This window comes from Tripterygium wilfordii, chromosome 21 (genome assembly GCF_013401445.1).
Source record: "Tripterygium wilfordii isolate XIE 37 chromosome 21, ASM1340144v1, whole genome shotgun sequence".
Lineage (NCBI taxonomy): Eukaryota > Viridiplantae > Streptophyta > Magnoliopsida > Celastrales > Celastraceae > Tripterygium > Tripterygium wilfordii.
This window is the reverse complement of record NC_052252.1, coordinates 11,797,305-11,941,483: the sequence shown is the minus strand read 5'-3', so window position 1 is coordinate 11,941,483 and position 144,179 is coordinate 11,797,305. Positions and strand designations below refer to the sequence as shown.

At 38.8% G+C, this 144,179-nt stretch overlaps 8 protein-coding genes and 3 pseudogenes across 13 annotated transcripts; 7 read left to right on the top strand and 4 right to left on the bottom strand.

Annotated features, from left to right (window-relative positions):
- Window positions 1-5,480: 5,480 nt before the first annotated feature.
- LOC119988983 (U-box domain-containing protein 4-like) lies at window positions 5,481-7,578 on the top strand. 2 transcript variants are annotated; one of them, XM_038834259.1, is made up of 3 exons: window positions 5,481-5,630; window positions 5,703-7,006; window positions 7,150-7,578. In XM_038834259.1, exons 2-3 carry the CDS (start codon window positions 5,810-5,812, stop codon window positions 7,210-7,212), a joined length of 1,260 nt encoding a protein of 419 aa, XP_038690187.1. In that variant the 5' UTR covers window positions 5,481-5,630; window positions 5,703-5,809; the 3' UTR covers window positions 7,213-7,578. The 2 variants fall into 2 exon arrangements, with proteins under 2 accessions (XP_038690187.1, XP_038690186.1); XM_038834258.1 differs by having other exon boundaries at window positions 5,491-7,006.
- A 791-nt stretch (window positions 7,579-8,369) lies between these two features.
- LOC119988982 (inositol transporter 4-like) lies at window positions 8,370-11,841 on the bottom strand. 3 transcript variants are annotated; one of them, XM_038834254.1, is made up of 8 exons: window positions 11,599-11,841; window positions 11,365-11,484; window positions 10,681-10,860; window positions 10,488-10,558; window positions 10,007-10,342; window positions 9,808-9,915; window positions 9,122-9,727; window positions 8,370-9,026 (listed from the first exon to the last, which is right to left on the bottom strand). In XM_038834254.1, the coding sequence occupies exons 3-8, from the start codon at window positions 10,814-10,816 to the stop codon at window positions 8,550-8,552; spliced, it is 1,734 nt and encodes a 577-aa protein (XP_038690182.1). In that variant the 5' UTR covers window positions 10,817-10,860; window positions 11,365-11,484; window positions 11,599-11,841; the 3' UTR covers window positions 8,370-8,549. The 3 variants fall into 3 exon arrangements, with proteins under 3 accessions (XP_038690182.1, XP_038690185.1, XP_038690183.1); XM_038834257.1 differs by lacking the exon at window positions 11,365-11,484; XM_038834255.1 differs by lacking the exon at window positions 11,365-11,484 and having other exon boundaries at window positions 11,673-11,841.
- Window positions 11,842-12,828: 987 nt separating this feature from the next.
- LOC119987901 lies at window positions 12,829-30,276 on the bottom strand (annotated as a pseudogene).
- Window positions 30,277-42,186: 11,910 nt separating this feature from the next.
- Window positions 42,187-44,209, top strand: LOC119987899 (annotated as a pseudogene).
- Window positions 44,210-72,477: 28,268 nt separating this feature from the next.
- LOC119988352 (thymidine kinase a-like) lies at window positions 72,478-77,473 on the top strand. 2 transcript variants are annotated; one of them, XM_038833354.1, is made up of 4 exons: window positions 72,480-72,981; window positions 76,431-76,575; window positions 76,785-76,906; window positions 76,979-77,473. In XM_038833354.1, the coding sequence occupies exons 1-4, from the start codon at window positions 72,650-72,652 to the stop codon at window positions 77,232-77,234; spliced, it is 855 nt and encodes a 284-aa protein (XP_038689282.1). In that variant the 5' UTR covers window positions 72,480-72,649; the 3' UTR covers window positions 77,235-77,473. The 2 variants fall into 2 exon arrangements, 1 of the variants encoding a protein (XP_038689282.1); XR_005465587.1 differs by lacking the exons at window positions 76,785-76,906; window positions 76,979-77,473 and adding an exon at window positions 73,357-75,610 and having other exon boundaries at window positions 72,478-72,981; window positions 76,431-76,568.
- Window positions 77,474-89,152: 11,679 nt separating this feature from the next.
- On the top strand, window positions 89,153-89,578 carry LOC119987898. Its single transcript, XM_038832805.1, has one exon. The coding sequence runs from the start codon at window positions 89,153-89,155 to the stop codon at window positions 89,576-89,578; it is 426 nt and encodes a 141-aa protein (XP_038688733.1).
- Window positions 89,579-91,361: 1,783 nt separating this feature from the next.
- LOC119987897 lies at window positions 91,362-93,533 on the top strand. The gene is made up of 3 exons (XM_038832804.1): window positions 91,362-91,553; window positions 91,686-92,414; window positions 92,472-93,533. The coding sequence occupies exons 1-3, from the start codon at window positions 91,362-91,364 to the stop codon at window positions 93,531-93,533; spliced, it is 1,983 nt and encodes a 660-aa protein (XP_038688732.1).
- A 192-nt stretch (window positions 93,534-93,725) lies between these two features.
- On the top strand, window positions 93,726-96,838 carry LOC119987896 (annotated as a pseudogene).
- A 7,036-nt stretch (window positions 96,839-103,874) lies between these two features.
- Window positions 103,875-120,823, bottom strand: LOC119987895 (pumilio homolog 18-like). Its single transcript, XM_038832803.1, has 6 exons — window positions 120,424-120,823; window positions 120,046-120,322; window positions 104,950-105,112; window positions 104,709-104,872; window positions 104,324-104,579; window positions 103,875-104,199 (listed from the first exon to the last, which is right to left on the bottom strand). The coding sequence occupies exons 1-6, from the start codon at window positions 120,716-120,718 to the stop codon at window positions 104,071-104,073; spliced, it is 1,284 nt and encodes a 427-aa protein (XP_038688731.1). The 5' UTR covers window positions 120,719-120,823; the 3' UTR covers window positions 103,875-104,070.
- Window positions 120,824-134,334: 13,511 nt separating this feature from the next.
- On the top strand, window positions 134,335-136,325 carry LOC119989430. Of its 2 annotated transcripts, none has more exons than XM_038834938.1 (5): window positions 134,335-134,470; window positions 134,854-135,346; window positions 135,768-135,869; window positions 135,952-136,059; window positions 136,169-136,325. In XM_038834938.1, the coding sequence occupies exons 2-4, from the start codon at window positions 134,884-134,886 to the stop codon at window positions 136,053-136,055; spliced, it is 669 nt and encodes a 222-aa protein (XP_038690866.1). In that variant the 5' UTR covers window positions 134,335-134,470; window positions 134,854-134,883; the 3' UTR covers window positions 136,056-136,059; window positions 136,169-136,325. The 2 variants fall into 2 exon arrangements, with proteins under 2 accessions (XP_038690866.1, XP_038690867.1); XM_038834939.1 differs by having other exon boundaries at window positions 134,360-134,470; window positions 134,841-135,346.
- A 1,070-nt stretch (window positions 136,326-137,395) lies between these two features.
- LOC119989429 (scarecrow-like protein 13) lies at window positions 137,396-140,165 on the bottom strand. Its single transcript, XM_038834936.1, has 2 exons — window positions 140,012-140,165; window positions 137,396-139,328 (listed from the first exon to the last, which is right to left on the bottom strand). The coding sequence occupies exon 2, from the start codon at window positions 139,242-139,244 to the stop codon at window positions 137,619-137,621; it is 1,626 nt and encodes a 541-aa protein (XP_038690864.1). The 5' UTR covers window positions 139,245-139,328; window positions 140,012-140,165; the 3' UTR covers window positions 137,396-137,618.
- Window positions 140,166-144,179: the final 4,014 nt, after the last annotated feature.

Sequence of the window (144,179 nt, the reverse complement as noted above, 5' to 3'; positions counted from 1 at the left end):
GTTGGAATCTAAAATGGGACGTTCATTGTCCATTACTTCCTTATCTTATTCATGCATAATCAATGCACCTTCAAACACCTTCATATTTGTTGGCCCAGACAAAATAATACCATTGCAAGTGCTCTAATTGAGTAACGTAATTGGAATAATATATAATGTAATAACATATTATTAATCAACTATTATATATTTACGTAATATGATTTGAGAAATATATAATGTAATTGCATAAGAGCATAGTGTAAAAAAGTTATCACAACAGAACATAATAATATAATTAGCATGCATTATAGATTAAGAATTCAAATACCTCATTGCTCTTAAGTTTCTTGATGTACCGAATGTTGAAATCCTTTGGCCATCCTTTAAGATCCCACTTTAGCAGCCTTGGGAATATGGTAGAGTGAATAGGGTCCACAACTCTAGTATGTTCACATAACTAGTACTGGGAAATGATATATTTTTGTGGTCAGATATTGATAAAATAAAAACATGGGAATAACAACTAAAGCATTATATTGTTTCTTACAGACAATAATGTGACACAACGGGTGACCTTTGCAGGTGTTTTGTAGTACTTCTTTATCGAGCCCATGAGATTATCAGATATTGCCTTGCCCCAGTTGTGTTTCTTAACATTCTCCAAGTCTCAACAATCTTGATAGAAGCCCAGGGAATGTGGTCTGCTCTAGTTGAGAAAAAATTGTCAAGCACGTGTAGTATAATATCAACAATCGTGCAACATCATCAGAATCTTCATCTGACTCACCCTCTAATACCAGATCAATGGTCCAACTCCATTTTTACATTTCCAATTGTACCATTTTTTCTACTATTAATTGGTCAAAACTTACAAGAGAGTCTTTCTTGGCCACATTTGTAATACCATATGATGTTTGAGAAGAGTCGCCATCCTTGTCCATATTATGGAAACTATATTCATGCATCAAATTCTCACAAGTTCCCTTAATCCTTCTAATTTGATCATCTGCCTCATCACCATAAATCATAGGAAAGTAGAATTCCAACAACATCATCTTATATCTAGGATCTAAGACAGTTGCAACCTATGATCCCACTAATGACATTCCAATAACTATTAAAATTTTCAAACATGTGATATGCGATTTCCTTAATCACAACATTAGAACTCAAACACCACTCCATCAATGTTGTAGTAGGATATGTGGTATTTGAGAATAATTCAGTTACATTGAAGAACAACTCCAGCTTCTTACAAATATCTCCTACAATATCCCATTCTTCCTTGCTTGGCATGCAATCATAGGGTTTAGACCTTAGGGCCTTTAGGGTTTAGAGATTATTTATATTTGATTAAAACTAAGCATTAAATTTAAAATCTATATCTTAACAATATTAATATACTAGAATGTGTTCAAGTCAATTTAACTTAGGGCCCGTTTGGTTCAATGCATTGTGATAGTAATTGTAATCTATTTACAAGTAATCCAATTGTGGTATTGTCATTACAATGTAATCCTATTAAGGTGTTTGGTTTATAAAATGGAAATATATTTTATTTTTTAGTGTTTTCCAAAATTACCCTCCTACACATTTACATATATTAAAAACATTATTGAAAAAATCAAAAGCTAGTCCTGAAGCCTATCCCGGGCACGATCCCAGACCCCAGTATGACCCAAAGCCAGACTTGATCTCGTCTGACCCGGGCCCAATCCCGAATCTCAGGCCTAACCATGGCTCGATTCATGACCTCGGCAGGAACTGGGCCCTATCCCAGACCCCAGCATGACCCGAACCCAATCCCAGACCTTGAATTGACCCGAACCAAAATCCGATCCTGAATCTCCGACCTGACCATGGCCCGATCCAGGATCTCAATTGAAACTGGGCCCGATCCCTGCTCATGCCTAACTCGGGCCTGATCCCTGAACCATGCCTGACCTGGGCCCAATCTCGGATCCTAGGCTCGACCCCGAATCCCTGGCATGATCCAACATCCCGAGCGCAATCCCTAATGCCATCCTCAATCCTGAATCCTGACCCAGATCTCGGATCCCGACCGAGCCCAATTATGGATCTCGACCTTAATCCTAGATCCCTGATTGGCTCTCAGGGCTGGTCTCAAATCCCGACCTCAATCTTGGATCTTGGCTTCAATCTCGGATCTCGACCTCGATCCCGAATCTCGATTAAAATCCTGGACACGATGAGACTGGTCCCGAAGCCTGACCTAGGCCTGATCTCGGGTTGACCTGGACTCGATCAAGGCCTGACCTAGGGCCAAGCTGGACTCGGCCCTGAGGCCCGACCTGGACTTTAATATGTAAGGATACAACTGTAAATAATTTATAATCATTAGGGATATTTTTGCTCAATGAATAAATATTTGATTTTGTAATCACAATACCAAATTTTAGATGGTATTTGGATTACTTGTTTTTGTAAGGAACTTCATTACCAAGTAATTGGATTACACTACATTTTTAAATTAATGGATACCAAATATTGTAATGTAATGTGAATACAATTACCATTACATTACATGGGTAACCAAATGAGCTCTTAGTGTTTAGGGCTTTTAAGCTTTTATCAACATAAATTTAATTGAATTAGGAGTAGATGAACATATTTAACTTAGGGTTTAGGGGTCTTAAGTTTTTTATCAATATCAATTCAATTGAATTAGGAGTATAGGGTCATATTTAATGCAAGGTTTAAGGTCTTATGTTTTTATCAGCATCAATTCAATTGACTTAGGAGTACAGATTAGAGAGTCATATAATCATATTTTACTTAGGATTTAGGGTTTTAAGTTTTTATCAATATTTATTCAATCTAATTAAGAGTATAATAATATTATGTTTAGGGTTTTAAGGTTTAGGGACTTACAGTTTAAACTCACCAAACAAGTTTAGGGGTTACTTTGATTTTAATAATAATATCAAATTAATATATGTTTAAAGAAATAAATATTTATCTATATTAATTCTAAAAGAAATCTTATATGTAGGGTTTATATAAGGATATATATGTACAACGGGGCGGGAAGCAGGTCAGGGCACGGGGTGGATGTGTGGGGCGGGTTGGGAGGCATACTTGTCTCCGCCTTGCCCCACTCGCGGGTTGAGATTCTTTGCCTCGTCCTCACCCCGCACAAGCCTTGGATCGGAGAAAATAGACGCGAGATGGGTTGGGAGGCATACCCGTCCCCGCTCACTAGTTGAGATTATTTGTCCCGTCCCCGCCCTGCACAAGCTTTGGATAGGAGAATCTGAAAATCTATGTGGGGCGAGGCGGGTCGGTTGAAAATTGACATCCCTACATATAAGCCATAAGAAGAGTAAGTATTATTTTTTTCCCCTTTAGAGAAGCATTAATCGCTTTAAATCATGATTCATTGCACTTACTTTTTTTTTTTTTTGAATGGAGATTCATTATATTTACTTAAAAGGTAATAATGAAATACTAGCATTCACTTGGAGTTGGAGGCAGCTGCCAGCTATACATTAACCTCATGAAAGCACCCCACTACGACTCTTGGTCGTCCAAGACATCATTTATAAAAGATAACTCCCATGAAATCTCAAAGTTAACCCCCACATGTGAAAAGTTAAATTAATTATGATCTTAAAAAAAGCATTAGCTCATTAGTTCCCACGTTTAACAACACCAACAAAAAAAAGTGTCATAAACCTAACTTTATAAACCCACTTCGAGAGTTATCTTTGAACTAAAAACATTTGATTTTCAACTACGCGTAATCATGGATTACACACTAGCTAAATTAATCATCAAACTTAATTAAGATAATTTTGTAATCTTCAGAAAATAAAAAATGTTATTGATTATGCAAACATATAAGTTTAATTAAACTAACATACATATAATAAGACGAGACCGTTCACCAACCCCAATGTGCACTTTTGAGAGAGAGAGAGAAGAAAGAGAACTGCATATATTAGTGTCACTTTATTGAATCAAACCCTAATTAATATACTACGTACTACTATATTTAGACACATAATCCTCTAATGTGGCAAGTCAAGATGTTGTTGTTGCATGCTCTACTCCAAAATAGTGCTACATAGGGACAATCGCCATCTTTATACAATATTTTAGGACCTAAACAACTCATGAGCATGCATGTTACATAATCAAAAGACATTAACATTAATAATCAAAGACAGCATTGCTATTGCTTAACTTTCCTAATTGGTTAATTATGCGTAATGTATTGATACTTGTCCATATTGGTTGTATGTGCAGTGAAAATTATTATTATATATAGCGTAGGAAGAAAGGAAGATTAATCTATTCCCATAATGAATTATTTAAGTTGGCCCGGCTGCCGAACTCTTACCAAAAAATATAGACACTATTAACTTATTAATGCCTTGAGCTAGCTCATTTTTCATTTACCAACTCGAGCTGACTTTATTATAATAATTCTTTTCAGTAAAGCAAGTGTATTTCTGAAAGAAAGTGTATTTGGTGATTTCTTATTCTAGAAGGGATTTAAAGGTAAATCTAACCCCATTAATCTTTGTCGGGGATGGATTCAATTCCAATGGCAACTTGGCAAGCCCTGAAGTGCACTTGTAATGGTGTAAGGGTTAATGTCCCCACTTGTAATGGTGTAAGGGTTAATGTCCCCAATAAAATTAATTTTGGATCTCACCTCTGTTACACAAAAAGTCAAGTCAAACACGTATTCTAATATAATCACATCAACAAAACATAAATTTCTATACACTCTCTCTTCCCATCCAACATGGAGGCCAAAAACATTTCATTTCTCCATATTATCCATAACAAAATTACATCAAAACACCAAATACCAATACATCCACATAAACAAAACACTTCTCCCAATACAAATACATAAACAAAATACACGGGCACATCAATAAAAGACAATATCTTGTTGATCCAATAACACTTTACCATTACAAATGTCTTATAATAGATTTGGTACTGGTCTAGGTCTCCTCTGTTTTGGAAGGACACGTGTGGGTTGACATGTTTGCATGGGCACATGAGTCTGACGTGGCTTTATTGGTGGAAGGCTAATTGGGGCTCAACAATCAAAAGCTGTCCTGAGCGTCCGATAATGATCACAAAGTTGATTACAGAACCCAGAGCTTGCCACACGTGTCAGCATGTCAGAATCATTGCTATACAAAATTAAAATGTATCCTGTCGTCTGCCAAGAGTTCAACAGGTCTGCCAAGAGTTCAACAGTTTTGCTTTAGTGTGTGTATTTAGTAGTTTCACCCTTTTACTGGTGTAAATACTAGTTTTACACTTTTTACCGGTGTAAAAGAGAAAACGTGACCTGTCATATCATGCCATGTAAAGCTTTCTAGTACCACCGTTGATCTTGAAGAACTAAAACGTGCGTCTCCACATGGACCTACAAGACAGTCGGTGACAAGAACAAGACTGACCATGTTGCTCATGCCTGTCTGTCACAACCTTTTTTCAGCCCTCCGGTGACACTATCTTCACACGGATACCAAAGCCACCAGACAAGGCAAAGCAAGGCCAGCCTTAAAATTCTATCTGCTCTCATCTTCTGTTTCTCCTTCTTCCACTCTGTTTCTCTATACAATGGCACTCTCTTAAAATTCTCGGAAAACAAACGGGTAAATACTTTCTTTACTGGTAAAAATTCCTTCCTTTGTTTCTGTCATTCTGATAGATGGTTTCTCTTGAAGATTCGCTTTCACATTCACATCCTGGTTCGAATCGCTTCCCTTTGACCCGAAACTATTATGGACCTTCGAGTTCCACTACCAAAATTCACCGGAATATCGGCCGGTCTATGCGTACGATTCGCTCTTGTCTATACCAGGACGACCACAGCTGCTCCTTCATAAGCTCTGTCCCCGATAAATCGGCATGTGTGTCGGAGAACCTGACCGACTCGGTTATCGACATGAGGCTTGGGGAGCTTGCCACTCGGAACAACAAGCCAGTGAAGTCGGAGGAGGAAGAGGAGTTTTTGGATATTTCACTAGTATTCAGCGATTTCTCGGCTTGTAGCAGTGATATTTCGGGCGAGTTGTGGCGACTCGCGACCTTGCCGTCGCCGGAAAACGTCTCAAGCGGGGTTAGTAATGACGTTGAACCGGTCTTGGAGCCCTGCATGGGGTTTCTACAGAGGGAGAATTTCTCGACCGAAATAATTGAGAGCATTTCGCCGGAAGATCTCCAACCGACGGTGAAGATCTGCGTTGACGGACTAAAGTCACCGTCTGTGGCCGTGAAGCGATCTGCTGCGGCTAAGCTGCGACTTTTAGCAAAGAACCGGTCAGATAATCGAGCTTTAATAGGAGAATCCGGTGCGGTTCCTGCTTTGATTCCGCTCCTCAGGTGCAGCGATCCGTGGACGCAAGAGCACGCAGTCACAGCTCTTTTGAACCTCTCGCTCCTCGAAGAGAACAAGAAATTAATCACCGACGCCGGAGCTGTAAAATCTTTAGTTTATGTACTCAAAACTGGAACGGAAACCTCAAAACAGAATGCAGCTTGTGCCCTGCTTAGTCTTGCTCTGGTCGAAGAGAACAAGAGCTCAATCGGTGTCTGCGGAGCAATACCTCCGTTGGTTTCGCTACTACTGAACGGATCAAGCAGAGGGAAGAAGGATGCCCTGACTACACTGTACAAATTGTGCTCGATCAAGCCCAATAAGGAGAGAGCAGTGACTGCAGGGGCCGTGAAGCCTCTGGTTGGTCTTGCTGCAGAGCAGGGGACGGGAATGTCGGAGAAGGCCATGGTGGTGCTGAGCAGCCTGGCAGCGATCGAGGAGGGTAGGGAGGCGATTGTGGAGGAAGGAGGGATTCCGGTTTTTGTTGAGGCCATTGAAGACGGGTCTGTGAAGGGGAAAGAGTTTGCTGTGTTGACTCTGTTGCAATTGTGTGCTGATAGTGTTAGAAATCGAGGGTTGCTGGTGAGGGAAGGTGGGATTCCTCCTCTTGTTGCTCTGTCACAGAATGGAAGCGTTAAAGCCAAGCATAAGGTCAGTGGTTAATTAGTGTTCAATTGTGCTTAATTATACTTCAAAATGCAGTCTTTTTGCCTCAATATTGTTGAATTTGTTATCATGTAGTTTGTTTTTGGCTCAAGATTGATTTTTTTTTATTTTTTATGGCTGTTTTACAGGCTGAAACACTTCTTGGGTATCTGAGAGAGCCAAGACAAGAGAGATGCTCATCCAGCCTTTAGAGATTTATTTAGTAAATGGTAACTATACATTGTAAGTGGTTTTGGTGTTGATGTGTAAGGGTGCCTTGTTGATTTTGTACAGTGTGGTGTTTAGTAATTTGGGAAGAAATTTATTGTAGTGTTTGAATAGATTAGGAGAGGTTAGGGAGCTGAAGACTGACTAAGTGACTAGGTCGATGTATGATTTTGGGGTTCTTTCTGTGATGGAATTGGAAGTTGTTTGGCTTGTGGGATTCTTGGTTGATGGAATTTGGGCCATATTCCTTATGTTTTGTTTGGGTGACCCAAATTATGTCCAAAAATATTGACTTGATTGTCTGTTTGAAGTTAATGAAGATGGATATTGATGCCTACTACTCAAAAGCATGTTCGTTGTAACTTTGAAGAGCATTTTGAAGCTTGATTGCATGTGATGGTGGTAGTTAAGTTTGCCAGATCCTTCTGTTCGGGCTTTATTGTTCCCTGTTCATGGTACATCAGATTTTATATTCCTTAGGTGATTTGATTACTTGTTTGGTTTCGCAGCAAAATGTGATTTTTCATGCATAGCAAAAGTTAGGAAAGATGAGAAGGCTGAGAATTTGAAAACTGAAACAGGCACTTCATCACTCAGACTTTGGTCTTTTTGAGTTGATTGTTTCAGTTTTCAACTTCCAATTCTCTATGTGAACAAAGTTAATAGTTTAAGGTTATAGTTTCTTTCTTGTCCTATCACAACCCATATTTTCTCGGCTTCCAAACAGCGAGCACTGGAAAAAGTGGGTTGCTTTTAAGAGGGATGAATAGAGGGGGCTGAACTGCTAAAGTCTTATAATTAAAGCCATGGTATGGTAGGTAGGCCCATTGCTTTGGTTGTCGGTGGTGTAAATTGTGGCTCATTTGCTGTTGTGTTTTGCCTGCCATAACCCTCTGTCTGTCCTCTTGTGTGGATAATTATATGATACACAAACCGTTGTAAGGTGTCACCAATCGGTTCCACCACTGATTTGGGTTTTAATTTTTTTGTACTGCAATGAAGATCTTCCCTTCTCTATTATCCAAACAAAGAAACAATTGAACAAAAGGATCTTTCCTTTTTTTATTTTCTTGTCCCTTTTTAGTCATATATTAGCTGGCATGGCAGGTGTTTGTTTAACCAATTCTAATGACAATTCAGATTTCAGGGGAGGGTGTTCTGACACAACTTTGTTTCATCACAAGGCAATATGACTCCGAAAATGACAGAAACTATGAAATCACAGCTCAACAATGTTTCCAGTCTTAAACAAAAACTACTTATTGCAAGAACAAATAACCAAGCTTTTGCATTTCATTCAAACAGAAAATGCTTTCTGGGTTTAGACAGAAAAACCACCGGCATTCTTTGCTTTGCTCTTCAGTGTAACCGGTCTGTAACCTTTCTCGAGCACCTTCTCGATCTCTTCGAAACGCAATCCCTTGGTTTCAGGTACTAACAAGAAGATGGCTACAAGTCCAACACAAGAAAACCCAGCAAACAACATGAAAGCACCAAAAGAACCAAGTGATTCTTGGATGGTCAAAAATGTCTGACTCACTATCAGATTGGAAACCCAGTTAGCCACAGCTGCTATGCCTCCACCAAGTCCTCTGTATCTCAATGGGTATATCTCTGAGTTGACAATCCATGGTACAGTTCCCATTCCCGGAGAGTATGAGATTATATACAAACCTAAGAAGATCACTGCCAGGAATCCGATTTCGCTCGGACAACCCTTTTCAAACCATGTCCGATCCTCTCCCCGACAATCTCGGCCTAACTGTTTGGTGTTAGCCAAGCACGCTCCTGGTTGATACTAATGATAATACAAGATAAAACAATTCGAGTAAATTAAATGGTGTTTGATACTTTGAACATGCATACAGAATCAATCAGTAACATAAAACTTACTTTGTTCACTGCATTACTGCAGAATCCGCATTTTGCTTCAACACATGACATGCAATCCCATTTATATGAATCTCCAGCTGCCATGAAATCTGAACAAGTAGCATTTGCTCCGAAGTGTCTGTTCTCCATTGGACTAATCCCAGGAGCATGATGTGAAGCCTCTAAGAACGTAACAGCTGTGGCGATTAGGCAAGTGATGATTCCAACTAGTGAAATCATCATTAACCTTCTCCTCCCATATCTATCAACAAAAGCCATACTGATAAGGGAGCCCAACGCGTTTATTCCAGACGTGATGAGCGAAAGTGCTAAAGCCGTCTTCTTTGAGGCAAATCCTGCGAACTGAACAATGGTGGGAGCATAATACATGACAGTGTTAATTCCCACAAACTGTTGAGTCACTTGACAGGCAATTCCAGCATAGAGTCCCCTTCGGACGACAACGTTGCTCAAAGCACCCTTCAGTTTAGCCCCTAATGTATCTCCTATGGATGCTTCCAAGGCCTTTTCATTTGCAATAGATATCTCTAGTGCATTGATTTCATCCTCAACTTCATCAGCAGAGTATATTCTCTCCAAGATTGCCCTGGCCTCATCTACCTTGTTCTGAATTACACAGCTGGTGATTAAATAAACATGTAGATGGTATAAGCTAACAATAAGCTATAAACTTATATGCCAAGCACCTTTCTATAGAGCCATCTAGGAGACTCTGGAAGCATTAACATGAGCACAATTTGAAGTCCTGCTGGAACTGCTGCTAACCCGAGCATCCATCGCCATTGCGACTTCACCTGAATTAAGATATCAAAGACGAATCAGTAACAGGTTTGTTCCAGGAATTCGGTAAGTATGTTTTCAAACTAGTGATGATTGATTACAAACCGAGCTCAAGGCGTAATTAACGACATAAGCCAGGAACTGTCCACTAGTGATGAGCAGACCGTTTGTGCTAACAAGAGCACCTCTGATTCTAGCAGGAGAAGCTTCTGAGATATAAAGAGGTGCAGTCATGGAAGCCATTCCAACTCCCAAACCAACCATAATTCTTCCAATAATGATAACCCAAGGAGCAGGAGCAACAGCCATGACTATTGCACCTTTCAAAAACACTACATCAGCAAGTAGAATCGATTTTTTCCTTCCGAAACTGTCATTGAGCCATCCACCAAATCCTGCCCCAATAATAGCTCCTGCCACAGTCATACTGACTATAGTTTCCTGCATATATATCATTAAGTCTTGTTTTGAGTCTCACAGGTTCAAACTACAGAAACAATCGTTTCGCAATATAATGCAAGGATAAGACTAAACATCTGATCCTTCCAAGACATATAACTAGTGGGTTATAGAGTGCAAGTTCTACCTGTAACCATGTTTTCTTGTCAACTTCTTCAAAGTCATCTCTTATGTAAAGAAGGGCGCCAGAAATATTCCCTACATCACAATAAGATGAGTTTTTCATCCAACTCTTCAAGCCCTATCTTAATTAATAGACAAAAACAGTCATAAAAGATGAACATTGAAAGAAATAATATATGAATTGTGTCTTGTAATACCTGTATCATATCCGAACAAAAGTCCTCCAATACCAGCAGTGAGAGCAAGCTGCATGATATAAGGAGTCCTCCAAACTGTTCTCCAACATTCTGTGAATTCTGTTTTGTCTGCTTTCACAGCGCCTCCTTCCACCATTTTTTTTTTTAAAAAATAAATTCAAATACACCTCCGGAGATTCTCTACGTAAAGCAAATTCAAACAGTTATGAGAAATAGTACTATACATAGAGCAAATCAGCAAAAGCATTTCCAGAGAATGCCAAACCTAACAACAACTGAAATAGTACTCTCTTTGTTCTTAATACTATCTGCTGTACAGAAGGAAATCCTTTATTTAGCCTAAAATAAATGTAGTTGCCACTTACCTAAACTGTGAATAGAAATTCCTAATTACACATCAGCTTATTCATAGCCTACAATTAGCAAACGAGAATATATGACATGAATTTGGGGTAAATCTTGTATCTGACATTCAAAAGTATGATAAAGCCAAATTAACAGTTCACATAGATATTCTTTTGAGACAAGATCTAGAATAAATTTTCAAAATTTGGATTAACTTTGGGAGAGGTAGACTAGAGAATAAGGAAGCAAAACAACTGGAAAATTCTGTCAACGACAACACAAATTAAGAATTAAGAATACAGATAAAGTCCCAAGTTCTTTCAATTATGAATGACTTACTCTTCAGTGTCCTTCTTGTTTCAAAAACCAGTGATCGCTTCAAATTTTGGGCAGTAAAGAAGAACAAAAACAATTCTTGTACCAACAGGACTGTGTTTTAGGATCAATGGAGGAGGAAAGCTGTGATGGGTTGACAGCCAAGCATAGAGTTTCACCAAAACTTGTTGACCCAAATCCTAAAAGAAACTTTGGTATAGGAAGTATTCAACTACAGAATAGTATCTAAGTACATACCACTAAAGAGACTTTGATGATGATGGCCATGATCATGATGTAAAAAAGTGATTAAGATCTAGCACTATAGTCACCTCTGTAATTAGCCTCTCCTGTAACTTTCTTCTCTATCTCTTCGGACAACCAAGCAAAATTTATCAGTCGGATAAGCTTTCACTTTAACTTTCTCAGATTCTCTTGTTCATAGTCATAGTGGATGACAATCATTTCTTCAGTTCTTATTTTATCTCTCTTTTGGCTAGATTTGGAAGGTTAGAGGAATCTATCTATCTATACAATAAATAAACTGAAAACTGAAAACTTAAAGAAATATTAGAGCATTTTCATGGGTCCACATCATTATCTTCAAACTATTATAAATTGACATGTAACATTTTTCATTTTTTTTAAAAATAAAATTTTAATAAAGTTAATTCATTTTAATATAAAAATTCAATAGATGCTACACAATCTAATTTAATTTCTATGCATGTAATAATATGGATGGTCATATGAGTTTAATCACTTATATCCATTTCCCTTTAAATAGATGGATATTTATTGGGGTTAATATAACTTGTAGTCATTGAAAGTTGACCATTTTCCAAATTACTCATTGAATGTTCAAACTTTTAAATCGGTAACCTAAAGTGTAAATTTGTTTCATTTGATAATTCGAACAAATTTTATCAAATGGAACAAATTTTCTCAGTTGGGCAATAAATTTTACAACTCTACCATTGAACCACATGTTCATATGTATTTACATCTACGTATATATGTATCTATAATTTTTCTCAGGTGTGAACGCTATAACTTATGATTCTATAAAAAAAAAATGAACAGCAACATGGCCACTACTACTAACAAAAAAGTGGTGTCCATAACTTATGTTCGAGCAAAGCTATCTCTATTTATATACCTTATACAGCCTTAATTATTATAGTATTTTACTAAATTCATTATAGCCAAACAAACACAGGAAAAATTACCAAACAACTTGTTTCCTAGCAATGCCCATTAGCATCATACCATGTATATATAGATTTTTATTCACACAAAAAGGCATGTATATATACATAACATCATCTTTTGAGGTTCACAAACCTACAACGAGGCATAATAAAAAGTGCATGAAGTCTAAAGGCAAATAAAGAAGTTGGGTGGTCGTAGAATAAATCTGAAAAATGATATTTCAATAAAAAAAAGAAGATTTCTTGAAAGAGTAGCCATCATCCTAACCTTAAATGATTAGCTCAGATTCTAGAAAACAAAGTAAAATTAGATCAAAACCAGCTAGACTCCTTCATATGTATCTTCAAATCACAATTAGAGCTAGTAATTAAAGACTAAAAAACTAAATGAGACTTGTCTATGAATTTACAGTTGCTCTCAAACCAACAAATCCTTCCAATTTTAAACCTCAGAAACATCCTTATTTGATTTTCCTTTGAGTAACTTCGGTCTGTAGCCGTCTGAAGGACCTTCTCAATTTCCTCGAATCGCATTCCCTTTGTTTCAAGCACGAAGAAGAAAATAAATACGAGGCCAACAAAAGAAATGCCAGCAAAGAGAAGGAAAGCTCCAAAGAAACCAAAAGCTTCCCTGATGCTCAAAAATGACATGGAGACAATGAAATGGGAAGTCCAGTTTGACATGGCAGCAATTCCTCTGTATCTCAAAGGGTATATTTCTGAGTTCACAATCCATGACACCGTCCCCATTCCGGGTGCATAGCAGATGATATACAATGCCATTAGAACCACTGGAAGAAATCCAATCTTGCTTGGGCACCCTTCTTCGAACCGTTGTCGTTTGCTTTCTGTGTGGCAGGAATTCTCAAATTCCTTGTTGAGACCAAGCATGCTCCAGGATGGTGCTACACCACACAGATTAATTGAAGTTGGTGAATTGAAATTCAATAAAACAGCAAAAAGAAGGCAAAAAAAACACCGTACTTGACTGGCTGAATTACTGCAGAATCCGCATTTTGCTTTCACGCAAGGCATACAGTCCCAAGAAGGTGCATTCGTAGAAGTAACGAAAGCTGGACAAGTACCGCTAGCACCAAAGTGGGTGCTCTCTACTATGGTAAGAGCAGGAGCTTGACTAGCAGCTTGTAAGAACACAATGGCTAACACAATAAGCAACGAAAGCCCAAGGCAGAGTTGGTTTGAACAGTTTCTGTCGAAGACCTGTGTCTTCGACCGTCGAAGACTTTGAACTTAACGCCGAAGCCGATGATGATATCTCCTTCCCCTTATCCCGAGATTATCAATGTTTCGTCTTTTGATTACGTTTTTCTTGTAAATCAGCTAGGACATTTGGCAGGAAGCTATCAGACCGAACCACCTATGACATAGGAAGATATTCTCAACTTCTCCACTGACACAACTGAGGTAGTCCCTGACACCTGAAGCCATCTCACGTCCCATCATAGGATGGCGTCAGAAGGGTCAGAGCAGCTTTGAAAGAGAAGGTAGTCAGTCTCTAACGGTAACCTGGATAAAGATCGAACGACTCTTATTTGGACACGAGTCCCTCATACTGCAACGTAAATAGCAAAATCTCACCAAGGGTAGGGGATCTTTTTGTTCTCTGACCATCTCTGGAAAATCCTCTTCGAAAATCTCTCTTCGACACAGTCCTCATTCTGATCATTCAATTACATTCTGGATCTATTTCCATTTGTTACTTTGACATTTGATTATTTGCTAGAAAAAACCTGGGATTACTATTCTAACTTAAGCATCGAAGTGTCTTTGGCAGGTACACACTGGGGCATCTCTCTCACCTCGATTCTTCTGTCTAAGTCATAGGTTACTGGTGGCTCAATGATAAAAATATTTGATTGTAGATTCTACCCTCTACAATTTGGCGCCCACCGTGGGACCCTAGCAATCACAGTTCCAACATGACGGAAGAATGCAGTGATCTGATGACCAACATGATGACCAAAATGGCAAGCCTAACATACAAAATGTGAGACTCTGCTCAACGCTTTAGTGCGATCGCTGCGGACTACGCCACGATTCGCGAAGAAAATGAAGCCATATTGGCCGAAAATACGACGCTCAACAGCAAGTTCGCGTTTCTCACAAACGTAATCGCCACCTCCGGCGCACTCCTTAGCCCAAAACACGGCTTCCATCAACCCCATGACTTCCCTAGAACAAACCACCCTCGGGGGGCCAGCAAACTGGAGAAAGAGCTGGTGCGTAGGCCTGTAGGAAACCGCCACTTTGCCACAGTCACCCAGTTTTCGATAGCAGGAAACCGATAACCTTCCTGTCCTCCCAGACCGAGGATTACCCATGTACCAAGCAATGAATGACTCTGGTGCGCTCCCGGCTACTGGACTCACCTATGACAGGGAGCTGGTGCGTAGGATAGACGTCCAAGAAGCCCAACAACAGATAGATGATTGGATGTAGAGAATCCCGGGTATGCCAACCCCACAGAGGAAGACGCTGCACTACTGATACGCCGATTCACCCTTCGTAGATGCCATCGCTCTCATGGAAATGCCACACAAGTTCAACTTTCCAAACATGAAGTTGTACGATGGTAGCACCGACCCCGAAGACCACGTCATCCACTATCGACAAAAGATGTTGGCCACCACTATCCCAAACCATCTACGAGAACTTGGAATGTGCAAGGGCTTCGAATTGAGCTTGATATGGCCGATCGTCACCTGGTTCATAAACCAATCATTGCCTCATTCGCTGCAATAGTAGATACCTTCAGCCAATAGTTTGCCAACAACAGAAGGGTCAAGAAGTGTTCTAAAGATCCATACAAGATTCGACAGCAGCCTGGGAAGCCCACGCATGATATGCTAGGACGCTTTAACAAAAAAATGATTTCAATCCCTTATTGCAACATTGAGATAGATATTATGGCCTTCCGGAGGGCATGTCTGCTGAAGGGAGAGCTATATAAGGAGCTAATCAAATACCCCTGCAAGACCATGAAAGATGTAATGGCCCAAACCTAGTCTCAAATCAAATGGGAAGAAGACGAGCACAGGGCTCGCGACACAATAGATGATCGCCCCAAAGCCTCGTCGAACGACTATGACGATAAAAAGGATGACAGATAGTCCCAGTGCAAGGATCGTCAGAACCATTATCCTACCACTAACCTCTACCAACGAGACAGGGAGACAACCCTTGATATTCGTCTGTGACGAGCACCACCCTACATGCTCCGCATTGAACAGGAGGAATGCGTCGCCGTGTTAAAGGACTTGGGGAGCACGTGAGATGGCCTGATAGACCGCAAGGCTCGTGGAGAGACACCACAAAGTACAGTGATTTCCATCACAACCGTGGTCATGCGACTCCCGAATGCATCGCTCTCAGATACGAGGTCGTTGAACTCCTAAAAGTTAGGCATCTCAGAAACCAACTGACAGAAAAGGGTCTAGAGACCTACGACAAGAAGAATGATACTTCCGCCAAACACGACAACCGTGAAATCTCGCTACCGGTCCAATCTCACATAAAAACGAACATGGGAATGATCATTGGTGGGTCGGAGATCAATGGAATATCCCACACGGTAGCAAAAAAACATGCGCACCAGACAGTAAACCCAGGAATAAGGGAGGGCAGCAACCCCGCAACAGCAATAGGTCAGGTCCTCAGTTTCATCGACGATGAAGCAGCAGAGCTGATGAGCCCCTACCACGATGCCCTAGTCATCTCCCTGTCGATTATCAACTATCAAGTAGCAAGGATTCTTGTCGACAACGGAAGTTCGACAAATGTTCTATTCCTCCACGCTCTCAAGAAAATGGGCATCAACGAAGCCAACATCTTCAGGAGACCCGTACCCTTCTTTGGTTTCAGCGGGGAACAAAAGTTCACTATGGAAGAGATAACTTTGCCACTCTACGTAGAAGGAATCAACCTCCAAACAAAGTTATACGTGATCGGTGGACCTTCTACGTACAAGGTCATCATTGGTCGCTCTTCGATCCATGAACTCAAAATCATCCCCTCGACATACCACCAGGTGATCAGGTTCCCCTTCAAATGAGGGGGAGTAAGGGAGATCAAAGGAGCCTAACACGTATCACAAAACTACTATAGCAGCGCGTTGAAAGGAATGACTGCCGTGAAAGGGACAATGCCCATTACCAGCTTATAGCAATTATAGTAGTCGATACCAGATGTCAGAATCAACGAACCAAAAATAATGGAAACCGATGAGGTACAGATCCACCTGAACATCCTAGAGCACAAAGTTCAAATAGGGGTATAAGTGCCCTCAAACTTGAAAAGGAGATTGATCAAGTTCCTCACCAACCGACACTATAGCATCGCCTAGTCCCACGAGGTAAAGCAGAAGAAGAGAAAGTTTACCCCAAAAGCAATAAGATCATCAACAAAGAAGTACAAAAGCTTCTCAACTACGGGCTTGTACGAGAGGTAAAATACCCAGACTAGCTTGCCAATGTCGTCGTCATATAAAAGAAAAACGAAAAGTGAAAGGTTTGCATAAACTTCACCAACCTAAACAAAGCTTGTCCGAAGGATTCATTTCCTTTACCGCACATCGATATGTTGGTCGATACCATAACCGGGCACGAATTACTCAGCTTCATGGATGCCTTCTCCGGATACAATCAAATCCTAATGCATCCTGACGACTAGGAAAAGACAACGCTTATCATAGAGAGAGGAATATTCTACTACAAAGTAATGCCTTTTAGGTTGAAGAATGTCGAAGCCACCTATCAAAGGTTGGTCAACAAGATGTTCTTCGAACAACTGGGAAAACAATGGAAGTCTACATCGACGACATGCTCGTCAAATCCCTTATCACCGAACAACACCTGGAATAGTTGAAACAAGCCTTTGACCTCCTTAACAAATACCACATGAAGCTCGATTTGATGAAATGCTCGTTCGGCATAGCATCAGGAAAGTTCTTGGGATTCATGGTGATCCGATAAGGGACAGAAGCAAACCCCGATCAAATCTGCTCTTTCCTCAACATCCCCTCCCAAGAGCGTTAAAGACATTCAATGACTGACAGGCAGGGTAGCTGCCCTTAATCGCTTCATCTCAAGATCGTCATAAAAGTGTCATCACTTCTTCGACATTCTACACAACTGAAGCGGTACTTAATAACCCCTCCCCTCTTATCCAGACCAAAAGACGGAAAACCGCTCTTCATCTACCTCATTGTTTAAGAAATCACTATCAACGTTGTCCTCATTAGGGAAGAAGAGAGAAAATAATTCCCAGTTTACTACATCAGTAAAAGCATGCTCGAAGCAGAAACCAGATATAGCCAACTAGAGAAACTGGCCCTTACACTCGTCACCGTAGGAAGAAAGTTGCAAACCTATTTTCAAAGCCATTCAATAACAATCGTGACAACCTTCCCTCTCTGAAACATCCTGCGCAAGCCAGACCTGTTGGGAAGGATGACCAAATGGGTAGTTGAACTCAACGAATACGATGTCAACTACCAACCGCGGACAACAATCAAGTAGTAAACCCTGACCGATTTCATCGCTGCCTTCACCCTTGAAGCATTGCCACAGGTAGAAGGAGAATTGCTCCTCATAGAAAGAAGCGTACTCAGAACTTAGGAACTCACAGTAGATGGATCGAGTAACATAAAGGGATACAGCCTTGGTGTGGTTCTGAAGTCACTAGATGGAAGCATGGTCCAACGGTCGATCAGGTGCGACTTTCGTACAATGAACAATGAAGCATTGATAGTTGGCATGAACTTGACGATTAACTTGGGAGTTTAGCGCATAAGAGTTGTGTCTGATTCACAGCTTGTCGTGAACCAATTGTTAGGATCTTACCAAGCAAGAGATTCGAACATGACTTCCTACCTCAACAAGGCTAAAGAGCTCTGAGACTCCTTCAAAGAGTTCACCATATCACAGGTACCACGGGCCGAGAATGGCTGCATCAACGTATTGGCAAACCTCATCTCCTCCATTCAAACCGAAGCACCGCTAGATATACCAGTCGAAATCCTTAATTCCCGTAATTTAGAAAGATGGAGAAGAATATGTGACCAACACCAAATAGTGTGTGTGTGTGTACTTAACCCAAGTGTAGGGTATCGACAAGTAATAAACCGATGAGTCTGGTATCGATCCACAAGGAAGCAATGCAAATTTGATGGTGAATGATATGCAAATAACTAACTACTGCTTATAAACGCAATGAATATCAAAATTAAGACAAGTATTAAATATGACCGAATGACTCGGTAGCATAAGCAATTCTTGTAACCAAAGCAATTGAGAATCTGATTTGAAGCAGTTAATTAAAAACATATAGTCTCTAATCCTTCCCGGTGGCTACTCGGTTCTTATACTCAAGGTATCATTGCAAACAAACACAACCATACACAATGCATTGTGTGATACTATCAATCATGCATATGCAAAGAGAATTGGGATATAAGACTTCAATTCATACATGTAGGCCATCGGGCTTCTTGGTCTACGATGAATGCAAAGGGATAAGCACCTAATCTTATGGATTAATGTTCCCACTTGGGGCTTGGCTTGGCTAACACCCTAGTTTCACACTCAAAGACCAATTAACCATAACTTTCCCATGAACATTCCTAAATTAACCCAAAACCCCATCATCAATACACATAATTAATAGCTATGCAATGGAAAACTCGATTAATTAAGGAAATCATGCAATGGGTTTAACAATTTTCAATCGAACACATTAGATGCAATCCCTAGACTAGACAATCCAAGAATACAATCACATATGTCATTCTCATACATCCAATCACACAACTATCACAAAATTAAACGAGAGAAATCGAAGCTATGATTCTTTGAGCATACCTTGATAATCGAAACCTTGCACCCACCATTTTCGACTAGAAACTAGAAAGAGAACTTAGCCACTCATTATAATGAGAATAAACATCAATTTTATAGATGAAAACCAATGTTTACATTCAAGATCACAAGAACTAAGCAAAACCCTAGAGAGAGAAAGAGAGAAACTACAATGGACGCTTGGTGTTCAAGAGTGAATGAATGAGGTAGAAAACCAAATCTTAGGGTTTTCTACTCTTTTTATAATGGAAAATACCTAATTACCCTTACAATATCAATCCCCACTGGTTACAATTAAGAAATACCCCCAAAACCCTTCAGAAGGTGTCCGGACACCTGGGCTTCATCAAGTCTTCGTCATAGGCTCTGTTTCATCAAGTCTTCGCTGAACTTCACGAAGGTAAATACGGAAACCACTTTGGAGGCCAAAGTTTGACTCACCGAGCCCTCACTGCTGGCTATTATTGGCCTACAGTACAAGCTGATGCAAAGGACTAAGTTCGACGTTGCGACAAATGCCAAAGGTTCGCAAAGGTTGTCCATCTTCCCCCATAAAAACTCAATCCTATCTCGTCTCCATGGTTGTTCATGAAATGGGGGATGGACATAGTAGGGCCACTACCAACAACAACCAGACAATGCAAGTACGCAACTGCTTCTTATTAATGACCAACTACTTCACGAAATAGATCGAAGCCAAAGCCTTCTACAATAGCACAGACACCGACATCGAGAAGTTTGTTTGGAAAAATGGCATATGCATATTTAGTCTTCTTAAAGAAATCATCATCAACAACGGGCCTCAGTTCGTCAGCCACAAGCTTCAAAGGTTTTGTAATAACTGGAAAATCATATTAGACTTCGCTACGCCTCAACACCCTTAATCGAATGGACAAGCAGAAGCCTCCAACAAAACCATCATCGATACGCTGAAGAAACGACTTGAATAATCAAAAGGAGCATGGGTAGACGAACTCTATGGAGTACTTTGGTCTTATCAAGCGAAACCCCTTTCGTCTTAGCCTACGATTCTGAGACTGTCATCACAATTGAAGCTAGCCTACCTTCGACAAGGTACTAGTGGGCAACTAAAGACTGCAATGGTCAAGAGATGAACGACCAACTAGATACGATCGATGAACACAGGGAAAATGCCCTGACCCAAAACATGGCCTACCAACTCCAAGAAGCGAAACATTTCAACAAGCACATCTGCATAAGAAATTTCAAAGTGGGAGACCGAGTCCTCACAAGAGTTTTCCAAAACACCCAGGAAGTTGGAGTGGGAAAAATCAGCCCGATGATAAGTCAAATAATATAAGATATACTTGTGTTTTCATATGGACTTTTGCATGATTATTGGGATCTCTCTTTATGATTTTGGTCTATTTTGTGCTTGTGCAGGTGTGAGAGCAATTATTTTCAATATGGGCTCAAAATTGGACAATTGATAGGCTAATGTTTGGCTGCCCAGAATTTCCCCGACAGAGCCCCGAATCCAGAATTTTTAGTGGAGTTGAAGAAAAGGCTTCTCAAGCTTCGCATTGATACCAAGTTTGTTGAATTCGGGTCACAATTCACAAAGTTATGGAATTACAAATTTGGTACATCAAGCTGAAATTGTGCAGGTTATTTAGGCCCAAATCCTTGTTTCTCTCTTAAATCTCACTTAAAGCTAATAAGCTCAGACCATTAGAAGGGCAGTACTATCAATTCCTCAAAAAAATTTATTGACCTAAAAGAAGTTAAAGAAGAGGACGAAGCAAAAGAAGAGAGAATTATCTCTTGGCAAGGAAGTCAATCGACAGCAAGGAGGAGGGGATTTTTTATCAATTTTCTATAATTGTGTTGGTTTTTCTTAACTCTTATGGAATCAATTTCTTTACTTTGTTTGTTTGAATCTAGCATGAGGAACTAATTCTCCTGCTAGGGGAATGATGTAGCAACTCTATTATGCTCAAGGATTTCGGTTTGATTGTCAATTCATTCATGCTTTGTTGAGTGTTAATTGTTATACTTGAACGATATTTGAATCTTGATGATTGATCACCATTAGGATTTGATTATTTTGATGCAAATTGTAGTAGATGCTATGCTCAATTTGAGGTTAGCTTGTTGCAATTTAACACCATAACTGCCTAGACATAGACACCATATGCTAGGATTTATGTGATCGTGCTAAAGGTTACCATTGATTCAAATGCATCCTTGTTTGTTAAACTAATCTAGACGTCATAGGTAGTTGCAAATTAATGATAGACGTAGTAAGTTAGACGCCATGATTACTACATGAATTAGGGGACCTGATCTTTAACAAGCATGACTGACTGAATTGGTAGTTAAGAACCAAGGGAATTGAGTATAATGGAGATGGTGAAATCGAACCCTTAGTACTTTTACCACGTTGATTTTTCATTCAACTTTTGATTTGTTGCTTGCGACATAATTGGAATTAAATTTCAACATTACTCTTAATTTTTGAAACTTCGTGTTCACAATATTTTTGATATCGTTAGTCGGTAATTCTTTTTAGTGAACGTTGGAACTAAGTTAAACTAATACTCAGTCCTTGTGGATACGACACTCGTTTTGTCAATCTATGCTGCTATTGATTTGTGCGCCTGTGATTATTATTTGAGTTTGGGATAGCTATAATTTTAGTGGTTCAAAATCTCACATTACCCAACATGGGAAGGGCTTTACATGGTCACGAAGGTTGTAGGACAAGTAGCTTATTGACTGCAAGGAGGTGAAGGCCACTAGATACCCCGTAGCTGGAACACCACACACCTCAAATCATATCATTCTTAGAAACTCTCGCTATTGGTTCACTTCATTTTTTATTTTTCATTTGATCCGACACTGACTTAAGCATCGTATGGTCTTCGGCTAATGCCGTCGACCCTCACTCTCTTTTATTTACTTTTAGTCTCAAAAATAGTACAAGTTTGGTTGATCGATGAGTCGAAGGGCCACTACCAAAAATCCATAAATAAGCTCGAGCTCAAAGGGGGGAAAGTAACCAAACAAGACATGCATAAACCAAAGAAAGATGCTTCAAAAAGAAAACGACTAAAGACAAAATTTGCTATCATTAATGAAAAAGATAGATATTACAAAGACGAAAAAAGAGGGGGAAAGGCTGGAAATAATGCACAACGAAAATAAACATCTAACTGTCCCTCTGAGGACCCCCCATCAATGCCTCAGCAACAACAGTCACACCAATAATCTCCAATTGTTCCGTTAGCTCTAACTTCTCCTCGTCAAAAGCATCTTTAATCTCTTTAAGCTTAGAGACATGCTCGACTTCAGCTTCTTTGGCCCTAGCCACCGTCCCTTTCAGCATCTTATTCGTGGCATCAGTGGCCTTCTCGACTTCCTACAACCGGACTAGAGTCGAATCTTGGGCATCCTCTCTTCAAATTAAATCTCAAGCTAGCAACCTCCGTCTGAAGCCCCCCAAGAGTGTTTTCCTCCTCGTTGGCCCACCTCGGCTGGACATCACATGCGGCCTTCACCTTCGCCTCCTCCAGGGACGTTAAAAGATGATCATTTTGGGCTCGCAAGGCATAGATCTGTTGATTGAGAGCCTACTCACAGGAACCCTTCAACTCCAATTCAGTCCAGAGAAATCAGTTCAGAGGAAGGTCATGTAGTCCGCAGCCAAGAAAGAAAAGGCATGAAAGTTAAAGACTGCGATCGAAGGTGAATTACAAACTCAACAAACAAATAAATGATCCTAAGTACTATTTCACCTCCAAAGATCGAGCATATGCCAGCTCATGTACTCCCTCGCCCCCAACAAAGCTAGACATTCGCCGTCCTAGGAAGGCAAACATCTTTTGAAGCCGACCACAAAGGGCACTCGCATCTGGGGCCAAAGCCTGCCCCACGACATTGGAGTCTCCCTCATCTGTCGGGGTTTTCTTCCTTGGTTTTGCCAAAAGAATGTCCTCTTCGACCTCATCATTGTCGATGAGGATGGTACTAAAGGTCGATGCATATATCCTGAGCCCTTCTCCATGACCACCGCCTTCCTACGATCGACGGCCGCGACACCCTCTCAACTTGTTTACTCTTCAAGACAATTTGCCCAGATAGGCGTCCATCGACATCGGACATAACTTTTGATGGCGCCCCACTGGTGACAGTCGAAGTCCCAATTCCCTTCGACCTCAACTCTTTATCCTTCGCCCGTTTGGCCGTTGCAGCTTTCTTCATCGCCAATTCCTTGGGGCCAGCAATATTGATTTTCGACGCCATCCCAGTTTCTGCACAAGAGAAGCATATCAGTACAGAAAATCCCTGCGATACTAAAAACCAAGTCGAGTGCATCTCATAGATCACCTTTCGACACACCTTTGACAAATCTTCAAAGTTCTGTTCGCGACAACCACTCTTTCGAAAGCATAGCCAATCAACTCCTTTTATCCTCTAGAATCTCCAACAACTCCCAAACTCACATCTTGATTGCGTCGTTAGACTTGAAAGGCACGGTATTAACTGTAAGAAACAAAATATAAGACTCAATTGACAAATATGAATGAAAACAAAATGTCATAATACTCACTCGTCGACTTTCAGAACGATAAAACTCTTGTTTCCTCCTCAAAAACTAGATCTCCCTTCATAAAGAAGTATCGATCGTTTCGGTCACGGTCATTCGAAGTCAAATCACTCACCAAATGGTCCCAATGAGCCCTTAGGGAAAGGGCATACCACCCCTTCTCCGACCTATGCTTTGCAAAGGAACAGACCGTTGGCAACTCTTCCAGCCCAAACTTCAGTTTATAGTGACACCTAAGGTTTTGCACACCTGGAATAATCCTGTATGAATTTGGCATTAACTGACTCGGTGCGATCTCAAACCATCTACACACCTCAGCCAACAGAGAAGTGTCGCAACCGGGGTCACGACACGGACCGATGATAGGCTCATTTAAAAAAGGAGATGGATAGAAAAAGGATGAAAAACGTTTAGAGTCGCCACCAATTTATTTAAGTGTAATTGGACACTAAAAATGTGATCTACGAACCAGAAAATGGGTAAGGGGGTCTATTGAGTGTGGGGAAGCTGTTAGGCACCCCACAACTCCCGAAAAGATTACCTAGATTGATCTATGTACTTTTCCTGAAAATTTGTTTGTCCCAATTTGTTTTAATGAATTTTTCAGACGCTCAAAAAATCATGTATTATCAAATGGGGTGGAATGTTTTTCATTAATGTTAGACCAAAGTTCTATTTTGAAAATCTCATTTTGATGGGTTTTATTGGAAATTGATGAAAAATCCCACTTTGAGTGGGATTTGAAATTTTTAGAAATGATACACGGGATCACTATGGCCATTCCCGGCTTGGATAAAAATGTTGTTTTGATTTGAAAAAATATTTGTTGGAATTTGCAAAAGGGCATTGGGTTTTATACCAAGGGAACTTTCACAATCACAAAATAAAAATGGTCTAACTTTATTTGACGAATACAAATGATATTTTAATTTGAAATGATAACATAATTAAAGCTTAAGCAGGAGCTGAATGTCATCAAATCCCCCTAATGAACTTTAATTTAGGTATCTAATAATTAATCTACCATTGTTTTTACGGGTACAAATGATTCTTTAATTCGAAGAGATAACATAATTAAAGCCTAGACAGGAGCCGAATATCATCAAGTCCTCCTAATTAACTTTAATTTAGGTATCTAATAAATTAAATTACCATTATTTTATGAATACAAGTGATACTTTATTTCAAAGAGATAACATAATTAAAGCCTAAGCAGGAGCTGAATGTCATAAGTCCTCCTCCTAGTGAACTTTAATTTAGGTATCTAGTAAATTAATTTATCATTTGCTTTTCGTTTAAATGAATATATCATAATTAAAGTCTAGACAGGAGTTGAATGTCATCAAGTCCTCCTCCTAATTGAGTTTAATTTAGGTATGTATATTTTTCCCGTTATTTTGTTTAAATGAAAATTTAGTTAAGATGTGGTTGTTGAATTGACAATTTACAAAACTAAGCATACAACCTAACATATAATTATGCGTTCTAAATGATTTATCAACTACTCCTACTCATGCATCTTTGATATTCTAAATTTACCAATCCCTAAACATGCATACTAATCACATTAAACATGCATAAAACTAAACTACACTACTTTTTCATTTTTTTCACTACCCTATTACATATTTATATTTATAAGGATATACATGCCAAATAAAAACAAGATAAAAATATATACAAATAACAAAAAATAAAAATAAGAATACAAATATGGCCCATGGACCCGTATATTACTCAAACTCTGATTCCACTCCAAATGAACTCTCCGGCCCCAAACAAAGTCAAGTTCGGCCCAAGTAGAGTGAAGCCCGGTTCATGCCCAACATCAACAAGAGAATGGGCTCAAAATTGTGCTCAAATATAATTAAAATTCAGATTAATTCAAACCAAATTATGAGAATCATGCATGTATCCACAAATTTTATATCATACACATATAAACCTATCTCCAAATTACATCTGAACCACAATCTGGAAGTTGGCCATGAGCAAAGACCAAAGACAAATACCAGCTCATATCAATATCAAAACCAAAGCCAAATATCATCTCATACTGAATACCAAAAACACCAAATATCAACTCGTAATCAAATACCAAAACACCAAAACCAAAGATCAAAGATCAAATGTCAGAACACCAAAACCAGATTTCATTATGAGCAAAAAATATACTCACAGGCCAGGTTCAATATGAACAAGCAGATGTTTGCACAAACCAGGTTTTATTCAAATCAGATATGTGCCCACAATCCATATACAAGTAGCAACAGCTTCATATACGGACAAACTAAGCCATGTATTCAAACGAATATCACCATTGAGGACAACGGGTTTAAACCGGATATCAACAGCATAGAACAAGCAAGTATGTTTCCTTCAAATCCAATACATATTATAGATCATACACATCGGAATAGAACCAGGAGAAATACATCCGAAAGCTTTGCAAAATCAAAATCATGAAATAGAACCAGGGGCATGGAAACAGGGTCCGGTATGACACAATTAACACTGGTATGGGTCAAAGAAATGAATCCAGCTTAAGCACGAAGGCAGGAAGCAACACATGGGTATAGCAAATAGATGTCCAAAAAAAATTACAGAGATTGAAGCATACACAAAACAGAAATCAAAACGAAAGATGAAAGTGTCTGTGAAACGTCACTTTTTCGACCCTAAGCTAGAAGAGACCGAATCCTTTCCTTCTCCTTGTTGTCTCTCTCCGCTTCTAGCTGCAGATCCTCTTCTGCTCTTTTCTGCTACCGTTTACTACTATACCCTTCTTGCTCTCACGATTTTAACCTCTCAAAATCTTTTCCTTGACTCTTCTACCCGGCGCAATCTCTTCTCCCTTGGTTTTTTCTTCTCTCTCTGGTTTCTCCCCTTTCTCTCAGCTCTCTTTTTCTCTTACCCTCTTTCTTTCAATTGTGCCGCCCCCTTCTTCAATTGTGCCCCCATGAACATGGTGTGGTTGTATTATTTATGTATTTTTCCATTTTTTCATTTTGTCATTTTTACCCCTTAAACTCTAGTTTTTTCTCTCTTTAAAAATCTTAGGAAACTAACGCTTTTGCATTTTCCATTCTTTTTGTAAAACCCTAAAAGGTGCCACCTTTTCCCTCTTAAGATTTTATTTTCAACATTTTTTAATTCTCTTAAAATTTTAGATATTTTCTAGGGTTTTTTATTTATAGGTACTTATAGGCTCATGGGTCAAGGTAATGACTTTTTATAGGCTTATGGGTCTAAAAAATGGCTTTTGAATTTTTGTGGGCTTGTGGGCTGAAGAATAGGTTTTTGCATTTTTTTGTGTTATTCTATTTTTTCTATTTTTTGACCTGACAGAAACCGGTTACTACAAGAAGGAACTGACAAACGGAGACCTAACTCAAAAGCGTAATAGTAGAAGCTCGTGTATCCGTAGACTTCCCAATCGATCCTTTCATTTGATTTTGGCAGGCGAATGTCTATGCCGTGTGGAATTTTATACACCTTGCAAATCTCTGCCAAATCTACCTTGGTCCTATTGTTAAGCAAGCCCGATCCAATGCTCTGACAAAACCTATTTCCTTCATCGATTTCCCCTTGGTCCTCGAGGGAACTTCTGGAGCAGTTGGTCTCCGACCAGAAACAGAGGCCACTCGAGGCCTACTTAAACTAACCTCTTCCGCCACCTCATGATCCAAAACTGTAGCCCCTGAATCATCCCCAGAGATCCCTCCCACTAACTTGTCAACAGAACCCTTGGTCTTACTTTCAAACTGAACACTCCAATGTTCACCATCACTGTCGACCTTCCCCGAAGAAGAATCTGCCTCAGAGCTCAACATCCTTAACTCAAGGCGATGCTCCAGAAACGAGGTTGTGACAAAAATTATAGAAGAAAAACGAAGAAAGAAGCAAGTTAGAAGACAATGAGAAGATACCTGTAGGAGAAATCAAAGATTTACGCGAAGTGAAACCTCAAACTAGTCTCTCCCGCGACCTTTTATACCCCCCAATACGGCACAATGATGGCCATTAAATGCCTCGAGCCACCCAAAATACGCTTGAACGAATACCAAGATGACTTAAACCAACAGACCACACCCCTTCAAGTCCATTGGACCAAGTGGCGCAATCCCAACCCCACGTTCTTGCAAGCATTCATGTACAACAAATCCATCATCACTAATTGGTGTTCTCTTCGAGATAAGCCAACACAGATAGAAGGACCCAGCCCAAGACTTCAATCCCAGAAATGAAAGAGAGCTTCACTTCAACTTCGACGATTAGCATTCAACCCAGTACGTTTTGCATTGCCAGGATCAAAATTGGAACGTGCCCCCAAACAAAATTATTTTGCATTTCCAGGATCAAAACTGGATCAAACGTGCCCATAACAAAGTTATTTTGCACTACTAGGATCAAAACCGGATCACACGTGCCCCAGGCCAAACTGTTTCATATTACCATCATCGAAACTTTGGATCCTATCAAAACTCGAGCAGATATTCGATTTGATATCTACTCTCAGAGCCAACTAGTTGTTGCCTCAGAAAGTGGGGGATAAATTGTACTGATAAAAAATAGCACAGGCCCAACAACAACTAAAGCCCAAGTCAGAGTCGGTTTGAATAGCTTCTGTCGAAGACCCGTGTCTTCAACCGTTGAAAACTTTGAACTCAACATCAAAGCCGATGACGATATCGCCTTCCCCTTATCCCGAGATTATCAATGTTTCATCTTTTGATTCTATTTTTCATGTAAATCATCTCATCTAGGACATTTGGCAGAAAGCAATCAGACCGATCCACCTCTAACATAGGAAGATATTCTCAACTTCTCCACTGACACAACTGAGGTAGTCCCTGACACCTTAAGCCGTCTCACGTCCAATTATAGGATGGAGTCAGAAAAGTTAGAGCAGGTTTCAAAGAGAAGGTAGTCAGTCTCTAATGGTAATCTGGATAAGGATCGGAAGGCTCTTATTTGGACACGTGTCCCTTATACTACAGCATAAATAGCAAAATCTCACCAAGGGTATGGGATCTTTTTGCTCTCTGACCATCTCTAGAAAATCCTCTTCGACAATCTCTCTTTGACAGAGTCCTCATTCTGATCATTCAATTACATCCTTGATCTATTTCCGTTTGCTACTTTGACATTCGATTATTTGCTAGAAAAGACTTGGGATTACTATTCTAACTAGTGCATCGAAGTGTCTTTGGCAGGTACCACATTGGTGCATCACTCTCACCCTTGATTCTTCTGTCCAAGTTATAGGTTGCTGGTGGCTCAACGATATAAATCTTTGATTATAGATTCTACCCTCTACAATCCCAGCCATGGAGACTATCATTGGCCTTCTCCTTCCATATCTATTTACAAATTCCATGCTAATAGTGGTACCAAGTGCATTGAGGCCAAACGTGACAACTGACAAGAGAAAGGGCCAAGGCCCTCTTCGACAAACTGAATAATTATTGGTGCATGATATATGAAAGTGTTGATCCCCACAAATTGCTGAGCTACTTGAACTGTGATCGCTGCGTAGAGCCCTCTTCATAAAACTTTGTTCTTGAAGGCACTTGCCAGTTTAGCGCTGGCATTCTACCTAATTGAATATTCCAATTCTCTTTCCTCTTCAATGGAGGATTTCAGTGCATTCATCTCAGCCTCCACTTTATTAGCAAGATATATTTTCTCAAAGCGATAGCCCTTGCCTCATCTACCTTGGAGATTAAACAAGGTAGATGAGGCAAGGGCTATCTTTGAGAACAAAAGCCAAGTGAGGACTAGCAAAATATTGAAAGCAATTGCATAATCTAGGTCAACATTGTGTTTAAACAAGGTACATGAGGCAAGGGCTATCTTGGAGAACAAAAGCCAAGTGAGGACTAGCAAAATATTAAAAACAATTGCATAATCTAGGTCAACATTGTGTTTTTGATAATTGTGTATGATAGTTTGCAAAATGTGTGTGAGTATGCTTGACTTGAACATATTAGATGAAAAAATAATGTATTCAGGTTGTGGATATAGTCGGTCGTCGACGTGGATTCCGTCATTCGAAGAGTGTAGAGTCTCCACTTTAAGAAGATTTTGTTATGAAGTGACTTGGCCTCATACAGAGTTTCCCATATCTCCTTTATTGTCTTTTCTCTGCCACACTGGATTTCACTTCATCATTTAGTGTTAGATGCAGATTGGCAATAGCATTACCATCAATCTCGTTCCACTTGCCATCATATGTTATTTTCGTAGGCCTTTCTCCACAATAAGTAATTACTCCCATTGAAACTCTCAACATCGAGCTTTAATGCCATAATACTGATGACGATATGCTTCTCAATTGAACCAGCTTATTTCATGATGAATAGTACCATACATGTGAATAGTACCCTATGAACACTTTTGCTCCGATAGCACTGTTAGGAGATTATGGATTGTAGCAGGCTTGTAACTAAAGTGAAATTAAGAAAGATAAAATGAACAAAAGATATTTTACGTGGTTCACCCAATATAGGCTACGTCCATTGGCAAGTGTAGGAGGATTTTACTAAGAGAAAATATGGGAATTACAATTTCTCTCTAAAACGAAGGAGAGAACAATGACAACTCATGGGTGGCTTGGGAATTGGTTCAATCTTAGAAAAGAATAATGTTTTGTTGTTCAAATGACTTTGGAGGTTTGGATCAGAGATAGAAGCATATTGGCGTCAATTAATTTGTGACAAGTATGACATGAATATAGATATCAGGTTTCCAAATGCTAGAGGCCGGCATGTATCAACTGTTTGGAAAGCTATCCAAGACTCAGGCAACATCAATTCCACCATTGGGCAATTAGCAAATGAAAATCTATCCTTTTCTATGGGAGATGGCCACCTAATTAGCTTTTGGGAGGATAAATGGGCTGGGGATCAATCTCTAAAGGAGAAATTCTCTAGGCTCTATCACATCTCAAATGGGAAGAGTCCTAAAATCAGTGCAATAAAGTTGTGGGATGGTTGGTTTTTGCATTGGGACCTTCATTGGAGGCTTGATCTTTTTATTTGGGAAAAGAATTTGGAATTTGAATTGCTGAATATGATAAATAAGATTACTTTGGTCCTAAACAAACCAGATAAAATGATTTGGAAGCTGACTATAAGTGGAGATTTTACTGTGAAATCGTTGTGCCAGAAGATTGACTCAAGTATTGGGCTTAATATTCCAGCAGAGATAACAAAAGGTGTGGAAACGAGTGGCTCCACCAAAGATAGAAATTTTCACTTGGATGGCTTTGATGGAAAAAGTGAATACTCAGTAGTCTCTGTCTAGCAAAGGCATCATCCCCCAGAGTCTTAATGTATGTGTGTTCTACAACACTGATTTTGAATCTAGCAACCACCTATTTTTGACATGTAGAAGAACCTGGCTGCTCTGGAGTAGAATTTTGGAATGGTGGGGATTTGTCCCATGCCTTCTAGGAAAATTATTGGAGCTTTTTACAATTCGGAGTGACATGGTGGTTGGTACTACACAAAAACAAATATGGGCCATAATTTTCTATGGTGTTAGATGGTGTGTTTAGGAAGAAACAAACAATAGAATTTTCAACCAAAAAGAAGTAGATTTTGAAAATCTATATTTTCTTGTGTTCCTCAGGCTAGGATTCTGGATCAAAGCCATCCGAGAAGATTTCCCATATGCGGGACCAGAACTGACATCGTCCTTATGATTGAAAAATTGGAGTAATAGAAAGAAAGTTCGTTTGCCTTGTGATTGGAAAGCTCTAGAGTATGGGTGGCTCAAGTGGAACACCGATGGTTCTTCACTTGGTAACCTAGGAATTGTAGGTGGGGGAGGGATTCTAAGGGACAACTATGGTACTTTCAAATGTCTTTTCTAATGTTCCTTTGGGTTTCTTGATTCGAATTGTACATAATTGAAGGCTATCCAAAAAGCCATGGAGATTAGTTTGCTTTTACCTGAGAAGGAAAATGTGACTCTCGTTGTAGAGTCGGATTCGACAAACATTATCAGTTGGTTAAATAATAATTCAAATGTCCCTTGGAAACTCCATCAAGATCGAAATGCTATTGAGGTATTGAAAAACCATTTCAACATTTGTTTCTTTATCCATTCCTGGAGGGTATCAAATATGGTTGTGGATGAGCTAGCTAAATTGGGGGTTAATCTAGTTTCAGAGTTCATTGCTTGGTTTTGAGATTGGCTCTTTCTCTCTTCGGTCTTTGCTTCCTCTTTGGAATTTATCTTCTGGTGTTTGGTTCCATTTGTTTCTGCTTATTTTGTTGTTGGTTTGTTTCTTGTTTTTTTTCTTTCCCTCTCCTTGAAGGTCCTTCTGTCTATTTCCTCGATATTCCTCCGTCATAAGTGAGGGTATTAATAAAATCTTGCGATACCGTCCTCTTTATATAAAAAAACAATGACAACTCTCTCTCGCATTTTAGGAGAACACACACCGAAGAAACCTCACTTTTATTCTCTTAAGTGTTTCTCACTCCGGTTGTGGATATTGAATCGCTAAAGCTAAGTCTCCATTTATAGGCATTTCATGGTCATATGCAACTTGTCAACTTGTGCTCCTCATTTATTTCAACCACACTTCCGTATCCAATTTGATTTGCAAAGCCATGGAAAAACACATGCATGAATCCCAAATTAATTGTCATAGCCACCAAATAGACTTTGTCATGCATATCCACCATAAGCCACCATATTGGACTTTGTATTTCTTTATCAATAGCCACCAATGAAGGAACTGATATTGTAACATTAATAACAAATAATGCTGACTTTAATAGTTGTCGAAAATATCGACTTTTATAGTTGCCGACATATGATTTACAACTCACATTCTCCCATTTAAACTCACATGTTTAATGTCCTCCATATCTCGCCAATTCCATACTACTTACATTAATAGGCTTTGTTATGACATCTACTAGGTTCTCTTTGGTTTGTATTTTCAACATATCTATACTTCCATCTTCCACCACTTCTCGAACAAAATGATATTGAACCCTTATGTGTTTGTACTCGAATGAAAGGCTGGATTCCTTGCGATGTTCAAGGTGCTCTGATTGAAAACAATATTATCATAACCTTTTTATGGTATCGGAGCTGCCAAAAAACTCTACCAAGTTATCAACTGGTTTAGCCATGACAACATTGTCTTCTACTTCTAGATCCTTAACCACCACTATTTCCCTTCCTTTATCTACCTCCACTATAGGCGTACATGCTATGTCCTCCTTTCCTGTCAAATTTATGCCTACTAATTTCATTTCCTTGAGACTCTAGTTACCATCCATTTTAAAAGGATATAATTTGTTGGGTCATGTTGATGGCGCACGACCATGTCCTCCAAAGTCAAATGCCTATGCAACTACAGACAGTGTTGAAATTCTCTACCAAACATGGCAAAGTCAAGACCACTTTATTCTCCATGCCATTATTGCATTAATGAAAGTTGTTGTCCTTCCCTTGGTTGGTGAAGTTTGTACCATTGTTGATGCCTGGACTAGAGTGCATATTTTATTTACAAATAGCTCTTGGTCCAAGATTCTCTAGCTTAAATATTAGCCGCCATATTGTGAAAAGGGTGCCACAACCATGTCTGAATATCTACAAAATATCAAATCTCTAGCGGATGAACTGACACGTATCGATCATCCAATTCCCTCAAATGATCTTACTTTATACATACTAGATGGCTTGGGAAAAGATTATATTGGCATGGTTGGTTCAATAAGAACCCGTAAAAGGCCCTTCACTTTTGAAGAACATAAAGATATCTTGGTAGCTCAAGAAGATTTACTCACCAGACTGCACACAACACCTGATTTGTCTCTTACAAAGTTAACTTTCATCAATGTCAATCCAATTCAAATAATCAAATCACTCATGGCAAAGGTAGTTCACATTCTTGGAATGCTTCTAGAGCCCATAAGTCATGGGATCGTGGCTCTCAATCTCATTATCAAAGAAATCATGGCAGAGATAGAGGTCGAGGGCCTCCTAAAATTATCTATCAATTATGTGAAAACCCAGCCATAGTGCAAACACCTGTTGAAACTTGAAAAATCTTAGCAAACAACACTCTAATTACACACATGCACAACCAACTATGCTTATAGTCCTTCCCGTGATACTGCTCCAATTCCTCAGCCCTGGCTTCTCGACTCAAGTGCAAGCCATCATATGACATATGATCTCAATAAAATGCACAAACTTCCTTTTGGTCCTTCAACTGTTCATAGCACCTCCCCTCTTCACATCTTATATAGTGATGTTTGGGGCCTTGCTCCTACTCCTTCACTTGATGGTTTTCGTTATTACGTAATTTTTGTTGATCACTATACTCGCTACACTTGATTGTTCCCATTACACGACAAATTCGATGTCTTTCATATCTTTCTGCAATTCAAGAAGTTAGTGGAAAAACAATTCCAAACCTTCATACTTTCTATACTGACAATGGCGGGAGTTTCAAATGCTTAAATCATATCTCAATAATGAAGGGATTTGATAGTTTCAATCACCTCCCGATACTCCTCAACATGTTGAACAACATTCTCCTTCCAATGAACCTGTGAGATTCACGATACCACTCAACCATTATCATAGTCTGTTCCTCATATTTTCACTCATTCGCATACGATGACTACTAGCTCCATGAACAACATATACAAACCCAAGCAGCTTTATATATCTACCATTCATCCCATACCACCCTCACCTATCCACTTTGGAAAAAATAGCAATGACTCAAGAATATGATGCCTTTTCTCATCATCAAACTTGGGTTTTAGTTCCTGAAGTTCCTGGTTGTCATCCCATTAGATCCAAATGGATCTTCCGTTTTAAATACAAAACAAATGGCATTATGAATCGCTTCAAAAGTCACATAGTTGCCAAAAGTTATATTCAGAGACCATGCCTTGATTTCACTAACAAGTTTAGTCCAGTTATTCGGCCTGCTACAATATGTGTTATCCTAACTCTTGCAATTCCTCTTGTCTAGAAATTGCAGCAGCTTGACATTAATAATGTGTTGCTTAATGGCAAGTTACAAGAAACAGTATACATGAAATAACTAAAGGGTTTTGAAGATCCTAACTACCTTTGTAAATTGCAGAAGTCGCTCTACAGTCTCAAGCAAGCCCCTAGGGCTTGGTACAATGCCTTAAGCACTAGCCTACTTAAACTGGGTTTTATAAACTCTCTAGCTGACCTTTCTCTCTTCATTCTCCGAGAGGGCACTCATCTCATGTATATCTTAGTATATTTTGATGACTTAATTCTCACAAGCTCCAATTCTGATCTAATTTAAAGGATTATAAAATCTTTGGCCAATCAATTCTCTCTAAAAGATTTAGGAGACTTATCGTATTTTCTTGGTGTTGAGGTATTTCCCACTACAGTTGGCTTATTTCTCTCTCAACAACAATACATACTAGATTTGCTCAAAAGATCTAACATGGCTGGTGCCAAGTCTGTTAGCACTCCACTGCCTTCACATTTTCAATTCTCCTCATTGATGGATAACCACTCTCTGATCTTTTGTCATATCAAGAACTAATTGGAAGTATGCGGTATCTTAGCCTTACTCGGCCTGATATGAGCTTTTCTCTGAACCGTGTTGCTCAGTTTATGAGCTATCCCACTAAAGCTCACTGGTCGGTATTAAAATGACTTCGGTGATACCTCGAAGGCACGTTTGATTACGACATCCATATCTCCAAATCTTCAAGCCTTGACCTTCAAACATACTCAAATGTGGATTAGGTTGGTCACCTCGTCAATCGTTCTTCCACTTCTGCTTACATTCTCTTTCTTGGTTCCACTCCCATCTCTTGGAAGTCTCAAAAATAGAGAGTCGTTGCTAGGTCTTCCACAGAAGTAGAGTACCGCTCTCTTGCATCCACTACCTCTAAAGTAGTTTTAGTTCAGCATTTACTTCATAGTCTCTGTAATACTCGGATTTTTTCTGGGTCATTTTGTTATTATTTCTTATTTCATTTAAACATTTTATTTTTAAATATATATTATGAAAATCCCAATTTAGAGCTTAATTGAATTTTTGCTCAAAGTCTGTTTAACTTTACACCAAGCCAAATTTGTATCCCAATATCCAATTAGTTCCAAGCCCATAAATTACAAGCTCCATTCTCAAACTTATCCCAACCCAATAAGTAAAGCCCACAAGCCCAAGCCACAAAACCCATAAACCCATGACCCAAGCTCCACAAACCAAATGAACCCTAAAAATTCTCAATACAAAAAGTGAGGGAGGCTAGAGACAGATGAGGGGATTACAAAAAAGGTAGGGCGGCTGCTTTAGGGAGAGGGAAAGAACACAAAATAAATAGAGAGAGGTGGCACAAAAGGAGAGAACCAGCTTAGAGAGAGATGGGGTGTGGCGTGAAACAAGAAAAGGCGGAGTAAAAGGGGAGGTTTTTGGGTGGAAGATACAAAAAAAGAAATAGAGAGAGGCGATAAAGTAGGAGATTTGAGAGAGGGAATGGCAGCAAATAGGAAGTGAAAAAGAAAAACACACAAAAGAGATAAGAGAAGAGAAGTTTGCGGCAACAAGGAAGAAAAGGGGGGGAGAGGGCAGCTACATGACAAAAAGAGAGAAAAACGTGAGTGGAAAAAGAGAGGGAAGTCGGCCGCAAGAAAGAAAGGGGAAAGTGCGGAAAACAAAAGAGAGGGAGAGTTGAGAATACAGGAGAGAAAAGGAGAGAGTAGAGAGGGTTTTGGTGGTGAACAAAAGAAACAAAAAAGGGGGAAACTAATTAGAGACAAAAAGGGGAGATTTCATCTCCTCTTTCCATTGTTACTGGCTTAACTAATCCTTCCTCTCTTTTCTTGGTGCTCTCTAGAAGAAAATAAGGGGCGCTTCCTCCTTCGTGAGATTCTGTCTCCGCATAGGAGGACCCTATCCGCCTTACTGTCAAACGGTGGTTAGATGGGTCCAACCCTTTGAGATTTTCTCCATTCAAATGGGGATGGCTACTTTAGTACCCTAGTACACTACTTCGGCTGGACTGATAGAGATAATTCTTGAATTATCTCATAATCACATTCCTGAATTATCTCATAATCACATTCTCATTTAATTTTCCTAATTCGTTACATGTTTTTATCCATACTTGTAGCCTTGTAATCATCTCCTAATATGTAGCACCGTAACGTAACAAACACCCTAATTCAAGGATCTCCAATGTAATATATAGCATACTTATACAATGAATCAAAGTAAGAAAGTTTTATCTTCTTCAACACTTGTTTGTATGGACAATTTTCTTTCGGAGGCTCCTTATTTCATTTCTATACTTATGGTTCATTCTTTTTGGATTCAAATCTTTGTCTGGCATTTTCTCTTCTCTCTTCCTGTTGGACATTCGGTGTCCTTCGGAGTTCTTGGTGCAAAAACATTTGCTCTGGGTGCAAAAAAAATAGTCTGTCAAAATATAGTTCTACGTGTATGTCACGTCACGATTTTAGAAGGAAAAACAGCCGAGGGATATAGGCTGGATTTGGTTTAAATATGATACTGTTTGGACCTGAAAATCCATGATAAACCAAATGTGCTTTGTGAATGCTAAGTTCTCATTGGGCCGGTTGCTTTTGAGTCCATTTCATTTAGAAAGTTGGATCCAATATGGGCTTAGATCTTGGTCTTTTGTGGGTTAAGACTATTTTGGATCCAATTTTTCACTATGAGCCGGCTTTGTTTTGGATTTGTTCCTTATGAGACCAACAATCTTTTTTTGAGTTTTCTTTCTTTTTCTATGAACCAATTAAATATGTATTTTTTTATTGCCTTAAATTCGGAATAGTTGCCACTCGAACAAAAATGGTTTTTATCACCCACTTGAGAAAATCGACTGTAATCCAAATGGTTATTATCAAATTCGAAAGTGGGACATCAAATTTTTTTTTCCAAACAATACCTTTTCAAAAAAGTTTTGTCAACTCTTTCTTCGTGGTATTCTGTATCCGCACAAGAGGAGTTCTCTATAAAAATAATAATAAATTTTCAAAGCTACCTTTGATTGAATTTTTGTAAACTTCTTTCTCGTAGTATTTTGTATTCGTATGGGAGAAGTTTTCAGAAATCAATTTTTAAGAAAATAAAAATACATTAGTCCTTGTGCAAGTGTTGGTAACCGCGTGAATAGGTGTTGTGGGGTGCTAATACCTTCACGACGCTCAATCGACCCCTGAACTCAATTTTCTAATCGTAGATCAATATTTTAAAAGGTTGCCAATTACACCTCCAAATCAATTGGTGACGACTTCATTGTTTATTGTAAATCCATCCGCGTCGTCATTTCGGTTGCAACAATCTCCGTTGTCCTCTATTACACAAGCGTACAATTTATTGTGATAACCAAGGCGCTACTGCACTCAATATCAATCCTGTTTATCATTCACCTATGAAACATACACTTGTTGACTTGCACTTTGTTTTTCTCTCTCGTCAACAATGGGATTCTTCTCGTCCAAAAGATTTTTACTCACGATCAACTTGTTGACCTGCTCACGAAATCTCTACTTCGTCGTAACTAGTTTATATATTGTAATATATATCTCCAGTTTATTCAATGAAGACAATATTATCGCAACCTTTTAGGATAGGGTTGGGGTTTTCTCTTTCTGATACAAATCCAATGTGCTACATCTTATCTGACTATTTATACTTGGCTTTTTTTGTCATTAGTTTTTTGCTCACTGATTTTAGAAAGGAAGCGGTTAAATATAAAGTTATTTTTGTTAAACACAACGCTATGTGTTAAATACATCACAACATCAATTTAAAATGGATGTGTTTTTATAAATACACTACCCCAATTTTATTATTATACCCTTAATGTACTTTGATTAAACCACATCTACACATACACCGCCAATAATGCGTGGCGTGTTTTTATGAATGCACTATCCATAAACAGTAATTCTTGTTACAAGCATGATTATTTTTGACATGATCTGTAGAAAACCTTGAAGTGAAGTCCCAAACAAAACCATTATCTGAAGATAACGGATTTGAATTACGTCATGTTGAATGAGCTACAGGCTCGCCAAAATGGAACAAGAAGAAGTTGGTGTCACCCAAGAGTATCAGCATGCAAGTAGGGACTAGGATATTGGAAGGGCATCATTCCACAAGTTGTAGCAATAGGTCAGGAAACGAAATTTTGATGATGGTATCCCATTGTTGAAGGAGCTTGAAACATAGGGAAATGTAGATTTTGGCTATGCGTAGAAGTAAACACCCTTGATGCTGGGAGGCCATATCAACATTAAACACTCCGTTATGAGAACTCTGTGTGGGGGATTTTTCTGGGTCTGGGAACCCATCCAACCCACATCCAGGTATTGTGTGTTCTGGGCTAGGCAAGGTAGCGACTCTGGTCCATGCCTCTATGACCCATCAACTCCCTACGGATTTATTTCAAGATAATTTAATATTCTCGTCTCCCTCACTCACTGCTAGAACCCATGACTCCTTAGAGTTGGGAGAGTGAGTACCCAACTTACCATCACTCTCCCATGGTAAGTTGGGTACTCACTCTCCCAACTCTAAGAAGTCATGGGTTCTACTAGTCTAGATGGTAAATTAGGTACTCACTCTCCCAACTCTAAGGAGTCATGGGTTCTACTAGTCTAGATGATAAATTAGGTACTCACTCTCCCAACTCTAAGGAGTCAATGAGTCATGGGTTATAGCAGTAGCAGTGAAGGAGGCGAAGATATTAAATTATCCTAAAATAAGTTTTCATCAGAGAATTTTTGACTATATATTATTTTCAGTAACATCTAGTGAAAGCCTGTGAAATAGCAAGAATCCTTGGTTTCCAAACTATGTCCATTCTGAAAGCCCACGTCTCTTCCAAATCTGCAGGTACTTGGTTCCTTCATTTTATAGGCCCTGAAACCATCCTCAATTGAATTACCAGTAACATTGCTAGTGAACATGTGATCCAATGACTTAGTGAGATTGCTATTGCGTTCTTCAAACTAAAATTGAATTACCAGTAACATTGCTAGTGAACATGTGATCCAATGACTTAGTGAGATTGCTATTGCGTTCTTCAAACTAAAAATAATGTATTTTTATCATTTTGTAAAAGGGTAAAAGGGCATTATTGTTTAAAAGTCATAAAAAAAATTACGATGTTGTATTTAATAGCGTATTTAACCGCCCCTTTTAGAAAACTATAATTTGAGACTAATCCAATTTTTTCACACAAAATGTTTATTAATTAATTAAAGAAGCAGTAATTTTGGAATTTGTTTTTGCTAATTAGGATTCGAAGGAATGGTGGACTCTTCTTGGTAACAAACTAAAAAGAGTGAAGAATAAAAACTAAAACTACAAAGGCAGTTGAATCGGATTACACCTAAGGGTGGCAAAAAAAAAAAAACAGTTTTAGGTCGAACAACAACACGTGTTTACGAAATATATACTTGTCCGAACCTTAACCCGGAAATATTGAATTTCAGACGTACTTAATTGACCAAACTCAAATTGATTTAAATTCGGACAATAACATAATCCGAGTTAAGTTTTGAACAAATAAATCGGATAATATTTATGTGTTTGGACCCAGACTCCGTTTTAAATCAGACAAAAATTTGTGTTTAGATCCGGATTTCAGACATATAACGCATGTTTAAACTTGGTTTAATTCGAGTCGCACAAATTCACCAGAACGGACATAGTTCTTAATCACCCTCCACTAAACTCAAAATTAAACATGGTAATCTCATTCTTAAGCATTTATGATCCTTTTGAAATCCAAAACCAAACAGATTAAAGAGCTTACCCACATAAGATAAACTTAACTAGAAGATTAATGTAATAGATCATAGATGTCTCTATCTTCTCTTGTGCCAAACATAACCCTATTCCAATAGTCTGTCTGAAATCAATTGTTGTTGTAACCCAATGGCTCTACGGCCTCCACGCCCCCATTTAAAGCATTTCCAGCAACTCCCCCACTTATGTTTTCACAATTACAAAGTCAAATATACTATATTAACTAATAATTTTTAGTACCTAATTGAACATTTGGGATTAAATTTTCATTGATTTACCAACAAGGTGGTTTAATTAACAATCGACTGGGTTAGACAGATGTATGCCTAACATTCGATTGGAATGCGAAACATATTTTTTAATGGTATTTTAAAAAAAAAATCTATGAATTCAGGGCTTGCCACTTGTCAGATAGTTTGGGCCTGAACTATAACTTGAAACATGTGGGCTCAGCCCATTTACTGCAGGCTTCAACGACTAAATCAAGTGTGAATTATGTGCTCTTTCCATCTCTCCAGCTTCTTCCCTCTCCTTGAATCGCAAACGCTTGACCCTTGGATTCCCACAGACATATAAAATTATACGGAGAGAGAGGGAGATGGGTAGTGTTCAACAAAGTTGCATCGATTTTTCCTTTCATGCAGAGGCATTGTGAAAGCAACTTCATTTGTGGATATGAGATCCATTTTTTCTTCAACGGTTTCATTTTCTCTCTTATTCGATCGCAAATCAGAGACGCAAAGGGAGGCTTTAGGCAATACCCGGTACGTCTAACAATATAATCGTATCTGTTTTCACCTTTGATTTATCTGGGTTTTGTGCCTCTTTTTTTTCTCTCTTTTTTAAGGTTGTGATGATCTCTAAATATTTCTTTGTACGCGTTACTTAAGTTTGCTTGAAAGAATTAAGATTCTTCACTTAAAAGCGTAGTGGAATTTTATTTGTGGGGTCTCTGTTTTAGTGTATAGGCATTGCTGTAATATCTCTTATTTCAGTATTATCTATTGCTTTGAACATGAATTGATACCCAAATTTACAGTTTTGATGTTTAATGCTTTCAATAACTGCCTCGTAGCCTCGGAGATAGTCCTCAGTAGTTTCATTGTATGCTCCGATGATGATGTTACTAGCCAAATTAATATGCTCATTTTTTAATGGTGTTCAGAGCTTAAACAGTTAGATCTTTGAAGATTATAGAGTTAATTTTTTGTATGTGCCACTTGTATTTCCAAATTGAACTCAATATTTAGAACATTTTGATACCAATTTTTCTGTGTTACCCATTTGCAAGTTTGCTTTTTAGTAACCCCGACTCAATGGGAGGAATTATGATGCAACATACCAAGGTTTTTTTTTCTCCCTGCAATGGGAGAGAAGGTTTTGGCTTATGAGTTTGTAGGAAGCTTAGCTATATGTGTCGATGTGGCATCAAACAATCTATTTGATGTAGATTAATTTATACCCCACTTTTACACGCTTCTTTTTCAAGTTGTCATCCCACATTATCATGAACTACCATTATATATTTTATGTTCGTTATTTATGACCCTGTAGATTATGCAGAAAGATTTTGTGTACTCTTCAAGATGAGATTTTCAGATTCTGATGCTTTCTTGACAGGTCAGGAACCTTGAACCTGTGGCATTTGGAGGCCTTCATTGGAATCTTGCAGTGAAAAGCATCGGAAATAATTACATTAGTGGCAGAAAGCATATGGTGGATTACAACTTACGATTGTCTTAACCACCCAATTAAAGCGTCAGAAGCTTGGTATTTTCTCAGATTTGGGTATACAGCAATTGCTTTTTGTGGCATTTCTCCTCTGTATACTTTCCCTGCATTGCAAGTTACTTTTTATTGCCTTTCATCTCATATATTCTAATTGTATTTCCTCATTTGGGTAGGTGAAGTTTGGCCTTTCTTGGTTTGCATATAAGTCCCTAGAAAGTCCAGCAGGCTTGTCATTGTTATTATGGTTCTATAGGTTGTCAATTCTTTCGAGGGCGAAGATTGCCTTCTATTCTGAGGATGAAAAAACTGAGGATTACCTATTCAAGATTGTTTTGATTGGGGACTCAGCTGTCGGGAAATCGAATTTGCTTGCGAGGTTTGCAAGAAATGAATTCTATCCCAACTCCAAGTCCACTATTGGGGTAGAGTTCCAAACCCAAAAAATAGATATCAATGGAAAAGAAGTTAAAGCTCAAATCTGGGATACAGCCGGTCAGGAGCGGTTTAGGGCTGTCACATCTGCATATTACAGAGGTGCAGTTGGAGCTCCTCTGGTATATGACATCACTAGACGACAGACATTTGACAGTATTGGCAGATGGCTTAATGAACTTCACAGTAAGTTTTATGACAGCAAACTGGGTGTTTAGTTCTGTTTTGATTGCTTTTTTTCTTATGAGAAAACATGTTTGCCTGACATGGTGTTTCAAATGGAATATGGTACTTGCTATAAATTGAGGCATCACTAGGAACTCAGCAGTCCTTCAGATAATACATTAGAATCTGACATCCTTAAGTCAACAACATAAGGCTCTAATTCTTCCTGCTGTAGTGCCCTATATACCGATTACTGACAGCTCACATAACAACCTAAAACTCTGATATACAAGCCATGTTAGTATTAATACTACAATTTGCATCGCATTTGCAGTGGATCAAGTTTTGTATTATACCCAATTGGATCTGCACCGGTGGTTCCTTCATTCTACTCTTTTTTGATAATATACTGATTGATTGTTTCTGTCTGGCTCAATGGCTTTAACAACACCTTGCATCCACCTTCTTAACCATGATGAACAAAAGTTAATTAGTGAAAGTTTGCGCTCTGACAGCTCACTCCGACATGAATGTTGTAACAATACTGGTTGGCAACAAGTCTGATCTCAAGGATGCGAGGAAGGCAAGGACTTGGCAGGCAAGGACTTGGCAGGCAAGGACTTGGCGGAGGCACTGGGTTTATTTTTCATGGAAACTTCAGCTCTGGATTCCTCAAATGTGACTGCGGCCTTTCAGAAGGTTGTTAAAGAAATATACAATATATTAAGTCGGAAAGTAATGATATCTCAAGAACTCAAGAAGCAGGATGCTCCATTGATGGGGAGTGGAAAGACAGTAGTTTTACAGGAAGACGGAACCCAAGAAGTAGATACTGAGCCTAAAAAAGCTGGGTGTTGTTCATCTTGAAGCATGATTTTACCTTTTAGAAGTTCTGACACCTTTTTTCTTCTCCAAAGTGTTAAATTTATTTATTTTGTTGAAATGTTTGTTTAGAACATTTTTTTTCCTTGTAAGGCAGATAATGGCTGAGGAAGAGAAATTGAGGGAGTAGCTTATGTAAATGACCTTTTCAGGGTATAAAAGAATTACCATACAATGTCCAAGGTTCTTTTTTTTTTTTTTTGCTTGAAATTAGTTTCATCTTTGCAAATTAGAATTATGTGTAATTGTGCTGCATTCTCTTGCATCCTTTGTTGTAAGAGTCCTTTTTGAAAACCAAGTTAAAAATATTCTCCATTGACTACCATTCACGTCTTGCCGGGCCTTCAAAATGGTTATACTATGCGACTTAGGTTTCACCCCTAATGAGAAATGGCCCTAAAACTCCGATACCAACAACTTTTTAGAGCAAGAACAAGATAATAGAAACAAGAGCAGTAGAGCACAAGAAGAAGATAACAAGAACACAACAATACAAGAATATAAGAGAAAGTGGAACAAAGGTGGACATAGAAAAATTGCAAACCAAATAGTTACTTATATGGAAATGTTTAAGCTTCCACGATTTCTCCACTCTCATCAATTACGTTCATCTCAATCTTTTACTTGTATTTTTGTTTCTTCCAATATACGTGGGCAGGCATTGGATTTTCAAATGGAGATGGATCGGGTGCAATTTGATTCCAATTGGTTTGGGAATGGCGTGTTGATGCTTTAGAGATGATTTGAAAATTTGAATACATAATGGTATTGTGGACCCCATACATATGATATGTGTGTCTGACTGTGATTAAACAAATTGCTAATGCACATGCATGGATGGAAGTAAAATATCGTTAGGGTTGGCCAATGATTGGGAATGTGATTTAGAGGATGAGGATGGATCTCGATCTGCTGATTAACTGTTCCCATGTTAGTTCTTCAAGGGGTTTAGTGTATATAGGTCACTGAAAGATATCTCCGTTTGTAATTAAGTTATCCAAGGAAAAAAATTTCAAATTGAGTCACTCAAAGTTTTAATTTTAAACAATTAAGTCATGGGGGTGTAATTCCGATCAATTGGTTGCCGAAATTTGTTGAGGTGTCAGTTTATTCATATGTGGACCAAAATTAAAATAAATTTGCAACAGTAGAATATTGAAATAAAAATAAAAATGCCACATGGAATATTAACATAAATTAAAATGAAATTAATTTTAAAAAAGAAAACGAAATTAAAAGAAAAAAAATGAAGAGTACAGATGTGTGCTTTCATCCTAAATCGAAAACCAGAATTGAAAGGGAAAAAAAATCAATAGTGCAGATCTTGAGATGAGAAAGACGAAGAGATTGGCTATGGCTATGGTCGACTTAACCACTCCCATCACCGTCAACATAGTGATGTACAAAAACAGGAAAGTGGCCATGAATTCTGCAATCCCAGACCGATAAAACGACTAATGACCACAAGGTCAGTTCGAGTACTTGCCCTCCATTGCTCAAATCAGAGTCTCCTATTCTTTCACCGTCCGATCTTAGATCAAATGAAGGAGATCCACAGAGAGAGAGAGGAGGCGATGGAAGAATTGTCGGTTGAGTTCGATTTTGGTGTTTGACGTAAGAGAGAATGGGTGGGGGTGGGTATGTCTGATTCTTGATTTTTTTATTTTTTCAAATTAAGTTGTCATTATCCACGTAATCAAAAATTCCATGTCATTTGGGTCCACGTAGGCAGTAATTGGACATGTCAACAATTTCCGACAACGAATTGATTGAAATTGGACCATCATGACCTAATTGCTTAAAATAAAAACATTGAGTGACCCAATTTGAAATTTTTTTTCTTTAGATGACCTAATTACAAACTGTGATATCTTTCAATGACCTATTTAAATTAAACCCGTTCTTCAAGTGATTATTTAAAATGGGAATTGTATATGTTTTTGTTTTAATAAGCATTGCCATTGAATTAGTGGTATTATCGATCCTGGCACCTAATAACAAAACTGAACAAAATGAGCTGGTTTATGCATGCTTGTTCCATGTGAGAAACTTAATGTGATCTATGTTTTTGTTTCTGTACAGTATTTATCTGCTAAGTTTCCTTATGGTGCACAGTTTGTTGGAGTTTCACTAAATTTTTCAGGGTTAAAATCTCTCTGGGGCCTACTGAAGAGAGAGACCTTCTAAGCGGATGGATTAATTGCATACTATGAATGACATTTATTGTAGCTCTTGCCAGCAGATCCTGGTCGGGTTGGCGATATGTGAGTCCGAGATTACTTTACTGCATTGTATTTTGCATGAGTTGGTGTTCCTATGCATTGATGAATTGGATATTGCTATATGCAGATAAATTACCTCATTTAATTGATAAAATGTGGCTAAAACTAGGGCTGTTATTGGTACGGTTACCGTTACCAAACACTGAATACCGTTACCATACCGATCCTTTCGGTAACTAAAAAATTGCTACCATTACCGTTACCAGAAGTGTCGGTATACCGATAGTCGGTAACGGTAAGACGGTAATTGGTAAATTTACCAATGAATAAAACTTGTTTTAGAGAAAATGTGCCAATTCTAAAAACAATAAAACCTGTTTACCCATTCTATCAAATCCACATCCACATTACATATAATCCACATTCCACATTACATATAATCCACATTCCACTTTCAGATAAATATAAGTAAAACATCACAATAAGTAAAATGTTATAATGGATCTCAAAGTCTACATAATGCAAAAGAAACTCAACAAAAGAAAGTAATCAGCAGTGCAGCACCATAAGTCCAAAACCACCACCAAATCCTGGCCTGAAAATCTTCCAATGAAGATTCTTCTTCTTTTGGCTGCTTAAAGAGAAACAAAGAAGGCTTGTGCAGGGTCCACAACTCACTGTAGCCACAATTGATAAGTCATAAGTTGTTGCAAGGGACACTTACCTGCATATAATATTAGTGTATTAAATTAGATGTTAAATTAAATCTATAAGCTATCATGGTTGTAGAAAATGTTTAGTTTGCAATGGCCAGTGATCATTAGCTGTAAATTTCTTCCCACTAAGTTAAAGCAGTTCAATCAGCATAATAACATTAACCTAGATCCAGTGATCATTATTCATTACTCATTAGCCGTGAATTGAACTCAAAGAGGCATGCACTCACATATTGGCATATTGCTATCATAGGCCCAGTATGTGAATAAAAAGCAAATAAAAAGAGTTATAAATAGGAAAAAAAGGAGTTCAAAAGCAAAGTCTACACAATGCATATAAAGTTATAAACAGTTCAAAATAGGCACTTACAGAACTTGTGGATTTGGTGGACGTGAAGCCGAAATAGGTAGTTCGGAAAGTAGAGCTTGTGCATTCATACCTATGCAAACAAGTGAACAATGCAAATAAATATTAACAATTCACATAACTATTACAAATTAACAATTCAACTAAAATAAAAGTGCAAAAGTTGCTTACTTTTTTCAAATTCTTCAAGTTCCTTGTACAAAGAAATTTCCTCATCCGTTGGCTCTTTATAGAAATTAAATTCATTCGCTCTAAGCCAATCACTAGTACACACCAATGCCTCTACCATCTTTAGGGTCAATGAAGCTCTAAAAGGATCCACAATCCTTCTACCCAAGCTAAAAGCATTTTCACTAGCCACGGTCGAACTTGGGATTGAGAATATATCCTTGACAACCTTTGAAAGAATAGGATACCATGATTGATTCAACTTCCACCAAGTCAAAAGATCAAAAGAGTCACCATCAAGCTTTTCACAAGGATCTGAAATGTATTTATCCACTTCATTTGCAATCTCTGCAACTTCCATTTGCTCTCTTTTTCTTTTTAGTTTCATCTCAACAGGAGAAAGCTCACTTGATTGGGAACCTGAATTTGTATTGACTCGAGTGGTGGTGCCCGTAGTGGTGGAAGATTGATCTTGACCACTAGCCCCTTTGTATACATCATATAATTGTAGCAAGCACTTTTTGATGTCATCAACACTCTTTTTTATTGTAGCAACATCCTTCCCCATGTCTTCAAAGGAAATTTGTATTAATTCAAGCTTATATCTAGGATTTAGAACATGGGCTACATATATCATCTTGTTAACACTCTCAAAATTTCCCCAATACTTATTCAATTTTAGCTTCATTGACATCCCCACACTTTGCAACACCGGATCACTATCATCATCAATTTTCATATCAATATCAATCAACAAGTCCGACACTATCACAAAGATTAAGTGAGAAGTGCAAGACTTAGTTGCACTAAGTGACAATGTAGCATCATAAAACTTCTTCAAAAAATGAACAAAGGCCTTTGCCTTCTCCCAATCCTCCTCACATGGTGGCCCTACCCTCTTCAATCCATCCTTATCTTTCTCATTGAAATAACTCAAGAAAGGAGCATTTTCTTCCACCATTCTAGCAAACACCTTTTTGTACTTCAAGGCACTTTCAAGCATTTTATAGGTTGCATTCCACCTAGTAGGGACATCCATGGGTATATTTGACATTTGGTCCATTTTGAACATTATGACATATTCCCTAAACTTGTCTAACCTTGCCGAGGATGAATGAATGTACTTTACACAATTCCTTATGCCTTCAATTGAGCTATAAAGCTCCTTCAAGCCATCATTAACAATCAAATTAAGGATGTGACAAGCACACCTCATATGCAAGTACTCGCCTTTGAACAAAAGAGTGTTCATCTCACCAAGTCTTTTTTTCATATACTCAATAGCCCCATCATTAGCGGAAGCATTATCAACCGTAATACTAAAGACTTTTTCAATCCCCCAACTTCTCAAACACCCCTCCAAACACCTCCCTATGTCATCACCCTTATGACTAGTGATCTTTATAAAATTGATTATTCTCTTTTGTAAATTCCAATCACTATCCATAAAATGGGCGGTGACAACCATGTAATTTATGTTTTGGATGGACGTCCAAGTGTCGGTTGTGATACTCACTCTTCGTTCCCTTATTATACTCATTATTTTACCCTTCTCAAAATTGTATTGATCCCACACTAGCAAGGGAACTTTTTGCCTATATGGTATCTTAAACCTAGGGCACAACTCACTCAATAATTCTTGAAACCCCACTCCATCAACAATCCTAAAAGGCATTTCATCACGGATGATAAATCTAACCAACTTCTCCTCACATTTCTTTTGGTTAAATACATGTGGGACTAGTGCACCCCCCAGACTTTCTTGTGAAATAGTGCTTTGGCCTTTCTCAACAACTAAATTCCTTCCATAAGCTGGACATTTCTTACATTGCCTTGATAAGTGATTGGCAAGCCCTGTTGTCCCATACTTCTTACTGTCGGCTTTTATCTCCTTTTTGCAAGTCTTACAAACCCCCACCTGGTATTCTGTCCCCTCTGAATCTGTTCTTATAGCCTTAGTGGCATATTCCCACACCCATGAAGGCTTCTTACCTTTATGAGGAGGTGCAATAGATTGGGCTTCTGTTTGTGTTGTAGGTTGGGATATAGGTTGCTCAACAACGTCAGCTTGAGAGATATTCATGTTGTTTGAGTGACTGGATTCCATCCTATGAAATCTACAATTATTCAAGATTCCAAATATACAAAAAAACAGACTGCAATAACAATGAAATAAAGCCTATAGTGTACAATTGTTCACAAGTGTAAACTGTAATATACAAATGAATCAAATGCAAAATTCTATCCCAAAAATAATAATAGTTAATTAGTCTACAAAATAAATCAATAATACAAGCTCCTCCAAACTGTTAGATTCAAGCATATCCATTAATCCATATGTTATTTAACGCCAACAAGTATGCTCAGGGTATAAGGTAGAACAAGAAATTGATTGACCATGTCTGCTATATATACAAATGCAAGTTCACAACGAAACAATGTAAGTAAGTTGATTGACCATGTCTACTGTATCCTTTTATAAAAATCTCCCTACTTTACTATTGAAGGCAAGTTCAGAAATCATAACTCAAAAGCCTATGTTCTTCCCAAAACCCTAAATCAAAAATTAAGTAGAGATAAATTGACTTACCAGTTACCGATTTGGAGGTAGTGAGGCACGACGAGATGAGAGATCAGAGAGAAAGACTAGGCAGAGATGATAGACTTGTGTCGTGGAGGCAGGAGCTAGGTAGAAATCGTGAGCGTCCAGTCTGAGAAGTTGTAGGCGTGAAGCACCGAGCGAGGCAGAGATGAGAGTCGGAGAGACCAGATCTAGCCAAAGGTAAGGTGCAGTGCAGAGATGAGAGGTAGAGGTCACGTTCCTGGTCGAAAGTCGAACCTCGGAAGTCAGAAAGGTAAGGTGAACGACGAGAGGCAGAGGACAGAGGTCGGAGCCTCGTAGGTATTTAGGTTGGGTAAGACTGGTAAGTGGTAAACTGGTAATATGAAGAATAAGTTAATAAGAATAAGATTAAGTTATAATTAAGTTATAACCCTAAAACTAATTAATCAATGGCTTAGATTATAAGAGATGAATAATCTAATGGTCAGAATTAAATAAAACTAATAATATTAATATATATGTCGGTAATCGGGAAATTTACCGATTTTGAACTTTGTTTACCGTTACCGTTACCAATTGTAGCGGTAAATTTACCATACCGAAGTATTGGTAACGGTATACCAGTTTTCTTCGATTTTCGGTAACCAATATGTCGGTAACGGTCTACTAATGGATAATTTCTCATACCAGTAACAGCCCTAGCTAAAACTCCATTGAATTTCTATTTTTCGTACGTGTTTAACAATTGAATTACCTGTGCTAATTTGAAGAATGGATAGAAGTGAAAAGGTGGCCCAACAAACATTTGAGGTATTGTCCCAAATTATAAAAGGGCCCTCAAGTGGGTGAGGTTGGTTTTCAACGTATAAACCACATCACTTGGTTTGAACCAAGTAATGTGGGACATTTTGTCTAACACTCCCCCACACTTGTAGGCTCGGTTAGGGATGGCAAAAAAACGATCCGAGCACTATCCGCAGAGTACCTAATCCGTTTAATATCCAAAAACCTATCCTACAGGTTTTGGAAATGGTTTTGGCTTTGATTTTCAAACCCTTCATGGTTTAGGGTCGGGTTTGGTTTTTACTGTCGGGTTTAGGGTACCCGAACCGTTTAATAAAAAAATTAATTATAATAATAATATTATAAGTCATCTATAAAGGTATACTACTAGGATACAAAATTATAACATGATAAAGCATATATATTTATAGAATCATACTAATAAAACTATAAATTACACCAACTTGAATTATAAAACTATAATTAATATAAATCATACTCAATATTAATATAATCATCAAAGAGAAAAATAAAAATATTATAAGTTACATGGTAAACGGATACTTGATGATAAACAGTTACAGAACGGTTATGGGTTTGGATATTTAAAGGGATTTTTAAATGGTTTTGGAACAATTTTGGTATAGATTATCTTAAATGGAAACAGTTTTGGTATTTCCTAATTGGAAGGGTATCCGACCCGTTGCCATCCCTAGGCTCGATTATGCGAGACCAACAAGTGGACTATACGGGTTAGGGTCCATGTAGTACCCCTCACCTTGTGGGTGGTCCATATCTAAAAGGACCATAGGTGACCCAAACGCCATCAGATGGAGGTCCTGATGATCGAGCACATGCTCCGATACCATGTGATAATTTGAAGAATGGGTAGAAGAGAAAAGTCGGCCCAACAAACACTTGAGATAACTGATGCAAAGTGCTTCCTTGATTGAAGCCACTAAAAAGGGCACAGTTAGAAGTCTGATGATTTGATGCCTTCTAAGTGTGGTTGATTGAATGATTATTTCAACATGGCATGTTGAAGTATGGAGAGTGCATCGAGTGTTGCCAGAAAAGAAAAGACTGAATATCCCGTGTTAGCTAATTTGTGAGTATCGTTTTCAATAATGATTGAAGTAATTGACTTGAGAGAGTTCAGTTTATAGCCTACATCAGTGCACCTCAGATTGTATGAATTTTGCTTTACCCTAACTTCTTTTCTGTATGCCATTGTGGATACGAGAAAGCTTATGACGAAAGCCAAAAGTATAAAGAATGCTGCTACATCCTCGAAAAAGAACGGATGTTGACGGGGGGCTGGTGATGCTTTGGATATGTAATACATTGAAGAAGCGTAGGACATTGTTAACCATTTTAGCACAAGCATGTATTTGGAGTACATAACATGTAAACTGATAAACCTATTGTTATGAAATATAAGAAGAGGGGTAATTGGAGAGAGATCTTTCATATTTTTCGAGTTCCACCCGACAAAATGGGGTCAAAAAGCCCAAATAAAATATTTTAATTTACATAAGCATTCCATCATAATTAAAAAGGGGGAAAACATGATTGATTGTTAGTGGAACACTTGTAATGTCCGTATTGGTGTAAGTAATTTCAAGTCCTTTCTTTAGTTGAGGGGTCTTGGAGAGAGAGTGAGTTTTTGGGAAGTTAGTCATGTTTGGATGCCCTATGCTCCTCGAAAGCTAGGGCTTGCAATCTGTTCTTCATTTGTCTTTATAATTCTCCAATTTTCAATTATCAATATAAGTTCTAGTGTCGATGTATACTTATCACAAACCTACAAAGTGGGTCATTCTTGTCAACGACAAGATCATATTCCAGTTGAACACCTTTATCACTTTGATGTCTTCAATTCAATAATTAACCTTTAGTTAATGACAAAAAATTAAAGTCGGAGATGCGTGAAAGGCTTAACGGTTTGCTTGTCTTCCCACTTCAATACTACACCTTTGGCAATTGGCATGACATGCACTGCACATGCATGACGTCTTATATTTAGGCTTTCATGACCTTATCACTTTGTTGATTAGATTTAATTAAAAATACATTACTCTCTTGACAAACATTAACTAAAACAATAATGGGTTGGTTGTAGAATTATGTATTTGATGTTGTATAAGTACTTAATACAAATCATGGAGGAGTTTGATTGAGGAAGATTTTAGCAATCGAACACATATGGTTGGTTCTATCATTTTTAGTAACCCCGGAATAATAATAACTCAAGCCATAATTATTATCAAATTATTATAGGGGATTTGTACAAAACAACAAAATGTGATAGTTGTGTTCCAATAAGGGAAAAGTAAAAAAAAAAAATTAGAAATAAGGATAAAAGTTACAAACGTACTTAAATGCCCTGGTCTTATCAAAGATAGGGTGGGCATGGGTCGGGTCGGTTGGTTATTGGCCTAACCCGACCAACTGACTATTTACTAAATCTAAAATCATTATCGGCCCAACCTTTAGGGTCGGGTAATAGTTGGCTTTGTTAGTTGCTCAATGGGTCAGTTGTTGGTAACAATCGACCTCCACAAAGAAAGAAAAAAAAAATTGACAAATCCAAGAAACCTAGCTATCCTCCTCAACATTAAACAATGGCATCCCAAAATCCAAAATAATAATCAATAACCAATAATTTTTTTTGGATAAATCAGATATTTATTAAATAGAACTTAAAAGAAGCAGGTACGTGAAGAAAACTAAATCCGCATCAACCCAAACAGAAAACAAGACACACCCAGTTTGACAAACAAAAAGTTTCTAACAACCAAACAGCAGCTAGACCCCTCCTTACCAAACCAACAACTTACCCACAACACTGCCCAACAATGAACAAACCCAATCTACTAAGCTACAAAGGACAACAGCAACAAAAGCCAGAATCAACCAATAAATTAAATAAAAAATCAATTGATACATGGGTTTTAGGGCGTTGTTGGTGAAGAGACGGTGAGAGGTCAAAAGACAAATTAGACCTAACCCCACCACCTTCTTTCTCTAAAACATTGAACCAATCCAAACATCATCTCTTTTGCGGCAGAACTGGAGGATGCCGAATGTGGTGGAGCTTGTCTCGTGAAATATGAAGAAGGGGATCTAACACAATGCCTAATTTCTCCTATCTTGCCATGGTTTGCGATTTGCCCTATCTAAATTGCTCTTTGGCTTCTTGATGCACAATCATCACCGACCATCGATGATCATTTGAGTCTCAAAAAAAATATGATAAAATCGCAAACCACCAATTGAAATAGTTCTATCTGGCCCCGGCCAACGTCGGAGACCAACAACACCACAAATCAACTTACCGAATGAAGACGAATCACTTCTTTTTTTGTATTTTCTATTTCTTTTGGTTCTGGTTATGATGGATAGATCTATTGATATTTTATCTGTTTATATGTTGTTTGTTTTTCATCTACTGATATTATATATGTTTAAAAGCAATTCTTGTGTTTCAATGTTCATTATGGTGACATTACCAAATGAAATTCTCGTGTTTAAGTCTTCAAACAAATATAATAAAACAGATATAATATGTAATAACTCAACCAAAAGAATAAAAGAGAGAAACTTCAAAAATTTATGGAATTGTCCAGACACTTTCAATAGGTGTCCGGACACCTAGAGTAGATATGCAATCTGTCTCATTTTCTTCACAAAGTGTCCGGACACTCTTTGAGCCGTCCGGACACTCAACGATAAATTTCGTTTTAAAACACTTTGAGACAGTTATGGGTTTATTATTTTCACTGGTTTGACAGAGACATAGCCGAGAGAGAGAGAACCAGAGAGACAAGAAGGATTTTGGTGTGAATCAAGGAGAAAGGAGCTTGAATTGAAGCTTTTGGACTTTCTAAAGCTTGGATTGCAAGATCTTCACAAGATTGAGGTAAGATTTCCATGCATTTTGAAACTAGAGTTATGGGTTTGGGTGGATTTCATGAAATTAGAGGTGTTGGGGATAAAAGTTTGTTGATTAACCAAAGTTTATGCATATTGTTGTAAGATTTGAGCTTGGATTGAAGTGTGGAGATTGGAGGAGAGGTGGTTGAGCTAGGGTTTGAGGATTTGGGCAAGGTGAGTAATTTACCTTGAAATTATGAGATAAATGCAAGTAATTGGTTTGGAAAATAACAATTTTGGGATGGAAATTGAATTGTAAATGTGTGTATGGTTTAGGTTGATTGAGCTTAGAGGAGTTGTGGTGTTTGGCCTAAACGAGGTAGAGATTTTCTTAACCCTGAATCTCAAAACACTATTGACTACCCGAATTGTGTTCAATTCATTCGTTTTTGCCTCTTTGTTCAAGGGGAAACAAACCTTGGATTGTGTGCTATTGTGAACTCAATTTATTAAATGGTATGTTTGATGTTGTATGCATTACCCTTGGACACTCGATCATCTATCGAGTAGTCGATGCTCTTGATCATATGTTTTAATAAATTTGTGCGCAATAAATTTAGTTGCATAACATTCATGTGTGATATTGCATTTGTTGCATCGTAAAAGTGGTGGATTGGATTTTGGTACGTACGTCAACGTGTACTAGTGGTTCCGGTTATTTGGCTCTAGTGACACGGTTGATGGTACTTGTATGAACATGCACTAGTGGTTTTGGTTAATAGGCTCTAGTGGCATGGTATGGAATATTTGTGAGAGCATGTGCTAGTGGTTCCGGTTAATTGGCTCTAGCGACAAGGCTCGGTTAGATGTGCAGATAGCATTTGTTTGACGACATGGCATATTGTTGCATTGCGTTATTTCTTTATAATATTCCGGCCTTATTGCTTGTTTTAGACTCCTATTCGATATCCCTACTGGGCCTTCTTCTCACTATTTTATTTTCCCCCCTCCTCAGGTGATATAGGTACTAGCGCTAGTGCTCCGACTACGGATCAGCAGGGAGGCGCGTGATGTGGATGGCTTGGACTAGTGTTGGTGTGATGGTTTGTTTTTTAAATTATTTTTGTGTAGTGTTTATGTTTTGGTGTTCGACTAGTCTTTGGCTTAGTTGTGTACTATGATACATACGGGTACGTATTATTATGAATGAATGATAATTTGGCATGGTTTGGCTGGAGGCCTTAGTATATATACGTGTGTCAGTTTGACGATGGATATGGCCTGAGGCCCTGGATGATTAGTTTGGTGGTATGAGAATTGGTTTATTTTAATTGCTATATTTTATGCAGGGGGCATTATCCGATATACGGGGAGGTGCTGCCGGATTTTTGTTTAAAATTGTGTTGGTATAATGGTGAGTTAATAGTGTTTGAGTCTCTGTTTTAGGTGGAGGTACGTGGGTACACACACGTGTTGCCAATAAGTCACGTTCCTGGGACAGGGCGTGACATAATAAGATAGATATAATAATAAAATAAATATCATATTAGTAAGTCGAAACAGATAACATATAAGCATATCCACGAGTAGAGTGTACTATCATCGATCCAGCCACCAGGGCGTGACAAATTGGTATCGAAGCCTAGGTTGGCTCTATGTAGGACCTAAGGGCTAGGTCCAGGGTGGTTATTTGTGTGAGTATTGGTGTGTTTTGATGTGTGAAGGTTGTGTATGGTACGTCCAGGCCACGTCACGACCTCCGCTGATCCGGTATGTATTCTAATCCCGTAAATCCTCTTATGTTATGATGATATTGAACGTTGGCTATTTATGTTGTGGTTGTAGATGGACACGCGTAGGAGTATTCGTTCCCTCGAGTCCCTAGATCAGGGGCGTGGATGAGGGCATGGACGAGGGGGTGTTAGGACCCGTGGGGGTAGACAAGGTAGAGGTCGAGGTCGAGAAGCTCGACGGGGACGCGGTGAACAAAATATACCCGCTCCTACAATAGTTCTTGTATTACCTACGTGGGGTAGGGTGCAACAAAGGGGACGGCGCACTGCCTTGAGGAATTATGAGGAGGCAGAGAATCCTGCAGTGAATGTGGCAGGTGGAGAGGGAGTGGTTCCTGAGGCTACACCTACTCAGGCGTAAGCTGTATCAACTACTCAGATGGCTTCGATGTTTGAGACTCAAGTGCACGTAATGAAAGAGATGTCGGAGATGATGAAAAATGTTACTCAGATAATTCAGGCACGTACTGGACTGGATACTCATGGTGTAGTGGAGGGTCAGACCTTCGGGGGAGGCTGATAGAATTCAACGACAATTGGGCGAGGTGGATCGACTACGCAAGTTGGAACCTCCTAAATTTCATGGTGACACAGATGTTGCAAAAGCTTATACCTGGATCCAAGGGATAACTAGACGATTAGATAACTTAGGCATTCCGGATGAGAGGCGGGGAATGGTAGCCTCGTATTTCCTGAAATACAAGGCTTATGATTGGTGGTATGCTCTAGGGCAGAGGAAGGAACAACTTACTTGGGCATCATTTGAGAGATTATTTCTGTAGCATTTTGTGCCAAACTCTTATCTCACGGAGAAGGCGAAGGAGTTCTTGACTTTGGTACAGAAACCGGATGTGTTAGTGGCAGACTACAGTTACAAGTTTGAGGAGTTATATGAATTTGGGAAGATGTATGCCCCGGATGAGGAGAGCAAGGCGGAGAGATTCAGGCAAGGTCTGATGCCGAATGTAGGTGCACCGCTGGCTAGTATGAAGATTGTTACCTATGATGATATGAGAGAGGAGGCTTTGAAGCAGGAGCAGATTAATAAAGATTCAAGGAAATATTGGGATGCTTTTGGCGGTGGATCCTTACGTGCTGGTACTGGAGGGGCTTTTAGAGGACAGAAGCAGGGGTGGTCTAGTCAGAAGAGGCAGAGGACAGACAGTCAGACTTCACAGAACCGGTCAGGACAGAACAGTGGAGGGCAGAGGTCCCAGGGAGGTAGAGGATCACAGCAGGGACCGAGGGTTTGTTTTCAATGTGGATAGACGGGTCATGTTAGGCACCAGTGCACTACTTCTGGACCTGAATGTTTTGAGTGTGGCAAGATAGGCCATATGCAGGCAGATTGTCCTCAGAGAGGGAGAGACACACAGCATCGACAGCTTCAACACCTACTACCCCTAGTGCACTGTCAGTTTCCTCAGGTGCCTCTGCTGGAAGAGGACGATCACAGACCAGGACACAACAGCAGCAGTCACAGATTCAGCCTGTATTGACTCAGGGAAGAGTATTTGCCTTAGGGCACCAGACAGAATCTGAGCATCCGAACTTCGTTGGAGGTACTTTTCTTGTTTCAAATTGTTTAGTGAGAGATTGTTTGATTCTGGTGCGACTACATCTTTCATTACTTCATCCTTGGCAAAGTCAATAGAATTAGAAGTGTCCCCAATAAGACGAATGTTTGTGGTGACTTCCCCATTTGGGTACACTACTTCACTTGAGGGGATGGTGGAAGGAGCTGTGTGTAGATTTGGTGAAATAGAATTGACGGCGGATTTATATGTCCTCGATTTTAAAGACTTCGATGTAATTCTGGTGTAGACTGGTTGACAAAACATAGAGCTATTATTGGTTTTTGGATGCGTAAAATTACTTTAAATGTATCGGGAGGTGGGGTGATTAAATTACAGGGGTCTAAGGGAGTGCCATGCTCGCATTTCCTGGAAAATCATGCATATGCTGATTGTCTTGTAGCAAGCTTGATCACTTCAGCACCGGGTGGCGATGTAGCCAAGTCGATATTGGTGGTTAAGGAATATATGGATGTATTTCAGGAGGACTTGTCAGGGATACCACCAAGGAGAGAGATAAAATTTACTATTGAGTTGGTTTCGGACACCAAACCAATTTCTATTGCTCCTTACCGAATGGCATCGGCGGAGTTGAGAGAATTAGGAACTCAGTTGAAGGATTTAGAGTCAAAGGGGTTTATTCGACCGGGCGTCTCTCCTTGGGGTGCTCCGGTGTTATTTGTGAAGAAGAAAGATGGCACTTTGAGGATGTGTATTGATTATCGACAACTCAATCGGGTGACTGTGAAGAATAAGTACCCATTGTCGAGAATCAATGATTTGTTTGATCAATTGCGGGGTGCGAGACACTTCTCTAAGATTGACTTGAGATCCGGTTACCATCAGTTGAGGATTAGGGAGTCAGATGTGCAGAAGACGACTTTCCAAACACGGTATGGGCATTATGAGTTCCTTGTTATGCCTTTTGGACTCACTAATGCACCAGCTGTGTTTATGGATTTAATGCAGCGGGTACTCCGACCATTTTTAGATCTTTTTGTGGTGGTATTCATTAATGATATATTGGTGTATTCACCCACAGTCCAGGAGCATGAGTTGCATTTACGGGCAGTGTTGCAAACGTTACGAGAGCATGAGTTGTATGCGAAACTGAGCAAGTGTGAATTTTGGGCGACGGAGGTGAAGTTCCTTGGTCATGTTATCACACAAGAGGGTATTGCGGTGGATATGTCCAAAGTGGAGTCAGTGTTGAAGAGGGAAAGATCGAAAAATATTATCGAGATTCGAAGTTTTCTTGGCTTGGTAGGATATTACCGACGGTTCATTTGTGACTTTTCGCTTATTGCTGCACCAATGACACAGCTTACACGGAAAGAAACACCATTTGTATGGTCCGAGGAGTGCGAGAAGGCCTTTGAAGAGTTGAAGCTGAGACTGACATCTTCACCAGTATTAGTTGTTCCGGAGAGGAATATGGGACACCAAATCTACTGTGATGCTTCTAAAGTAGGTTTGGGATGTGTTTTAATGCAACGAGAGAGGGTAGTCGAGTATGGTTCACGGTTGTTGAAGCAGCATGAACGGAATTATCCGGTTCATGACTTGGAGTTGGAAGCGGTGGTGTTTGCACTTAAGCAGTGGAGATATTAGTTGTATGGAGAGAGGTTTGAGGTGTTCTCTGATCACAAGAGCCTCAAATATCTCCTCACACAAAAGGAGTTGAATCAAAGACAGTGAAGGTAGATGGAATATCTAGAGGATTATGATTTTTCATTGAATTATCACCTGGGGAAGGCGAACGTGGTGGCCGATGCTTTGAGTAGAAAGAATACTATTGCGGAAATTTCTATGCGAGGGTGGGAGTTTGGAGAGTTGATAAATTCGTTTGGATTGGGATTGCAAGATCCAAAGGGGAGGTTGTATTTGGGATGTGTTTCTGTTCGTCCGGTATTGATTCAAAAGGTGTTAGATGCATAAATTGGGGATGTAACATTTGATGTGATTGAGGAGGAGTCCAGATGGATTAGAGGCGGAGATGGTGGTGTGAGATTTGAGGGTAGATTGGTAGTGCCAAACAATGAAGAGTTACGTGAAGAAATTTTGCGGGAGGCACACCATTCCCGATTTGCCATGCATCGGGGAGGTAATAAGATGTATCAAGATTTGAAGCGTCAATTTTGGTGGCGTGGAATGAAAGTGGATGTTGGTAGATATGTTGCTAGGTGCCTCACATGTTAACAGGTGAAGGCAGAACACCAAAGGCCGACAGGGTTGCTACAACCGCTTCCGGTTGCCCATTGGAATGGGAGAATATCACAATAGATTTTGTGATAGCACTACCATTGACACCGAAGAGAAAGGACACCATTTGGGTGGTTGTGGATCGATTCACGAAGTCGGCGCATTTTATTCCAATTAACAAGACCGACTCACTTGAATTATTGAGTAGATTGTATGTGTGGGAAATTGTGAGGTTGCATGGAGTTCCGTTGAGCATTGTGTCGGATAGAGATCCACGATTCACGGGACGTTTTTGGGAGAGTTTGCAAGAAGCGTTGGGTACCAAGTTAACTGTGTCTACTTCGTTTCATCCCGAGACTGATGGACAAAGTAAGAGAACGATCCAAACACTGGAAGATATGTTGCGGGCATGTGCTATGGATTTTTGTAAGAGTTGGGAGGATTATTTACATTTGGCCGAGTTTGTTTACAACAACTCGTACCAAAGTAGTATCAGAATGGCGCCTTTTGAGGCTTTGTATGGAAGGCCGTGTTGATCACCCTTGTGTTGGGCAGAAGTTGGAGAGAAAGTGTTGTCCGGGCCTGAATTTGTGAAGGACGCCAAACTCAAGGTAGAGGAGATTAAGAAGAGGTTGCTTACGGCCCAAAGCCGACAAAAATCCTATGCGGATAGAAGAAGGAGACCATTGGAGTTCTTAGTGGGTGACAAAGTGTTTGTGAAAGTGAGCCCTAGGAGTGGGGTACAACGTTTTAGCAAGCAAGGTAAATTGGCACCAAGATATGTTGGCCCATTTGAAATTCTAGAGAGAGTTGGGGAGGTGGCATATCGTTTGGCTTTGCCACCAAAATTGTCAAATGTGCATAATGTGTTTCATGTTTCAACACTTCGTAAGTATGAACCGGACCCTTCACATGTGTTGGACTGGGAGACATTGACGGTGGAGGATGACGGAACCTATTTTGTGCAACCAGTGAGAATTCTGGATAGGCAAGATAAGGTTACAAGGCCAAGCACAATACCATTTGTGAAAGTGTTATGGATGCATCATGGAACCGAGGAAGCAACTTGGGAATTAGAATCCGAAATGAAGAAAAAGTATCCACATTTATTTGACTTTTCAGGTACGTTTTAAATTTCGAGGACGAAATTTATTTAAGGGGAGAAGAATGTAATAACTCAACCAAAAGAATAAAAGAGAGAAACTTCAAAAATTTGTGGAAGTGTCCGGACACTTTCAATAGGTGTCCGGACACCTAGAGCAGATATGCAATCTGTCTCATTTTCTTCATAAAGTGTCCAGACACTCTTTGAGCCGTCTGGACACTCGATGATAAATTCATTTTAAAACACACTAAGACAGTTCTGGGTTTATTATTTTCACTGGTTTGACAGAGAGATAGCCGAGAGAGAGAGAGAGAACCAGAGAGAGAAGAAGGATTTTGATGTGAATCAAGGAGAAATGAGCTTGAATTGAAGCTTTTGGACTTTCTAAAGCTTGGATTGCAAGATCTTCACAAGATTGAGGTAAGATTTCCATGGGTTTTGAAACTAGGGTTATGGGTTTGGGTGGATTTCGTGAAATTAGAGGTTTTGGGGATAAAAGTTTGTTGATTAACCAAAGTTTATGCATATTGTTGTTAGATTTGAGCTTGGATTGAAGTGTGGAGATTGGAGGAGAGGTGGTTGAGCTAGGGTTTGAGGATTTGGGCAAGGTGAGTAATTTACCTTGAAATTATGAGATAAATGCAAGTAATTGGTTTGGAAAATAACAATTTTGGGATGGAGATTGAATTGTAAATGTGTGTATGGTTTAGGTTGATTGAACTTAGAGGAGTTGTGGTGTTTGGCCTAAACGAGGTAGGGATTTTCTTAACCTCAATCTCAAAACACTATTGACTACCCGAATTGTGTTCAATTCATTCATTTTCGCCTCTTTGTTCAAGGGGAAACAAACCTTGGATTGTGTGCTATTGTGAACTCAATTTATTATATGGTATGTTTGATGTTGTATGCATTACCCTTGGACACTCGATCATCTATCGAGTAGTCGATGCTCTTGATCATATGTTTTAATAAATTTGTGCGTAATAAATTTAGTTGCATAACATTCATGTGTGATATTGCATTTGTTGCATGGTAAAAGCGGTGGATTGGATTTTGGTACGTACGTCAACGTGTACTAGTGGTTCCGGTTATTTGGCTCTAGTGACACGGTTGATGGTACTTGTATGAACATGCACTAGTGGTTCCAATTAATTGGCTCAAGTGGCATGGAATGAAATATTTGTGAGAGCATGTGCTAGTGGTTCCGGTTAATTGGCTCTAGCGACATGGCTCGGTTAGATGTGTGGATTGCATTTGTTTGACGATATGACATATTGTTGCATTGCGTTATTTCTTTATAATATTCCGGCCTTATTCCTTGTTTTAGACTCCTATTCGATATCCCTACTGGGCCTTCTACTCACAGTTTTATTTTTCCCCCTCCTTAGGTGATATAGCTACCAGCGCTAGTGCTCCGACTACGGATCAGCAGGGAGGCACGTGATGTGGATGGCCTGGACTAGTGTTAGTGTGATGGTTTGTTTTTTTTATTATTTTTGTGTAGTGTTTATGTTTTGGTGTTCGACTAGTCTTTGGCTTAGTTGTGTACTGTGATACGTACGGGTACATATTGTTATGAATGAACGATAATTTGGGATGGTTTGGCCGGAGGCCTTAGTATATATATGTGTGTCAGTTTGATAATGGATATGGCCTGAGGCCCTGGATGATTAGTTTGATGGTTTAAGAATTGGTTGATTTTAATTGCTATATTTTATGCAGGAGGCATTCTCCGATATACAGGGAGGTGCTGTCGAATTTTTGTTTAAAATTGTGTTGGTATAATGGTGAGTTAATAGTATTTGAGTCTCTGTTTTAGGTGGGGGCACGTGGGTACACACACGTGTTGCCAATAAGTCACGTTCCTGGGATGGGGTGTGACATAATAAGACAGATATAATAAAACAAATATCATATTAGTAAGTCGAAACAGATAACATATAAGCATATCCACGAGCAGAGTGTACTATCATCGATCCGACCACTGAGGACGTCGCTACCGCAAGCAGTCACCAAGGGAGTGTTCCCTATACTTATGTGCAATCATCCCCACCCATTGGATGGTCGAAACAGCTACCTGATGAGGAAGATCCGATTTGGGTATCAAATGGGAAAAATGAGGGTATTTATGTCAATAAAATAAATATTTATATCTTTTTGTCTTTTATGGAATATTGTTGTAATCTTTTTGAATTTTATGGAAGAAAACTTATTTGAGTGTCATTATTGGAGTAAAATTTTTAATTAAGGGACTTATCTCTAATTTTTCTAATTTTTAATTAGGTTTCTTCCCTTTTCATTTTTTTTTTCTTTTGGGATAATTTTACTAAACAACTTGATAGCCCAACATTTTAAAATTGCATGTCGGCTTATCAACTAATAAGTGCCTCTAAATCTAATTGTTGTTCAAAAGATGGTGTTGCACACTTTGAAGACTTCACATTTCTTTTGCATAAATCAAAATTTTATTAATTAAAGGTTGAATGTTCATTATCAATCAACTTAGTTTGATCCATTATTGGTCAATGCCTAGTATGGATGGGTAACCATTTGGCCCGCGGGCCAAAGCCCCGCCCAGCTCGAAATTATATCAGGCTTGGGTAGCTCGGCCCGATGCCTCGACGGGATTGGGCTCCATTTCTGAGGCCGAGCCCGACCAATAGCACCATACATTATTTATATATATAATATATATATTATATATATATAGACATTGCAGTTGATATATAAATATATAATACATATATAAATGTTAAATAGTCAAAGTCGGACCGGGCCCGACCGAAAGGCCCAAAGCCCGAGGCCCGAGCCGAGCTTTAGGAGCCCCGGTCTGGCCTGAGCCTTAGTTTGAAGGTCAGGCCCGGCCTGGCCCGGCCCGATGTCGGCCTCTATGGATGAATAAAAAATGTCATACCTAGTCATCATGACAGCTCGCACATAGAGGGAAGACCTCTCGTGGATAAGCTTTGTATAATCAACCCATGATGGAATCAGGAGTCAATCCATAGATTGAGTTGGTCCATCTTCATATCACAATGGCCCTAACTACAGGATCAACCACAACAACCTCAACGCTAGGATCAAAATGAGATCTTAACAAACTCAACAACTGAGATAAGATAATCTAGCAAACGTCTCACAATGCCTATAAAAGGAACTATCGACCTGAGTCGAGATACACACTCTAAATTGCGATATTTGATACTTTGATTCATTCTTGAGAAAGACACTGACTTGAACGTTGGAGTGTCCTCGGGTAACGAATGGTTGCTCTCCCTTTTCTTTTGTAGGTCAGAGATTCGACATCTATACCATAACTTGCACCCCAACTACTGACAGCGTGGGAAGTGCAACAAATCGTATCGACATTTGGCGCCATCTGTGGGAAGCGAGTACTTCCTGGTGAAACCTCTGAGTTGCATCATGAAAGAAACATCAGAGTGAGAACCAAGGTTGGAAGAAATATCCCCTCCCGAAGCTAGGAGAGGTAGGAAATCTAGTTGGAGAAAGATGAAAACATGATTTTTTTTTAGAGGAAGAAATCGAGGAAGCAGTGTGCCGTGAGAAAGAAGAGCTCCAACAAGGGCAAGATGAGCTTAGGAAAATGATGGAGAAGCTTCACTCTATCAAATGACGGGGCAAGTGCCTTGCAAGCATCAGTTAACCGACATACCTAGGCAAGGGTAGGAGCGTGGAGAATGAAGGCCCAAAACGGCCCCATGACCATAAGAGTCGGAGCATGAAGAGATCCCATAGAAAGAGGAGTCTCACCCCGAGGAGAAGAACATGGTTGGTGCGACGTCACTCTACGTCCCTAAGCCTAGAGAGATCAAAAGACGATAAAACTTGAAAGTGATGTCGGTGCACGTCTTGGAGTTTATAGTGGTCACGGAACCCAAGGGAATCTAGTGAGACGAGGTGGGGGCAAGGGCATTCCCTTGTTGCAAGGAGAATGCAACGCCGCTTCACCTCCATGAGTCTAGAAATACCATGAGACAACATGTCTTGGATGCGACACTAGTCCACGTCTTGAAGTTTTGAAAGGTTGTGGAATGCAAGGAAAACTTGTGAGACAAGGTAGAATGCTTAGAAGAAAGTAGAGCAAACCTTGATGAGAATGATCGTGACTCCCTTTGTTAGGTCCATCAGGCACGAGGTTCCTCCAACCAAGTTTACTCCCCCAACATTCAAAGTCTATAATGGGAATATAGACCCAATGGTTCATATTGATACTTATACCCACAAGATGATGTTGTGGGCAGATTATGATGCATTGATATGCAAGATGTTCCCATCCAGCTTGGGAAGGACAACTATGAAATGGCTCCATCAGGTCCCTCAAAACTCAATATCATCTTGGATGGAGTTGGCACGATTTTCGTGTCAAAGTTCATAGCCAATACTAAAGAAGGGGTCACTATTGATATGTTGTTCTCCACTCGACAAAGAAGATGTGAGTTCCTACGAAACTTTGTTTCTCATTTTTTGAATGTTTATACAAATTTAAAGGAATGCGAGAATAAAACAAAAGTTGTGACTTTTGTCTCATGCTCTCAAAAGATAGTAAGCTGAGGGAAAGATTAACCATCGAGTCACCAAGGAGGATGAATGAACTCCAGGAAAAGATCAAGAAGTATATGAAGCTAGAAGAGGATAACAAAATAACTTATGAGTCTAGCGGTAATAAATAGTCACCTATGGGATTGAAGTCCATTCATAAAGCCATATAAATGAACTTCAATGAACCAATCACCAAGATTTTTCAATAAATCAAGGATGAACACTACTTTAGGTGGCCAACCTCACATAGATTTTCAAATGAGGCATCATTTCTAGAGGAGATCCAATCTCGCATAGATTGGCTAAGGTGGCATCAATCCAAACCAAGGTCTGACCTCACATAGATTTACCAATAAAGCATCATTACAAGACGAGGTCCAACCTCACATAAATTTTCCAAAGAGGCATCACCCTAAGCCAAGTGATAACCTTGCATAGCTTGCCAGAACGGCAACATTCCAAATCAAGGTCCAACCTCGCATAGATTTACCAAATAGACATCATTATAACTCGCCAAAGAAGCATTATTCCAAGTCGAGATCCAGTCTCGCATAAACTTGCCTAAAAAGCATCATTTTAAGTTGAGGTCCAACCTTGGATGAATTTGACAAAGAGATATCATCCAAGCCAAAAACTTACCTTACCTTGCATGATCTCGCACTGAAGAGGCATCACTAAAGTCGAGGACTTACATCGCATGATCTCGCACCAAAACCGAGGACCTACCTCTGTCGATCTCTTCCTCTAGATCTTTATTCTTGAATCAAATATATGTGTTTAGAAAGAGAAAATCAAAAATTGAATATGTTAATATTATATATGTGTTTGGATATACTGATATTATATCTGTTTCATTGAATTTTTTGTGTTCCAACCTTTATTGTGACAACATGATCAAATAAAATTCTCGTGTTTTAGTCAAACAGATATAATAAAATAGATATGATAGAATATATACAATAAAATACATACAGTAAAACATATATGATAAAACATATATAATAAAATATCAGTAGGTCGAAATAGATGACATGTCAGCAGATCCCATAGACATAGTGGACGGTATCCGGCCACCGACCCATCAAAGAGAACGCTAGAGGACAATGACAGACCCCCAGCCATCATTTGCCACCATCAGCTGCTGGTTCTACCAGAATCCAACATTAAAGTCTCGGCCAACCGTGAATAAAATAGCCCGATCTGACCACCGGAGACAACGCCACCACAAGCAACCACCACGGGAGTGTTCGCCAAACTTAGATGCATCATCCCTATCCATTGGCTAGTCAGAATAGCCATCGAAGGATGAAGATTCAATTTGGATATCAAATAGAGAAGATAAGGGTATTTTTGTCTGTAAAATAAATGTTTATATTTTTTGTCCTCTATGAAATATTGTTTTAATCTTTATGGAACAAAACTTATTTGAGTTCTTTTATTGAAACAAAATTTTAAATGAGAGACTTATCTCTAATTACCTAAAAAAATAATGATTATTAATATATTTCTTTAGAATTTTTTTTGACAATAAACATGATATCAAAATGTGGTTGGCAAGCTTGACATGACGTGGTCCGTTTGATAAAAAATTTAAAACAAGATCTCCACTTGTGTGGTCAGCAAGGTGATGGCAGACCATGCCGAAGAAAGCGTGGTCTGTTAAAAAACGAATAAATAAAAAGAGAGAGAATAGAAGAGAAGTGTAATAAATCTGGACCCCCTTGGGCCTCCCCCTAAAAGGCCTATTAAGGGGAGAGAGAGCTTGCTTCTATATACAGGCACTTTGCCTGGTTTTTAACCGATGTGGGACATAAGTCCTAACACTCCCCCGCACTCGTGGACTGGGTATCAAAGTCCAAGGCCCAACGAGTGGACTTCTTATCGGGGACGAGCGCACACCTGCTCCGATACCATGTAATAAATCTGGGCCCCCTTGGGCCTCCCCCTAAAAGGCCTATCAAGGGGAGAGAGAGCTTGCTTCTATATACAGGCACTTTGTCTGGTTTTTAACCGATGTGGGACATAAGTCCTAACACTCCCCCGCACTCGTGGACTGGGTATCAAAGCCCAAGGCCCAACGAGTGGACTTCTTATCGGGGACGAGCGCACACCTGCTCCGATACCATGTAATAAATCTGGGCCCCCTTGGGCCTCCCCCTAAAAGGCCTATCAAGGGGAGAGAGAGCTTGCTTCTATATACAGGCACTTTGCCTGGTTTTTAACCGATGTGGGACATAAGTCCTAACAAGAAGAGAGAAGTTTTGTGGTAGATCTTAGAAGAAAAAAAGAAGTTAATGAAAAATGATGAAGTCAAGTTATTCAATTCAAGACAAGGTACAAGCAAGTCTAAGTTTTTAGCTCACATTTTTTTAAGAAAGCAAAAAATTGAGTAAATGTTGGAGGTAATTGTGGATGAATAAAAAATGTCATGCCTAGTCAATATGATAGTTGACATATAGATGGACGACCTATTGTCGAGAAGCTTCATATGGTCAACCCAAGGAGGAATCAGGAGTCAATCCAGAGTTTGAGCTTAATCATCCTCATATCACAACGACTCTAACTATATGATCAACCTAAACAACCACAACAACCTCAATGCCAGGATCAAATCGAGATCCTAACAAACTCAACAACCAAAATAAGATAATCCCAACAAATATCTCACAATGCCTATTAAAGGAACTATCGACATTAGGTGAGATATACACTCTGAATTGTGACATTTGATCATTTGATTATTTTTGAGAAAGACACTGACTTGAGCGTCGGAATATCTCTGAGCCGTGAAGGGCCACTCCCTTTGCTTTTTTGTAGGTCAGACATTCGCCATCTACATCACAACTTGAACCCCAACTGCTGATGTGTGGGTCATGCAGACAATCGCATCGAGACTTAGATAAAAGGCCTGTTGAAATTTATAAATACATGTGATCATGATTCATCATATGGAAGGTAATTGTTGTGTTAATTTGTCTCATGGATTCCTATCATCTTAATATTAAAAGCTTATTTGAGGAATAATTAAGGTAAATATGTGGGAAAGAAATATTAAAGGTAGACTTGTATAAGGGCAACTCCAACAAGAGATAAAAATGAGTGTGCATAATTGTACTGTGCATATCCATCTGCATATTTTGATTGTAGCCCAATCCAACAATGGGTATGCATAATGGGTTTCCATTTTATTTATCCATATATATATATATATTCTATTTTTGTGTCATTAATTATTTTGAATATTTTTTCATTACAATAATTTGATCATTTCGTCAAATGTGGCCTAAAATCTGATTAAAAGTAACCTAACACGTGGCCTAATATCAAATGTGTCTAGTACGTGGCTAACATCTGATGAAAATAAATTTGTTCAAATGTGATAAGGCCACGTGTCTCAACAGATTTTATGATGGCCTTATCTTCTTCTTTCAATGGGAAACCGAGCTATAGAATTCCTCCTTCTAGACTAAGCGCGAAAAGGAGCAGCCCTGTTAACGAGTCAAGCGGTGCAAGTTCCAATGATCCCTGCGCTACGCAGCCAACCAAAGGAAAGCGGTGAAGGAAATCGACGGTTGAACAACGATTTTCTCCCTCTAGCGGAAATTTGCAACCCCCTTCTCTATCCTCTCCATAGTCATAAATTTGGGAACTAAAACTGAGGTCGCAAATTTCCGACCTCAGTTGCATACTACATCAAAACCTCTGAAATGGGCATGCATATCAACGATTATGGATATGTATATCCATTAATACAATTTTTGCATATCGAAAGATAGTCAGTATTTTAATTTGTACACTGTTGTTTAAAATGTTTTAATTTGGTCACCCAATGATAAAATTGTTTCAACTTGGTCTCTTGGGCAAATTTTCTCACTTTGGGACAGTCAAACTGCACATGTGGCATGTTGACTGTCCAAATATTGATTGCCACATGTGCAGTTTGACTACCCAAAAGTGAGAAAATCTGCCAAAGAAACAATTTTATCATTAGGTGACCAAATTGAAATATTTTAAATAATGGTGTGAAAATTAAAACACTAACTATCTTTCAATGTGCAAAAGTTGTATTAACCCCATTTGAGACCTCTGTTGCAGATGCCCTAAAGTAAAATAGAAAAAAAAAAGTGAATAAAATTTTGTTGCTTTCAATTTAAAATAAATAAATAAAATAAATGGGAAGACTTGATTCTTGAAGTGTTTAATGTGAACAAGTATTTACTTAGAGTGATGCTATTTAAACCCCATTTTTACTATTTACACCCCATTGATTAGACAGTTCTTGGGATTGGAGTGGGCTGTCTCATCTCATATCATATCTATCTGTGTGTATAACAATGTAGAAAGAAAATAACGACTTTATCATGCTTTTGAGACCCTCCACTTTTACTTTTTACACCCCCTATTGAAAAGACACAATGAGGGATATTTTTTATTTTTTTATTCTTTGTTAATCATGGATCCCACATGCTTTAGTCAACTTTTTGTTCATTTATTTTAAAATCGTGGGACCCACCAACTTTACATTTAAATGAAATATTTATATGAAATAAATTAAATTCTTAATAAACTACAAAACATACCATTAATTTATTATCACTAATAACTAGTTATTACCACTAATAAGTGGTTAATAACTAGTTATTAGATGTATAACAAGTTATTACCACTAATACCTAGTTATCATCACTAATAACTAATTATTACCACTAATAACTAGTATTAGTTATTGCAAATAAAACTAGGTATTACCACTTACTAGTTATTACCACTAATAAGTAGTAATTAACACTAATAACTAGTAATCACCACTAATACCTAGTTATTACCAGTAATACCTAGTTATCATCACTAATAACTAGTTAATACTACTAATAACTAGCATTAATTATTACAACTAAAGCTAGTTATTACCACTTATTAGTTATTACCACTAATTACTAGTTATCACTAATAACTAGTTATTAGATGTATAGCCAGTTATTACCACTAATAACTAGTTATACATCTAATAACATGTTATTAGCGGTAATAACATGTTATTAGCGGTAATAACATGTTATTAGCGATAATAACTACTAATTAGTGATAATAACTAGTAAGTGACAATACCTAGTGTTAGTGTTAATAAGTAATATTAGTTATTAGTGGTAATAACGAGTTCGTTCAGCAGGAAGATTTGTGTTATTCTCAAGAACCAGGTAGATACAGTTGTTCATCTATTTACAACACTCTACCAATTCCTACGCAAAGGATTTCAAGATCGAGGTCAACTGCCTATGAGCATGTATATCTTAGTCAGTTCCCACCTATATTGCAACCTTACATTATGTTCGTAAAAGATGTAAGAGCTGATGAAAATTGTGGCTTCTGGGCTATTGCTGGATTACTTGGTTTTGGAGAGGATGTATGGGTAAACGACCGACAAAACTTGATTGACGAGTTAAGAACATTTTGGACAGAGTATGTTGAACTATTTGGTGGTTATGATCGGACATGTTCCATTTACAACTCACTAAACTTTTGGGAATCAGATAGACCAGGATCACTTCAGAACTGGATGACTATCTTCAGAACTGGATGACAATGTCAGACATAGGTCACTTGATTGCTTCATGGTACAATGTCATATTACATCTTCTTAGTTCTGAACAGTGCTTGACATTTTTGCCACTACGATCAATGCCTCCATCGTCGCATGAACACGTTATTATCACTATCGGGTTCGTTAATAATAATCACTTTATCCAAGTTGCCTTGACAAACGATTATCCGATACCTCCCATTATGGTTCAATGGTTTAGATAGTAACACCGTTTTGCTATTACTACTAATTACTTGTTATTACTACTAATAACCAGTTATTAGATGTATAACTAGTTATTACGACTCTATTCTAATGTGATAATAACAGCATGTTATTGTCACATTAGAATAAAAATTCCAAAAATAAGAGAATTTTTTTTATTAATTTCTCAATATTAGATATTATTCAATGACACTAAATCACACATATATCAATCTTTTGATTATTATAATTAACCAAAAATTAATCCTTTCTTAATTATTATACAGGTTTTAGTAATAAATTTATTACCTAAAAATGGGAAAGTAAATTCGAAATTACTTTTATTACTCCTTTTTTGGATTGAAAGTTGTGTGATAGCTGGATTTTAAAAAAAAAAGTTATGATCCACGTGACCACCAGAAACCTCTTCAGATGTCAGAAATGGCCACAAGCACGAGCCTACTACATGTTGGGGAAAGAGTTGCATGCATTTAACGCAAAAAGGGAGTGTAACAGCAAATAAGAAAGGACAGACATGAATTGACATGACATGAGGGTGTAAGAAGTAATATGAGACTTTTAATTGCATTAACAATTCCAACATCATTTCTGATAGAAAAGAAAAGAAGAATTGTTAACTAGTACTAGATGGGGGTGTAAAAAATAATATGGGGTTTAAATAACAATGTGGATTTACTTATTGAGTAGCCCTTATGATTAATTATATGATGATCTCTGTTTTTCACAGGGGAAAACAAAAATCCCTAAACCCTTCTCTTCTCTCCAACTCCATCTCTATTTTTCCCTAAACCCTTCAACCCTAAATTTGACGGACTTCCCATGTTTCTCTCTTCCACGAGCAAAACCCCTTAAAGCCTATCCTTCTCTTCATCTCTCTCTCTTAATGTTGACTATTTCAAGAATGAAGTCTCTTATGTCAGCCTCACCCTTTTCTCTTCACCTCTCAAAGGCCACACCTTTTGGTGTCTTCTCTCTGGCATCCAAATCCTCCTCTAATTTGATTCCGACCATTCTTCAGAGCTCCATATCTCTCCACACAAAACCCAGAATGATTTTACCCAAGTTCCCAATTTTTTCAATCCACAACCGGAGGCTGCAATCGGAATCCTCTGGCTCGTCGTCCGACGGGGAGATTCATGTGATTGTGGGCCCTATGTTCGCTGGCAAAACTACCACGCTTCTCCGCCGCATTCAGTGTGAGAGCGAAAATGGCAGGTTCGTTGGGCTTTGTTTTGCGTTAATTTTATGTTGTACGATTTCGGTTTGGCTCAAAGTTTGCCCTTTAATGTTTGAATATAGGCTACTTTTATGTTCATGTAGCTTTTATCGAGTCTGGAGAACTCAGTTTCTTATAATTTTCATGGAGAGTTAGTTTTGCCTCTGCTTATTTTTGTTTGTTTGTAATTAGTATCTTCGAATGTTTGTTTTTGTTTTTTGTATCTGTTTCTGTGGGCTTCATTCTCTTGTCCGCCTTGAAGAAATGTTTCTTTTGCATTCACATTTTTTTTTTTCATGAAGAGTGTGCTGAAGATGAAATTTAAATTTTATGCTACTGGTTGAATGCAATTGTCACTGGCAAGGTGTTATCAGCTTTCAGGTTAAGCGACGTAAGAAGTGGTTTCACTTGGACGAAACATTAAGAGAACTTTGTGTTTCGGGGAGATTGAGCCAAGCTGTCGGGCTGTTATGGGGTACGGGGCTGGGGGTGGACTCAGGAACCTATGCTCTTCTATTGCAGGAGTGCATATACAGGAAAGAATATAAAAAAGGGAGGAGAATCCACGCACAAATGGTAGTTGTTAGGTTTATTCCCAACGAATATCTAAAAACTAAACTGTTGATATTGTATGCAAAATTAGGGGATCTTGAAACTGCTAAGATTTTGTTCCATATATTGTCAGTGAAAAGCTTAATTTCTTGGAATGCAATGATTGCTGGATATATACAGAAGGGACTTGACGGAATGGGACTGCATGTGTATTACAAGATGAGAGAGAATGGTATGAAGCCAGACCAGTATACCTTTGCATCAGTTTTTAGAGCCTGTGCGACTCTTGCGACACTGGAGCATGGGAAGCGAGTCCATGGTGTCATGATAAAGAGCCATATTGAGGAAAATGTTGTAGTCAATAGCGCCCTCATAGACATGTACTTCAAATGCTGCAGTATTTCTGATGGGCATTTGGTGTTTGATAAATCATTGAGTAGGAATGTGATTACTTGGACGGCTTTGATATCTGGTTATGGACAGCATGGAAGAGTTATGGAGGTTCTGGAATCATTTTCCAGGATGAAAAATGAAGGTTTGAGGCCAAATGATGTTACTTTCCTTGCAGTTCTTTGTGCTTGTAGCCATGGAGGTTTGGTTGATGAAGGTTGGGACTATTTCTTGTCAATGACAAGAGACTATGGGATCCGACCTAGGGGGCAGCATTATGCAGCAATGGTTGATCTTTTAGGACGTGCTGGGAGATTGCAAGAGGCTTATGATTTTATTTTGAAATCTCCTTGTATGGATCACTCAGGTATATGGGGTGCTTTGCTTGGGGCTTGTAGAATTCATGGAGACATAGATATGATAAAGCTTGCAGCAAAGAAATTCTTTGAACTTGAACCAGAAAATTCTGGAAAGTATGTGGTCTTATCTAATGCTTATGCCACCCATGGATTTTGGAACAATGTAGCTGAAGTTAGGTTGATGATGAGGAATACAGGGTTACAGAAGGAGCCTGGCTATAGCAGGATTTGGGTTCAAAACAATGTCCACTACTTTTTAAAGGGTGATGAATCTCATCACCAATCTGTGGAAATATATGAACTGATTAATGAAATGTCCTGTGTTTTAAATGATGTGGGCTGTGTTTCTGATATAAACTGCAAATAACTCATGTTGAAGAAAAAAGTTGGTATTTGTGTCTATTTGGCACTGGTGTATCTTCTTGAAAGAAGGTCTGCTTGAAGGTTACAAGATGATGCTTATTGCAGACGTAGTACTTTGAGGAGATATATTGACTTACGAAAACCTATCGATGGGAAAGGGGCGTGATATCTGAGACACATACAGTGCCCCAAACATTACTCTTTTTGAACCATAGTTAAGCTATGGTGTGGGGCAAAGATACGGCAGAGATTTATTGGCCTCTATGTTACCACTGCTTGAACAATTGAAGAAAAACATCATAGTTTAAGATACTGTTGATTTAGTTAAAAAGTACTAGTCAGGCTTCTGACTCAGTTTTGCCTAATATGCTGCCAGTCAATTTGAAAATATGCTGCCAGTCAATTTGAAGCTGAGGAGTCTTTTCGAGGAACTAAGTATCGGTGGGATGAAAGAGGCTATTTGGTACTTACAAACTCTATCATTTTCCTATAATCTATTATGTATTTACCAATTTCCAAGAGCTGTTCCCGGCTGGATTCCTGTCATGCCATGACAAACTTTGTAAGAAGTATTTGGCAAAGAAACAGTTTACCGCTCTCTGGTTAGCTTTGTGGGTTCCCGGCCTTATTCTTGATTTCTCTTCATTAGTCACTTCTGTTGACGGCTTCATTGATTCTCCAGATGCCACCGCCATGTAATTTTAGTATGCTTTTCCATATCCTTACCGTTCAGGATTACATTACTCAGAGAATGCTTATCGATCAGGGAATATGTTGAAATTTGAAAAGCATTACTCACGAAGCAAAGGGGATGCAACAAGCTGACACTGTGATTTGATGTTTAAAGACAATTTTCATTTGTTATGGCATTCGGAACTTTGCAAAAGGACCTTCTGTCTGTTTCCATTGAAGGGGCAGCAATTATTGCTGCTTGTTCAATTCAACTGCATGACTTATTTTTATGGTAATGGTCTGTTATATGAAATTGGTTTTCACCAATTGCTTACATTTGTTAATTCATTTCATGTTGTGGTTTATTAGAATGGCTGGCACATAGTGAAAACATAATTTATATTTGAATTTCTATATTTTTTTTGCTTCTTGTTCTGAACTTGTGATGGTTCGCCTTTTTCTTATGCTGTCATTGGGATGTAACATGGGCAGTCTATTACATTATGTGTGTTATAACTTATAACTCATATGTTTAAGGGAAAATTTGTAATTTAAATAACTAGCCTGTGTAGTTGCAGTTAATAGTTGTAACGTTCTGCACCACAGATTTAGCTTGATGATACTTTTGTTCTGTCTCTGTTCCAGCCGTGTACTCCATATCTTATCCTTTTCAATAACCCTTCAAGTTAAATGTTATCATCTCTCCAATGTTTTTACTAATTTCCATCTGTGAATTTCTTCTTTCTTTGGAATTGTTTACTTTTGTCAGGGATGGCTTTCAGAACTTGCCGAAGGATTTTAGTTTAGTTATTTAAGTTTTAACCTAGGATACTAAATCGATACATCTAATTTTGTTGTTCTTCTTCTTCTTTTGGCACCCTAGGTATTCCATTTGATCGTGGAATTCTATTTTCTAACAACTGCAATGAGATTAATATCAATTCACACATATTATATAGTTTGTCAAACTTGAGTAACAGTATTTTGCAGTAGGTGGATTGAGATGTTCTAGTCTACTAATTTGAGCTTGTTTATCATTGTGAACTTGAATAACTTTGAAAAATAATTAAAGGCTTTCTTGTAATTCACCATTTCTATGGTTTGTTATGCAGAAGTGTTGCGGTAATAAAGTCAAATAAGGATACAAGATATAGATTGGATTCTATAGTCACACATGATGGAATGAAGTTGCCTTGTTCGGCGTTGGCAAATTTGTCGTCATTCAGGCAAAAATTCGGTCCTGATGCTTATGATAAGGTATCTTAATACAGAAATGTAGTATTGCATATCTTGAACGATGGTACTGTAGATTTATATTGTAAGTTTGATCTGTTGGGGTATATAACTGTATAAGCAGTAATTGCCCTATACTTTACATGCTGAAAGAATGGCTGAAATTTTCAGTCTTGACTACTCAACTTCTTTTATGTTCGGTTGGTTTACTTATGACCATTATGTTTTGACAGCTTGATGTGATTGGCATTGATGAAGCTCAATTTTTTGATGATCTTTATGATTTCTGCCGTGAAGCTGCTGATCATGATGGCAAAATTATAATAGTTGCTGGCCTGGATGGTGATTATTTGAGGTAAAATAGAGATTTAGCTCCATTTGCAAGTGTTTCTGTATTTCATGTTTCATGGTGACTATTGGTTGGCAGGAAAAGCTTTGGTTCTGTTCTTCACATAATTCCACTCGCCAATTCTGTGACCAAGTTAAATGCTCGATGTGAGATATGTGGCAAACGTGCCTTTTTTACCTTGCGGAAGACAGAGGAGATTCAGACTGAATTGATTGGAGGGGCTGATGTCTACATGCCTGTGTGTCGACAGCACTATGTTGGCGGACAAGTAGCTTTAGACGCTGCAAGAATATTGAGTGAAACTCAGAAGGTTGAGTGCGGTGCTTACGCATGACCCTTTATTGTTCTGTTCAACCTTTTTTGGCCAGTAGCTGTGTCTTTGGCCCTCAGAAGAAATGTGTATTAGGTAGGTTTTCAGGATGGACTTGCAATGTTATTGCTCAAAACATATCAGTGACTTAGTTTTTATAATGGTGAAAGTAGTGAATGTAGGCAATTCGATTTCACCGGTGTGACTTGTGATTATTATTTAAACGAAGTTTCCTTCCATTAAATTTTTTGGATTTGTGCTTATCATTGACTACCTTATAATATGGTTGATATGATGGTTTTGATAGCCATATCCGTATGAGATGGTAACATAAAGAAAACTATAAAATGAACTTATACAATTGAAATAAAGAACAAAGAATCACATAAAAATCAAGGTTTCTAATCCAAGTATAAAGCCCTTGAAACAACGACAACCTATCGGGAACGGTATTCGCACCTTTGAAATTTGTATGTTCACTCCTCTTTTTTTTTGGAAAATGTGCCAATACCAGACTCCAACAATTTACCTCCTCTTTATATGTGCCAAACATATAAATGTACACCCTCCAGTCCATCGCCTCCTCCACTATACCCATCTCCACTCAACCGAAAAAAAGCATGGTACTCCACTCAATCGAAAGGAAGCATGCACTCATCTCACCAATAGCACCACATAGGTTGAACCAAAAAAACTCCCAAAAAACGATCATTTTGGAGTTTCAATAATAGAAACCCATAAACATGAATCCCCAACATAAATTACAATAAAAAGTTGATTATCAAACCAAGAAATTGATCCCGAAGTCACGAATCACCTTTTGGTTCAATCACGAAGTCATAAATCTCTCTCGGGTCTTCGGGTCCTACACATTGGAAGTCGTGCTTTCCTTGACATGAGTGAAGAGTACTTAGTCGTCAGAAGGGTTGTCTTGGCCGTCGAAATTTCTGGTGAGATTGGCTGAGGGAGGAGGTGATGGACTTCGATCGATTAGGAATGTGGATTTGAGGCTTAACGCATAAGCGTGATTTTAGGTCGATTTGGGAAGGGAAGCTCCAATTGGTGGGTGTTAATGAACCAAGAGGATTTAGGCTATTTAGCGGGTGGCGCATGTTTCAAAAATGACTGTTTTGACACATAATTCATAATTGAAGGAGAGCAGTACACACTAATTTCGGTGGTGTCAATACCGTACCCTCTAAAAATCACTTAAGGCTTGCTTAGATTGATATTTAAGAGGGTCAAGCAAGGAGGATTAAGGAGGGATGAGTAACTCTATCTTCTTTGGATTATAGAATAGAGAGTTAAGTGGGGTGAAGGAGGGAGGAAATTCCCCCACACTTAAAACTCCAACTCTATATTTTGTAACCCCTAATTTGGGGGGTTTGCAAGGTTAGAGACAAGTTTGTTTATTATTTTCAAAATCATTTATTAAAGTTTTACACTCATTTCGATTTTAATAAGGATATTTTTGTAACTCACATTTCTTAACTCTCCTTAACTCTACTTTCTATCCAAGTCAAGGTAGTCCCCTTCCCATAAGTCCCCTCATTTAACTCTCTCTCCATTAACTATACTCTAATATTTATTTTTCAATCCAAGCAAAGCCTTATGGACTTTGTATCATCACCAAGTCCATCAAAGAAGATCTGATGGACTATATATGTATCATCATCAAGCCCATCAGAGAGGGATCTTCAAGCAACTCAGCAGTCAGCAGCAGTAGCTCTCCCTGGTTGCTTCACAATACGCTTCTCAATAACTCCCTAACCTCACCATCCCTCACCTTCTTCGATGCCTTAGGCTTCACCCAACAAGTCACCTTCTTGTATGTCTTCACAATAGAATCACACTCCATTGTCACCATCTCAAGCAAATTCATCCCAAAAGCATACATATCCACAACCTCATTATAGTTTTCCACAAACAGCTCTGGTGCCATGAACTATGGAGTCCCAACCACCGAATGCGCCTAGACGTCTTCCATGCAAAGAATCCGCAAGCCCCAAGTCTCCTATCTTGATTTGCCTTGGATTCCCATTAGTAAAGACATTACATACTAGGATTAAGGTCTCTGTGAACAATGTAGGGCACATTCTCGATACGAATTTCTTGACCATGTCTTTGTTGTCAATGAAGTTCCCAAAGGGGACTTGATTCCACACCACCTCTTTGCCTTCAACTTTCATAAAATGCTAGATAAACCTTCTTTGTTGATCATGTACCAAGTAAATAACTGTATCTTGCATACCTCCCTGCCGAAACCATATACATTGATTTGCTAATCAAACTTGAAACACAACTTCCTGAAACTTAAGAAACAAATTAATCTATCTGGACTAAGAACCTTCAAATAAAGACTGAAGCAGAATAGATGAACAAGAAAAGAATTTCTCTAGGAGAATGAAGATTAAAAAAAACCATGATTAAGGTCTATAGCAAAAGAAGTTGAAGAGAAAAGCTAAGATGGATGGAGCCAGAAAGACGAAGAGTGATTGATTAGGATGAGGAAAATCGGATAACTAGTAGGCAGTTGTATATATGTAACAGTAGGATTAGTATATACAAACTTGCTTAGCGAGCACGATTAGGTCTCCTAGAACCTTTAGTAAATCAAGTTTATTGCTTTTCATTCCCTTCCTCTGTATTTAAAACAATGGAAAAGAATTAAAGTATTTTTTCAAAAATCAAAAATTTTTATTACCTCTCAAGCCAGTTTATTGCTTTTCATGTAACTCAAGAGAATGGACTCTTGTAGTGTAACGCCCCGATCTGGAATGCGTTACTTTTGGTACCATCTAAATCAAACCATAATAAATTCAATCATCACATCACCGCAAATTTAGACAGCACCTCCCCATAATACGGAGGATGCCAATCTGGAGTAAACACGCAGCAAAATCACTAATATAATCACAACCTAGGCAGGGCCTCCGGCCATCTAACAATTCATATCACAGTTTAATTCTCAATTCTAAGCAGAGTCTCAGGCCACCTAACAAATCATACAATCAATCATATTCTCACATCTAAGCAGGGCCTCAGGCCACCTAACAGTCACACATAATATCTCCACACAGCAACATATATAATCAGCATCCAACGCAAATAGCAATCCAGCAAACAAATAAATCGTCAAGACACAAAGTCCACAAACCCGGTTCGAGAGTCCCGATCACACGGAGTACCCTCCCTACCATCCATCCCCCATTCAAGAATAGGGATATTACACAACGTCTCAACTAAGAAATATAGATACGACCAAAATAGTAATAACATAAATCAAGTTTAGAACTATCTAGTCCTATCACTCTCCAGGGGTCCATCCATGTCACGCTCCTTCCTCCTGATCCACGACCCTGGTACCGGAACTAGACTCACCTGCGAGGAGGGAATAGGAGAAAGAAAAGGGTGAGCGAAAGACCTAGTAGGGAATAATAAAGAGTAAGTGAATAACATAAGGCTGAAATATTAAAGAAAGGTACAGATGCAACAATATGATAGCTAACATCAAGTACACCAAACACAAGTATATAATCACACCATATGAGATCCTAACTTGGCCCACCGGCATCCCTACACATATCGGGACCTTGAACAGCCCAACGACATCATCGCATGGTGTTTCGAGCACATATGGAATCCTGATCCGGCCCACCGGCATTCCCGTAGTCATGGGAACCCTGAACAGCCCAACGGTATTCCACATTTCACATCAATCACAACTAGGAGATATACGGGTCCATACCTAACATCTTCCATGCAATTACAATGCATGTCCAACATGGTTATGCAATAGGGTATACATACAACCTAAATATATATATATATATACTACTACATGATGCATGTTCAAGAGTAAATCATGCTAATGGAAGATTGAACAAGTAGGGTATGCAATATAATTCAAATCATACAATAAGGATATCACAAAATGGGGTTGTTCTCCCTTAGGTGTAATTAAGGCGAGAACCAATTTTAATGAACATTGGGAAAGAGAAACATTCGTAATAGAATAACATATTCAAGAGAATAACAAAGGTGGAATTTCCCTACCTCGCACTCCAAAAATTAGCTATGTAAATCAATACTCAACCTTGACTTTTCCCGGCCTCAACCAACCTATTATTCGGTAAACCCATCCTCCAATCAATGTACAAACAACTTCAATTTCACATATCTAACACAAATTAATCCAATAAGTCAAGAACTCATTACCTTCTCTTACCCAAAACTTTCCAAGCTCTTGAACTTCTCCTACTCAAGCTTGTTACTCCAATCAACAATAGAATCTAGCAATACAACCATAAACAAGTCTAAATCAACCTATTAAATCACTAATTTCATCTAATTTAAATATTTTCCCCCAAATTTACAAAACCCATAAAACCCTAGAATCCCAAATCACCCCATCTCTAAATACTAGCTTTTAGGTTTAAGAAACTTACCAAGGTTGTAGAAACAAGTAGAAGGAAGGGATTCAAGCTTCCTTTATGCCTCAAATGATGTAGGAACTCATGGGTTGAGGTTTGGGTTCAAACCTTGAAAGATTAGAACAAAGAGAGGAATTTAAGAATATGTAAGCTAGAGAGAAAAGTCATGAATCCAACTTGAAACAACTTGAAAGAGGACAATCTTACCTTGATTGATGATCTTAGGTTGATGGGAGGAAGGAAATTTGAAAGAAAATGGGGTTTAGGGCTTGTTTAGATTGGGTATTTTGAAAGAAATCTCGAAATGGGTGTTTTAAAACAATTCTCGGGGTGCAGATTTAGGGAGGTGTCCGGACACCTATGCCTAAAAATCACTCTGTTTCAGTTTCTTCTATAACTGTTCGGACGGCTTTTAAAAACTGTCCGGGCTGTTACCTCTGTAGTCAAAAAGATACATGAAAGTAACAAAGCATAATGAAATATATACAACTTGTAATTTGTGGATTATTTTTCGTAAATTACAGTAGAAGCCAAGGGTTACACCATGCTTAAACTTCCATATACAAAAACATCTTCGTGCTTCTGAAGTATCATAACCTCAGAAGAAAAAGTTTATAGTATCAAATCCACATGTCCACTTCCCCTCCCCCATATTGCAAATTACAAAGACAAAAAGAAAACAAGTAAAAGTTTCTACCATTAGTTTATTCAAGCATTTATTTACTAATCACAAATATGACAAAAATTTGTGATATTTGAGGTGGAGAGAAAACCTTTAAAATATGACACAAATATTTGAGGTTGCAGAAGGAGCGATCTCAGCCGTTGATGTAGACAACCCATATAGGGATTGTAATCTTCCTCCTCCTTGCATCGATCCTTTTCCTTAATGAAGAATTCTGATTCTAATCAACTATACCATTATTATTCAACATCTCTACTACCACAATATATACTAGAATATATGCTACTGTTGAAATTGTCTGTCAAATGGAGCCTTAATTTTCTAGCTATTCCATTATTCTTAGTTACAATAGTGAAAAATGAAAGATTATTTAGCCTCATAGGTCTATGAGTATTGATTGCTACCAAGCATCCATGCTTAATATTACGTGATAGTAATCACTTTGTAAGTGTATTCAAGTAGCTAATCACTAATCACAAATATGACACAAATTTGTGATATTTGAGGTTGGGATAAAGTCTTCAAAATGTGACAAAAATATGAATTGGGAGAAAACCTATAAAATAATTGAGGCTGAGCTCGACTTGATGTACGATATACTCTACAAAAACTATAATGAGTTATAAATGGTTGGATAGCTACCTCTTTTGATCAGTCTATCCTCCATTGTTTTTGTATTTATAGCTCTTCTGTTAATTGACAAGCATTCGTACTCATTGATTGATATACATATTACACACTCCTTTGTTATTAGGATAATGACCATGGAAATATGTGAAATACTTTTTGATTGGGAAAGCATAACAACTCACTTGTGGATTTTGCTTAAAGTTTGCATCAGTCATCTCCAATATCATCTATGATGGTTTTATTTGATTCTTGCATATTCGTCAACAGTTATAATAGCAAGTGCTTTGCATTATCTCTAATGATCAAGCAAGTCCAAATTAGGATATGTTGGGATTTTGGACGCCATTTCTGCTATTGCATCTTGGTGGCACTCACACTATTAATGCTTACTCATTGGAAGATAATGCGTTCTAACTGAGGAATGCGTTCAGGCCTTTACTTCAGTCATTACTAGCAGTCTACATCTCCCTCCAATCTTGGATGAACATGAGACTTAATTTCCTAGCTTTTCCACTATTCATGGTTGTAGTAGTGAAAAATGGAGAGATGATTTAGACTCACAAGTTCATGAGTATTGATTGCTCTCAAGCATCCATGTTAACATATTATGTGATGGTAATTAGTTTGTCAGTGAATTCAAACGGTTATTTACTAATCACAAATATGACACAAATTTGTGATATTTGAGTTTGGGAGAAAGCCTTTAAAATATGACACAAATATTAGTTGAAGAAATACCTTTAAAATAATTGAGGTCGAACTCGTATTAATGTATAATATACTCTGCAAAAGTTATAGTGAGTTATAAATGGCTAGACAAGTTCCTTTATTTGATCAATATATCATCCATTATTTTTGCATTTATAACTTTTATGTTAATTAACAAATATTCTTATTTTTTGATTAACATGAATATTACATACTTAAGAGCAATTCCAATGGTGCTTGACTTTTTTGTACTTCATTTTACCTTGGTATTTGTGCATTACCAAATTCTCAAGATGCCGCCCTACAATGGTACAAAATTACAAACACTTCAAAGACATCTACCATTTACCATTTCCATCTCTTTTCTATTTTATTCTCTCTCTCAAGTATGCTTGCAACATGTTAAGCAAAGTGTGATTGTGTGGGTCAAAATTTTCCTCTCAAATGGCTCTTGATATATCAAGTGTCCATTAAATTTAAACCTAATATCAAGAGTTAATTTTCATCCATTATGGGAATCAAGCACATGAAACAAGTGTTTCAAATACTTAATAAACCTAATTTCAAGTGTCCATTGGAGATGTTCTAACTAGTTGGGACAATGACTTTGGAAATATATGAGATACTTGTTTGATTGAGTAAGCACAAAAACTCACTTGGTGGATTTTGCTTAAAGTCCCACCAATCATCTCCAATCTATGAAGCACCGGTGTGGCAATTTTTGTCATGTGCCCGCACCGGGTGCATTTCTAGTGCAGTTGAGAACGAGTCACATTTTTTATATTTATTTTTTAAAACTCTAACATGGCTCGCGGTACAACTCTCTTTGATGACATTGTGATACATTAGTAATCATTATTCATTTGGTGAGTGGTATTGTGATAGACTAGTAGTGGTCCACTAACAATAACACATTGCCATGTGAAAACAAAAATAGGTTTTAAAAATACATCGTCTGCCACTATTGGTAACATAAATTCCAACTTTCAACACAAATTCTAACTTTGTTTAGTAGTCCTAAGGTTTCATTACAATTTACAACTAAAACCAAGCAACACAAACTAAATTGCCTCCATAATATTATCAAATTATATATATCTTTTTTATGTACATATGTATATTAAATATTATATTAGCCATATCCTTGTCGCACTCGTACCCTAACTTTAGGAGAAAATGACAAATCCCCATATCTCCGTAACCATATCCTTACACCCGTATTAGTGCTTCATAGTCTCCAATATAAGATTTGATGGTTTCTTTGATTCTTGCCTACTTATCAGCAAATACAATTGCAATTGCATCAATTGGCATAATATATGACGATCAATCTAGTTCAAAATATGATATGTTGAGATTTTGGACGCCCTTTTTGCTATTGTACCTTGGTGGCACTCACACTATTATTGCCTACTTATTGTATTGATGGTTCATCCAATCCTTCCTCAATCTCAAAATAACTGTCATAGATTGGTAACCCTGCCTCTCACCTCTTTTGATCAAGATTCCTGACGTGAACCCTTCCCCTTACACTCTCGATGCCAAAAGGATTGTCGGAGTCATCATCAGACTTAACCATATCGCCTCATGTAGATTCGATTGCGGATTTTGGTGGAGATGCAGCAGCAGCCTCAAGATGTTGCATAAAAAATTCCATCAATCTTGTAAATCGAACTTTCAATCTTCATTCCAACTGCTCGAACCGTTGATCCAGACTCGCATCCTCCCTTGTATACACCTCCTCTAAAGTCACATGCTTTTTGACAACTTTTCTCTTTGACTGCATGACCAGAAATGTGCTTCGCTATAATACCAACTAATGCAAAACATGGTGAAACAGAGTAACTTCGATAACAATGACAACTTTTACTTGTTCAATTTATTAAAAATTGAACAAAATAAGATTAGAGAAAACTCTATGATTTTTACCATAATTCACCGAAAGCTCCCTCTTTAGTAAGAGTTTACAACCATAAATAGTATAACCAAAACGAAACCCTCATTAAATAATAGAAAACTCTAATTAAATACAAAAAATAAACAAAATTCCAAATAAATCACAAGCCTTCCTCGAGGAATCGTGTGGCCTTCCTCGAGGAAGGGCAATTTGCCTTCAACGTTTAATCTTCCTCCAGCGCCCGCTCTAGGTAATCATCCGAATGGCTGATGGAAAATGCAATTCATGAAGGAGTTTGTGTTCTATGAAAGAGGGTTTTGACGAAACTCATTTTTCCAGTTGATCTCTAGTTAGGAACATGATTGCTATCATATTTGTAACCAAAAACATCTTGGGAAGGGACTCCTAGGTAGAATTAATCTCTAAGATTTTCTTCTACTATAAATACTAGTAGTTTATTAGTGTTTTTTGTAGAGAGAAATAAAGGGATGTGTGTGGTGAGCATTGAGAGAGAATAAGGGGTTTTATTCTTGGGTTTTGCCTAGATTTCTTAGTGAGAGATTAAAGATGTAGAGTGTTAGAGATATAAGTTGGTTTGAGGCTTATGATAATCTCTTGGGCTGTTTGGTATTTTTGGGTTTCTTGGGTAGAGAGGTCACTAAGAATATGGTAAATTTTTTCCTATAGTGACATTTCTCTTGGTTATCTTTTGACAACACCCGTGATTTTTTTCTCCGGTTTTGGAGTTTTCCATATAAATTGTTTGTGCTGTGATTGTGTTGCAATTCTCAATTTCAATTTCATATTTTGTTCTTGATATTGTCGAAGGAGGATCTTGGGGTAAATTTCTCAACACTTAGACCAAGATTCCTGACATGACCCCTTCCCTTGGCGCCGTTGACGCCAAAAGGATTGTCGGAGTCATCATTAAATTCAATCTTATCTGTCTCCTGCAGAGTCAATGGTAGATTCTAGTGCATTGAGCGAACAACTCCATCTGTCTCGTAAATCGACCTTCCAATCTTCGCTCCAATTGCTCAAACCATTGATCCAGACTTGCATCCTCCCTTGTATACACCTCCTCCAAAGTCGTGTGCGTTCCGACAATTTTTCATTTTCTTTTTGGCGCCACGACTAGGAACGTGCTTCGCTTTGATACCAACTAACGCAGAGCATGGTGGAACAAAGCGAATTTGATAACAAGGGCAGCTTTTACTTGTTCAATTTACCAAAAACTGAATGAAATAGACTCTCTCTAGTGAGAGTTTACAACCTTAAATAGTATAATCAAAAGGAAATCCTAATTGAATAATAGAAAACTCTAATTAAATAAAAATAAATAAACAAAATTCCAAAAAAATCATTGGCCTTCCTCGAGGAAGGACAATCTGCCTTCAATGTCCAATCTTCCTCAAAAGCCTGCTCTAGGAAGAGCACTTTGGTCACGCTGCATCAATTTGTATGTTAATCGATTCCATCTGTTCGATGTCATTTCATTGAAACCAACACTTACCCTTATTAGGGTTGGCAATTGGCCGAGTTTCCCGATAACCTGGTCAATCTGCCTTGCTAGAGGATCTCAGGGCAAGATTAATGGGTCTTAGGGGGTTATTGCAAGGTTGGCGTAGGGATGGATTTTGGTTGCCCAGTCCCATATTGTCTGGGCCTCCCTTATTAAAATATTAATTATTAATATATATTTTGTATATTTTGGGTATTCTACATAGAATAGTATAAGTCCATAGGGATTTTGTTTCTCTCATTATCCATGTAAAAAAGGTTGGAACTCTTTAGAGGCATCCTTCCATGTGGACGAACAAAGATGTTTTTACTTGGAACTACAAATGCTACTAGTACTAGGCTACATGCAATGACGGAATCAGGAATTGATGTTGGGGTGGACTACTATATTTCGACTTGCTCAGTAAAATTTAGCAGGGAGTTCGGGGGCAGCTCCCCCAAATTTTTTTTAAGACTATTTTACAACAATGCAACTTATTGAAATGATATTATTAATAAACATTTATCTTAATGTTTGTTCTCATAAATAACCCAAAAGTTAACATAAATACGTATTAAAATTGATGAACATTAGTCAAAGACCATGTGAGATGAAATAATATATAAATGTATAGTTAGAACACGTAAATATTGTTACGTATTGTTTTTTAAATATACAAACATATATATACACTTACTAAAAAAACACAAAATGATATATACACATAAAAATATATTTTAACATAAAAAATCTATACAAACATATGTAGTAATATATATATATTATGGAGTAGTATATATTTGTGTAGTGTGTATATATATAGTAATAATTTTCGGAAGGTAATTGCTAAATGCACATGAGTTTTACTAAGTACACACAACCATGTATTTTTGTGTATGATGTGAATTGACAATTGAGTTTACGCATGTGTATGTATGCCTTTTCAATCTCCCACTCTGATGACAGTTTGACTTTCAATCTCAGCATATATGAGGTCATGTGATTAGACCTTGAGTCAGTATACCCGATAATCAAGAATAACTACATCTAAATAGAATATATGTTTTTTATAGTATAGTCTAATAATACGAAATTCTTTTAATTTTCATCTAACAATTTAGAAACATCAATCACATTCCCACAAAAAAATATATTGTTTTTTTTTACACATTCCCACAAACAAATTCCCAAAATTAAAAAAAATTATATAAAAAAAACAACAATTTATATTGTCTCCCTCTCATTTTGTATACAGACACATTCCCACAAACCTTGCCTTCTCTCCAAAAACCCACAAATACTATACTGATCTTCCACAAACATTCACATCCTCTCTGTCTCTCTTTATTCCGTATGCAAGATTGATTCCTTTTTTAAAATCTAATTATGGGTTATATGGGTTTTGTGTGTTTTGATTGAAGTTTTTGTGGCATATAAATCTAGGTAAACGAGTTGTATATTTCTCTACGCTATGGGTCCGTTTGGTAGAGCGGAAAGATTGATTTTTAATGCTAGCGGAAAAGCTGAGCTTAAAACTGTGAAATATGCTGTGAGGTGTTTGGTGAAGTAAAAGCTGACACTAGCAGAAAAACTGTTGAAATAAAGTATTATAATATTAGATTTTTTATTTTTATATTAAAAGTTTATATTAAATTTAATCTAATAAATATAATTCTTATTTAAATTAATTTTAAGCATATTTTTTTATTAAATATAAAAGCTGTGCCGTTTGGCAAAGCGTTAGACGCCAACATCCAGCTTAACGGAAACGCTATGTCCGACGCCCTGTCATATATATATATATATATATATATATATATATATATATATATTTTTTTTTTTAAAAAGACAAAAGTTGCAAAATACACATACATATGCTATAGTGGGGGCATGTGATGTAATTAGTGTGCGGGGGTCACATCTGCTATGGTTTATTTAAATTGTGGGATTACTAGTCCGTAAATACCTGATGAAAATTGCGACTTTCGGGCGATAGCTGCTTGCCTTGGTTTTGGCGAACATGCATGGGATACTGTCCATCGTGACTTGATAGGTGAGTTGAGCGTATTCTGGCATGAATATGTTGCAATGTTTGGTAGTGAAGAGCATGCATTGAGTGTTCACAACTCACTAAACTTCTTTGAATTAGATAGAGCAGCACCAGTTCAACATTGGATGATAATGCCAAACATGGGTCTCTTGATTGCTTCGAGGGACAATATCATACTACACGTTCTTAGTTCTGCACAGAACTTCACATATTTACCACTGCGATCAACTCCTCCACCGCAGTATCAGCATGTTGCTATTGCTATCGAACACGTTAATAATAATCACTACGTCCAGGTTTCCTTAGCTGGGGGTTACCCGATGCCTACCATTATGCCTCAGTGGAATTACTTCAGGTATGAGTGCGCAGCTGCATGGGCTTTACCATATATGGAACAACTTGATGTATACATACAGCATACTCGTTCTAGGTTTCCTCCTGAAACTATTGTGGTAGAAGATTAGTAATGTAACAAATGCTATTATACTTAAATAGAGTATTTGTTAATAGACTCTGATGTGAGTGCTTTAATACATGAAAAATAAAGATTTTTTTAGCGTCAAAAAATGGCTTAAATTAGTGTACCAAAATAAATATAAACACGTAATAATATTTGATTGATCGAAAAAAATATAAACACCTAATAAAACCAGTGAACCGGCAGCCTCTACGTTTTTTTCTGAATTAAAGTATTATAATATTAAATTTCATAATTTTTATATTAAATTTTGTTATTAAATTTTATCTAATAAATATAATTTTTATTATTATTAAAATTTAGTTTAAACATAATTATTTTTATTAATAAAACTAATAAAATAATTATTTTATTAAATATTAAGTATAATGATTTTATAATACTTTTTCTTAATCTTACATTTAATTTTTAATAAAATAATTATTTTATCCATGTCTCGTGTGTACAAGTAAAACACATTTAACAAGGAAAGTGTCAAATCACCTTTATCATGATAGGATGGATAGAGAGATATAATGAAAGCGTCAAATCAACACATTTAACAAGGTGTGTGTATAAGTAAAAACAATGTGCATTTAGAACTACCTTTTTCAAAAAGTTAGGGGGCTACAGGCTACAGCCTAGTGCAGCCCCCTGGTACCGCCCCTTGCAGTCTTGCTACAGGAGAAATATTACGAAAACAAAATTGAACCAAGAGAACAACTCAATGGCTTTAGAGGAGACAAAGAATAAGTATAATGTGTAGGTGCCAAAAATGGTATGGCCCCACCTGGTCACATAACGACAAGACGAGCTGGATTGTCTAGGTCCACAGGTTAACTATCACAGTTAGGCCCAAACCTAAAAGCTTATCTTTGGGTCCATATACAATCTTTACATCATTGCTAAGTAATATAAACAGTATTCTGACACCAAAACTGTCATATTCTCTGACACTTATCTACAGGATCTTTATAGCTTTATAGACTGGTCACTTTATTATGATCCTTCCTTAGCATAATGGAACTAGGTGGCAAGACATCCGCAGGTGTTGGCGACCCGGTACAGTCGCCAGAACATAGTAATGGCGACGCCACATATGAGCGCCATTACCCGGACTACCTCACTCATAAAGCAGTTCTTATCAGTCTAATCTACAGCCGATATTTGTAGGTGGGACTGGCTCACATCCTTAGGTATGACTTTCTTTCATATACGTATCTATTCATTAAATACCGCCTACAATTCTTCCATACTTTCATCGACACCTGTCTTGATCATGACACATTGTTACTTTATCGCTTACCCTGACACAACCGGGATAGTAGACTTTTTATACACCTCTTTCATACAAGTTGGTCCAATGGTATAACTGGAATGTACACACAATTCCCGAGGTCGATTCTTGTTCTCTATAAATACCCCCCTCTTTTCATATGCGGGGGATCGAGCATTTTTCTAAACAAACGAGACACTACAAAAAACACTTCCTACCAACTCGACAATACCTCCATTCAGACAAAACACTTAAATATAGCCGGTCTTCTATCTCCGACAGGTACTAACTTAATCGTCGGAGCCTCCATGACCGGCACCCCCCAAGCCGGTTAAGGAGCTTTCACGGTTTGCCTTGTTGTGAAACTTGCAGGATCCAAAGCTGTAAACGGACCCCACAGGAAGAAAAGTTGACCTTTCAACGATTATAGAAATCTGCTCCTACAATTTGGCGCGCCAGATAGGGGGGTTTTTGCAAGTATTTGGCCGAAAAGATTTCACGACAACTTCTCATTATGGCTGATACCAGTGAGGTCACTAACAACCAGCTGTTGGAACTCATGCAAGCCATGAGAGAAGACATGTCAAAGAACAAACAGCAAACGGATGCGCGGTTAGAATCAATGTCAGTCGATAACGCAGCACTCCGCGAAGAGGTTTCGCAGCTGAGAAGCCAAAGCACTTCCCAAGGCCATGATCCTACTTCAGTCTGAATTCCACCTTTTCCTCGCCTCGAACAAACACCACCTCCTAGAGACCCTTTGCCTTATCCTTTGAGTGCCCAGTTTGTTCCCGGGAGTACCCCCGGGTGATATGATACTTCTACTTCACGGGGTAAGGGTCCTGCGACAGAAGAAATTCAGCAAAATGTTAACAGGGATGCCCTTGTAGATTTGACCGGTTCTCCAAGAAGTAGGCTCCCACAGCCACCATGTTTTCCTGCTGCACCTTTCGCGGGACCCACTATCGCTTCAGTCGCCCAAGCGACGATGGCCAAGCAGATCATCGAACTGCGGGGAGATATAGATAAATTGACTAAAGCACCTCCTGCTTTGGCCAAAATTAATGCCAATTGCTATACAGGGTCACCATTTGTGGACAATATATACCAAATGGATCTGCCTCACAAGTTCAGCGTCCCAAGCATGAAGTTATATAATGGGACTGATGACCCCGAGGATCACGTGGCTCACTACAAATTAAAGATGGGTGCTATCGCCATACCGTACGGCATGCATGAGACGTGCATGTGCAAAGGTTTCGGGTCGACTCTTACCGGTCCGGCTCTGCGTTGGTACATTAATTTACCCAACGGTAGTATTGCTTCTTTCGAGAAGCTAATCGAGGCGTTCATGGTGCAATTCTCGAGTAGTCGGAAGATTCATAAGTGCTCTGATGATTTATACCGACTGCCCCAACGAGTGGGAGAATCCCTTCGTGACTTCCTGTCAAGATTCAATACAGAGAAAGTATCCATACCCCATTGTGACCCAGGAACAACTATTCAAGCGCTCCGGAGTTGTTTACTCCCAGATGGGGAGTTTTATGAAGAGCTCACTAAATGTGATGTTAGGAGCTACGAAGAAGCTCTAATGAAAGCTACCGTATTTGTCCGGTGAGAGGAGGATGCGAGGAGAAAGCCAGTTAATCCTCCTAAGGAAGAGAAACGAGAGGACAAACGTCCTAGGAAGGATCAATCCACCTTTGGCGAGCCTAGCAGTAACTGGCGCTCCCGCAAGTCTGGAGCTTCAGATTATGCAAAGAACTGTCCAGAGTACCCTCTTAAGATACACCAAGTCGAGGCTGTACAAGTCTTGAAGAAGATGGGCAGCGAGGTGAAGTGGCCGCCTAAGAAAGAGACTGAAGGATGGAAAGACCCCAAGAAGTGGTGTGACTTTCATCAGGACATTGGCCACACTACTCCTGATTGCAGATGCCTTAGATACGAAGTGGATTACCTGTTGAAAAGAGGTCACCTCAGAGAGTTGCTCTCTGAGGGCGGTAGAGCAATCTGGGAAAAGAGGAAAGTCGATGACCCAAAAGCATTGCCACCGCCGCCACCAGTTACTCAAACTTACTGTGTGATTTCTGGGGGATCAGAGATCAGTGGATTGTCCCACACTTCTGCCAAGAAGCACGAGAAGGAAGCAGCAAACCCCGCTGCTAGAATGGCACGATCCCTTGGAACTTTCACTAACCAGGTGATGGTCTTCACGGACGATGAAGCTACCCAACTGTTACATCCGCACCATGATGCTTTGGTGCTCACGCTTCAGGTTGCAAACATTAACCTGAAGCGAATTTTAATTGACAATGGGAGTTCCGCCAACGTGTTGTTCTTGGCTGCCTACAAAGGAATGGGTCTAGATGAGACCTTGATATTACGGAAGTCAACGGCTCTTATCGGGTTCAATGGTGAGGTGAGCCACTCGATGGGAGAAGTTGTGTTACCCATCTATGCTCCAGGGTTGAACAAACAGACTCGGTTTTCCATCGTAGATTCACCTTCTGCTTATAATGCTATTTTAGGACGACCTTGGTTGCATTCGATACGGGCCGTACCTTCCACGTATCATCAAATCCTGCGTTATCCCACCAATAATGGCGTTAAGGAGATCTTGGGAGATCAACACTCTTCTAGGAGTTGTTATAAAACTACCATGAGGAGCAAGGGAGAATCTTCATAGCAGTTACAGAACCAGGCACCCGGTCTGGAGCCAGATGAGCCAGGAATGGAGAAGCTTGATGAAGTGCAGATCCATCCTGACTTTCCAGATCATAAAGCCCTGATTGGAGCGCAGCTGCCTGTTCATCTGCGACAGAGACTGATCCAGTTCTTGTCACAGCATCATAATTGTTTTGCTTGGAGCTATGCAGACATGACTGGGATAGACCCTGATGTCGTGATGCATCAGCTCTAAGTTAATCCTGAGTATCCTCCTGTCAAGCAGAAGCGGAGGAAGTTTGCTCCTGAACGGAATTTAGTGATTAATGAAGAAGTTCAGAAGCTGCTGAATAATGGGTCTGTAGTAGAGGGACAGTACCCTGATTGGTTAGCTAACGTTGTGGTTGTAAAGAAAAAGAATGGCAAGTGGAGAGTCTGTATTGATTTTACGGATTTGAATAAAGCTTGCCCGAAAAATCCCTTTCCGCTGCCGCACATAGATATGATGGTCGATGCAACGGTTGGCCACGAATTGTTGAGCTTTATGGATGCTTTTTCGGGGTACAATCAGATTTTAATGCATCCGGAAGATCAGGAGAAAACAGCTTTCATAACCGAGAGAGGAATTTATTGCTATAAGGTGATGCCCTTCGGGTTGAAGAATGCCGGAGCCACATACCAGCGATTGGCGAATAATATGTTCTCAAAGTATTTAGGGGACACCATGGAAGTGTATATTGACGATATGCTGGTAAAATCCTTAGTTGCCGATCACCATCTTGAGCACCTTCAGCAGGCTTTTGATTTGCTGATTAAGTATAAAATGAAGTTGAATCCTGCCAAATGTTCCTTTGGAGTGGCATCTGGGAAGTTTCTTGGGTATATGGTCACGAAGCGAGGAATTGAGGCTAATCCCGATCAGATTCGATCCATACTTAACATTCCCTCTCCAACTTGTGTCAAGGATATTCAGAGGCTCAACGGAAGAGTGGCGGCCCTTAGTCGTTTATCTCCAGATCATTCGACAAGTGCTGTCATTTTTTCTCTACCTTAAGGAAGTCTGTTAGCTACAAGTGGACACCTGAGTGTGAAGATGCTTTAAACCAGTTGAAAGCCTACCTTACCTCCCCTCCACTATTGTCCAAGCCCAGTACTGGGGAGCAGCTGTACATGTATTTGGCTGTCTCTGGGGTAGCAGTAAGCGCGGTTTTGATCAGAGAAGAAGATAAGAATCAGTTGCCAGTATACTATGTGAGTAAGAGTTTACTGGATGCGGAAACCAGGTATAGTTTACTGGAGAAGTTAGCTTTAGCTTTGGTGGTTGCAGCCAGAAAACTGAGGTCGTACTTTCAATGCCATTCGGTTGCTGTGGTGACAAATCTCCCGTTGAGGAGTATACTCCATAGACCCGAGTTGTCGGAAAGGATAATCAAGTGGGCGGTGGAGCTTAGTGAATACGATATTACGTATCAACCTAGAATCGCAATCAAGTCGCAAGTCCTGGCTGATTTCGTTGCTGACTTTGCTCCATCAATACAGCTAGAAGCAGATAAAGAGTTGCTTCGCATGGTAGATCAAGCCCCAAAGGTATGGACCTTATATGTTGATGGGTCTAGTAACGTCAGAGGCAGTGGTTTGGGAATTGTGCTGATCTCTCCAGAAGGGAGTGTAATTCAACGGGCAATCCGATGCGGTTTCCATGCAACCAATAATGAAGCGGAGTATGAAGCTTTGATTATTGGTCTAATGCTGGCCAAAGAACTGGGAGTCACAAGTTTGAAGGTTTACTCGGATTCGCAGTTGATAGTAAACCAGTTTGTCGGTTCTTATCAGGCCAAGGATCCGAAGATGACTTGTTATCTGGAGCTAGTGAAGGAACTGCAACTGGCGTTCGTGGAGTTTTCCATAACTCAGATTCCACGAGCAGAGAATTCATATGCGGATGCACTGGCCCATCTCGGGTCGTCAATCCAATCTAACCAGGAGCAGACAATTCCTTTGGTACACCTGAAGTGGCCATCAATTAGCAATCAGAAAGAAGTAGATAAGCAAAATGACTGTGAGGTTCTTCCTGTTAGTTCAGACCAGACATGGATGACACCGTTTGTTCAATACTTGGTTGATGGTGTTCTGCCAGCAGAAAAGAATGAGTCCAGACTTTTGGTCGCCAAAGTTGCTCGGTATACAGTACATGATGGGCAGCTATATAGAAGATCTTATTCAGGTCCTTTGTTGCGATGTGTAAATTCAGAACAAGCCCAGTATGTCATGGCAGAATTGCATGAAGGAGAGTGTGGTAATCATTCTGGAGGAAGGAGTTTAACTCATCGTGCACTAACCACTGGGTATTATTGGCCGACAATGAGATCAGACGCAATTGGCTATGTAAGGAGGTGCGATAAATGCTAGAGATTTGCTCAGATTCCACACATGCCACCAGAAAAACTTACTCCTATCGTGGCACCTTGGCCCTTCATGAAATGGGGAATGGATATAGTTGGTCCCTTGCCCAAGGCATCCGGTCAACGACAATACTTTCTGGCCATGACTGATTATTTCACCAAATGGATTGAAGCTGAGTCCTACTCACTGATCAAGGACCTGGATGTAAAGAAGTTCGTCTGGAAGAACATTATATGTAGGTTTGGAGTACCTAAAGAGATCGTGACAGATAACGGCCCACAGTTTGCAAGTCATAAGTTTCAGGAGTTCTGTGCGAATTGGGGAATCAAAGTAGATTTTGCGACGCCAAGACATCCCCAATGTAATGGCCAAGCTGAAGCTTCCAATAAAACCTTGATCAAAACCCTGGAGAAGCGTCTGGAGAAAGCTAAAGGTGCTTGGGCTGATGAATTACCTCGAGTGTTGTGGTCTTACAGGACAACTTCACGAACGCCTACGGGGGAAACTCCTTTCTCTCTTGCATTTGGGTCTGAGGCCGTCATACTAGTTGAAGCTGGACTCCCATCTGCTAGGTTTCAGTGGACAAATGAACAAAGGAATTGGCAGGAGTTGAATGATCAGCTGGATACTATTGATGAACTCAGAGATCAGGCGCTCACACGAACAGCTGCATACCATGATAAAGTTTCAAAGTACTTCAACAAAAATGTTCGAACTCGAGCATTTCAAGAGGGAGATTATGTGCTTAGGAGAGTCTTTGAAAATACCAGAGAGTCGAACGCTGGGAAGCTGGGTCCGAACTGGGAAGGCCCATATTTGATCGACAGGGTACTAGGAAACGACGCCTATAGGCTACGCAGGGAGAATGGAGAAGCAATCTTGCACCCCTGGAATGTTGTTCATCTAAAGTTGTACCATTTCTAAACACACATGATTTTCTGTCTTTATATTGCTATAGTTGTAGTCTTAATATTTCCTTTAGAATCTTTACATATTTAAAACTTTTGTAGTTCATTGTGCGTGTATTATGTGAACTAATTTAAGCTTCGGAGTGTCGATGGGAGTCCCATCGACTACCTTTGATTCTTCATTTGAGCGCAGGGATTGTAGAGTGCGGAGAAACTAAATACTGTCGACTGTTCAGACGCCAAAACATGGAGACGCCATCGAAATAAGCTAAGTTCTTTATGTTTTATTAGTTTTCCTTAATCTTTGACTTCAATCCCTGCAGGTTACTATATTTGCGAAATATTTGAGGCATTAGAGAAAGAAATATTGATTTTATTTTTTTTTAAAAAAAAAAGGGACAACATACATATAAAACATATGGTCTTTACGACCAAATGTTTAAACTTTCGTTCATTTTATTTCTCGCTTCCTTAATCAAAACAGAAAGATTAAGGAGCGAGTCTTGGAGCTTGGCTATGTTATGCTCCATGGCTTGCGATTCCGCAAGCTCTTCCAGTTGGAGCATGGCACAGCCAACGGTTTGCAGAGCTTTGGTAAGCTCTGTGATCTGCTCTTCCTGGTCCTCCATGTCTTTTTCCATCTCTTTCTTGTCCTTCTCCATCTCTTTCATCGCCTCCTTCAAGTCGACGATGTACTATGCAGGGTTCCGATAATCAGGGGGGAGGAAAGAACTCACGTCCCTATTGTCGTCAGAATTAGATGGAGAGTTTACAGAGCTCTGCGAAGCAGCCATTTTTTTTTTTTTGTAAAGACTAGGTGTAGTTATCTGGTCTGTAGGATAATTCCATTGCCAAAAGAGAATTAGCCTTTATGTAATTGTAAACCTTACCTTTTCATCTTCTCGAGAACACCCAAAATTAATTCTGCAATTAATTCTTTGTGGTAATCAAAGAGTCAAGATAAACTTCGCAACCGAAAAAATCTACACGAACATTTAAGATAGACAAAGAAGTCTAAACGTATTTAAAATTCTAAAATCTCTAAATTCAGTTAATCTTGAAAAACTATAAGAGGTTCTTAGAACTGTATTTGTTGTAGTCAAAATGGTATTAAATACCAGTCTAAATTATCCCAATCAGCGCATGCCATTAAACGCATTTATTACTGGGGGACAAAGGTTCATCCAGTAATCAAAATGTAGAAACATTGACTACGTATAATTACCGACGGCAGGACGTGACGACGCCAAGACGTGCAGTCGCCAAAGCAGCGCCAAGACTTTCTGAGTTTCCTGACCAGAACAATGATATAAGGCACGGCTGATCAGACTCACCGTCAGTACTAGGCAACCCACATGGGCTTCGCCGGAACTGACAGTGTAGCCTGATCATCGGTACCAATATCACCAAATTCTCTTACCAACTTATCTTCAACCTTTACTTGTCGATTTGTTCTATTCTTCTTATATAGAGCGTAATAGTCTCGCGGATTTAATTCTCTATTAAGTCCACCGATGGTGTTCTGGGACACTTGTTGATTTTTGTAAATTTTTGCCTGCCACTTGGCATACCTATTCAGTTCTTGGAGTTTTCTCAGTCAAGATTTTGTTACTCTGTTATGAGATTCACCCTGCCATATTCTTTCCAGATGGAAATAATTGAGGCAAAACGTCCCACCTTGTTAGTTTTAGTTTCTTTACACGTAATTCTTCGTAGTTTCAATTGGACTTTTAGAGTTACGTTCTAACAATCCAACTTAAACTGGGGGACAGAGTAAGGTTATTTACTGTAGATTGCTACCAGAGTAAGGTTATTTACTGTAGATTTGCTATGATAGGGCATTTAAACTAAAAGGAAATTGGAAATACTAAATTATTCGAACAATTATTACAAATAACCAAAATTCAAAACCAAACAAGTTCAAATAGTTTCTGTTGTCGCTTCAATCTCAATGGCCTCCGAGGTAATGGGAGGATCCGCACGTGGGATATCCTTATCTGCATTTTCAGGCTCAGAAGTTGAAGCTTCAATCCTAGGAGTCGGAGGTACTTCAGCTGGAGCATCTTCTGTGATAGTACCAGGTATTGGCGATTCATGGGCCTCAATGGGCAGTTGTTCAACAGTGGGGATATCACTCTCTGGAGGCGCCAGGTCTTTTTCGATGTTAGGTTCTCCAATTGCTTCTTCATCCACAACCCATCTTTGATTAGGCTGGTAGTTTTCAAGTACTACCACAGCCTTCTTGAGCATCAAGTCCACATCCCATTTCTGATGCTCATTCTTCTTGTACTGGGTTAGCAATCTGAACCTCTCTGCAGCTTGACCAACACCTCCCATGGCCCCTATCTTGATAAGGTAGTTTTCCTCCATTTTCTTGGCCATTTCAACCCTTTCTGCTGTCTTTATTGTCTGCGCCGCCAACGCTTTGTTTAACAGGTCCCTCTCTTTGGAAACATCACCAAGTTGGTTAGCTTGGTGGTGTATTTGGGATTCCAATGTTCTCATTTTGGCCTCTGCACTCTCCAGTTGTTTGGCGGCGCCCTCCCAGCAATCCTTGAAATACTGAGCATCTCTGATTGCTTGGTCGATCCTTGACTCAAATTGGGTGGCATTGTATGCATCGTCATGTATTTTCTTTTCCAGTGCACTCAATGATTCAGTTGACTGTAGGAGCTGCTCATCTGCTTCTTTCAATTTCTCTTCCAATCTTGAGATTTGAGCAGACATTTGAGTATTCTTGTTCTTCTCCCCAATCAGTTGATGCTCTAAATCTTTTTGTGCGGACATGACATTGGCCAAGTTGTCTTCCAGCCCCTTTACCATGCCTTCTAGTCTCTCCTTTGTAGTCCTCTCTTTGCTCAAACTGCCAATAGCGTTCTCTCCAGACCTGAGTATCCCTTGCAGTGCCTGTTGAGAACACAACAAAGGTGGTATTAGTCATGTAAACTAATGACGATATACTGATACGTTCCTGAAACACTCACAGTAAAGCAATGAACTACTGAGTAGTTGAACTGGCTAGGAAGAGGCATAACATCCAATTTTCTGGCGTCCTCAGGGAAGACCAGTTTCCTAATCCCAACGGGTGGAAGTACGGGAGCAGAAGAGACGGTCAAAGATTTAGGAATCCATATTGATATTTCTTCCATTTCACTTCCCGTGACGTTCAACCTTAGCCTAGGCTGAATATTCTCCCCACCTTGGGCAGTGTCTTCCACTTCTTGGTTGCCCGCTGTCGCCAACTCAGTCCTCGATCCGCTTGCCATAGCTTCACTCCTGGCAACTTCTGATACCACATTCGCATCAACATAGTTGTCAGTTGCTTGGTAATCTCCTAGTTAAAGGTATTGTGTCCCCTTCATCGTTGTCTGAATCATCATCCAGAACAATGGCAGCCGACGCACCCGCAGTGGTACTGATGAGACCACCACCCCTCCCTCTGGGTCCCGAGGCAATGGCGTCGTGAAGGAGTTTTCTGGGTATTTCTGTCCCTTCGCCGACGTTAGCAGTCGCCTTCTCAGTTGCTTTCTTCCCGCTGGTCCCAGTGCTTTTCGATTTTCCTTTACCAGTGGGATCTTCTCTTTGTTTCATCCTTCTTTCAGGTACTTCCTCAGTTGATTTTCATTTCTCTCCCACTTTCTTGGCCTTGGATGCTTCTGCAGCACGCATAGCTGCCTCGAAACCTCCACCCACTGTTTCCTGGCCTTGTTGATTTCTTTCAGCATCCTGCATCAGAGCCTCATACAGGTCGTCTGCATTGGTTATATCAGCAAACACCTTCTCAAACATTTCGTCACCTGCACATATGATAAAGTAAGATGAATACTTTGAGCATGTTTGTTTGTTCGTTTGGGCAGTTAAAATGCACTTACTTATATATCTCCAAAGAGATGTTTTCTCCAATTTGCGTGCTGTTAGAATGTTTTTTCTGGATCTTTTATGTGCCCCAAGATTGTAAAACTCTTATACTCTTTGAAGCACTTCGGGGCTGCTTTTTCACTTGCTTAGCAAATTCTTTGAAGCTGCAAAGAAACGGTGCATAAGATTCAGTAACAGGCATAAACAGATAAAGAAGGAACGGAACTTACTATTTCCTTCAACCCAGTTTAAAGGCAGATCCCCATGAAGCCCATATACTAGGGCGCCCCTAGCAAAGATATATCTATCTTTCCAATCAACAATATGATCGTTGGAGACGGTGTCAAGAATTAGCTCCTCTCTGTTTCTCTGACGAACCAGGCAATACCTTCCTGGACCACTTTCTTTGGCGTAGTAAACCACCGCCAATTCGTTGATCCCGAATTCGAGGTTTTCTAGTTCAGCCAAGCACTGAATGCTCAAAAAAATTCTGAGGCTGTTAGGCATCCATTGACTTGGGCATATTTGCCAAACCCTGCAAGCATCGGCAAGCAACCTTGGTATAGGGAATCTCAATCCTATGCTGAAAGACAATAGATAAACCAGTGTCCATCCAGGGACTTGAAAATCGACTCCCTCTGTGTCGGCTCCAGGTCTTATCTCAATGGATGAATGGATTCTATATTTCTTTCGGTAGAAGTCCATATCACTTGCTACCAAGGTCGATTTAGGGTTTAACCCTTTCGGTATCAACGACCCTTCAATATGACCATTTCTCTCTGATCTTTCTCCTTCATTAACTGGTTCACTGGTTCCGACTCTATCATCACCAGGTTCCTGACTCCCCGACCCAGACCATGAATAGTTTACACTGGGTTCTTGTTCATCTCTGTTTTGGTCGGCCGGAGTTCTACCGCTGCCGGATATTCTTTCATTCTCCGATTCTTGATCATGAGGTCGCATCATTCTATTAAATATAAACTCAGGGCAAGAGAAAGTGAGAGTTACCATCAATTGGTACGGTACGAGGGTCAATCGATGCCTTCTTCTCTTACATCTTCAACAAATCTGAGCAATTTCTATGAATTTCGGTTGAAATTTTTTTTGAAAAACTAGGAGCACGATCTTTGAGTTTTAGTATTGTACGATTGTCCGTAATACCCTTGTGTTCATCATGGTGCACGATTATCGAAACGTGCTCCCCAAGGAATGATAGCGGTAACAATTCAAAATGTAACTATGCACGTCAGGTGCCTTAAATGCTTGTCGTGTCACGATGACACGTGTTACGACCTCTATTTTTAACAATTTGATCTTAGCATTGTGGCATTCATACAGGTGTTATTCTTTGAATTTATTGCAAATGACAGTTTCAGAATATAATAGTTGCTGTTCTTTCACTTTCCGTTTACATAGACTCTCATACTACATTGAGTAAAGCTGGTACTCACGAAGTCGCCATCAAGTGTTCTTTTACAGGTGTTAGCAATCGCCTCTGAATACAAATCGGTTACATCGAATGGCTAACATGCTAGCGCCAATACAGGCCACAGCTATGACTCCAAAATAGCTTCTACGCTAACGCCCAAGCTGGCTATGTGCAACCTCAAACAAACGAGGTTGTATACATTGTCACCCTCAAACAAACGAGGGTGTCCCCTATACAGCTTCGAACAAAGAAGTTGTATCTCACCAGCATCAGTGAATAACATTGTACTAGGTTACACACGTCTCTTCACAACATGCTCCATCAGGATCTTCGCAGAGACCCAGCATCTTGGATCGCCTCTGCTATACATTTCATCTTCAGTTATACTCATTCCTCTGTTTCTTGTTCGTTGCAGGAAATTCATTATGCAAACTCTCCAAGATGAATTTGTTTTCATGCTTAGAGAGTGGGGGACAATTGTAGGTGCCAAAAATGGTATGGCCCCACCTGGTCACATAACGACAAGACGGGCTGGATTGTCTAGGTCCACAGGTTAACTATCACAGTTAGGCCCAAACCTAAAAGCCTATCTTTGGGTCCATATACAATCTTTACATCATTGCTAAGTAATATAAACAGTATTCTGACACCAAAACTGTCATATTCTCTGACACTTATCTACAGGATCTTTATAACTTTATAGACTGGTCACTTTATTATGATCCTTCCTTAGCATGACGGAACTAGGTGGCAAGACATCCGCAGGTGTTGGCGACCCGGTACAGTCGCCAGAACATAGTAATGGCGACGCCACATATGAGCTCCATTACCCGGACTACCTCACTCATAAAGCAGTTCTTATCAGTCTAATCTACAGCCGATATTTGTAGGTGGGACTGGCTCACATCCTTAGGTATGACTTTCTTTCATATACGTATCTATTCATTAAATACCGCCTACAATTCTTCCATACTTTCATCGACACCTGTCTTGATCATGACACATTGTTACTTTATCGCTTACCCTGACACAACCGGGATAGTAGACTTTTTATACACCTCTTTCATACAAGTTGGTCCAATGGTATAACTGGAATGTACACACAATTCCCGAGGTCGATTCTTGTTCTCTATAAATACCCCCCTCTTTTCATATGCGGGGGATCGAGCATTTTTCTAAACAAACGAGACACTACAAAAAACACTTCCTACCAACTCGACAATACCTCCATTCAGACAAAACACTTAAATATAGCCGGTCTTCTATCTCCGACAGGTACTAACTTGATCGTCGGAGCCTCCACGACCGGCACCCCCCAAGCCGGTTAAGGAGCTTTCACGGTTTGCCTTGTTGTGAAACTTGCAGGATCCAAAGCTGTAAACGGACCCCACAGGAAGAAAAGTTGATCTTTCAACGATTGTAGAAATCTGCTCCTACATAATGATAATGCAATATTACCAGCAAATGAAGAACAATCGGAAGAAGGTCAAATTATCATTTTTGAGGGATCTCCCAAATCAAAGCATGAATAAGACTGTCCCAGCAATAACTGTGCATATTGTCTATTTGCTACTACTTGGCACAATTCTGGAGACCAATACAGACAGACAGACAGACATTCTCTAAAAATCCCACGACAAATATTAATGTGCAAGTAGCATAGAAAGCCACTCCTTGATTATGTTGGAAATTGATCAAATATGTGATGCAATTGTCTGCTTGAACAGTTTGCTAAAACAAAAAATGGGCTAAATTTGAAATTAAACATGAATTCAGCTGCTTCACAAATAACCAACTCTGTTTCATCAGGGAAGAAAGATGAAACAAAAACAACTTACAAAAACTGAGAAAAATATATTTTGTACTGTATACTACTCATTACACTTGAGAAAACCACAATGACAAATTAAGGACTTAAAACATACTAAACCACACAGTGACACAACAGATTGATTCTTTCCTTATCGAAACAAGCTTCGAGACTGATCTCGAATTAACTGGACAATATTTTGTGCAAATCCCGATTTCCCCAACTCAAGACATGCTGCGATTTTCTTTACAAGGTCTACATAAAGTTTACTGTCCGCGGCCTGTAACATAGAAATTTAAGACAAGGTCAAAATCTCATTAAAAAAAAAAAAAAAAAACCTCGTGTTGTGATCACATATATCTGTCAATATGAGTACAAAGGTGTGGATATTAATTAGTAGTTACCACTGTGACTTCCAGAGCTATTTGGATCACATAGTTCCCATATGGATCTTTGGCAAGTTGTGAAAAACTTTTGTTATTCTCAAGAATAAAATCCTCAACTACAAGCTCCATGGCTCCGGACTTCAAACACTTCTCCACCACATAACTGCCACCTTTTTGCTTTGAGAGTCTTACATAGTGACCTTTAAGTGTCTTAAATATCATGTTAGAAAAGACAGGATCGTGGTAACCGAGGACGTGCTGAACAACATAGTTCCTGCAACAATATTGATCGATTTCATTTACAAAATTGAGTAGCAAAAACTCCACTGCACATAATACATAATGTAAAAAACTTTAGGACAACAATTTATCGTTAAGGTTAGGACAAGGAGCAGGTTGTTACCCTGAACGATCCTGCGAGAGACACGCTGAATGTTCAACGACCATATTTAGGAGCAGATCTTTATAGGGATACTTGGAGTTAACAATGAACGTTTGTAAGCTTTTGCATCCATTCTCATGCTTCGCTAGTTGGAGACAGTTCTTTAAGGCTGCTTCGTATAGTAACTAAAATCACAGTAAATCAAGTCAGATTGTTGCTCAACCATGCGGAAAGGAAATAAAAGATCATGCAATACAACCACCTGATTCTGCCGAGTGCTGAGGGTCTCTAAACACTTGCATATAACATTAGATCCTGTTTGATTGGTCATTAGAGACGAAAATCCATTGGAAAGAACAAGAACTATAGGATCGATTAATGGCGTCCTCGCTATCACTTTGATGAGATTCATGATTGAAGTTGACCTGATCAATTAAAGAAGAGATCACCAGTGTACTCAGTACTTAATGAGGAGAATAAGGAGAGTAACAAGCCTAACATCAAGAATCATATCAAAGCCCAAGCCCAAGCAGATACAGCTCTGTAGAGACCCATGTCCTTGTATTCCTTTAGTTTACACTCCAACGGATATGTTTGTGTCAGTAATCTCTGTCACCTCTGTCCTAGCTAGTCTGTGCATATAGCTAGTCTGTGCATATAGCCGTTGCAATAGTTTGTATATATCATCTATATTTTCTCTCTTTTGATTAATGAAATTCACATGCTCAAAGCTCTTTATGGTATCGAAGCTGTAGCACTCTAACGAGTCAAAGTTTTTTTTTCTCCTCAAACCCAGCCATGGCTGCTCCTCCTCCCCAATCTACTGCTATCGTGATTCCGATCTCTGGCAAGTCTTCTACAGTTACTGTCCAGGCTATCTCTGCTATACCTCTCAAACTTACATCAACAAATTTCATCTCATGGAGGTTACAGATTATCTCCTTGCTTCGTGCATACAACTTGGTTGGATACGTTGATGGAACTCTTCCCTGTCCAACAGAACCTTCTTCTGACAATACTGATGATACTCTTGCTAACTCTTACCATTTATGAAAGAGTCAAGATCAATTTATATTGTTGGCCATCGTGGCTTCTATTGATGGCGCAGTTCTACCGCTTATTGGCGATGTTAAATCCTGTGCTACTGCCTGGACCAAGGTTCATTCTCTGTATGCGAATTCCTCCCGATCCAGAGTGCTCCAACTCAAGTCTCAACTCACTCATTGTCGAAAAGGCGGCAAAACCATGTCTGAGTATATGCAAAGTGTGAAACATTTGTCTGATGAACTTGCTTTAATAGATCATCCAGTTTCAAATGATGATCTTGTTGAATATATGTTTGAGTGATTACAACGGCATGTTTTGATTGAACTTTGATCTATTGATTGTATTGAGAAACCTAGGTGCATATGCCTACTTGATTAGTTTAGGAATTCAAGACTTATATTAAACTAGTTCAATTGTGCTTATTTGATGATTTGATTACTGGACTAACGTGGACTAATTGCAAGAAATCTTAAAAGGGTTTACATAGCATGTCTTGAGTATGATTTGTGTGTAGGGTGACCAAAACGTAAATTGGTCCTTATGTCATCCTTGACCAACATTAGTGAAGGCTTAATCAGTGTCAAACATGATTAAGAAAGTCAATTTCGTGGTCAACATAAGTCAAGTTTTGCCAAAGATGTTTTGGAGCTTAATTGGGATCAATTGAAGTAAAATTAACTTTCTAGTCAAAGTCAGAATCAACGGACGTGACGTGGCAGCTGACATGGCATTGTTGACATGGCATTAATGACATGGCATTGTTGACATGACATTAATGACATGGCATTGATGACATGGCAAAGAAGACAAGTTAACCATAGTTACATCTTAACTAGAAGACTTGGAGCCAAAAAGAGAAGAGAAGGAAAAGTTAATTTGAAAGGAGGAGACAAGAGGTACAACAAGTCTTATGACAAGTTTTTCTTTTCACATGTGTGGGAAGCTTTATTTCAAAACCATTTCTCTTTCCCACCAAGACACTCCACATCCAATGGATCATATTCTCTCTACATCAAAATCACATTTTAATCCAATGGCCAAAGATTCAAGCTTTATTCTTATCTCTCCTACTTTACATCCTATGGCCAAAATTGAATCTTCATTTGATCCAAAGGCCATCATTTATTCCACCTAAGAGACAAACTTTTCTCAAGTCAATTGTTGTATCTTTCAAGATGCCTCTAAAGTCTATATCCATCCAAAAGCCATGATTTACTCCACCTAAAAGACAAACTTTTCTCAAGTCAATTGTTGTATCTTTCAAGGTGGCCTCCAAAGTCTATATCCATCCAAAAGCCATTATTTCTTCCTACCAAAAAAGACTTGTTGTAATCATTTTCACACTTCTCTAAGCCTTCTAACGCCTATAATGATCCAAGGGTCCATATCTTTCATATCAATCCAATGGCCCTCATTTCATGAGCTTACACTCCACAATTTCTATAAAAACTAACTCTTTGTCTATGGTGCATAGACTTGGCCGAAAATTACTCTTTCTCTCTTAAGTGTTCTTCATCTCTCAAGCTTTCATTCTCTCACTCATTCATTCCTTGATTACATACTTGATTTTGAAGAGAGATCATATACACTAGCCAAGCATAGCTTTATTGTTACTCTTGAGCCTTTCTTACCAGATTCTTATCATTTCCTCAAGAGCCATTCTCTTACTTGCACAATCTGATTTCCAGCACCTATTAGGCTTCATTCTATATCTTCATTTCACCATTCAAGCCTTATCATAACTGATTTTCGTTGGTTGATACACTACTCAAAATTTCACATACCCTAGCAACCAAAAATCTCAAATCTGAGTTTTGTGCTTACCATTCCCATTCCAGCTTTTCAAGAGCTTCATTTGAGCCCTAGAAACTTACAAATCCAGCTACTAAAGAGCCAGCCTTTGAGCCTAAACCTATCTCATACCCGGCTATTCTTAGAGCCATTTTTGAGCTTGTATTTTGTAGAGTTTGGTGTGGTGAGCTACAAACCACACGGTGTGTAGAGTTTGGTGTTTGAGCTACAAAAACATCGGTTGTAAGAGTTCCGCTTGACTCGATTGAACAAGCAATAGTGGAAAGTTTGAAATTCCCAAGTGGGACTTGGGGAGTGGAGTAGGCTTGGGTTAAACCGAACCACTATAAATCTCTTGCCTCTTTTACTTTCCAGCAATTTCAATTAGCATTGCATTCTCATATCATACATACTTGAAATTGGATATTTAGGTTGCTAGATTCAAGTTTGTTTAAATTGATTGTTCTCCTTGACTCATATACATATACACTAGAACTTAATTTGGTATTTAGCTTCCGCTTAGGGTGAAATTTGATAGAATTCATTGAAACCGAAAAAGGAGTGACCTAGTCTAAATTTGACTAAGGACACAATTCACCCCCCCTCTTGTGGTGCCATACATCCTAACAAGTGGTATCAGAGCAGGTTACTTGCATATAGAAGTAATTGTCTTGTGCATTATTTGTGATTCTTGATATGACATCTACTAGTGGTAGACATGATCATGTATTAGAGGGTCAATCTAGTGGTAGACCTCCATACTTTGATGGAGAAGACTATGACCATTGGAAGATGTGAATGAAACTTTATTTCATGTCTCTAGATATTGATTTGTGGTATGTCATAGAAGATGAACCTTATGAGCCTACTATCACCATCAAAGTTGGTGATGTTGAGAAGGAGATTTCAAAACCTAGGGATAAATGGGATGATAATGATAAGAAAAAGATTTCTTTAAATGCTAAAGCTATGTCTATTTTATTTAATGCATTGAATTCAATTGAAGCTAAACATATTTCTACATGCATTTCGGCTAAAGATATGTGGACTAGGTTAGAGATGAAGCATGAGGGAACTAATCAAGTAAATGAGTCTAAGATTAACATGCTCATGCATTCATATGAATTGTTCACTATGCTTCCACATGAGTCTATTACCGATATGGATATTAGACTAACCAAAATTCTGAATTCTCTTGAATCTTTAGGGAAGACTTTCTCCAATCAAGAAAAGGTGCAAAAGTACTTGAGAAGTCTTCCGGAAGCATGGGATGCCAAAGTGACAGCCATCCAAGAAGCTAAAGATCTCAAAGTTTTGAAGTTGGATAAGCTTGTAGGATCACTTCTGGTATATGAGACAAATTTGAAGGCAAGAGAAGCTCAGAAAGAGGACACCAAAAAGAAGAGCATTGCTTTTGCCTCCAAGGGTGATAGTGAAGATGATTTGAGTGATGAGGAAGTAGCCCTAATGACAAGGAGGTTCAAGAGATACTTGATAAACAAGAAGAAGCAAGGTGGTAAACCTTTTGGCCACTCAAGGAGGGACAACTTCAAATCTGGCCGTGGGGATCAAAGCGACTCCAAAGGGAACTATGAGGAGCAAGACAAAGATTTGAGGTGCTTTGAGTGTGGCAAGAAGGGGCACATGAAGTATGAGTGTCCAAAGAAGAAAGATAAGAGCAAGGAGCAAACCAAGAGAGCCTTCAAAGCTACATGGAGTGATTCGGACTCCGAAAGCACTTCAAGTGAGGATGAGGTTGCTAGACTTTGCTTGATGGCCAAAGGAAACTCATCCAATCCGGATGAGGAGGTAAACTCTTTTGATAATGATGATGATGATGTGTCTATTGATGATTTGCTTTCCTTACTCAATGATATGAATGCTAAGAATAGGAAAATGCATAAAGAAAAGAAACAATTGAAAAATGAGATTGATTGTTTAAATGCTAAGGTAGAAGAGCATGAAAAGACCATTGATGATCTCAATGCTAAATGTGATGAAAAGTGCGATATGCTTGCTGCCATGTGTGCTAATAACATGTCTAACTGTGATCATGAACCTTTGATTGAAGATTTGCAATTTAAACTTAGTACCTTGCAAGAAGAGTATGATGATTTGAAATTGATTGCTATTGTGCCTAATGAGAACCAAGAGTCACACGATGACTCTATTGTTCAAAATGAATTAGACGCTTTGAAATTAAGATATGAGGATCTAGAGAAATCTTTCTCGAAGTTTAGTGTGGGATCTTCTAGACTTGATTCACTCTTATCATGCCTTAGACAATCTTTGGACAAATCGGGTTTAGGTTATGTTGGTGATGATGTAAAATTGAAGAAATGTGATATGCATGATATTTCTACATCTTTTGTATCACATGGATATTTGCTTTCCTTGAATGACATGAAGGAGGATTGTTTTCCTAAGAAAATGATTTTTTCACCTCCTAACTACAATGCTTTGAATGATATGCATGCTAGTACTTCGAAATCACATCATGAACATGTATCATTTGTCCAATCCGTGAGACATAGGCCTATTCCCATTAGGGGTGTGCCAAATCAGCCTTGGAAGAAGGATATCAAATCTGGTCCTAAGAAATTAGGGCAACCCATAAGGTATTCTAGGGCTCCTAGAGCTCCACAAGGCTCTATGTATGCTAGCACTTCATTTCATTCTTCAAATGATGCATATATGCATAACTTGAATGCCAAAGTTTTTCCAAAGTTTCAATATGTATTTGGCAAGAAAGTTAAGCAAATGTGGGTTCCAAAGGGAACCAAGATTCTTGATGCTAACCTCCTAGGACCCAAAAGAAATTGGGTACCTAAAGCGAATTGAACTAATGTAGGTGTTCTTGAAAATCAAAAGTTCTAAGGCTTCCAAGTGGTACTTAGATAGTGGTTGCTCAAGACACATGACCGGGAACTCAAGTTCTTTTTCTTCTCTCAAGAAGTTCTCTAATGGTGGTCATGTGACTTTTGGTGACAACAAGAAGGGTAGGATCCTTGGTCAAGGATCCATAGGTGATGTATCTTCTTTCTCTATCTCTAATGTGCAATTAGTTAATGGATTGTCTTTTAACCTTCTTAGTATTTCTCAATTGTGTGATGGTGGCTTGCGCATATGTTTTGATGATTCAAAGTGTGAGCTTTTAAATGCCATGAACGAATGTGTGCTTGTAGGAAAAAGAGATGGTAATGTGTATTCTATTAATTTGAAAGACTTGAATGATTGCAAACTTAAATGTTTGATTTCCAATGTTAATGATGTGAATATATGGCATAGAAGATTAGGACATATAGGAATTTCTACAATTGAAAAATTGGTTAGAAATAATCTTGTTAGAGGCATACCTTCTTTGAACTTTGACATGTATGATGCTTGTGAGCCTTGCATTAGAGGAAAGCACACTAGGGAGTCTTTAAAGTCTAAAAACCAAATTTCAACTACTAGGGTTTTAGAACTTTTACATCTTGATTTGTTTGGTCCAAGTAGAGTAAAAAGTCTAGGTGATAGATCCTATGCCTTTGTGATTGTTGATGACTATTCTAGATATACTTGGGTGATTTTCCTTGCACATAAACATGAGACCATTCATGAGTTTTCAAAACTAATCAAGAGGCTTCAAAATGAAAAGAACATAAGCATTAGTAAGATTAGGAGTGATCATGGAGGAGAATTTGATAATCATGCATTTATTGATCTATGTGATGAATATGGCATTAGACATGATTTCTCTTCACCTAGGACACCCCAACAAAATGGGGTGGTAGAAAGGAAAAATAGAACTTTACAAGAAATTGCTAGGACTATGCTTTGTGAACATGATTTGCCTAAGTTCTTGTGGGCCGAGGCCATTAATTGTGCATGCTATGTTACAAATAGGTTGTCTATTAGAAAGAAGATAAATAAGACACCTTATGAGATTTGGAATGATAGAAAACCTAAGGTTGACTACTTTAGAGTTTTTGGTTGCAAATGTTATGTACTAAACACTAAGGATGACTTAGGTAAATTTGATGCAAAATCTACTCCTTGTGTATTTGTTGGCTATGCTTTAACTTCTAGAGCTTATAGAGTTTACAATCCAAAGTCTAGGAGAATAGAAGAGTCCATTCATGTTAAATTTATTGAAACTCTTGCATTTGACCCTTTGCTTGAGAATGATGACATTGAGTTAGGTTTGGAGAAGTTGAGCTTAAAAGATGATAAAGATGACTCTCCTACACCTAAAGATGATGATCCAAGCAAAGAGGGAGAAAATGAGCACAAGGAGATACAAAATAGTGATGCACCCGTGGGCTTGGAAGAAAGTGAGGTTGCACCCGTGGCCTCCAATAGTGAAACTACAGCTCCTACATCATGGCTGCAAGTGAAGGACAAACACAAGCATCCCAGACAACTCATAATTGGCGATTTGCATCAAGGGGTAAGGACTCGTAGATCTCACTTAGCTCCTAATGATGGTGATATGCATGCTAATGTGGTAGATAATGTGACTGCAAATTTAATGAATACTGCTTTAATTGTTGATGTGCATGGTTCTTATGCCTTAATTTCTCAAGTAGAACCTAGAAACATTGATGATGCTTTGCTTGATGATACATGGATTATTGCTATGCAAGATGAGTTGAATCAATTCACTAGGAATAAAGTTTGGCGTCTAGTTCCAAGACCTAAAGACCAAACCATAATTGGAACTAAATGGGTGTTTAAGAACAAAATGAATGAAGATGGTGAAGTTATTAGAAACAAGGCTAGATTGGTTGCATAAGGATACAACCAAGAAGAAGGGATTGACTATGAAGAAACATTTGCCCCCGTAGCTAGGTTAGAAGCTATTAGGTTGCTTATGGCATTTGCATGTTTCAAAGGTTTTAAACTTTATCAAATGGATGTCAAAAGCGCATTTTTGAATGGTTTTATCAATGAGAATGTGCATGTAAAGCAACCACCTGGATTTGAAGATCCTAACTTTCCAAACCATGTTTATAAATTGACAAAGGGTTTGTATGGTTTGAAACAAGCACCTAGGGCATGGTATGATAGACTTTCCTCATTCTTAATTCAAAATGGTTTTAAAAGAGGAAGAATTGATAGCACTTTGTTCTTAAAGGAAAAGGTCATGACATGCTTATTGTTCAAATATATGTAGATGACATTATATTTGGTGCTACTAATGAGGCTATGTGCAAAGAGTTTGAGTCTTGCATGAAAAATGAATTTGAGATGTCTATGATGGGTGAACTTACATTCTTTTTTAGGGCTGCAAGTTAAACAAACTAAGAAAGGTATACATATTAGTCAAACTAAATATACTCATGATATGCTTAAAAAGTTTGGTTTTGATTCCTTGAATCCTTCTCCTACTCCCATGAGTGTGTCTACTAAGCTTGACAAAGATGAAAATGGACAACCTTATGATTCTAAAATGTATAGGTCCATGATTGGTTCACTTTTGTATTTGACCTCTAGTAGACCCGACATTATGTTTAGTGTATGCATGTGTGCTAGATTTCAAAGTCAGCCTATGCATTCTTATTTCCTAGCGGTTAAGAGAATATTTAGGTATCTTAGGCATACATCAACTCTTGGCTTATGGTATGACAAAAATTCATTGTTTGATTTACATGCATATAGTGATGCCGACTTTGCTGAATGTAAGATAAATAGGAAGAGTACTTCGGGTACATGCCAATTTCTAGGGAGTATGCTTATCTCTTGGTTCTCCAAGAAACAACCTTGTGTTGCCTTATCTACCACCGAAGCCGAATATATGGCTATAGGGAGTTGTTGTGCTCAACTCTTATGGATTAGACAATAACTAAATGATTTTGGACTTAAATTGAAAGATATTCCTATATATTGTGATAATACTAGTGCCATTAGCCTTTCTAAAAATCCGGTGCATCATTCTAAGGCTAAACATATTGAAATTAGGCATCATTTTATTAGAGACCATGTGACTCAAGGAACAATTAAATTAGATTATGTGGACACAATGAACCAACTTGCGGACATACTAACGAAACCTCTAAACCAAGAGAGATTTGAATTTTTAAGAGGTAATCTTGGTATGAGAATGAGTCATTGATATGTGTATGAATTTTATGCATTGCTTATATTGAACACCTTTTGGATGCATTTACAAAATAAAGGGGGAGAAATATACTTTGAACTTTAAAGTTTGGTATGCATAGGTTAAGGGGGAGGAACTTGAATGTCATATTGTATAGACCTTGCCTATTGATACTTTACTTGTCTTGAAGTGAAATTCCCTTGTGTTTATAGAAACATATGCTTATAGGAAGTTTATTTGTGTGAAGCATAATGTGAGGGGGAGAGTTTCTCATGTGAATTAAAGAAATAGCTCAAAGTTACATAAGTGATTTTGTAATCATCAAAAGGGGGAGAATGTTGAATATATGTTTGAGTGATTACAACGGCATGTTTTGATTGAACTTTCATCTATTGATTGTATTGAGAAACCTAGGTGCATATGCTTACTTGATTAGTTTAGGAATTCAAGACTTATATTAAACTAGTTCAATTGTGCTTATTTGATGATTTGATTACTGGACTAACGTGGACTAATTGCAAGAAATCCTAAAAGGGTTTACATAGCATGTCTTGAGTATGATTTGTGTGTAGGGTGACCAAAACGTAAATTGGTCCTAATGTCATCCTTGACCAACATTAGTGAAGGCTTAATCAGTGTCAAACATGATTAAGAAAGTCAATTTCGTGGTCAACATAAGTCAAGTTTTGCCAAATATGTTTTGGAGCTTAATTGGGATCAATTGAAGTAAAATTAACTTTCTAGTCAAAGTCAGAATCAACGGACGTGACGTGGCAGCTGACATGGCATTGTTGACATGGCATTAATGACATGGCATTGTTGACATGGCATTAATGACATGGCATTGATGACATGGCAAAGAAGACAAGTTAACCATAGTTACATCTTAACTAGAAGACTTGGAGCCAAAAAGAGAAGAGAAGGAAAAGTTAATTTGAAAGGAGGAGACAAGAGGTACAACAAGTCTTATGACAAGTTTTTCTCTTCACATGTGTGGGAAGCTTTATTTCAAAACCATTTCTCTTTCCCACCAAGACACTCCACATCCAATGGATCATATTCTCTCTACATCAAAATCACATTTTAATCCAATGGCCAAAGATTCAAGCTTTATTCTTATCTCTCCTACTTTACATCCTATGGCCAAAATTGAATCTTCATTTGATCCAAAGGCCATCATTTATTCCACCTAAGAGACAAACTTTTCTCAAGTCAATTGTTGTATCTTTCAAGATGCCTTTAAAGTCTATATCCATCCAAAAGCCATGATTTACTCCACCTAAAAGATAAACTTTTCTCAAGTCAATTGTTGTATCTTTCAAGGTGGCCTCCAAAGTCTATATCCATCCAAAAGCCATTATTTCTTCCTACCAAAAAAGACTTGTTGTAATCATTTTCACACTTCTCTAAGCCTTCTAACGCCTATAATGATCCAAGGGTCCATATCTTTCATATCAATCCAATGGCCCTCATTTCATGAGCTTACACTCCACAATTTCTATAAAAACTAAATCTTTGTCTATGGTGCATAGACTTGGCCGAAAATTACTCTTTCTCTCTTAAGTGTTCTTCATCTCTCAAGCTTTCATTCTCTCACTCATTCATTCCTTGATTACATACTTGATTTTGAAGAGAGATCATATACACTAGCCAAGCAAAGCTTTATTGTTACTCTTGAGCCTTTCTTACCAAATTCTTATCATTTCCTCAAGAGTCATTCTCTTACTTGCACAATCTGATTTCCAGCACCTATTAGGCTTCATTCTATATCTTCATTTCACCATTCAAGCCTTATCATAACTGATTTTCGTTGGTTGATACACTACTCAAAATTTCACATACCCTAGCAACTAAAAATCTCAAATCTGAGTGTTGTGCTTACCATTCCCATTCCAGCTTTTCAAGAGCTTCATTTGAGCCCTAGACACTTACAAATCCAGCTACTAAAGAGCCAGCCTTTGAGCCTAAACTTATCTCATACCCGGCTATTCTTAGAGCCATTTTTGAGCTTGTATTTTGTAGAGTTTGGTGTGGTGAGCTACAAACCACACGGTGTGTAGAGTTTGGTGTTTGAGCTACAAAAACATCGGTTGTAAGAGTTCCGCTTGACTCGGTTGAACAAGCGATAGTGGAAAGTTTGAAATTCCCAAGTGGGACTTGGGGAGTGGAGTAGGCTTGGGTTAAGCCGAACCACTATAAATCTCTTGCCTCTTTTACTTTCCAGCAATTTCAATTAGCATTGCATTCTCATATCATACATACTTGAAATTGGATATTTAGGTTGCTAGATTCAAGTTTGTTTAAATTGATTGTTCTCCTTGACTCATATACATATACACTAGAACTTAATTTGGTATTTAGCTTCCGCTTAGGGTGAAATTTGATAGAATTCATTGAAACCGAAAAAGGAGTGACCTAGTCTAAATTTGACTAAGGACACAATTCACCCCCCTCTTGTGGTGCCATACATCCTAACAGATCTCACTCTTTATATCCTTGAAGGTCTCAGTGAAGAATATATGGGCATAGTTGGATCCATTCGAACTCGCGAGACTCCCTTCACGTTTGAGGAACTTCAAGATGTCTTGGTTGCTCATGAACTTTTTGTGTCCAGACTAACTTCTGCCCAAACAACCACCCTTACCACTGCAAATGTTCATCAAGTTCAACCCAACTCTCATGATTCTCAGTCTCATGGCGGAGGTGGTAGGTCACAGTGGAATGGATATCGCAACAACAACTGGAACAATAACACTCGTTCCAACTCTAGTGGTGGCCGAGGATATGGTCGCGGTCCACCTCGACTGGTCTGTCAATTGTGTGGCAAGCCAGGCCATCCTGCTAATAAATGCCGGAAATTCAAATATTATGCCAACAATGTCCCACCAGCAACTGGTCAACCTTCAGTAAATTTTGCTCACTCCACTACAGGCCTTGCCTCTCGTCCTCCACATCATCCACAGTGGTTACTTGATTCTGGTGCTAGTCATTCCATGACCCCAGATCTGCAGAACATTCAAAACCCGACTGAATATGATGGTTCAGACTCAGTGTTCATTGGTGATGGTACAGGTTTGCCCATCTCCCACACTGGTACAACACGACTTCACACTACTCCACGCCCCATTCACGTACACCAAACACTATGTGTTCCTCTTATTAATAAACACTTACTCTCTGTGCATGAACTTACTAAACAAAATAATGTTTATGTTGAATTTTTTCCTTTTCATTGTGTCATAAAGGATCAAGCTACGGGACGCACTATGGCTCTGGGCAAATGCACTGATGGCTTGTATCACCTCGATCCTACCTCTTACTCTTGCAATGTTGCTACTATCTCTCCATCTTCCAGTTCCAAAACGACTCCAATAGGATGGCATCATCGCCTAGGCCATCCCTCTAGTAAACTTTTGTCTATTATTATGAGTACTGCTCCACTACCGTGTTCCTCAAATGGGACTTTGCTCCCTTCATCTTGTACTCCTTGTGATTTGAATAAAAGTCATAAGTTATCTTTTGGTGTATCCTCAGTTACCAGTTCCGCTCCTTTTCAAATTCTTTACAGTGATGTTTGGGGCCCTGCTCCCCTCAAATCTATTGATGGTTTCACATATTACGTAATATTCGTAGATCACTTTACTCGCTATTCATGGTTATTCCCTATCACTCACAAATCCTCTGTGCACTCTGTTTTCATTCAATTTAGACATATTGTTGAAAAACAATTTCAACACCCTATCAAAACACTCTATACTGATAACGGTGGGGAGTTTCAAAAACTGAAATCTTACTTAGTTCAGGAGGGTATTAGTTGGTATCAATCTCCTCCCCATACACCCCAACACATTGCTCTTGCAGAACGAAAGCATCGCCATCTCACCGAAACAGCTCGCACCCTTCTCTCCGCTACTAACCTTCCATTTTCCTTCTGGTCTTTCGTGTTTCAAACTGCAACATATCTAGTCAATCGACAATCACTCTCACATTCATCTCCCAAATCTCCTTATGAACTTCTTTTTCACCAACCCCCCAACTATCTTAAACTCAAAGTGTTTGGTTGTATGTGTTTTCCCTGGCTTCGACCTTACACTACACACAAACTTCAACCCCGATCTACCCCCTGTATTTTTGTGGGATACTCTACATCTCAAAGTTCTTACAAGTGTTTTGACCCCAAGACCCATCGTATCTTCCTCTCTCGTCATGTAATTTTCCGAGAGTCCGAGTTTCCCTCTTTTCATGAATCTGAGTTCTCCACTTCCGCTCTTCGTTCTAAACTTCCTACTCCCTCTTCTAGCCCTTCCTTGGTCGTTCTTCAACCTAGTAACTTTCCTTCCTCTCTTTTACGTGACGCACTACTCCCCACTAACACATCACCTCCACCGCTCCAGCCCACTACAACCTCTCCATCCTCCTCAGATACACCATCTCCATCAGCCCAATTACCTACCACCCAAATCACTATTCATCCACATCCACCTCATCCAGACCGCACCCATCGTATGACCACTTGTGCCATGAATAAAATATTCAAACCAAAATCACTTGACCTAGCCACAGCTCATCCTCTTTCTCCCTCTCCTGAACCAAAATCAGTAAAAAGTGCTCTCTCTAATCCACATTGGAAGCATGCCATGGACCAAGAAATGGCAGCCTTGCAACAGCATGGAACTTGGACCTTAATTCCACCCGACCCAAGTATCAGGTCCATAGGATCCAAGTGGATCTTCCGCATCAAGCAAAACCCAGATAGGTCTGTTGCCCGATATAAGGCCCGTCTCGTGGCCCAAGGTTACACCCAGCGTGAAGGCCTGGACTATCACAATATGTTTAGTCCAGTCATCAAACCAGCTACCATAAGAGTTGTTCTTACCATTGCTATCTCGAACAAATGGCCATTACACCATTTGGATGTTAATAATGCCTTTCTTAATGGTTCCTTGCAGGAAGTTGTCCATATGAAACAACCCAAAGGTTATGAAGATTCCCATCATCCAGATTACCTATGCCGTCTTCACAAAAGCATCTATGGTTTAAAACAAGCGCCCCGCGCATGGTTCCTTGCTCTCAGCTCTTGCCTTCTCAGGCTTGGTTTTATAAACTCTCATGCTGACCCATCTCTTTTCATACTCACTACTAATCATCATATTATGTATGTTTTAATTTATGTAGATGACTTGATCTTAACTAGCTCCAATTCTCATATTCTTCACAGAGTTACTCAAGCTCTGGCGCAACACTTCTCTCTCAAAGAATTGGGTACCTTGTCTTATTTTCTTGGTGTTGAAGTCCTCCCACTACCTGATGGCTTATTCCTCTCGCAACAAAAGTATATCAGAGACCTTCTTGATCGAACGGATATGTCTGGTGCCAAGCCGGTTCATACACCTCTCCCAGCACATTTTTCTACCAGTATCGCTGATGGCTCTCCCTTACCCAACCCAACACAATATCGGCAGGTGGTTGGCAGTCTGCAGTACCTTAGCATTACTCGTCCCGATGTCAGTTTCGCCGTCAATCGACTTGCTCAATTCATGAACAAACCAACGGACATTCACTGGTCCCTTGTCAAACGCGTTCTTCGTTACCTCAAAGGCTCTCTGCATCATGGCATCAGTATTCACAAATCAGCCAAGCTTCCGCTACTCGCGTTCTCTGACTCCGATTGGGCTGGTCATCCTGATGATAGTTCATCCACTTCGGCGTACATCATTTTTCTTGGCAACACTCCTATCTCCTGGCGCTCCCACAAACAACGTGCAATTGCTCGTTCATCTACCGAAGCTGAATACCGTGCCTTGGCCTCCACGGCCTCTGAAGTTATTTGGCTCAAACACCTTCTTCATGACCTTCGTTGTCCCATACCATCAACTCCTATTATATATTGTGACAATCAAGGTGCCACCAGGTTAAGCATCAATCCAGTTCTTCACTCACGTATGAAACACATCAAAGTGGACCTGCACTTTGTACGGTCTCTGGTAAATCAAGGGGCTATTCAAGTTCACAAAATTTCCACTCACGATCAACTTGCTGATCTTCTAACCAAGACTCTCCTCCGCACTCGCTTTACTCAGCTCAGATCCAAGATTGGTGTCTCAGAGGGTCCACCAATCTTGCGGGATGGTAATGAGGAGAATAAGGAGAGTAACAAGCCCAACATCAAGAATCATATCAAAGCCCAAGCCCAAGCAGATACAGCTCTGTAGAGACCCATGTCCTTGTATTCCTTTAGTTTACACTCCAACGGATATGTTTGTGTCAGTAATCTCTGTCACCTCTGTCCTAGCTAGTCTGTGCATATAGCCGTTGCAATAGTTTGTATATATCATCTATATTTTCTCTCTTTTGATTAATGAAAATCACATGCTCAAAGCTCTTTAGTACTCACATATATCACAAATAAAAAAAGAAGTTCTGAGTTAGGATTAGTACCCATATCTGTGTTGCGATGCATTGAGAAACCATTCCTGATTTGCAGTCATCTTGTATGTGATTAGTCTCAATTGATCTTGATCGCATGATTTTACTAGCTTCAAAAAGACTTTATGCCAGTCTTTGTCAGTCATTAACATCTCAGCCGAGTCAATAAGTTTGTTAACCGTATAAGCTTCCATGGGTGGATCTCTTTCATCCATGGCGATTGGCATACGATCAATAAGTCCAACACCATTAGGGTTTGAAGTACTCTTATGATTATTTCCAGCAAAATCTGTGAAAAAAAAAAAAGATTACAAGAAAACGATTGAATTCTTCTTGAAATCAAAATTCGATTGATATAAGAAAAAGAACCCAAATTAATGGAAGAATTACCTCTATTGCGGTTCATATAATCATTAAACGTCCACGCTCTCTGTGGAAATATCGGTGAAGGTCGCCTTTTATTCTCCTCCACCATGTCTTTTCTCGGCGAACAACCAAAACCAGGGAAACTGTTACCAACCTTCGGTAACTGTGTTGCTATTGAAGACCCATTATTAATAAAGTCGAAAGATTTGCTGTTCGAGATGCGTAGTTGCTCAAGATTTTTCCTAAGTTGATCAAAATTGAAACTATTGGGTTCTTCAACGTGTGACTTGGGAGTCTCGGGATTTGGAAATTTCTCCATTGATGAATTTGTAGAAAGAAACAGAAGCAGAGAACAACAAGAAAGAAACAATCAGGGAATGTGGGTTTTAGCGGCAACCGTTGAGGGTTTATATAAACGGAGAGAAGTAGAAGGATTGATGGGGTTTAGGATTACTAGAAATATTACAATGTGTCATGAATTGGAAGTCTTTTGAGAGCGCGTGTTTATAGGAAACTCTAATTCCTAATTAGTAATTAGTAATTATAATGTTAATAAAGGAAACAATGAATGTCAGATATTTAAAAAGTTTCCCGTTTTGTTTGTGTGAAATTGGTCCTTCAGGCTCGGCCCACAAATGAGAACCGTTAAAATTCAGTTACTTGATCAATCTTCATTGGGTTTCAGGTAGGGGTCACCATTTGGCCCGCAGACTTAGGCCCGGCCTGAGCCCGGTCCTGGCCAGCGGGCCAAAGCCCGGCCCGGCCCGGCCCGAAACTAGACTGGGCCTGGGCAGCTTGGTCCGACCCCTTGGGCAAACCTGTACTCCATTTTTGGGGCCGAGCCCAGCCCGAAGCCAGACACCTCGGGTCAATTTTGGCCCGACCTCAGCCCGAACCCGACCTAAACCCGACATTATTTATTTATATATATATATATGCACTGTCTGCATATGTGTGTATATATATACACAGACAGTGCACACTGCACTGTCTGTATATGTGTATGTGTGTGTATATATATATATATATGTACAAACCCTAAACCCTATATATATATACACATATATACGTATATGTAAATGTAATATATACATATATATATATATACATATACATATATATACATATACATATATATACATATACATATATATACATATACATATATATACATATATAGATATATATATATATATATATATATATATATTATTACAATGTATGTGTATATATATACATAATACGTATACATTACACATATGCATATATATAATACATTTTCCACAAATAATACATATATAAATATTATATAGTAAAAAATCCGGGCCCGACCCGAGGCCCGGCCCGGGCCGGGCCTGGGCCTCATTTTGATAGCCAAGCCTGGCCCGAAGCTCTATCCTCAAAGTAGGGCCCTGGCCGGGCCCGAGCCTCATATTTCCGGGCCGGGCTGGCCCGACCAGATGCCGAACCCTAGTTTCAGGGGCCTTTTTCCCGCTTCAAAAAGAAGGATGCTAGACAACCCATCTAAACCGTCCGATGAAGTAGCTTCCGCCTTTAAGTCATAACTGATTGAAGACTAGGAGCAATGCAATTACCTCTTAAGGTTTCCCTACTCTTCTAATTCAATTTTGAACTATCAAACCCACCAAAAAGAAAAAGGAAATCCTCTGACTGTCAATTAAGAGCCCTTTTGTAGGGTAATCCAATCGCCGCCGGTGTGTGCTAAAACACTAGATCTCAGATTTTTCTTTCCTTTTTAAGGTAAAGTCTTGTGCTTTCTTGTGCCGGATGTTTCTTTGAAACACTTTAGATATTGTAAATGTATGTTTTCAATTTAAGTATGTTAATTTGATCTGTGTTGCTTGTTCTGACTTGTGAGAGTTTAGACATTTAATTTTGTTATCATCGATTGTCATCCATTCAGATATATGTTTGTGAGTGATAAAAGGAATCAAAATATGGCCAGAGCTTCTGAACCAATTCTGTATTTTAGATCAAGACTAGTGTCTCTGTTTGACAAATCTTGTATCTGTTTGGCAGTGTGTTTGCACTACGTTCAGGTGCACCTCACCTCACAGTACCACAGTTTTTTGTGACACGCCAAACGCTTTTATAGCAGAACTCACCTCACAGCACCACGGCTTTTTACCTCGCAGCACCTCACCTCACATCACCGCACTCCCAAATGCTTACAATATATGTTGAATTGTCCCACGTAATCAAATTAGGTCAATTATATTATTTTAGATTAATGTACAATATAAACGTTAAGTGATTTTATATTAATATTATTAGTCATCTAATATAACAGTAATTTAGATACGCCAAACGCACCTCACAGCACCGTATTACAGTTTTTAAAGTGATGCGTCAAACAACTTTTGCGTTCCAACTCACCTCACAGCACCACAATTTTACAACTCACAGCACCGCATAAGACTTCACAGCAGTTGACAACACTCCCAAAGAGCACCCTTATTTGTTGTTAAATAAACTAACATATAAATTGTGAATAATAAGCTAACTTACAAATTATGAAATAAGCTGTTAAGTTAGGTGTTTGTGGAAGCATTGATGCTACTTTATTAGAAAATATTTTTATATGGGGTGTTTGGTATAGTTTATTTTCAAGCTTATAAGCTCCAACATAAGCTCTATCAAACAGGCTTTCATTACTAAGTAAGATGGAGTATAATAATGGTGAATTTAGTTTTATTATCTTAGTTTTCAGGATTGGATTGTTGTAATTTTTTGGGCAAATTACCACCAATGACAAAATTTGAAAATCATGTACCAATAGATTTATGCAATTAATTTTGTATCATAAAGTCCATGGGTTTTAAAACATGTACCAATAAGGATAACAAAAATTTAAATATTATTTTATTGATTAAATTGCCAATAAATTCTCTCACGCATCAACATCTTTTTCTCTCACATTTTCTCCAATATGTGCATGACATCATTAGTTTTGACATTTTTCTTTCTTTTCTTAATCGAAACTTTAAAATGATTTATCACTCAAAATAAATGATGGATCTAAAATTTTATGTTTAGAATAAATGTGAAAAACTTTTTCAAACAAGACTCATTGTCGATATATTTTGAGCCAAAAAAATCAGGCAAATAAATTTACGCAAATAAGTTTTAAAAAATTACATATTTAAAGGCCTAAACATTGGAATTCAAACAAAGATCAATTGGAACAGTGACAAAGTCACTAGTTTTAAAGTATGTATCGTTTGGGATCAACCGTGCGATTTTCAACTAAATCCGAGACTGTTGACAATTTATCTGCATCAATTTATTTATTTTTATGGTATATGTTTTTTTTATCCCTCAAAATGCACGATGAATTTTTTAGACAAGTATATATTCAGAATCAATATGAAAGAAAAAGCTCTGTCAAACAAGATTCATTGTCGACATATTCTGAATCAAAAAATCTCACAGATAAATTTACATCGATAAAATGTTAAAAATTGCATATTTAAAGGTCTAAATGATGGAATCCGACAAAAAACTATATATTAATACAAATAAATTTTAAAAAAACACATTTGCGATTTTCAATTCAATCAGAGATCGTAAATTTATTTACATTAATTTATTAAATAATATTTATTAATTACTTATACAAGTGAGTGGTGGGGGTAAAAAGAAATGTTCACTTGCTCTCCAATTAAACATATACAAGAACAATCTCAAAGTAATTCGAAAATTGTATATAAATATAGAAGTATATTATTTTTATATCATTGCATACGTAGCAAATTATTAGTGTGAAATTTACATGTTGAGAAAGGGGCCACTTCAAGGAGACGTGCATGGTCCTACCAGTTCCTCTTTGACATTAAACAATTGATAGCCTTTTTTTTTTTTTTAAGGTCCACAGGCCACACACACGCTAAGTCATGCCCGAGGGGCATGAAGGACACCACAGCGGATGGAAAACTACCCAAATCCCAAACCCCCCTGGTGAGAGTAGAACTCTGGACCTCAAGGTCCTAGGCAGATAACCAGACCAACCAGGCTATCGCCCAGAAAGTACACACTTCAATTGAAAGTTAAAATATGACTGCTTTAATTATTAAAGGATAATATTACAGTTTGACAACATATATTGGGAGTGACAAAATTCTATCCGATTTGGATGACCGAATTTGATCGATTTGGATTAAACTAAGTATGAATATTAGTTATATGTCTGAAATCTAATTCAAACACAAAATATTATCCGGTTTAAAATCGAATGAGGGTCCAAACACAAAAAACTTTTTCGGTTTAAACCCGAACCCAAATGTCGAACATATAACCGAAGCATCTTCTCATGATTTAAACCATATAGAAATTGTTTGGTGATATATGGTGATTGTACGGGCCAACGTAGCACATGATAACTTAATGTTCTTCCCCCTATGTGACTTCCACAAATTCCTTCATGCACTTCTCTTAGGGCATAATCAGCCTCTCTGGGCGCCAAACATCGAAGGTATGGAAGTGTGAAGGACCTTCTGTATAATTCTCCATCAATCAGAGTATATCTTGCTGCCCTTTTTCGGAGACTCCTTGCTTCATTCCTATCTTCAGGAAGTTTCCCTTCAAGTAAGAATTCTCTGATCGGGTCCTTCCAGCTTGGTTCAGCTTCAACCGGAACAACTTCTAGTTCAGCTGAAATACTTGGTTGAGGAAGTACTTCAATTCTGACCGAAGTAGGCCCTTTGGCTGAACAGGCTGAAGCTAATCGTGCAAGGACATCTGCTTTTGCATTTTCCTCCCTAGGTATTCGATTGATCTCTACCTTGGGAATCTTGGCCAATAATTTCTTGACCGCAGCTAAGTACTTGACCATGTTTGAGCCTCTCGCCTCATAGTCTCCCTTCATTTGTTCAGTCACTAGCTGAGAGTCGCTGTTGATCAACAAATTTTTAATTTCAAGTTCGACAGCAAGTCTCAATCCAGCTAGTACTGCTTCATATTCTGCTTCATTATTTGACGCTTTGAAGTGAAAATGAAGTGCATGTTCAATACATATGCCCCCCGGACCGAAGAGGAGTACTCCAGCTCCGCTACCCTCTTGATTAGAAGAACCATCAACGAAAAGGTTCCATTTTGGGTAGTCCTTTTCGGTCAGTGTTATCATGGTTGGTCGAAGACATTCTACAACAAAATCGGCTAAGGCTTGAGCCTTAATCGCCTGTCTTGGTTTGTATTGAATGTCAAACTCACTCAACTCAATGGACCACTTTATCAATCTGCCTGATGTATCCGGCTTCTGAAGTATGTTCTTCAATGGTTGATCAGTCAGAACTACTACAGTATGAGCTTGAAAGTAAGGCCTTAATTTTCGAGCAGCAGTGACCAAGGCTAAAACAAACTTCTCTGCTTCAGTATAACGAGTCTCAGCATCTATTAAGACCTTACTGACATAATATACTGGCTTCTGTATTTTATCGTCCTCCTGTATAAGGACTGCACTTACTGCATGATCAGTCGTAGCAAGGTACAAGTACAATACCTCTCCTTCTTTTGGACATGTTAGTAGAGGAGGATGTCCGAGGTATTCCTTCAAACCTTCAAATGCCTTCTGACACTCTTCAGTCCATTGAAATTCCTTGGCCTTTTTTAAGGCCTGGAAGAAGGGTCTACACTTATCACCCGACCTAGCAAGGAATCTCCCAAGTGCTGCTGCTCTTCCCGTTAATCTCTGAACCTCTTTCGGAGACTTCGGAGGCTCCATCTGAAGAATGGCTTCTACCTTCTCTGGGTTCGCTTCGATTCCTCTACTAGTGACAAGGAAGCCAAGGAATTTTCCTGAGCTTACTCCAAAGGCGCATTTATCTGGGTTCAGTTTCATTTGAAACTTATCTAAAGTGTTAAACACTTTTTGAAGATCTGAAGGGTGATCTTCCGCCCTTCTACTCTTCACGACCATGTCATCCACATATGCTTCTACTGATTTTCCTATCAGCTCAGCAAAGACATGGTTTATTAACCTTTGATAAGTGGCACCAGCATTCTTAAGTCCGAAGGGCATAACTTTATAGCAATATGTCCCTTCTGGAGTTATGAATGAGGTGCTCTCCTCATCTCTTGGGTTCATCTTGATTTGGTGGTACCCCGAATAAGCATCCAAGAAGCTAAGGAGTTCATGGCCCGAAGTTGCATCCACCAATTGATCAATCTTGGGAAGAGGATAGCAGTCCTTAGGACAAGCTTTGTTTAGATCTGTGAAGTCAACGCACATACGCCACTTTCCATTCGCCTTCTTTACCATGACCACATTGGCCAACCAATCTGGATATTGCACCTCTCGGATGAAGCCTGCTTCAAGTAACTTCCCCACTTCTTCCTTGATAGCAGCTTGTCTTTCTAGGGCGAAGTTACGCTTCTTCTGTTTGACCGGTTTAGTCCCCGGTATGATGCTCAAACTGTGGGAGATGACTTCCCTACTAATTCCTGGCATCTCGTGCGCACTCCATGCGAAGTTCTTTATGTTAGAGAGGAGGAGATTGGTTACCTCCTCAGCTAACTTTTTATTTAACAGAGACCCTAGAAATAACTTCTTTTCAGTTCCTTTCTCCACAGTTATTGGAAGAAGTGCTTCAACCGGTGTTGGCTTCAGTATATTCTCTTCTTCCCGAACATCTAAGCTTCCAACTGATATGGAGGTCTTCTTCTTGTCCTTCAAGTCCGTATAGTACATCATTCGAGCTAACTTCTGATCTCCTCTCACTTCTCCTATCCCATTAGAAGTTGGAAACTTCATTTTGAGGTGGTAAGTAGAGACCACCGCCCGAACCTTGTGCAGCAATGGTCTGCCAATGATGGCATCGTAGGGGGATTGAACATCTACTACAAGAAGATCGATCATATGCATAACTGTCCTTGGATAGGTTCCCAGAGTAACAGGTAGGGATATGACTCCCTTGGGAATTATGGATTCCCCTGCGAACCCATATAAAGGAACCGAAAAGTTCTTCAATTTTTCGTCTAAGATCTTCATCTCTTTGAAGGCGTGATAGAATAAGATATTTGCAGTACTTCCATTATCCACCAGAACCTTTTTCACCGTGAAGTTGGCGATGACTGCTTCTACGACTAGGGCATCATCATGTGGATCCTGGATCTTCAGCATCTTTTTCTGAAAAAGTAATTTTTTCTTCATCCCTTCTTGGCTTCTTTCTTTCTTTACTTACTTCATTTATTCGAGCATAAGCCCTTCTTGCTGAGGAGCTTTCTCCTCCTGCGGCCAGACCTCCTACAATAACTCCAATTGTCCCAGCAGTCCCCCTTTGGTGACGAGGAGACCTATCCCTTCTTCTTTGTCTCCTTCGATCGTTATCCTTATCATCACTATCGGTTCTTCTCCTCTTTTCTTCTCTATCTGAAGTGAACTGCTTCAGGTAGCCTCTCCTAATGAGGCCTTCAATCTCATCCTTGAGATGCCTACATTCTTCAGTGTCATGACCATGATCCCTATGGAACAGACAATACTTATCTGAAGTACGTTTTTCTGCCGGGGCCCTCATTTTCTTAGGCCACTTCAGTATATCCCTGTTACTTATTTCAAGAAGGATATTATGCAATGAATTATTAAGAGGAGTATAGGAACTATACCGAGGGACTGGACCCTGGTCAGTCTTCCTACCAGACTGATCATCCTTCCTCTTGTCATTCTTTCCTTCTACTCTTCCTTGCTTCTTGGTTGGAGGGGGTAAGTCTTTCTCAGTCTTTCCCAAGGCGCTCGAGCCTTTTTTGGCAGGGGCCGAGGAAGAATAGAACTGGGAAATTTTCATCATGTCCTCAGACTGCATGAATTTATCCCCCCTAGCATAGAGTTCTCCCATGCTCTTCGGGCGCTTCTTTGTTAATGAACGTACATATGCTTCATCCCTTACCGTTCTTACTAGGGCCGAAATAGCTACCTCTACTTGGACATATGGGATCTCCAAGCATGCTCTGTTGAACCTAGCAAGAAATGATCGAAGTGATTCTCCTGGCTCATGGACTAGATTCATCAGGTCTAAACTTGTCTTTGCTGTTCTACGTGCGGCGGAGAAGTGAAGGGCAAGTTTCTCTGACAAGTCCCCAAAACTAGTTATACTATGTCTTGGTAATTGATTGAACCATGTTCTTGCTGGCCCGAAAAGGGTTGATGGGAAGATCTTACACATTATGAGGGCATTTGCCCCCCGACACTCCATCATTGATTTGAAACCCTGGATATGGTCACAGGGGTCAGTCAACCCTTCATACTTCTCCAGTTTTGGAACAATAAGGTGACATGGCATTTCAGCTTCAAGTATCTCCGAAGCTAAGGGTGTTAACGTACTGTCCCACACTCCCTCCATTGGGGACACTCCTTGTAGTGCTGCAATCTTTTTGTTCATTTCATCTAGGTGTCGACCGACATCTTCATTGTAGTTTGTTCCCCTTCTAGTACTTTCTCCAACAGTACCTTCGGGGTTCACTCTCCTGGTTGTTTCTTTAGATTTACCGGAGTGCGAACTTCTTACTTCCTCATTATCCCGAATTTCTTGGTTTTGTGGGGGAATTTCTTGTCGACCTCCAGGCTGATTCGCTTGTAACTGCTGGTTCATGATTAGTTCGGTCAACATTTGCACCTGATGAGAGAGTTGTTGGAACTATTCCTGAGTGCAAGGTACTTGGGACGGTCCGGCTTCCCGGTTATGCGGGTTGGTTCGGTCAGCAGCATCCCCCTGGCGTTCTACCTCCTGACGGGGGTGATCACCCTGTTCCCGGTCGAGATCATTAGGGTCAGCAACTCGACGGCTTGTTTCTGAAGTAGTAGCGGCGTTCCTTCTCGATCTGACCATTGTGAGTTTCTTTGGGAAAGTGTACCTTCTCTTCCCACAGACGGCGCCAAACTGATGACGTCTGAAACAGGTCTACCCTATTAGACGGATCAGCCAAGTCAGACTGAGCAGGAATAACTAACTTTCGGGTACGTGATCTCTTCCTTCCTTCCTGCACAAGAAGCGAACGTAAGCTTCGGTAGGGCCCCGAGGGTGTACTCGGGGGGACCTCTCCGACGCTCAAGTCAGTACAGTACTAAACTTAGGAGGATGGCTCGTTGCTTCGAGCGTTGCCTCTTGCTCAGTAAGTATTCTAGAGTGCAGGAGTTAGATTCATTACCTGAGGGCAGAGGTTCCCCTTTTATATGAGTTTGAAGTGCTTGAGTTGTAGTAGGAGTCAGACTCTCTCTCATTGGTTTTCCAGAGGGTTTATCGGATGGTAAATTCCATCCGTATCCCTTTCCAAAGGGGAGTAGGACTCTTCTATAACTGAACCTTGTTTACCGAAGTAGCCCCTTTCGTCATGCACTGAGATGGACACTTCGGTTGAACCGAAGCATCTCATTGCTTGTAGTACCGAAGTGTATACTTCGGCTAAGAACCGAAGTACACTCTTCGGTTCACCTTCAGCCACAGCTTTTCTGGCGTTCTTTCCGCCACGTGGCCTTCATTGATTCATGAGGGTTATTTTAGGAATATCACTAACTAAACAAAGCAGGCAGAGGACATAGAAACTGATCACTTTTAATTTTAGATTTATTGAGTCTTTATTGTTTAGGTAAAAATATTTCATTCGCAACTTCAAAGTTGGATTATTAGTTGCTGATGAGACTAGCTAGTGAGACATCTCTAACAATGCTCGAACGGGAGGTCCAACAAATCATTGGGATATCCACATCACAACCGATCAATCACTATGGTGTATCATTACGCAATTTGTCATCGTAGCTGAAAAATCTTGCTGGTCTTAAATTAATAGTTCAATTGAAAGCAATAGATTGCAACCCGGTTCATGATAATCAAGATTACACAATCACCAAGATATTCGACATGGAGTCAAAGTCTAAGGGACAAAAGCGAGGAGGAGATGGGATAAAACTTGAAGACCAATGTCTCTATTTGAATCGGAACGACATGTAATGATAGTTGACATTTAAAGAAAAGATATAAAAATTTGACTAAGAGCATCCACTTACCTATCAAATCTCTCAAATTTTTTAAACACTCTACTTAAGTTTTCGAGGTTGCCTTTGGTACAGCGGTTGAATTAATTTTCAATGCTAGCGAAAAAGCTATGGAAAAAAGGTATGGAACGACGAAATGGATTCCATTTGCACCAAGAGCTACAATAAGTGATTAGAGATAACGTTGAGATGATATACTATGAGAAGTTGTGATGGAGGAGATGAGATGATCATTGTGGGAAATAGTGAAGATTGTTTACGAACCCTTAATGCTATTGACTAATTATACATGCATCTCAATCGAATAAACTGGATATGTTAATCAATGCAATTTATAATTTTGACCAAGCCATATGTATCTATATATGTCTTGATTTCATATGCAATCATGGTAGGGCTTAATGTGTCTGATCGTTGGTTTTGCTATCAAGTAATTTACTTGAAAGAAATTGAAGGGTTACATGGTTAGCATGTCAATGGTGTTTATATTTATGGTGTGCCATTAAAATCCTTGTATGGCACAATGGCATAAAGCAAATATGTGATGATTCAAATCCTCTGCATAAACTTCTTATCTCACCTTCAGAAATCTTAAATAATTTTTCTGTAGGTTTTTTTTTTTTAAAAAAAATTCAGAGTGCTCTTCATCAAAATCTCTCTTTGTTCTGTCCAAGCAGTGGAACCATGTCTACTTTTTAGTCGCAACTGCGTGAATTATCAAGCGAATCGGGATCCTTAGCTAAATTGTACACAAATTTTAACCGTCAATGATTATATGCTTACCAACTTCTTTAGGGTTTAAAGATGAGTGAGACTATCTACATATTTACTTAGTTTGTTCAATAGAATGTAAATATATTCATACTAATTTCAGTATAAATTAATTTATTTAATTAAAAAAAACAAGACTTGCAACTTCACTTTCATATTTCTCAAAGTGACAATATTATAGTTTTCTTCAATTTTTGATATTCCCAATTCAAGAGGTTGGTTAAAAAGGTGGGTCTCACAACTTTAATGTTCTTTTCACAAAATGTTATGAAATACAAATAATATACAATGTAAATATACAAATAATCAATCAAACACATTTTAAACAAATCCGGGCTTGATCAATTACGTATGTCCAAAATTCAACATGGATTAGGGTTCGGCCATGTAAATATTTTGTAAACCTTCAATGTTATCTAGCTCGAAACCGATTTTTTACCGCCCCAACCATATGTATATATATACATCCACTGATATTCCACCAAACATGTTATAGTAAATTTAAAAGGGCTTTTTACACATAAGGACTAATTGTGAGAGTTGTGTTCCAATATGGACAAGTCAAAAAAACCTTTAGAAAAATGGACAAAAGTTACAAACTTACTAAATTGTCTTTCCTTCTTCTTCCTTGCACTTATAGGGGAAGATTGTTGTCCGGTCATCATTTTTGGAGAATGAAACACGAAAAATGAAAGTCCACGGAAGCCCAATCATCACTGACCATCGATGATCAGTTGAGTCGCCAAAAAAGCTTGGTGAAATCACGTATCATCATTTGAAAAATAATCTGATCCGATCAACGTCGACGACCATCACCACCACCAATCAACTCACCGGACCAAAGCGCATTAAATCTGAAACTCTATCTGGTAAAATAAGCAAAAATCATTCTAGTTTTTAGATCTAATTTTTCAGATATGCAGAAATTCTATATGTTTCAAATCTACAGATATTATATCTGCTTTGATGATATTATATCTATTTTGGATATGAAAATATTATGTATGTTTAAACGAAATTTTTGCATTTCAACTTTCATTGTGATGATATTACCAAATGAAATTATCGTGTTTCAGTATTCAAACATATTACAATATAACAGATATAATAAAATTGATAACATATGAAACAGATAATATATGAAACAGATAACACATGAAACAAATAACAAATGAAACATATAATAAATTACAAGATTCGTGGGTATGGTGGACCACCATCGTCCGGCCATCAATCAAGGCCTCCAACTAATTAAAAAGAAGCGTTGGAGCACCACGACCAACCCCCATCCATTATTTATCGCCGTCAACTACTGATTCCACCTGATTTTGGCCTTAAAAGTCGTGCCCGACAGTGAAGAAAAGTGTCTGATCCGGCCACTAGAGATGCCGCCTCCTCAAACCACCACCATGGAAGTGTAACCTAGACCTAGGCACACCATTCTTATCTATTGGCTTGCCAAAATAGTCACTGGAGGAGGAAACTCATATTTGTGTGTCATATGGGGAAGATGAGAGTATTTTTGTCAATAAAATAAATATTTATAAGTTTTTGTCTTTAATGGAATATTTGTTAAACTTGATGGATTTTATACAACAAAACTAATTGGAATGTCTTTATTGGATCAAAATTTTTAGTGCATGGACTTATCTTTAAATTTCTCAGTTTAAAAAGAAGGCGGAAGAGAAAAAATGGTTGCAAACCTGATCCAGGTTGGGCCACAGATATGGGCTTGACCTAGGCCCAATTCAATGATGTCGTTGGTTTGAAGTTGTATGGATGAGGAACAAAGCCATGAACAGACACAAGAAGTACAAGTTGATCTTTTCGAAATTCAAGAGAGGCTAGCTTTGTCCCCTCAATTGGTACCACAATAATAACCATGATTTAATTATTACAACAAAGAATTTTTATATTTGTTGATTAACAGGATAGTAGGCATCAATCTTTATGTAAAGCGGTATTGGAAACAAATCAAAAAACAAAAAAAAAAATCCACTAAATTGAAACATGATCGTGAATTAAAATTTATATACTTGTGTACGAATTCCATTGATCCATGAATTATCTTATTATATAATAAAAAAATACTACAGAAGATTAATTCATCTGATCATGTGACGATTTAGTATCCTCAATTGTTATCCTCGGACTGGTTTGTTATTGAAGAATTGTTGCTAATAGAAGAATCATAATCTTCAGAGTTGATATCATCATCGTGGATCGTGATCATTACTGTCAGTAAAACTATTGTTCTCACCACCATTATCATTATTGCTGTAATTAGAATAACCATCTTGAGAGCTGTTATCATTATTGGTGTTGACAGAAGAATCGTCTTGAGAGCATCACAGCTATCATCATCACTGAATGTAAAGCTATCAATCTCACTCCTCTATTCACAGGAATCTTCTCCCGAGCTGGTAACAAAGCTGTCAACCTCAGCAGAATCATCCTCTTCTTCACTGGCACTCATAGATTCATCATCATCATCATCATCATCATCATTGTCATTATTATTGTTGCTCAGCGACTCATCATCATAATCATCTTGATCTTCACAAAACACTTGAGGAATACCAAGTAAGAATGACTCATCATCATCAGTATCAGTATCGAGCAAATGACAATTCTCTACAGTACTCTCCATGACTAGTTATGTCAATTTTGTGGAGAAAGTCAGAAGGAAGAAGAGTTAGCAAGAGAACAATTGAATAACAATATTCACAGGAGAGTTTATTTATATGTATGTGTATACAAGAAGAACTAAGGAGTGTTTGTTTCTTATGAGGATTACAACGGTGATTAGACTTCTAGTAATAATAGGATTTGTCTCTCTAAAACACCGTAATAAGAATTACTAATAGGAATGGAATTAGGTTTGGACTTATTTTTTACCAACTCAATACACACTTAATGTGGATTGTCACCCGAGAACCACAAATAATTTAAATAACACTCATGCGTATGATATGTCACAAAGATCTCGAGTTTAAACATTCTTATTCCCTCTTCCTCTTCTGTATTCAAAAATACCCGTGAACCCGTCTCCCAATTCTCTGAATTGAAAAAGCGACGACAACAGAGGGTCAAAAAGTCTCAATTCTCGGAACTTACAATTTTACCCTTATTTTTCCACTATTCCTGCACGGGACCAGAAAAACTGCCAACGTTCCCAGGCCGCCTCTGATGCTTCCAACTCTTTTCTTGTGACTCCTCTTTTTATTGTTTCTAGCTTTGATTGATTGGCGGACGCGGACCAATTACTATACAATAAGTAGAGATCCATACAAAAAGGTTGGTTTTTGGATGTCTAATTTAATCCGAATCAATTCCTCCATTTGTTTTTCTGGGTATGACCAATACTTTACGTTAATCATAAGAACTAATCACGTCTTTTCATGATTTCATTTCAAGCATGAGCCAGAGCTATGTAATAATTTCTGTTCTTGCGTTCGATTCCATTTTTTCTGATGATTATATGAAGGAGATGTTGGGACCTCTGGTCACGATTAATGCTGAAAATATGGTTCATTTGAAATGAAATTTGCACTGCTCTTCTGCTATCACATGATTTGTATGATTTTTTATTGAGTCACGTTTGTCATGATATGAATTTGTAAGACATCATTATTTTGATGCAATTTTGTTGATGGGTTGTTCAAAGTTATGATTTTTAGGCAAAAAAAAAGAAAAGAAAATCGAAGGGGATGGTTCAGCTTGGATTTGGAATGGAGGAATATACATCGGAGAAGGGGACTCTACGCATGGCGCAGAAGGAGAAAGAGAGGGAACGACGTCGCATGAGGGACAGACAAAGACGGCAATCGATGAGTGCCGAAGAGCGCGCACAACACCTCGCTAGACGTCGGAGGAACTATCAACTGCGGAGGCAGAGAGCTGAGAATGCGAGGTTGGTCCCACAATTTGAGGAAGGGACCATTCAGGATCAACATGAGCCGTTGATCGAAGACATTATTGTATCTGACGATCAAGGGCATGATGTAAAGACTGAGGTGGGTTGGAAACTTCCTCCACATATATTAGCTATGCTACCCAGAAGGCCTCGTTTAACTCATTTTAAACATCTTGCTCGGTCATTGAATGATCAAGTGGGTGAAGACGATCACAGACTTCATGTAGAAGTGTTTGTGAAAGATGGAGAATCGAATTGTAAGTTCATTAACTTATCTGGTCTTGTGTATTGCATCCTCTCTCTATATGTTCTTCTTGAAGCCATTAAAATTATCAAGGAAGTATTAAATATATATGTGTTTAGTGACTTTGAGGGACAAATAGGATGTATATGACAGACTAAACATTGTTGGTGTTAATTTGATGGGTTTGATGAGTCTGGTTGTTGTATTCCTGTATTTCGCGTCCAAAATGTAGCGCATCCTTGGGTGTATGTTCACGATGTTGTAACGCTTTTCAGGTTTATTATCAGAAACTTTTGCAATTAAGATGTATTAAGTCTCTTGCCCGGGCACTAAAGATGCATGGAATGAACCATTTTGTCATATACCTTATATTCTACAACTGCCAGAAATATACACCCTTGCGAATGCTCACGATATTTGAACACCCTTTTCAGGTGGATCAGCAAAAGCTTTACGATTAAATTCTATTAAGCGACTTGCTCGGGGAATATATACTACTGTGACAGAGTCTGCAGATCAAAACCATCAAAGTGAAGGTAAAGCCAAGGTTTGCAGTCATGCGGAGGTAAATTTTGTGGGACTTCTTTGAATTTTAACGAAGCTTAGAATTTTTAATAGGTGAACAGAATCTGAAATGCGGCGAGAATCAACTCAAAAGCTGTGAGGTACTGCAAGGTGTACAGCCTAATAGTCTTGGGGTTGAAAACAATCAACTTAGTTAAGATGGTAAAACGATAAATCAATAGTTTTCTTCAGTGGACAGTATTAGTTTATTTGTATCCGAGATAACCGTGGTCAGGGGATTAACATATTCTACTTTTTCATGGTACATTAGGTTAAAGTTATATCCTTGCTGAAGAAAGGAAACGTTCTGGTTAGCTCCTCTTCAAAATTTCTCAATTGAAGACATTTACGTAAGAAGCTGATTGATAACACAATCATCTTTTGCAATTAATTGACTGAAGAAGCAATTTATTTGGTTTTCTGGTGCATACATAGGAAGTTTGGTTGAAGAGTTTTAAGCTTAAGTTTGTTGTTCTCTATTTGTTGTCTCCTTATTTGAATTGGTTCTACCTTTGTCCAATATTCTCTTTGGAAGTAAGAGTAATGGAGGATAGATGGTTTTTATGCTTTCATGTTTTAGATCGTTACCATATAAAGGAGAAGGAGACATGACATGAAAGATGAACACTTTCAGTCAGGAAAACTAATTTGTGAGTGGTTGGTGACTATGTTAAGTGATCATACACACAAATCATTGCTTGATAATATGGATGAAATTATTTAATGCTTCGAGTTAATAATTTACTTGTTCTACGCCAAAGGGTTCTTCAAGGACAGAGATAAGAAAGAAACAAGGCAGTACTTGTAATAAGCATTATGGTTACGCATTAAAAATAACTGTAATACGACAGAATGGGAAAATGGACCTTTTTCTAGCAGAGCGTCAACCTTGATTAGTTCAGATAGTTTTAACCATAGGGTTCTTTCCTCATCCTCTAATCCGGAGTAGCATGTTATCAGGTTTCACGTTAGCGTTTCTGTCAGATGTGCCTTTGCTACAGATGTAATAAGTTATGTCTTGTTTTGCTCCGCATAATAATCTTACATATATAATGCAGTTACTATGTTCTTCTTTACTCTGTTTCGGGTTCACGTTGATTACAAGGAAAAAGTTCACCAAACAAGTTGTATTTTATATGGTTAATTTTATTCTTTGATCTGTAATAAAAAATAATATAATTTTGGCGTTTCTCTTCATCTGAATCTTAGTGTGATAAAATCCTGGAAAGCAAGCAAGTTTTTTCATTGTCCCTTGCCTATGTTGATTGCACTGTTTTTCAACCAGACCAACTGTATTGTATTACAGTTTCTTTCTTTCTTTCTATATATATCCGGCAGAATTGCAGGCCGGATGAAGCATACATTATAGTGTAGGAGCACAGAGTTTTTCAGTTGCTTTGAACATTAACCTACAATGAGACATGATGATATTGATGTTCTTGGTGCATGTCAGCAGATTCAGGAATTTTAGACGTATTAGTTTACATATCTACATTCTTATAGCCAATCTTTACTGCTGCTTGGTTGCATCGGTGCACTGTTTTAATAGTATTAAGCTATCTTAATTCTATACCACTAAATATATAAAAAGGAGGCCAATCTTAATTCTATCAAGACATGGATACCATTGCTACCTATGCCCTAGAAGTAGTGAGTAGTGACAGCAAAAGTAGTATAAAGGGTAAAATTCACAGATATTGCCAGGCAATCATTGTCATCTTTCACCTCCATGCTGAAGAGGTTGCCATTGCTCTATTCTTCCACAAAAGGTATAGAGCTCCATCCCTCTCTTCAAGTCCATAGTTCTTGTTATATTCCTTCAATAGATCCCGGATACCACTAGTCCCTGAGGAAGCCAATGGATATGGAGTAAATCCAGCCATCATAAGTCGTGACCTCCACTTCCCCAGAAGTTCATGCCTTTCTACCCTCTCCGCTCCCTCACAAGCAACCATGTTGACAATGTCCCTGGCCACACAATGCTGCTCTGCATTGATGCGCTGCTTGTCATCCCTTGGGCAAGCCACATCGATCGATTCAAAAAATGCATGATAATAATCCAGTGTTTCAACGAATCGCTGAAAGAAAGGGGAAGTGTTGGTGTTCGATTCTTGTTCCATCAGGGTCACAACCTTCGGGGACAAACTCTTAACAAGCCTCAATAACCGGTCTCTATGATTCCATGTGGTCACACTCTCGTCTGGCACATGATGCAACACATAAGGAAAATTTACCACCACAGCTTCCCCAGGTCGAACCATAAGATCTTCCAATTGAACCTCACAACCAGACATGGCAGCATCATGGAACTCAAATTGCAAATTACACGACTTGGCAAGCTTTTTCAGCCTCTGCCCTACAATATGAAGTCCACCACCACGAGCATGATTTGATTGCGAATCATCAATACCAGTTATGCGAATTGAAGAAGCTCCACCAGGCTGATCTGCTAGTGCTTGAATGAGGCCCATCCACTGGCTGCCCTGTGCAATCTGGAAGTCAATGATGTGGATTCTAGGTTCGTTTTCTATAGCTTCCTGAATGACAGCATTAGCTGACTTGTAGGCAAACCTCCAATACGGGCATATCTGAAAAATGATGGTCATGTAAGACAATAATTCAGAGCTTGTTGGTTCTTCACACTTCAATGATTTGTAGATTTTACTCCCTGACGATGCTAGCCTTGCCCTAAGCCCTTCCAACATGTAAGCACCTAATCGTTGGATAGGCTCTCCAGATACTGACACCTTTTGCTCCAACACATGCATTAAGCCAGCTGCTGTTGGCATATTACCATCACATACTGCTCGAGCACAGGCAATGAGCACCTGTTTCAGGTCCAACCTGGGGAGCATTTGCACGAGTTGATTCCAGTCCCAACCTGACACAGAAGGAGCTTGGTGGACACCATTCATGGAGCAGCAATTGCAACTATCATTGTCAGATTCTGGCCCAAGCAATGAAATCTCCAGTTCCCTCAGCTTGTGTCGCAGTACATTGTCATTATCTGTAATTGAAGACCCACTGACTGGAGAGCTATACGCATTATCAGGGGAATGATGAGGATCCGACAGGTATGAGTGAGAACTTCTGCTGGTAGAGGTGCTAGTAGCAGAAGGGGAATCATAGACAACAAAACCAGTACTAGCTGTGGCTGATTCGAGCGTAAAGAATTGCTCCTCGCATTCTTGAAAAGAAACACTGGTTCGGTCACAACCAACGTCTCCAAAACCATTGTTATCTAAAATTTTAAAATGCAAGAAATCATATGGTTCAATCTCTTGCATTGGCTGGTGGTAAAACCCATGGATAGCAGCCGCAGTTTGATGTGTCTGAGATGTTTGCATCTAAAACCAACCCACTGTTGACTTGATTCTGAAAATGGAAAATATGATGCTAGCAGCTATTTGACAGCCAACTGCTTTGATAACCTGCAGCAAAGTATTAAGGATTATGATCACATGTAGATTGAAAAATCACACAACCAATGCAACTCGATTTAAATGCTAGGGATGAAATAAATTGCACAGCACTACTTTCCAAATCATGAAACATTTCAAAGTATCACCTTTTGGATTTCCATACCAACTTAATTATCCACCCAATGAAAAAAATTATGGCTACCAAGAGTAAGCGGAAAAGGCTTTTTTAACGAGTGGCATGGGCTAGATTCCAAAGAATAAAATCCATTTTTGCAATGATACAACAACGCAGTCTCAATCGCCATAGATCCCCTATGCCAATATCACACCAGAAACAACAAAAAAGCATTCACCTCCACAGAATTGAACTTGAACCCACATGGATAGAACTCCTCTACCGCACGCTTATGTCAAAAACAACAAAAGTACGTTCACCTCCGATCTTAAAACTAACTTACAGGAGGCAAAGTAAATTTCACAAAAAGGAACTTGCTTTCGAATATTTTAACCAAACCCATAAACCCAAACCAAAGATTACCAAAATTCCATATGTTGAAACCTAAAACCCAATTCGAGCAATATTTATCAAAACCATAATCTTCATTAAAACAAAACCCATATAGAAGACACGACATCTAGATGTCATAATGAGAAGGCAATAAATCAGTGAGTGTTAAGTGGTTTTCCCATACCTCAGTCAAAGAAAAATCTCCAGAGCTCTTGAATTTTGTCTAGACTCTCCGATTTCCTCTTCAATGGCAGTAGAAGAGCGATCGCTTGTCATCTCTGGGTTTGTTCCACAACCAATACTTAACGTTATGGCCTGGAATCAAACGCCCCCGCATATTCCTTTAATTACATTACTGCCCTGTTACCTAAAATAAGTGTCGGTGGAAAAAACAAGAGACTACAAGGCGATTACTTCGATCAAGTGGCATACACCACATAAATATACTCAACGTATTTAATCTTAATTGATAAATAAATCTTCTTTTGATCTGAGTCAAATATATGGTTTTTTTTCACATTTTTGGAATGCTATTAATAATTATACGTGTCCAATTTACTACAATATAAGACCTTTTGAGATAGGCCAGCAGTGATCAACAAAATGCGCAAATGATAATAGCAGAAAACCTTGAGCATCGATGAGCACTGGTTAAAGAAGTTTCGACGATTAAGTCAATGAAAGCAATGCTTAGAAAAGGAAAAGTTCGAAAAGAAAGAGATCTTCGCATTGAGAGTGGGGAGAAAATAAAATCCCCTCCAACAATAGAGATTCAATTTATATAGTGCCCATTTGGTACACAATATGTTCATTTGCTGCATAATTTTGCACCACAATATATGTTATAAGGCCGAACCAATAACTAAGGGACGAAGCCGAAGATAAGGCAGTTCCTCGTTAAATGGTAACAGCCGAAACTACTGCAAACTACCGTAAACTCCCCCAAACTTCCATGAACTTCTCCAACTACCACAACTGCTGGTAACTGCTCAAGAAAAGCATAAAAGGAGTTCATTGAGAGCTTGGAAGGGGAGACTTGATTTTCTGACTCACTTTGTAATGACAAGTGATAAATAAAATATCATATCATTTTGCACCGTGGACCTAGGCTCAAAACCGAACCACATAAAATCTCTCTGTTTTATCTTACATTTACCCATTCATCCTCAATAATTCGATTGTCGATAATTTACATCAACAGATATAAAGATGCGGCCAAGGTAAAGATGGGATGCAAGGATGTTGGGCAGGAGTCAGGATAATTGGTTTCTTGGACAAAAGTGTTGGCCTGACATGCGTGATGTAATATAGTATAAAACTATAAATAGAGTATAAATCAAATAGTTATACCTGTTAGTGGGCCATGTGCATGCCGAAGTGGGCCAAGATGATTTTTGGACACTACAATAACCAACAAATTCGAAGTGTTTCTTTGTTAAGACTCACTAAAAGAGAGTAAATGTAATATAATATTATACCAAAAGTTGTACTTCATTTGGTAACAAAGTCATGTTTACTTTAAATATCTCATACCATAAATAAATCCTAATAAAGTACAAATATAATACGTATATCCTATATGATGACGTCCAAAACGTACTTGGATGTATCATGAGATAGGATTGATGTCAAGAAGTATCATCAAGTCTGTTGAAGAGGTCAGCATAGTAGAAAATGTGTTATATGGGACTCCGAGTGTGTTCTCAGAGGACCTCTCAAACGGTCAAGCTAGTATGCTATCAACGGAAAATGCTCGATGTTTGGAACTCTCTCTCCCCAAATACCTATTAAGAGTGTAGTCGTGTAGGGTTCAAGATACTTTATTTGGTGATAAAAGTCCCTTTTTGTATGAGTTGGAGATTTCTAACTTTGGTAGCAATAGATTTTTTTCTTCCCATATTCCTAGGTAGATTTATAGGGGGTGGATCTCAGACCCTATAAGAGCAACTTCAGTAGTGTAAATTTGTTAGCCCAGCAAAAATTTATATTGGGTCCCACTTCTATTACATAAAAAGTCAAGGCAAACACGTCTCTCAATACAACCACACCAACAAAACACATCTCCCAATATAACCACACCAACAAAACACATATTCCTATACATTTTCCTTCCCACCCAACATGGTGGCCAACAAATTCCCATGCCCTTCATGTTGTCCCCAATAAAACTACATCAAAACACAATCTTTCAATATAAAACACATCTCCCAATATAGCCACATCAGCAAAACACAAAACTCAATACAGCCACATCAGCAAAACACAAAACCCCATACATATTTGTTGGTCCAGACAAAATAACACCATTGCAAGTGCTCTAAATACATATCAAACAACCAAATGAAGTCTCTTTTTTTTTTTTAAGAAATTGAAATGGTCGAAGTCTAACAGACTCTAACTCTTAGGGCAAATGCAATGGGAATGAATTTGCTGGGCCAACATTTTTGTTGGCCCGGTCCCACCTCTATTACACAAAAAGTCAAGTCAAACACGTATTTTAATACAGCCAAATCAGCAAAACACAAATTTCTATACACTTTTTCTTCCCACACACTTTCTCTTTCCATCCAACCCAACAACATTCCATTCCTCCATATTATCCACAACAAAACTACACCAAAACATCAAATATCAATACATCCACATCAGCAAAACACTTATCCCAATACAGCCACATAAGCAAAACCCATTTTACAATACAGCCACATCAGCAAAAGACAACATCTTTGTTGGCCCAATACCACTTCACCATTGCATTTGCCCTTACAACTCACCAAAACCCAATTCATGGTTTCTTACCTCATATATTATTACTTATTTAAGAAAAATATGTATGTGTATGAAGTTACATCGAAAGCTTGAATTCATTAAGTAAATTAATTTACCTTTGGATTTTATATTCAGTCCACATCATGCGTTAAAATGGAAGTAATCAACGCGTTTTTTACTGTTAGAAGGCTAAGTGGCAATTCCGTGAAAAGCATACATATTCGAGGGCAGATGTGAGGCGACCCTTGTACCAGGAAGGTCGACATCGACAGCAAGGGCTCGCATTCTCCGAAGCAACGTGTTCCTTAATTTTTGTCATCATTGATGATGTGGAAATTAAATTAGCATCTCCCGCACTCCACTTGATGGGCCAAGGAGGAGGAGGAGGAGGAGGAGGAGGAGGAGGAGGAGGAGGAGGAGGAGGAGGAGGAGGAGGAGGAGGAGGAGGAGGAGGAGGAGGAGGAGGAGGAGGTGTTTGTTGTCATCCTGCGTCATCAGAGACGACAGTTATGTCTGCCTCTAAAATCTAAATTGATGAGGATGGTCCCATTAGGACTACTAAGCCAATGGGACTTATCCACGTCATCATTCCTAGTGTACTTATGATACGGATCCAACCATCTTTTAGTGATGGATAATTGATGATGTATAATTATAATTATATTGGTGAAAACGAAATTGATCAAGTAATGCAACCAATAGAGTTTTTAGTTTTGTACAATGGAATGATCAAGTAATGGAATAGTTTTGTTGTTATCACTCTTTTGCCACACCACTCTTAACTCTTTTAATTAATGATTAATGGGTGAACCCATGTGGCATTAATAGAGAAGAAACACTTACACACACACACACTCCCCTAGACCTATTACTGTTGTTGGATAAAAGGCTTTTTACACATGAGTCAGCACTCTGAGTCACTGGCGACGGACCCACATGAGTCAGAACTCGTGCGTCATGTCCATGCCAAGGGAGACCAAATCAAAAGCTCTGATTCTCAAGTGGACATCATTCTCTGTGGTTTATGATTTTGTTTTCGTCTTCACGAATTAACAAATAAAGATGCTTTTTGTAATGGATTGGGACCCATGTGAAAAACTTTTATTATTATTATTATTTATTGTCCTAAACCCACCGTCCTCTTTCATCTCTATTGTATTTGTCGTTGTCTGTTTTTTGGTTTTGTCTGTGGACATGTGTGGAATAATCTTCCCCTTTCTGCGCAGAATAAAACTTAAAGTTCCCCCCCCATAAACACAAAAGCAATTGAAACGCATAAACTGGTGGGGTGGTGTGGTGGGGTGGGGTGAGTGAGATGACTTGCTTCTTTTTCACCACTAAAATAAATCAAAACGGGTGGATTTGGAAACAAATCGTCTCTCAACCTTTAAGCTGACCCATGAATGTTTCACATTTCTTCATCAACATAATATATTTTATAATAACCAACATGCTTGTTCTGAAAATTTTCCAGGAAGATGGACTCAAAACCCTTATCACATGGACTTCGAATTCTTGACAAATCCAGTGTATGGGATGCATGTTTGCTACGGTGAGATCAAAGTTTTGAACTTCTGACTCAA

What these genes read in the sequence shown, in the direction of transcription:
- LOC119988982 (XM_038834254.1), bottom strand. Translation starts at nt 10,816, where the DNA reads ATGGTGGAAGGAGGCGCTGTGAAAGCAGACAAAACAGAATTCACAGAA. An exon ending in TTTGTTCGGATATGATACAG is followed by an intron (nt 10,559 to 10,680) that starts GTATTACAAGAC and finishes ATTGTGATGTAG; the next exon opens with GGAATATTTCTGGCGCCCTT. An exon ending in CTAGATGGCTCTATAGAAAG is followed by an intron (nt 9,728 to 9,807) that starts GTGCTTGGCATA and finishes TGTGTAATTCAG; the next exon opens with AACAAGGTAGATGAGGCCAG.
- LOC119989430 (XM_038834938.1), top strand. Translation starts at nt 134,884, where the DNA reads ATGGTTCAGCTTGGATTTGGAATGGAGGAATATACATCGGAGAAGGGG. An exon ending in GAAAGATGGAGAATCGAATT is followed by an intron (nt 135,347 to 135,767) that starts GTAAGTTCATTA and finishes CACCCTTTTCAG; the next exon opens with GTGGATCAGCAAAAGCTTTA. An exon ending in TCAAAACCATCAAAGTGAAG is followed by an intron (nt 135,870 to 135,951) that starts GTAAAGCCAAGG and finishes AATTTTTAATAG; the next exon opens with GTGAACAGAATCTGAAATGC.
- LOC119987898 (XM_038832805.1), top strand. Translation starts at nt 89,153, where the DNA reads ATGTTTGGTAGTGAAGAGCATGCATTGAGTGTTCACAACTCACTAAAC.
- LOC119988352 (XM_038833354.1), top strand. Translation starts at nt 72,650, where the DNA reads ATGTTGACTATTTCAAGAATGAAGTCTCTTATGTCAGCCTCACCCTTT. An exon ending in TGTGAGAGCGAAAATGGCAG is followed by an intron (nt 72,982 to 76,430) that starts GTTCGTTGGGCT and finishes TTTGTTATGCAG; the next exon opens with AAGTGTTGCGGTAATAAAGT. An exon ending in GTCCTGATGCTTATGATAAG is followed by an intron (nt 76,576 to 76,784) that starts GTATCTTAATAC and finishes ATGTTTTGACAG; the next exon opens with CTTGATGTGATTGGCATTGA.
- LOC119989429 (XM_038834936.1), bottom strand. Translation starts at nt 139,244, where the DNA reads ATGCAAACATCTCAGACACATCAAACTGCGGCTGCTATCCATGGGTTT.
- LOC119987895 (XM_038832803.1), bottom strand. Translation starts at nt 120,718, where the DNA reads ATGGAGAAATTTCCAAATCCCGAGACTCCCAAGTCACACGTTGAAGAA. An exon ending in GCATCGCAACACAGATATGG is followed by an intron (nt 105,113 to 120,045) that starts GTACTAATCCTA and finishes TTAATTGATCAG; the next exon opens with GTCAACTTCAATCATGAATC. An exon ending in TAGCTCTGGAAGTCACAGTG is followed by an intron (nt 104,200 to 104,323) that starts GTAACTACTAAT and finishes TCTATGTTACAG; the next exon opens with GCCGCGGACAGTAAACTTTA.
- LOC119988983 (XM_038834258.1), top strand. Translation starts at nt 5,687, where the DNA reads ATGGTTTCTCTTGAAGATTCGCTTTCACATTCACATCCTGGTTCGAAT. An exon ending in GCGTTAAAGCCAAGCATAAG is followed by an intron (nt 7,007 to 7,149) that starts GTCAGTGGTTAA and finishes GCTGTTTTACAG; the next exon opens with GCTGAAACACTTCTTGGGTA.
- LOC119987897 (XM_038832804.1), top strand. Translation starts at nt 91,362, where the DNA reads ATGGCTGATACCAGTGAGGTCACTAACAACCAGCTGTTGGAACTCATG. An exon ending in AAGGCCATGATCCTACTTCA is followed by an intron (nt 91,554 to 91,685) that starts GTCTGAATTCCA and finishes TCACGGGGTAAG; the next exon opens with GGTCCTGCGACAGAAGAAAT. An exon ending in AAGAGCTCACTAAATGTGAT is followed by an intron (nt 92,415 to 92,471) that starts GTTAGGAGCTAC and finishes CGGTGAGAGGAG; the next exon opens with GATGCGAGGAGAAAGCCAGT.